The sequence below is a fragment of the Sciurus carolinensis genome, chromosome 16, assembly GCF_902686445.1.
Source record: "Sciurus carolinensis chromosome 16, mSciCar1.2, whole genome shotgun sequence".
Taxonomy (NCBI): Eukaryota; Metazoa; Chordata; class Mammalia; order Rodentia; family Sciuridae; genus Sciurus; species Sciurus carolinensis.
In genome coordinates, this window is record NC_062228.1 from 13,133,214 (window position 1) to 13,237,564 (window position 104,351).

The 104,351-nt window shown below is 39.6% G+C and overlaps 2 protein-coding genes across 3 annotated transcripts; one reads left to right on the plus strand and one right to left on the minus strand.

The window, feature by feature from the left end:
* The first annotated feature begins 15,358 nt into the window (after positions 1-15,358).
* Positions 15,359-31,023, plus strand: Marveld3 (MARVEL domain containing 3). 2 transcript variants are annotated; one of them, XM_047527132.1, is made up of 3 exons: positions 15,359-15,813; positions 18,338-18,471; positions 28,578-31,023. In XM_047527132.1, the coding sequence occupies exons 1-3, from the start codon at positions 15,416-15,418 to the stop codon at positions 29,213-29,215; spliced, it is 1,170 nt and encodes a 389-aa protein (XP_047383088.1). In that variant the 5' UTR covers positions 15,359-15,415; the 3' UTR covers positions 29,216-31,023. The 2 variants fall into 2 exon arrangements, with proteins under 2 accessions (XP_047383088.1, XP_047383089.1); XM_047527133.1 differs by lacking the exon at positions 28,578-31,023 and adding an exon at positions 23,243-24,574.
* Positions 31,024-32,483: 1,460 nt separating this feature from the next.
* Phlpp2 (PH domain and leucine rich repeat protein phosphatase 2) lies at positions 32,484-99,756 on the minus strand. The gene is made up of 19 exons (XM_047527131.1): positions 99,577-99,756; positions 92,682-92,962; positions 82,238-82,371; positions 72,291-72,481; positions 65,548-65,673; positions 64,071-64,225; positions 61,382-61,528; positions 60,733-60,963; positions 59,232-59,434; positions 55,321-55,381; positions 51,230-51,325; positions 49,651-49,806; positions 46,818-47,018; positions 43,579-43,741; positions 43,078-43,208; positions 42,388-42,498; positions 41,167-41,361; positions 39,150-39,381; positions 32,484-37,275 (listed from the first exon to the last, which is right to left on the minus strand). The coding sequence occupies exons 1-19, from the start codon at positions 99,673-99,675 to the stop codon at positions 36,121-36,123; spliced, it is 4,068 nt and encodes a 1,355-aa protein (XP_047383087.1). The 5' UTR covers positions 99,676-99,756; the 3' UTR covers positions 32,484-36,120.
* Between the last annotated feature and the right edge of the window lie 4,595 nt (positions 99,757-104,351).

Below are 104,351 nucleotides of genomic sequence, written 5' to 3' on the forward strand. Positions count from 1 at the left end.
GGATTGATAAGCAGCAAAGGCTGCCTCACAGAGAAACAAACAAGGAATGCAGCCTCCCTCTAGTCCCCAGAAGTTGGAAAAAGCAAACAATGAATTCTCCCTGGAACCTCCAGAGGAAACATGCTTGATTCTAGCCCATAAACCCATTTCAGACTTCTCCAAAACTCTTAAGATAATGTTTAAGTCATACCTACAGTAATTTGTTACAGCAGCAATGTGAAACTAATACACACAAAAACTATGAGACTAATAAATAATTATTGTTTTTTAAAGCCTCTAATTTGGGGGCAATTTGTTATACAGCAATCGACACCACTACATCATCATTCACAGTAACTTTAAATTATGGGTCAAATAATAAGAGAACTGATTTGATCAAATGACCTCAGATCTGCCCAAATACATCGATTCACTGATACCTCTGGATTCATCTTTCTCAACCAATCTACCTCAACATTCCAGAGCAAAAATCTAATCTCTAACTTGACATCAGTCAAGGGCAGAGAGAAGTCCTCCTCAAGGACTTCTATTCCTCAAGGACTTCAGGACTTCCTATTTCTTAAGGACTTCACAGGAACTTCAGGACACCCTGTTTCCCAAGGCTCCAACTCCCAAATTCCCCTCATTTGGCTTTCTCTGGGCAAAAGAGGCAGCAGTTGGCTACCTGCAAGATGTCAGTCAGTTTTGAAACTGCCTTGGCCATGTTAGCACATAGCTTTTCCTTGCCCATAAATACTTGGGGTCTTCCAGATGCCTTTGAGCCATTTAGCATCCTGCTCTGCCCCCTAATAAGGAGCTGTAAATCTCTGGCACCTGCTCACTACATGCTTGTAGAAAAATCCTTCTTTCAACAGTTCTAAATGAATGCTTTGACAAGAAAGAAGGTTTCTGATTTTCAGCCCCTTTATTTATCCTCTTCACCTCAAGCCTGTAGTTATGCTGAAGTCTCTTCATTCCAGAAAAATAACCTTCCTCCATGCTCCATTCTTCCCGGCAATGGCCCTTCCTTCCTAGCAATCTTCCAAAATTGATCTAGCCAAGGTCACTGACAACCTCCAGACACAACTGACTCTTTCCAGTGTTGAACTCACATAGCTCCTCTGTAATAAAAATTGCATAGTTCCCAGTACCTGACATTCGCTGAGTAGTCTGAGTATTGGACATCCAGTAACTCATTGCTCTGGAACATTTGATAGCACTGATCACTTGCACCTTCTCACATAAGTAATTACCTTCCTTAAGATCTCTCAAGGCAGGGGGGTTTCAAGATGGCGGACTAGAGGGCGGCTGCATTTCATGTTGCTCCAGGACGCAGGATTCAGAAGAGGAGATAGTGAGAGACTTGGGACCAACTCAAAGCCGCCGGGTGAGTCTCTCCCGTTGGGGAGGCGTCCCGGATGGGGCGGTAGCCCCGGAACGCAGGGAACTTGGTGAAGTAGAGTTGCTCGGCGAGACGCCCCTCCCCTCACTGGAGCGGTAAACACGGACAACTGGGAGCATCGTAGAGGAGGTGGCTCAGCACAGCGCTTGGACTTGGAGCAACCACTGGGGCTCCGGGTGGCTGCCTGAGGAGGAGCTGCATGGCGAGCTGTTTGGACTCAGAGCGACTGCTTCTGAACACCGGGGGGTTGCCCGGAGGAAGAGAAGCACGGCGGGTCGCTTGGTCTAGGAGTGACTGTATCAGAGCTACAGGCGGTTGCCAGAGGAGGAGCTGCGTAGCGAGCTGTTTGGACTCAGAACGACCACTTCCGAACCCGGGGGGGTTGCCCAGAGGAAGAGGAGGAGCGCGGCGGGTCGCTTGGTCTAGGAGTGACTGCATTAGAGCCACAGGCGGTTGACAGAGGAGGAGGGGAGTGGTGAGTTGTTTGGACTCAAAGCGACCACTCCTGAACACCAGTGGCCTGCCTGGAGGAGGAGCACGGTGGGTCGCTTGGTCTCCAAGGGACCACTCCTGAACACCCGGGGGGCTACCCCGAGGAGGAGGAGGAACAGGGCGGATCACTTGGACTCAGAGTGACTGCCTAGGGCTACGGGCGGTTGGCGGGAGGAGGAGATGCGAAGTGAGTTGCTTAGACTCCTAGTGACTGTGTCAGAACACCGGGCGGCTGTTCGGAGGAAGAGGGGTGTGGCGGGTCTCTGGATCTCGGAGCTATTGTAAGGGGCTCCAGGTGGCTGCTCAGAGGAGGGGCCGCATAGCCAGGCGATTAGGTGCAGAGCAGGGTCCCAGGACCTAGGTGGCTTCTTGGTGGAAGAGCCGCACAGAGACACACCTAGGGGTAGAGCAAAGTTTCCAGGAATGCGGGCAGATTCTCTGAGGAGAGGCAGCCTAAGGAGACTCGTCTGCGAAGGGTGAGGCTCCCAGGCCAGGTAGGTCCAGGTCCCTGGGAACGTTGCAGAGGAAGACAGCCCAGCCCAGGCGGTAGTTGTAGATTGAGGGGAACCTCTAGGAGGGGAACTGACCAGCAAGACCTCCCCATTGGGTGAGTCTTCCCTGCCGGGTGAGGTTTTCCAACAAGGACGGTAAAACCAGAGACACAGGCACAAACAGGCCTTGCCTCAGCCCGCAGCCTAGTTCCTCTTTGGATGACCATTGGTCAACAAGTGGAGGCACCTCTGCCCACTATCAGGGAATATACCCCACCTGAGGGTCACCAACCCTAGAGAGGCAGCTTCCTTGTGGAGCACCGCATTATCAACTTCCTCCAAGACTTCAGGCTACTGAAGGATAAGAGGGGATATACTAGCAATCTTCAGGGACATTATAAGTCAATAGAGGAAATCTACAATATCTTAATGACATACTGATTCCTGAACAATATGAGAAACAATATGAGAAAACAAGGGAAGAAAATGCCCCAAACAAATCTAGATGTTACATCAATAAAATCCAATGACAGCATGGCAGAAGAAATGACAGAAAGGGAGTTCAGAATGTACATAATTAAAATGATCAGGGAAGCAAATGATGAGATGAAAGAGCAAATGCAGGCATTGAATGATGAGATGAAAGAGCAAATGCAGGCATTGAATGATCGTACCAATCGACAGTTAAAAGAGCAAATATGGGAAGCAAAAGATCATTTCAATAAAGAGTTAGAGATATTGAAAAAAAAAACAAACAGAAATCCTTGAAATGAAGGAAACAATAAACCAAATTAAGAACTCCATAGAAAGCACAACCAATAGGCTAGAACACCTGGAAGACAGATCCTCAGATATTGAAGACAAAATATTTAACCTTGAAAACAAAGTTGAACAAACAGAGAAGATGGTAAGAAATCATGAACAGAATCTCCAAGAACTTTGGGATATCATGAAAAGGCCAAATTTGAGAATTATTGGGATTGAGGAAGGCTTAGAGAAACAAGCCAAAGGAATGAACAATCTATTCAATGAAATAATATCACAAAATTTCCCAAATCTGAAGAATGAAATGGGAAATCAAGTTCAAGAGGCTTATAGGACTCCAAATACACAAAATTACAACAGACCAAGGCACATTATAATGAAAATACCTAACATACAAAATAAAGACAGAATTTTAAAGGCTGTGAGAGAAAAGAACCAAGTTACATTCAGGGGGAAACCAATACAGATATCAGCAGATTTTTCAATCCAGACCCTAAAAGCTAGAAGGGCCTGGAACAACATTTTTCAAGCTCTGAAAGAAAATGGATGCCAACCAAGAATCTTATACCCAGCAAAACTTACCTTCAAATTTGACAATGAAATAAAATCATTCCATGATAAACAAAAGCTAAAAGAATTTACAAAAAGAAACCCAGCATTACAGAACATTCTCAGCAAAATATTCCATGAGGAAGAGATAAAACACAAAGAAGCAAATCAGCAAAGGCAGGAATTATCCTAAACTGTCAAATAAAGGAGGAACCAAGTTGTGTCAAAAAAATAAATAAATAAATAAAATTTTTAAAATGAACCAAATGACTGGGAATACACATCATATCTCAATAATAACCCTGAATGTTAATGGCCTGAATTCATCAATCAAAAGACACAGACTGGCAGATTGGATTAAAAAGAAAGATCCAACAATATGTTGCCTGCAAGAGACTCACCTCATAGAAAGAGATACCCATAGACTAAAGGTGAAAGGATGGGGAAAAACATACCATGCACATGGACTCAGCAAAAAAAGCTGGAGTATCCATCCTCATTTCAGATAATGTGGACTTCAAGCCAAAGTTAGAAGGGATAAAGAAGGACATTTCATACTGCTTAAGGGAAGCATAAATCAGCAAGATATTACAATCGTAAACATCTATGCCCCAAACAGTGGCTCACCCATGTATGTCAAACAAATCCTTCTCAATTTTAGAAACCAAATAGACCATAACACAATAATACTAGGTGATTTTAACATGCCTCTCTCACCACTGGACAGATCTTCCAAACAAAAATTGAACAAAGAAACCATAGATCTCAATAACACAATCAATAATTTAGACTTAACAGACATTTATAGAATATACCATCCAACCAAGAGCGAATACACTTTCTTCTCAGCACCACATGGTTCCTTCTCTAAAATAGACCATATATTATGCCACAAAGCTAATGTTAGCAAATACAAGAAGATAGAGACACTACCTTGTATTCTATCAGATCATAATGGATTAAAGTTAGAAATAAATGAAAGAGTAAAAAACAGAAACTACTCCAACACCTGGAGACTAAACAATATGCTATTATATGATGAATGGATAACAGAAGATATTAGGAAGGAAATTAAAAAATTCTTAGAGGTAAATAAGAACAAAGAAACATCATATCAAAATCTCTGGGACACTATGAAAACAGTACTTAGAAGAAAATTTATTTCATGGAGCGCATTTAAAAAAAGAAGTAAAACTCAACAAATAAACAACCTAACACTACAGCTCAAAGCCCTAGAAAAAGAAGAACAGACCAACACCAAAAGTAGTAGAAGACAGGAAATAGTTAAACTCAGAGCTGAAATCAACGAAATTGAAACAAAAGAAACAATACAAAAAATTGACAAAATAAATAGTTGGTTCTTCGAAAAAATAAAATTGATAAACCTTTAGCCACACTAACAAAGAGAAGACAAGAGAAAACCCAAATCACTAAAATTTGGAATGAACAAGGAAATATCACAACAGACACGACTGAAATACAAAACATAATTAGAAGCTATTTTGAAAATATAAACTCCAACAAAATAGAAAATTTCAAAGACATCAACAAGTTTCTAGAGACATATGAATTGTCTAAACTGAACGAGGAGGACATACACAATTTAAATAGACCAATTTCAAGTAATGAAATAGAAGAAGTCATCAAAAGCCTACCAACAAAGAAAAGTCCAGGACCAGATGGGTTCTCAGCCGAGTTCTACAAAACCTTTAAAGAAGAGCTCATTCCAATACTTTTCAAAGTATTCCATGAAATAGAAGAGGAGGGAACCCTCCCAAACTCATTCTATGAAGCCAATATTACCCTGATACCTAAACCAGACAGAGACACATTGAGAAAAGAAAATTTCAGACCAATATCCTTAATGAACATCGACGCAAAAATTCTCAACAAAATTTTAGCAAATCTCATACAAAAACATATTAAAAAGATAGTGCACCATGATCAAGTGGGTTTCATCCCAGGGATGCAAGGTTGGTTCAACATCAGGAAATCAATATATGTAATTCACCATATCAATAGACTTAAAGTCAAGAATCACATGATTATTTCAATAGATGCAGAAAAAGCATTTGATAAAATACAGCACCCCTTCATGCTCAAAACACTAGAAAAAATAGGGATAGTGGGAACATTCCTTAACATTGTAAAGGCCATCTATGCTAAACCCATGGCTAATATCATTCTAAATGGTGAAAAACTGAAAGCATTCCCCCTAAAAACTGGAACAAGGCAGGGATCCCCTCTTTCACCACTTCTTTTCAATATCGTCCTTGAAACTCTAGCCAGAGCAATTAGACAGACCCAAGAAATTAAAGGGATACGAATAGGAAAAGAAGAACTCAAACTATCCCTATTTGCTGATGATGATTATATACATAGAGGAACCAGGAAATTCCACCAGAAAACTTTTAGATCTCATAAGTGAATTCAGTAAAGTAGCGGGATATAAGATCAATGTACATAAATCTAATGCATTTTTATACATAAGTGATGAATCTTCAGAAAGAGAAGTTAGGAAAACTACCCCCATTCACAATAGCCTCGAAAAAAATAAAATACTTGGGAATCAATCTCACAAAAGAGGTGAAAGACCTCTATAATGAGAACTACAGAACACTAAAGAAAGAAATTAAAGAAAACCTTAGAAGATGGAAAGATCTCCCATGTTCTTGGATAGGAAGAATTAATATTGTCAAAATGGCCATACTACCAAAAGTGCTATACAGATTCAATGCAATTCCAATTAAAATCCCAATGATGTACCTTACAGAAATAGAGCGAGCAATTATGAAATTCATCTGGAAGAATAAAAAACCCAGAATAGCTAAAGCAATCCTTGGCAGAAAGAGTGAAGCAGGGGGTATCGCAATACCAGATCTTCAACTCTACTACAAAGCAATAGTAACAAAAACGGCATGGTATTGGTACCAAAATAGAAAGGTGGATCAATGGTACAGAATAGAGGACACGGACACAAACCCAAATAAATACAATTTTCTCATACTAGACAAAGGGGCCAAAAATATGCAATGGAGAAAAGATAGCCTCTTCAACAAATGGTGCTGGGAGAATTGGAAATCCATATGCAACAGAATGAAACTAAACCCATATCTCTCACCATGCATGAAACTAAACTCAAAATGGATAAAGGACCTCGGAATCAGACCAGAGACCTTTCATCTTATAGAAGAAAAAGTAGGTCCACAGCTTCAACATGTCACCTTAGGACCAGACTTCCTCAACAGGACTCCCATAGCACAAGAAATAAAAGCAAGAATCAATAACTGGGATAGATTCAAACTAAAAAGCTTTCTCTCAGCAAAGGAAACTATCAGCAATGCGAAGAAAGAGCCTACAGAGTGGGAGAAAATCTTCGCCAATCATACTTCAGATAGAGCACTAATCTCCAGAATCTATAAAGAACTCAAAAAACTCTACACCAAGAATGCAAATAACCCAATCGACAAATGGGCTAAGGAAATGAACAGACACTTCACAGAAGAAGATCTACAAGCAATCAACAAACATATGGAAAAATGTTCAACATCTCTAGTAATAAGAGAAATGCAAATCAAAACCACCCTAAGATTCCATCTCACCCCAATTAGAATGGCGATTATCAAGAATACAAGCAACAACAGGTGTTGGCGAGGATGTGGGGAGAAAGGTACACTCATACATTGCTGGTGGGGCTGCAAATTAGTACAGCCACTCTGGAAAGCAGTGTGGAGACTCCTTAGAAAACTTGGAATGGAACCACCATTTGACCCAGCTATCCCACTCCTTGGCCTATACCCAAAGGACTTAAAATCAGCATATTACAGAGATACAGCCACATCAATGTTCATAGCTGCTCAGTTCACAATAGCCAGATTGTGGAACCAACCTAGATGTCCTTCAATGGATGAATGGATAAAGAAACTGTGGTACATATATACAATGGAATATTACTCAGCCATAAAGAATGATAAAATTATGGCATTTGCAGGCAAATGGATGAAATTGGAGAATATCATGCTAAGTGAGATAAGCCAATCTCAAAAAACCAAAGGACGAATGATATTGCTAATAAGTGTATGATGACACATAAGGGGGGGGTTGGGAGGGGTTAGTTTTAGGGTTAGAGTTAGGGTTAGGGAGGGGGGCAAGAATGGAGGAAGGAAGGACTGTATAGAGGGAAAAGAGGGGTGGGAGGGGTGGGGGGGAAGGGAAAAAATAACAGAATGAATCAAACAACATTACCCTATGTAAATTTATGATTACACAAATGGTATGCCTTTACGCCATGTACAGAGAAACAACATGTATCCCATTTGTTTACAAGAAAAAAAAAGAAAAAAAAAAAAAAGATCTCTCAAGGCTACTTTCTCTCCAACCACAATTCCAGACTCTTGACTGGGGCCTGCTATCCCACCAGAACATTCTAGATTATTTATTTCTATAACAAATGTAACTGAGGTACTCCCCTGATTCAAAGTCTGGTGGCTCCACACAGCCTGTAATCTCAAATCTGGAATGTGCCCCAATATGCAAGCATTTGCTTACACATTGTGTCTATCAGTCACTGTAGTACCAGACCATTTATACTATAATTCAGATTCAGAAAAAGAAATTCCCCAAAAGATAGCAGTCATAGATTGAGTTAGAAGTTCTAAGACTCTTCTCCTGTACCACAGTGGAGGGTGTGTGCACTTGCTTGGAGACCACAGACCGTCAGTAATAAGTCCAAGTGCAAACCCAGACTTTCCAGGCTTCTGATGATCTGGCCTCTGCCTGCCTCTTCGGTCTCTTTCTCTCCCCTTCTTCCTTCCTCCCACTGCTGTGGTCCAAATGGAATGATTTGAACGTAAAGGTTCCAAACCTACCTGCTTTCTGTCTGCTGCTCTCTTCATTTGGAATGTTCTTTCCTGCCTTGACTCCCCAGGTCCCAGGTCTCTCTGTCTTACTCATCCCTAAAAGTGCGCCTTAATCAGTTCCTCTTCCTGAAGCTGCTTTTGGTTACTTCTGTCTCCATACCCTATCCGCACACCACACGCATCTTTTTCTTCTACTAGGCAGTTTTTGCTCATTTACCTCTCTCCTGACACTGCAAGCTCTTGAGGGCAGGACTGTCTTATTCCTCATCTTATCATAATTATACTCATTGAGCACAATGACAGTGACAATGGCAAGAATGATAGCAAATGCATTCATAGTATTCACATGTGCCAGGCACCATTCTGAGCTTTATACACACACTTGCTTATTTAATCCTATGAGGGAGGTATAATTATTCCTGTTTTGCAAATGAGGACCCTGGACACTGAGGGTAAAGTGACTTCCCAAACTCATGTATATAGTATGTGAGGTTCAGAAAATTTTGAACTAACTTGAACTCCAAGCTTTCTGTCGTACCTGTAATGAGGAAATGCTCAGGCTGAGAAGGGAGGCAGGGTGTGACCCTGGAGCCTCCTGCCTGCAAGACGAGCTGTCCCAACCTGGCCTGCACTGCTCCCTGCTGGCCAGCTCTCTCTCCCTGCCTGGGCCCCTGCAGGGGATGACCTAGCCTTAAGTCCCTTCTGCCACCAGAGGTTGTGTCTGGGGTCTGGCAGTAAGTACAAGGTGTTCTGGGAGGGGAAGAGAGTCAGAAGGTCACATGGTAATATGCAAGGACTTCCCTCTGTCCCTATGCATGAAGGACTGTGTCCCCCAGACAATGGCTGAGTGAAACTACTCAAAAAATCAAATTGGTAAACTCTCTGCCCCCAAATGCTCATTTTCTAAAAATGAAGTACTTAGGTTTAAATCTTCTTATGTTAGGCTTTCCTTTAGGACAAAATTGAATGCTAACTTATTGCTATGATTTGGTTTGTCCCCCAATGTTCATATGTTGCAAGTATGGTCCCCAGAGTGGCAGGGTTTAAGAGGAGCGGCCTAGAGGAAGGTCATGAGGCTCTACCCTCAAGAATACAGGTCTGGTAGAAGTGCCTAAGTTCCCATGAGAGCAGGTCTTTATAAAAAGAGCAAGCCTGGTCCCTCCCTGGACTCTTGCCTCCTATGTCACCCTGTGATCCCTTCCACATGCACTCCAACCATTGTAACGCCATCCTCCATGAGACTCTCACCAGAGCCTAGCAGATGCTGGCAGTGTGTTCTCGAGCCTCTGGTGGACAGAATAACCCTCTTTTCTTTATAAAGTACCCAGCTTCTAGTATTTTGTTGTAACACAAAAAGACTGAGACACTTATATAAACATACTTACTGGTTCTCGAATAGAATGCCTAATGAAACTATTCAAAGTACAGATATGTTGGCTTTACTCCAAATGGACTCAATTAGAACCACTCATGCACATTACTTCACCTCAGGACTAACCTCAAGCAACACTTGAGCTCTAAGACACTTAGCATCTTGTTTTTCTAGCTGAAGGAAAGTCAATGCCTTTAGGTTGGAACTTCAGGGGGAAAGTATGCATTGTCTAGAAGACCTCCAAGTTTTCTGACTCTCGTCTCTCATTGTCTTTGAGATGTTTTCCAGTTCTGTAAATTGTAGATGATGGAAGGCAATACAAAAAACTTCTTATCTCTATACATGCAAATCATATTCTGGCTTGTAGAGGCTGAATTGATTTTCCTTTCCCTCTTTGGAAAAAAAATCAGTTTTGTTTCCATTCGTACATTCATTTCATTACACCTGACCTATAAGTGGGTCTCTTCTTCAGATTCTTTGTGACTTTGCTGTAATATCTGCCTGACTCCCTTCAGTGAGTATTGAGCTGAATAAAATCTTAAACATAGGTTTCTCTTTCTCTCTCTTTCTCTCTCTTTCTCTCACTCTCTCTCTCTCTGGTCTCTCTGGTTGTTGTCATTGTTGCTGAGGATTGAACCCAGGGTACCACTGAGATTTTTATCCCCAGTCCTTTTATTTTTTTAGAACAGAATTTCCTTAAGTTTCTGAGACTGGCCTCAAACTTGTGACCCTCCTGCCTCAGCCTCCTGAGTTGCTGGGATTATAGGTCTATACCACTGCACCCAGCTCATTTTTCTTATTTTTGGAAAATTATCTTTAACATGCAAATGGCAAGTACTTTCCTTTTCTCTACTCTGGCCACCTGGCACTTATACTCTGCTTTGGTTGCATTTACTCAAGAGACTTTCTCAGGAAAGAACTCCTGCCCTTGTGCTCTCCCACCATATGTGTAGTATCTACCATGGATTCCTGGAAGAAGAGTGGAATGGCCAAAACTATTCCACTTTTAATTAAGGCAAAAGAGAGATCAGGGATTTGGCTCATAACCTTCTGTTCTACAAATAAAATAGGATAATTGTGAAATGAAATAAACCCATGGGATTTTCACTGGACTCTCTCAACGTTCTTTCTTGTTCCTTTCTCTCTTGTGTGGTTGACATTTCATCAATACTTACACGTATGAGGTTTTATTTTTAATACCCTTGCATGATGCTGTGGAAAAAAAAAAGTACCTGTGATCTTCCTGAATACACAGAATCAATCTCTAAAAACTGTTATAACCTTGGCTGGAGAAATCGGCCAGAACTACAGGAGTGTGGTTTTTTTCACTTCACCTGGGATTCCTTATACTAGCGTGGGTGGGTTCCAAGGAGGAGCATCCTCAGAGAGAGTCAGGCAGGAACTGTACTAACTTTTATGAGGAACCTCAGAAATCATCCAGTACATTCTGCTGCACTCTGTTGGGCCACCTTCATGAGGACGAGACTTGTGTAGCCATGCAGGGCCTCCTGTTTTAAAAGGGCTTCCTGCTTGTTTAACACCTTGCTATTGCCACCTAGAAATTCTTAAGAATATCTAGACGGGTGCCCTTGACTTTTCACTTTGCCCCACAAATTATGTGGCCAGTCCTGATCCTATTTGTCCATGAAGCCACAAAGACCTGTCCAGACTCATAGGGTGGGAATATCAAGTTAACCACTTTTTTAAATTGGTGCATTATAACAATACATAACAGTAGTATTGATTAGGCCATATTCGACTACCTGTCTTGATGAAGCAGCAGCAAATTTCTCAGACTGTTCTTGGAAATAATGTTGAGGATTTTTTAAGAAAATGCTACCTGCCACAGAGGATTTATGGAGAAGTTAAGGCAAAACTGGACCTTTAAAAGACTTTCCTCCAATTTTATAAACTTCCCCGTCTCCTGCAAAGACACCTTTGGGTCCTCCCTGCTCCACGAAGCCTTCTTAAGAGAAACATAGGCAGGTGGGCCCAGTGGCACATGCCTGTAAACCCAGAGACTCAGGAGAATCACAAGTTCAAGGCCAGCCTCAGCAATTTAGTGAGACCCTGTCTCAATTTTTTTTAAAAAGGCTGAGGATGTAGCTCAGTGGTAAAGCACCCATAGGATCAATCAATCTGTCCATATATCCATTCAACAAATCCTGACTGAGTGCACATTGGGGAGCATTTATAAATGACTCAGAGACCTCATCCCCAAGAGTTTGGGGCAAAGGTCCTAGCAATGGCTGGCATGAATGAAAAGGGGAGAGAAGGCAGAAGGTAAAGGACCAAGAGCCCTGAGAACAAAGTCCTAGGGATGTTCAAGACAGACAGCTTCTGGGAGGCAGGGCGTCTGCATGGCTCCTCCCATTTATTCAACAACATCATTCATTCCTTCACTGAACAGGTATCGTGTGTGCCATTTGTGTTCTAGACCCTGGGGATTTATTAGGGAGCAGAGTATGTTCCCACCCTCTTGGAGCTTACTCTGCGAGGTACACACCCTTTGAGTCTCATCTATATCTGATTTAAATAGATTTTGACTTTAGACTTTTGAATTTGTGCTGGAACAAGAACTTGGGGACTATTGAGACAGAGTGGATATAATTTGCTTGTGCAAAAGACATGATTGTGGGGGTGAAATACTATGGTCTGGATGTTGGTGTCCCTATGTTGAAATTAATATCCAATGTGCTCATATTAAGAGATGGGGTCTTTGGGGAGTGATTAAGTCATGAGGCTCCACCCTCATGAATGGGATCAGTGCCCCTGCAAAAGAGGTCAGAGGTGACTGCCTTGCCCCTTTGCTGTGGAAGGACCAGGGAAGGCAGTTTCTAGGAGATGGAACTGGAGGACAGTATGTTAAGTGAAATAAGCCAGACACAGAAAGATAAATACCACATGTTGACTCATATGTGAGTGAGAATAAAGTTGATCTCAAAGGCAAGAGCAGAATAGATTATAAGAGGTTGGAAGGTTAAGGAGGCAGAGGATAGAAGACAATTGGAGAAGGGTACCAACATTCAGTTAGATCAGAATTACTTCTAGCATCCTATAGCACAGTAGGGAAACTAGAGTCCACGACAACCTACCAGATCCTGTAGAAAGAACTAGAAGAGAGGAGTTTGTAGACTCCAGACACGAAGAAATAATGGAAATGTTAATTATCCTGATTTAATTATCCTGATTGCATTTTATGCATGTATTATCACACAGTACTCCATGAATATATACAACTCAAAATAAGATTAAAATACGATTAAAAAGAGAAAGAAAAGTTTTAAAAAGAGAAAGAAGTAAGCTAAAAGGAACAAAGCCCTTACCAGACACTAAATATGCTGCTGGCACCTTAATCTTGAACTTTCCAGCCTCCCAAGGTCATAAGAAGTAAATTTTGTTGCTGGGCGTGGTGATGCACACCTATAATCCCAGTTACTCAGGACATTAAAGCAGGAGGATTGCAAGTGCAAGGTAGCTTCAGCAAGTTAGCCAGACCCTGTCTCAAAATTTAAAAAATAAAAGGGCTAGGGATGTAGCTCCGTGGTAGAACACTCCTGGGTTCAATCCCTAGTAACACAGACACACAGACACACAAAAGAAAGGGAATGAAAGGTGGGAGGGAGAAAAAGAAATTTTGTTATTTGTAAATTACCCAGTCTGAAATATTTTATTTTAGCAGTTCAGGGGCCAGAGACAGGCTACAGTCCCAATATTCACGAAGGAAAGACCTTAGGCAATGACTGACACTATAAAAGGACAAATTCTCCTGTCTCAGTTGAAAAACACTTTAGTGGTATAATATAGACTCAGTGTTACCCATGAAACCAGGCTCACATAACTAAAAAGGCTGGAGGTTATCTGACTTCAGGCAGTTTGACCAGGTGGTTCATGGTGTCATTAAGGCACTAGCTTCCTTCTCTGTGGTTTTGCCAATCCTGAGTGCCTTTGTGTGCTGTTCCTACCTCAGACTGGATCTGAGTAATATCAAAAATCACCTGAAATCCCCGAGACTTGGGAGGCTGAGGCAGGAGGATCGCAAGTTCAAGGCCAGCTTCAACTTAGCAAGGCCCTGTGTCAAAATAAAAAGAGAAAAGGGCTGGAGATGTTGCTCAGTGTTGAAGTGCTAAATAAATAAATAACAGGTGTGAGTGGAATGTAGACAGTGCGTAGGAGCCAGAAACTAGGGGCAGCCAATTGTTAAATTTCGAGGAATTTTGAGCCATTCATTAAACCAATATTCCTTGGAATTGGACTTGGGAGAACATTTATGTCATGACAAGGGAATACTGAGCTTAGAATTTCAGAGCTGTTTTATGTCGAAATAAAAGATATTTCTTTCCTTTTTGTCATTGTTGCTTTGTTTATTGCTTATTATTGGAATATTTTATTTAACAATTTAAGTTTTTTTATTATACAAAATAACGGGTTTCATTGTGGCATATTCAAACAAGCTACTAACAATATTTGATTAAAGCCTCTCCCAACACTCTGTCTTTCCTTCTCTCCCTGATCCGCTTCCACTTCTCTGTCTCCTGACTTCTTTCCTGTCATCTCCCCCACCGCCTCTACATTTCACATAGGAAGGAAAATGAAACGCTTGTCTTTCTGTCTGGCTTATCTTGCTTCACATTATGATTTCCACCCCCACCCATTTTCCTACAAATCACATGATTTTATTCTGTCTGACTAACATCCCCTTGTGAAGATGTGTACACCACAATTTCTTTATCTATACATCTGTTGCTGGGCACCTAGGCTGATTCCACAACATGTCTGTTGTGAATTGTGCTACAAATAAGCACGGGTATGCTGACTGTAATTCCTTTGAGTATATAACCAGGAGTGGTCTAGCTAGGTCTTGGGGTAGTTCTATTTTTAGCTTTCTGAGGACCCTCTGTACTGTTTGACTAGTGTACTAATCTATGTTCCCACAAAAGACGTATAAGGGTCCTTTTTATCCCTGCATCCTCTCCAATTGTTTTGTTGTTGTTGTTTTTCATATTCTTAGATGAAAGCCATTCTGACTGAGGTGAAATGAAATCACAAAGTAGTTCCTTGATGGCTAAAATATTGAACATTTTCTCATATAATCATTGACCACTCCTACTTCTTTTGAGAAGTAACTGGAGAAAAGGTATTTCTGGTGGTCTCAACAGGCCTTTGGAGGTACATTAGCAGCAGGACAAACTTAAGTCACTGCTGTCTGTCACTTTCAGACAAGTAGCAGTATGGTCAGGATACGGTTTGCACTTCTTTTCACTGCATGACGTTTTTGTATTTTTAAAAAATTGAATGAAAAAATACTTCGGAGATGTAAAGTCCGCGTGGAGAGAACATCCCGCCCCCGCCCCCCCCCCCCCCCCCCGCCCCGCGCGCAGGTGAGCGCCCCGGGCCGGCAGGGCAGTGCGCGTGCGCACAGGTGAGCTGCCGCGCTCCCGGCCGCTGGGTTTGGCCACCTGCCCGGGAAACTTGTCGCTCTCGGGCGGGGACACGGAACCGAGGCATGGAAGATACGCTGGGGACTCGGGAGCCCCGGGTCCGGCCGAGAGAGCGGGACCCGGACCGGCGCCCCCACCCGGACCGAGACCGCCACCCCGAGCGACCGCGGGACAGAGCCGGGGACCGGCGCCGGGAAAGAAACGGGGACGCGCGGAGGGACGGGGACCGGAGAGGGGATCGGGACAGGGGGAGGGACCGAGACCCCCGCCAGGACAGGCACAGGGACGCGGGCCGTCGCGCAGGTGAGCAGAGAGCTCGGGAAAAGTCCCGCCAAAGCCGGACGCGGGACGCAGCCCCGGGACCGACCTGGGACGCAGCCCCACCCCCTTGGCCCGCGCCCTGGGAAACCCCGGAGCCGCCCGCAGCGAGGAAGGAGAACTCCGGGCGCCGCGCACCGCAAAGGTGAGGGGGCTGCCGGGGACACGGGCCCTGCGAGCGCGGCCAAGACCAGCCCAGGCCTCCTGGGAAGCCCGTTTAAAAGAGGAAATGCCATTTCTCTCTTTCGTGCCCTCGGAAGTGACCCTGGGGAGAAAGAAAATCTTACGGTGCCCCCACCCAACCCAGATAAAACAGAAACCGCCCCTCCTGGCGGTGGCAGGGCTGGGGGACCAGGTAAAGAGGAAGAAGGTCCCAGGACAGGAAAAGCCAGGTGGGTGGGGTTCCCCTGCAGCTCCTCGCTGACACCGTCCCCTGCGTTATCTCAGGACTGCCCCTTAGGACTTCAGATCCTGACTCTTCTTCCTCTCCTCTTTCTTCTCCTTCCTCCCCTTCCTCCTCTAATTCTTCTTCCTCTTCCTGTTCGTACGGGGGCGTGAACCCAGGGGTGCTTTTTCACTGAGCCACATCCCCAGCCCGACCCCCTCTTTTTTTTTTAATTTTTGAGACAAGGCCTCGCTGAGTTCCTGATACTAGCCTCAAACTTGCGACCCTCCCACCTCAGCCTCCTGATTTTCTGGGCTTACAGTCGTGAGCCACCCTGCAGCACCTCTCCAACTTCCAAAGTCCTGGTGCCTGGTGTCCAGGATCAAATAGAGTCAGCTCCATGAAGAGTTAATGATTCAACATGTTACCCCTTCCAGGCTATGTGCAGTTCAAAAACAGGTGGGAGAAGCTACACTTTTAACCAAGGAACTAAATCTACCTAAACTTCTCCCACCGAAGGACATAGGTTTGTTTTCCCCTTCTTGGTGAGATCGTCTAAGTCAGCCTCTTTCAAATCTCACATTGTTTGAGACCCCCACCTTCCTGAGTGAACAAACTTTGCCACCCCTATCTTGAATTATAAGGAATTCCCATTGGCTCCTGTAGAAGGAAGCATCATGATGTTCTGGAAGATCCTGAGCCAGGAGAGAGTGGAGATGGAAGGACCAGGCCACCCCTTGTCTCCACGTGTCCTCCTAGGGAACTAACATTCCAACCAAGTTCACAAATGTTACTGAACGTGCAAATTATGCCCCTGGTGCTGTGGACTGAAAAGATAGGATATTGCCCCTGCCTGCTTCAACCAGGAGACACATGGGTCCTGCCTCCTGCTTTTTGACACCTGGCCTCCACTGTGGCAGTCAAAGACTGAGCCCAGTCTCTCAGTAGTTATGTCCGCACAGCTGTAAAGCTACTATCCTGAGTTTATGTTACATTATCTAAAACCAACTAGTATGACAAAGGTTACGCCCAGATATAGTCACTGGCACTAGCTATTGTTTCCCTGACTAAAGCCACATTGTACAGCAACTGTATGATGAGGAAAATTGAGAGCTGCATTTTTGTTTCCTTATAAACTAGAGCCCCAGTTCCCCCCACCCCACTGCCCAGCAGAGAGTAAAGGAAATACTTTTGTTTTTTGCTTCATTTGCTCACCACCAGTTGGAGGTTTGAAACCAAGGAGCAATTTATTCCTATCTATTCTTCACTTAAGCATTTATTCAATCAATAGGATGGCAGGGCAAGGCTACAGAGACTGACCCTCTTGGTGTTCACAGCCTGCTATAGGAGAGTGACGGGTAAGCAGGTCAGGTGCAGCACGGTGTGAAATGGGCTGCAGGAGAAACTTGGATTTGGAAGGAACAGAGCTGGGCTCCTGTCCAGGATGAGGCAGGCTTTCCAGAGGAAAGGATCGCAAGCTGAGTTCTAGAGAAGGAATAAGAAGGGGAAGACTGGGGGAGGAAGGTGGAAGGTGTTCCAAGCAGAGGAAGTGTCTGCAGTGACCCAGAGACACAGGAGAGCACGTCATCTTTGGGGGCGAAGGTCAGTTTCGCTGTGGCCGTCTGTGAGCTTGAGGTTATAAGTGTTTAGAAATAAGCAAGGACTTACTGTGTGATACTAAATTTTTAAGGATCTCAAACCTAAGATAAGTCCTGTGTTCTAGAAAAATCCCTGGAACCCAGCAAGTAGAATGCAGCCTTCCATTGAATCTTAGAACCCAGAATGTGCTAGATAAAGGTGGGAGAAAGAAGAAAACAGCGGCAGGACTGGCAAAGGAAGAGATGATAGGAAGATCTCAAAAGTCGTTTGTAGCTCCCATCTTCCTGGAGAATTTCCATAGTAGCCACAGACGGAATGCCAGCCTGGACTCCAGAGTCTTGTGAATACACACCAGTTCTGAGAGGCCTGGTCCCTGCTGAACTGAGACCCTCAACTCCCACAGGCAGCTTCCACAGGGAGGTGAACCAGCATCAAAAGCAGCACTCAGGTGTATGGGATTACAGGATCAGTTGTGGGGTTAGCTGCGGCATTGGGTCACCCGTTTGGATGTTTGGTGGTGCCGCTAAACCTGAGAAGCCTCTGGAGTCTGAAATACCGTGGCAAAGCTTGTTTCTGTTCTGCATGTTCTGGAATGTCCAGGCCCATTGCGAAGAGTCAAGAGTTGTAACCCCGACTGAGCCATTGAGTGGGAGGCCCATTCCTGATGGCTGTATGTGATTTTCAGTTACAGCGAAACCACTTCAGGGAGATATGTGCCCTCGCACCCCAGGCCAGGACTAGAGGAAGTGGAATATTACCAGTCAGAGGCGGAGGGGCTCCTGGAATGCCACAAATGCAGATATCTGTGCACCGGGAGAGGTGAGCCTCCGTGGAGTCGGGGGGCTGATTGCTGTTGCAAGTGCTGGGGAGGTGGGGCCGATTCCCCTATTGGGTTCCAGCATTTTCACTTCCATACCTGTTTGAGGTTCTTGCTTTCAAAAAAAAAAAAAAAAAAAAGAAATTATTTTTTTATGAGCTATCATTCTCCAGACAAGAAACCAAATACCAGAGAGATAAAGTGATTTTTAAGAATACCCATAGCACTCATGTAAATCTGCCCTGTGCAGAGAAACACAAACAAAAATGTCATGAAAACTCTACTTACCCTACTACGTAGCAAATACACTGGTATTTTCTGTTTTATTGGAAGCAAAAACCAAAAAACCTACTTACTGTGTACCTGAACATTGAAAAACACTGAGATAATATTAAGCGTCAGCTCCCAGGGTTCTCATATTAGCATGGGTCCTGGCCTTGCCAGCAATGAAGAAAATCTGGTTCATCAGGGTGAGCCCTAATGGCACGTGGAATCTGTGAGCAATCTTCCTAGGCTATGTATGAATAAAGGAGAAAACAGCCCAGCCTAGGGGGAGAGATCATGGAGTTCCTAACTGAAAATGTATCTTAGAGTGATTACGGAGATGTACATGATTATAGGATTATAAGGAACTTTGATGAAAGAGCTCTAGGCAATCCCAGCGTAGGGATCATTACCTTAGTTTCCATATGTTGGTGCAACCTCATTGCCTTTAAGTCTCTTAAACAACTCCTGAGGCTCAGAGAGGTACAATAAGTCATCCAGTCACACAGCTCCTACATGAAGGAGCTAGAATTGAAATTTAGAGCCTGACCCTAAGTCCTCAAATCATTTACTTGCTTAGTTTCTTCTTTTCTTGATAATATAAATGACAGAAAAAAGGTCAGAGAGTGGTTAACAGGTTTCACCATAGAGAAAATTTTTTCTTCTGTGATTGATTTACCAAGAGGAGAGGGCAGGGCTTAGGGCTTCCCACTGAAACAGGCGCTGTGGTTTTAGGCTTCATTGCTTCTGGCTACTTGGCTTTGAGCCTGGAGGTTGGGTTTCTAAGTCAAGGTAGTGAAAGAACGGTTCAGCACTCAGAAGCCAACAAATGAGGGCTTGAAAGGAACTCTGAATGTGCAGAGACCCATAGAAATACACAATAAGGCATTGTGTTGAGTGAGACAACCATTGTGCACCAGGAACTTGTCTCCAGCAGGAAATACATGCCTGGATAAAGGTCAGCTGAGGATCTTTAGACCCAACTTAGAGTAGATCCTCTGTGACTTCCTTATCAGTGAAGTCGTGCCCCCACCCCAACAAACTTGCAAAAATTGGAGACAATTGTAGCCTTCCTTATCTTTCTAGGGAGACTGGGCTAAAATCTGGGCTATGATCCACCTTAGAAAGCTCCATGGAATCAGGAGACCAACAGAAAGGCAGGCCCCAAGTTTACCTTTACAAGCAAGAATTCTCAGATACTAAAAGCTTTAGCAGCCAACAAAAAAGATCAGACCGAAGGCAAATACAGATGTCATGTGCACATATCAGGCCACCAGGGAACCGTGTGCAGGTGCATTGTGCTCCTTTATTATTTAGAGGGACAGGTAAAGAGTTGCCTGGCAGGAAGATGCATTTCCTGGCTAGTTTGCACCTGGAGCAGCTTCGCCTTTCCTTTTGTTCTTTCCCGCTCGCCTTAGACCCTTGTGCTCAAATCATGGAGTTTGCATTCAGCTTCTAGCCTTAACTGCAAAATTTAACCTTCAGCCAGGCCCTGGTGGCACCCATCTGTAGTCCCAGCTACTTGAGAGGCTGTGCAGGAAGATCATTTGAGCCCACAAGTTCAACAACAGCCTGGACAGCTTAGTGAGACCTTGTCTCAAAAAAAGTTAATTTTCTTCCAAGATGTTGTAATTTATGTAGTCAGAAGGGCTGATTTCTCATTCAGTCTTGAGAAACAATTTCCTGACTGGGAACCTGAGCTGGAGGAGTTGCCAGCACAGTTCATCCTGGGCAGGAGGGGAAGGACAGTGGCATTTAGTTGTGATGGCCCTGAAAAGATTCAGGGTAGAAAACTGTGGTCTTTTTCTAATTTATGTCTCTTTGTGTGTGCTCCTGCAGACCCCCTTATCATAAGGCTTATTTAACACCCTACACAGAATCTGTCTGCACTGAGATTAGGTCAAGATTTCAAACTGAGCTCACTTTAAGAGTGTTAACTGATTAACACAGCTGAACGCCCTGGCCAGAGTCCAAGGAAGGAGTGACCCAAGGTGAACTGCTGGGGTTTTGTTTTTCCAGTTTTGTCTTTTTTGCAGTATTGGGGACTGAACCCAGGGTACCCTACCACACTGAGCTACATCCCTGACCCCTTTCGTTTGAGACAGGGTCTCAATAACTTGCGATCCTCCTGCCTCAACCTCCCAAGTCCCTGGAATTATATATAGGCCCACTCTACCCTGCCAGCTGAACCCCTAGTTCTTAGGAGACAGAAAAGTGCTGGCTCAGAACCACATCCCTGGAGCCTGAGAGGGCTGTCTACCTCAAGGAAAGTTTGGAAGCCTCTGGGTTTTATTTTAAGGGTGCCATTGGCTATTTCCACAGCCCTGGTGATTCTTTTGTGGTTACACAAAAGTTTAAAAGAAGGGCTTGGTGGGGGTTCTTGTCTTTCCGACATTTATTAAGAAATTCTCTCATACAGCAATACATTGGGAAAGCCTAAATGTCCCTTACAATTTAATTGTGGCAATCTATATGTCCTTCAAAGTTATAAAGTAGATTTTTATTTACTGAGATAGAAAAATATTCACACTATATTCTTATGTGTAAAAAATAGGTCATATAATAGTAGATAGAAAAAAAGCAAATAAACAATAAAAATTATGAACATATAGTAGAGGAGCCCAGAAAATAGTTTACCAGGCACTATGGCATATACCTATAATCCCAAAGGATTGCAAGTTCAAGGCTACCTTCAGCAACTTAGTGAAATCCCATCTCCAAATAAAAAATTAAAAAGGCTAGGTGTAGTGGCACACACCTGTAATCCCAGCGGCTCTGGAGGCTGAGGCAGGAGGATTGCAAGTTCAAAGCCAGTCTCAGCAACTTAGTGAGGCCCTAAGCAACTCAGCAAGACCCTATCTCTAAATAAAACATTAAAAAGGGCTGGGGATGTGACTCGGTGGTTAAATGCCCCGGGTTCAATTCCCAGTACCTAAATAAATAAATAAACAAATACAATAGAAAAGCCTGGGGAGGTAACTCAATGGGGGAGTGCTTGCCTAGCGTGCTCAGGAGGCCCTGGGTTCACTCCCTAGTACCACACATACACACACACATACTCACTATATATACTCACTATATGTGTGTGTGTGTGTGTGTGTGTGTATACATATATGTAAACATATACATATATATATATGTCCACATGTATATAATAAAAAATTTAAGATATATAGTACATAATGTCCACAGTGGTTATTTTATTGGTTGAATTGTAGACCATTTTTACATAATACATTTCTCTTATCTACATTTCATTTTTTGCAATAAGTTTTATAATTAAAAGAATCATGCTATTTGCATTTGGGCAGAACGTTAGAGTGAAAGATGGTATTTGAGAGAGCATCATTTCAATTAAAAGAGTGTGTCAATGCCACACAGGCTATAGGCCGGCCAAAAGGAGGCAGAACGTCTGACTACCTCGCAGGCTGAGAGAGGCTGCTGGGCTGACCCCAGAGCATACAGTGCCAGCTCAGAAGCACCCACTTTCTGTTGTGCTGAGCAAAAGAAGCCAGAGTTCATGAAAGTACCTTACTGTATGATTCCATGTACATGACATTTAAGATAAAACTAACTTCTAATCAGAGGAAGCAGATCAGAGGATGCCTGGGGAGGAAAGGAAGGGTTCCCTAGGAACAAAGCATTCCTAGGGAAATTCATGTGCTCTATATCTTGATTATGGTCACACCTGTCAAAACTCATCAAGCCAGTGCACTGAGTGTGCAACATTTTATTGTGTGTAAGTTGTATCTCAATAAAGTTGATTTTAAGGAGAGTAGACAGCTTCCCTGGTCCAAGATAAAGAAACCATGGGTCCTGAAGGAATCAAGCTCTGGAAATATTCCAGCCCAGATAATTACTCTTTAGGGAAACTAAAAATGAAATTAAACTTTAAGACTTATTTATTGAGTTGAAGTCTAGGAATAATTTCTTTACTCTGGTAAGCATCCTGGAATGAACTTAATCTTTTCTGTTTCTATTAAGTGGAAATCAGGGTCAACATTTTTTTACTGCTGAGCCCAAGTCAACATTTTGATGTATAATATCCATGCTTTTTTAAAAAACTTCATTGCATATTTTTAACTGCTATGATTTTCTTCAAACTTGGAGAAACCCCTTTCAAATTGAAGGAACCCTAAAACACATATAAAGAGATGACCTTTTTCAGTGTGTGGGGTGCTGGTGGTATGGAATGTTCTTGCCCTTCTTGCAGGACGCCTTTCTTTCTAGTGGGCATGACGTCTCTCCCATCCTTTTGACCTCTCCCGGGCAGGTTGCTTTGCTCTTGGCGAGTTACTCTTTTCAATGCAAAGTATGTCCAACACCATTTCTGGGGAATGTGGTTCCCTGCCACCACCTAATCCTAAGTTATACAGTGTAGGTTGCCCTAGGGGGCAGAATGAAGAGCCCGGGGTCTGAGCTTCCTTGGGGAAGAAGAGCCTGGAGGTGGAAGAGTCTCCAGGTGCAGAGTAGCATCTCTTAAAATGGTAACACACCCTTTCTTTGCAGCCTGCTGTCAGATGCTGGAGGTTCTGCTGAACTTGCTGATCCTGGCCTGCAGCTCTGTATCTTACAGTTCCACAGGGGGATACACGGGCATCACCAACCTGGGGGGCATTTACTATTACCAGTACGGAGGGGCGTACAGTGGTTTTGAGGGTGCTGATGGGGAGAAAGCCCAGCAGTTGGATGTCCAGTTCTACCAGCTCAAGCTGCCCATGGTCACCGCGACAATGGCCTATAGTGGAGCTCTCATGGCCTTCTCCTGCCTGGCCATTGCTGCGGGTGTCCTGCGCGTCCCATGGCACTGTCCACTGTGGCTGGTGGCAGAAGGCTTGCTGGACATGCTCATTGATGGAGCTTACATCCCAGCCTTGTATTTCTTCTTCCACTCCCTCTCCGCTGCATATGGCTCTCCTGTGTGTAAAGAGAGGGAAGCACTGTACCAAAGCAAAGGCTACAGTGGCTTCAGCTGCAGTTTCCATGGTGGAGATATAGGAGCTGGGGTCTTTGCAGCCCTGGGTATTGGGCTCTTTGCCGTGGGAGCTGTCCTGGCCATCAGGGGTTACCGAAAAGTCAAGAAGCTGAAAGAAAAACCTGCAGAGATGTTGGAGTTTTAGGCTTTTTAAAACATTCTGCCAAATGTAAATGAGGGAAATTACTCTGAATTACCATCTTTTGTGAGAATTCTTTGTTGTAGAACTTGCCAGAACTTCAAAAGTAACAAGCCAACTTCAGTAGAGGTAGGCTTAGCTCCCCGTTGCATGGAGCAGCATTCTCTGGCACAACCAACTTTGGTTTCTGGACTCCTCTGTCATTGAGGGAGTAACCAAAATCACATCAAAAACAAACAAACAGAACTGGAACCCAGGACTCACAGGGGAAAGGCATGTGGTACATTGTGGCACACACTGTAATCCCAACAACTCTGGAGGCAGGAGGATCAGAAATTCAGAGCCAGTCTCACAACTTAGTGAGACCCTGTCTCAAAATAAAAAAATTAAATAAAAAGGACCAAGGACATAGCTTGGTGATAAAACACTCCTGGTTTAATCCCCAGTACTGAGAGAGAGAGAGAGAGAGAGAGAGAGAGAGAGAGAGAGAGAGAGAGGAGAGAAGAGGGGGGGGGAGGGAGGGGTTTCTTGATTAAATAAAGGAAAATAATTGAATGAATTGGAAGCCCCTTATCTTCAGAGTTCATGAGAAGCCATAGAGACACAAAATAGCTTCAGCCTGAACTGTTCTGGACACAGCTGCCTTCAGCAGATAGCCCAGGAGTCCCTCTACTGCCACAGTTCATCAGGGAAATGGGGCAGGGCTTCCAGAAGAGCTACCCCCTGTAAAATTAAAAATAAAAAAAGTCAGGGGTGGGTGTGGGCTGAGCAAAGAGGAGTCAGATTAACTCACTGGGTTGCAAAGAAGCTATTCTGTAAGCCCCTCACAGTGGCTTGAAAGCTCAATAAGTGTTTTGTACCTCTGGTAAATGTACCATTGTATGAAGAATTAAACCCAAGGTCTGGAATTCAGGATCCATCCAGAAGAAAAGAATGTAAAATCCTTCCCAACAGAAGAATGTCACTTCTGGCCAGACAACTTCATGTTTTTTTACTGCACACTGAATAATGACTTATGGAACATCACAATATATTCTTGGTACAAGTACGTTCTTTGCTTTATGTGAATCCAAAAAAAAAAAAAAATCCAAAGAAAAATTTTAATTGGAAGCAATGGTTCTTTTTACAATATGTTTACATCATTCCCTTAAATAAGGACAGTTTATTGCATTTAGAAGATGAGTTTGAGTTTAGAAAAGGAAGTGCTTGTGCATGCTTGTGTATGATTACAAAATTTCTTGAATAATACATGAGAAAGTATTAACAGTTTTGTGGAGAGAAGGGGATATTTTTAATTTTTCATTTTATACATGACTGAACATGTATTCATTTTATTTTAGAAAAATAAAGAACTAAAATTTGGATTTGCTCTCCTTAGTTTTTTTTTTTTTTTTTTTTCAGGATTAAAGTTATAGTGCAAAGACAGATGTAGATGTATAATTAAGGGGTATTAAATGGCCAGCCACAAAAACAGCCTTACCCAGAAAGTTGCTATTTATAGCAAAGATCTGTGAGTTTTTGAGTCTCCATTTCTACAGAGTTCTCTACTGTCTTTCTGGACACTTGTCCCATCCCAATTTGGATATAAGTGACAGCTATCTCTGGTGGTCACCCCTATCATATTTCCCTGGTGCATGTGTCTCTTTCTGCACTAACAGTATGCGTGAAAATACTTGAGCCTGTTTGATATTGATAGCTAAGCCAGCTCAGGCCTGGCTGGTTCCGGGAATAGTACTCCATGATCATATTCCTTCAACAGGCCCAATATCATTAGACCCAGAAAGCAAGTGCTATCCCTCTCAGTTGTTGCAATAAGTAGGGTGATTGACAAGATCTAAATTTATTCCATTTCAGTGCAGCAGATATGTGCTACATGGATCAGGACTCCACTGTTTTGGCAGAATCCGTCCCAGAAGGGAAATGGTCACATTTCCTGTATCTTGTTAGTAGCACACTCTTCTTTCCTTCCAAGGGTACAATACATGCATGCAGAAGGAAAACCAGGGCAGAGAAAGGCATTGGGCACAGCATATAGCTACCCCCAACAAATCAGAATGACATCTGGATGGATTTTTCGTCACTGTGCTGTAGAGAGCACGGCCAGTACAGAGAGAGCCTGGGTAAAGAGTGGGCCGTTTGGGTCTGATGTTACTTGGAGTTTTAAATTAGAAGAATGCAGCTTCTCAAGTCAGAGCCCATGATTGCTGTGTCTCTTGGCCATCCAGGAATTTGTGTGGGCCCATAGGAGATAGGATCAGCAAGCCCACTGTCGCCTATGTCCTTTAACTGCCCAGATTATAGACATCACTGTACCGCCTAATGTTATTGATGGTTATCCTAATTTCTGGAAAACAACACTTTTCATAAATTTGTCCCGTTTCTTAAGCCTCTCGCCAATTTACATTTTAGAAACATAAGTTGTATAACCTTCTGTGATTTTTCAAAGTATTTCAGAGACAGTCATCCCTTGGTATGCACAGTAGGGCTGGTTCCAGGATCCCCTGTGGACACCAAAATCTAAGAATGTACCAGTTCCTTATGTAAAATGGCATAGTATTTGCAGCTAATCTATGCACACCCTCTGTATACTTTAAATCATTTCTAGATTAATTGCGATCCCCAAACAATCCATGGAAATGATCATTTTTGCTGTATTGTTCAAGAAATAATGACAAGAAAAAAGTCTCTACATGTTCTGTACAGTTAAATTTTTTTCAAATATTTTCAATCCTTGGTTGAATCTGTAGGTGCAGAACCCACGGGTATGGAGAGACAACTGCGTGGTCCTCACCACAGCCTGGGGGATAAGACTGGCAACCTTATCTTCATTTGTCAGATAAAGCGTCCAGGGCTTAGAAAGACTGAATGGCATGGCAAGATCACAAGGCAGGAAACCGTGAGGACTTGAACCTGGAGTTCCACTCCAGGTTCATTTGCACTTCTCTTCCTTCTCATCTCTGAATCCCCAGGGGATGCTGAGAGACATTCTCCCAGAAGTACCTGGGGCCTGGGGCCTCTGTTGGTACCGAAATGAAAGCTGAGCTCAGACAAGAAGATATTCAGTCCCTGTTCACCTGTTGGCTGTCACTGCCTTGCAGCATCTGTGGGTTCCTTAAACTTAAAAGAACACTGTCCCTGCTCCACATCACCAGGTGAATAGTCCAAGGATCCATCAGGATCCTGGTTCTGTTTGACTCCATGCAATAGAGTTGGAGGCCATGCACAAAGAATGTGGTCACTCTGTGGAGACTGATCTGGATGATAGGGTATAGTAAACGCAAAATGCAAATACAGAACTATGTCTACAGTACACTTTTGTGAAAAAAAAACAAGGGATGAAATGCAGATTTGCATATGCTTTTATTTGTATAAAGGAACACTGGACAATTGTATTGGAAACCTAAGTGGTTGAGGATAGAGAAGAGCATACAGAGACATGAATGAACTTTCTCAGTTTATGCATAAGTTGTTTGTTTTTGTTATTCTTTGTTTTGGTACTCAGGATTGAATCAAGGGGTGCTCAACCACTGAGATACATCTCTAGCCCTTTTTTTATTTTTTAATTTTTGAAACAGTCTCACTAATTTGCTGAGGGTAGTTTTGAACTTGAGATCCTCCTGGCTCAACCTCCCAAGCCACTGGGAATACAGGCCTGTGCTTATATTCCACCGGGAATACAGCTAATGCTTATGTCATTTTTTTTTTTTTAACTTTTCATGTTGGTCTGGAGATGCAGCTCAGTGGTGGAGTGCTTGCCTAGCAGGCAAAAGGCCTTGGTTCCATCCCTAGTCCCACAAAACAAAAACAACAATGCAAAACAAACTCTTTGAATGCGATATATTCACAAGAAGTCACAAAAATGGTAGAGAAATCCTGTGTGCCTTTAACCTGGCTTTCCCCAAGGGTAACCTCTTGCCTAACTATGGACAATATCATTCTAGGTAAGTGACAATCGGCAGAGCTCGTTTAGGTGTCGCCAGTTTTACAGGCTCTTGTTTGTGTGTATGAATGTGTGTATTCTATGCAGTTTTTTCGCATGTGGAGGTTTGTGTCACCACCACCACCATCCAGAACTGCTCCATCACCACAGACGTCCCTGGTGTTGCCCCTTTATAGCCATACCCATTCCCTTCCTCCCCCTCACCCCCATTCTTCCCTGTCCCCCAACAGCTTCCATCTTTGTAACTCTCTCCTTCAAAGACTGTTACGTAAATGGAGTCACTCAGTATGTAACTTTGCGCCTGCCTTTTTTCACTCATCATTATTCCCTTGAGAGTCATCCACGTTAGTGTCTGCATCAACAGGTCATTCCTTCTTACTGCTGATTGGTGTGCTCTGTGGCATAGGTGTACCTGCATGATCATTCAGCCACTGAAGGACATTTGGGTTGTTCCCAGTATTGGGCTATTAAGAATAAACCTACTGTGAACACTCATGTACATGTTCTTGGGTGGATACAGGTTTTCATTTCGTTAGGATAAATCTCTCAATCTCACTACCAGTCGCAGGGTTACATGGTAATGTGTGTGGAGTGTTTTTAAGAAACTGCCTAAAACTTCTCAAAGTGGCATTCTGATATTTCAAACATATATTAAAAACAATTACCTACCACATGCAATTCAAGACCGTTAACGTGGCATCTGACCATGTTCTTAAAATCAGGTCAGCAGATCCTGCCAGTCTGGCCTGGTGAGTAATGTCAGTGTTTACCCCGACTCTCTCTTCCATAGGTGTGGTACAGATAGTGGAGGTGATTTTGAACGGGATGGTTCTCATGTGTATCGTGGCCTCCTACTTTGTCCTTGCCGGATTCAGCGCCAGCTTTGCCAGTGGCAGTGGCTTCGGGAACAACTACTACTCACCATTTGAGGGCACTGAGCTGGAGCAGGTGCGGCAGCTGGACCAGCAGTACACAGTGCTGCGGGCGCCTCTGATATATGGCGGTGTGGCTGTTTCTCTGGGGCTGGGTGTCCTCACCATGGGCGTTTTACTCCAAGGAGCCAAGAGCCTAACAAAACTGCCTGGGAAGTGGCTCCTCGTGGAGGCCGCCTTCAGCCTCCTGGCAGCAGTGGGCTGCTGTGTAGGCATTGGCGTTTACCTCCACGTAGCTTTGCAGATCAACTCCACGGACACTTGCAAAGCAAGAGAGAGGCTCTACGCCCGCAAGGGTCTCACCTGGATGAACTGCCAGCTGGCAGGCACGGATGGAGCAGCAGCCACCTTTGCTTGTCTTCTGGTAATTATGTACAGTGCCAGCGTGGTACTGGCCCTGCGGAGCTACCGGAAACAGAAGCTCTACAAAGACAGCCAAGAAGATCAGAGAAATGGCAGAGATGCACCAGAATACCTGTGGTCTGGGACGCTCTAAGGGGAACCTTCTCTAAAGTAAATGTCAACCCAACCCCATTGCCTCTCTCAAGAGATAGGTCTTTCACAACCACAGCAAACTGGTTGTCACATGCTCAATTTTATAAGTGCTCCTTTTGGTACCAATGCAGAGTTAATTGCCTCATTTTTCTGTTGTAAAGGGAGACCTGATGATCACTTGAAAAACCTGTAGTCAGAAAAGCAACCTCAGAAGTCAGGGTATCCCCTTATGGGGGTGCTCTCACCATATGATAATAGCGAAAATAACTAACTATCCAGAGAACTTCCAAAAGTTGAGAACAACACACCAGAGGGTAGCATATCGGGTGTTACAGTCAAAATCTTACCTGTTCTATCTTGAATCACCAAAAGGAATAAGCTATCCTTGCTTGGTCCCAGGGAATGATTTAAAGCTGTGGTGTGAGTAAATCCTAAATGGGTAACTACATTCTGTCCCCCATGAGGGGAGGAATTCTGCTGTTAGAGTGCCACCAGTGTCCCCTGCACCTGCATGCTGCCAAGCAGCCTTCTTCTTTGAAATGGGAGTTGGGTTCCTGGGAAAGAGATGCTTTTAGCAAGCGTGATCCTCCTCAGGACGGCTGCCTCAGGGCCCAGGGAAAATGTTTCCTACCAGCTATTCCAAGATGGTTTCTACTTTGTGGCATGCCTTTCCATGAGGTTTCCAAATAGTGAGAAAACTCACCAACTTCTTAAATATGTCATTCAACTAATTTCAAAGATAAAGCAGTTAATTTTACTAGGCTCCAAAGGCTTATTGGAGAACTTTTCACTTCTGCATTCCCACTTGCAGGTCTTCCAAGGTAGATAGTGACCCTCAGTCCCCTGGACCTCTTCATAACATAACAGATCTCTGACACGGAATCTTAAAAGTTCTTTTAGTAATTATCATCTGAAGTGTTATACCTGTTCTTGTGCTTTACAGTTATATCCATTTGTGTCAGATCCAACCGGAAGTATTCATTCTCTTTACCTAAGTCTTTTTTATATCCTCTTGCTTTTCCACAACTAATTCTTATGGAACCTATCCAAGACAAAAAAGTCAAATGTAAAATTCATACAGAAATGGGAAAACAATGCTTGGAGGAAAATAATCAACTGGAAATCTCTATTGCTCAGTTGGAAAAAAGTCCACTATGCCACAGAAAGGTGCTTCTTGTCACCCTCAACCTGGGGCAGTAACTAGACTCTACACGAGTTTCTCTGAGTGGCAGAGATTTTAACAGCAAAAATCAAACACCCATTCACACTGGTCTCACCTAGCATTTATTCTCACCAGTCATATCCCTGTTGAATGATCTTTGCCCATGCTGGTTCTTTTGCTAAACAAAATGAGAACTTTGGCCTACCTGACTTCAGCTTTGTGCCCAGGCCCAGCTGGGGTACTGCTCCTGAGATGCAGCTCTCTTCACCGATAGGAGTCCATCGGTGACTTTAACAATACTAGCACATATCCATAGTTTTATAAGGTTCAAGGCTTTAGCACTTATTCACCATTTGTCAAGGTCAAGATTTGTTATAACAAGGTTCCAGAGGGCCAGTGTTTTACCCAATAATTAACATTTCATTGAATGCTATGGGCCAAGTACATCACTATGCTGAAGAAGCCCTTTGGGTCCTCTTATTTAAGTTCACAACTGATGGCAGATACTAGTTTCTTAGCAAATGAGAAATAACTGGGTGGGGATGCAGTTCAGTGGCAGAGTGTTTGCCTAGCATGCATGAGGCCCTGTTTAATTCCCAGCACAGAGAGAGAGAGAGAGAGAGAGAGAGAGAGAGAGAGAGAGGAAGAAGAGAAGAGAAGAGAAGAGAAGGGAAGGGAAGGGAAGGGAAGGGAAGGGAAGGGAAGGGAAGAGAAGAGAGCATACAAGAGTACACAAGCCTTAAGAAGATGAGTAACTTACCTAAATCACAAAACTTTCAAGTAACAGATAAAACTCAGACCTCAGACCTACTGAATCACACACGGGAATGTGTGATGAGTGACTAACATGCTTTTGCCTGCAGTGTCCCAGGGAATGTTGTCTGAAGTAGAGAACATACCCAGAGAAATTTGTTTCTGCCACCCTGGACCAGGGAAGCATGTCTCACGGAACTACGGTATTAAAGTAGACAGTGGTGTAGTAACTGGCATGCTGAAGGTGTCGAGGCAACAGTTGTCAAGCCAAGTTTTTAAAATGTCCATTCTCTAGATGAAGAAGAAACCTGAAAAATGACTTTAACATGGCTTTTGTTTGGAGCGAGGCAGCTAATCTTGCTTGGAAGTCAGGAGACAACCGTCTCCCCAAGGAGGAGAGCACCCATCTGTAGGTTCTAAGTAGATGAAGTATGTTGTAAGCCAACACCACTAAACCGCAGTTCTACCCTGAAGCCATGGCATCATGGAACATACGATGGCCCACTCTCCGCTCAGCCTATCACCACCCACTCTGTGATTCCTTAAGAGGCGCTGTAGATGGTTTACAGCTGAGTTTCTTCTGATCAGCTAATAATCTTCATGTAAATATTGACTGCTCCCCATCTTTGGGATTACTTTAAACATATGAACCAAGTCAGAATAAAATGTCTCTTAAATTAAAAATCTTTATTGCTATTTCACCTGAAATGGTGCTATGGTTTAGGTGTGGTTGGAGTGTCCCCAGGAGTCCACTGTGATTGAAGTCTTGATCCACAGGGTGGTGCTAATGGGAGGTGGGACCTCGTAGGAGGACCTTAGGTTGCTGGGGCATACCCTCCAAAAATGGTTCTCCTGGGATCCTCTGGTAGTTCTGAGGGGATTATTATAAAAGCCTGAGTTTGGTCCCACCTGCTCTCTCTGCTCCTTGGTGTGAGATGTAATCACTGGCTCCCAAACATGCTTCTGCCATTGCTTTCCACCACAAGACTACAGCTGAGACCTGAGCCAATGCCAGCACCATGCCCCTGAGCCTCCCAAACTCTGAACTTAATAAACCTCTTCTTCATAAGTAGCCTGTGTCCACTATTTTGTTACAGTGATACAAAGCTAATACAAAAGGTGATCAAGAATAGTTTGCCTTAAGTCATAGACTTGTAGTGTCATGGAATGTGGCTTCATGTGTTTGTTCTTGCTTATCTTCCCCTGAAGCAAGAAAGAGCAGAAAAATCTTAAAGGTACTTTTAGTTAAGAACCTAATTCTGTAATAAAATTAGGAGAGAAAATTCTAGCTTCATGCTAAAATATTTGTAAAATAACAAGCATTCCATTTTAAAACAAAGGCATGAAAAAGATATTCCATTTTATTTTATTTATTATTGTTATTGTTATTTATTACAAACAATAGATTTGCTGCAACATGCTCTGGCTCATATTATTGAATTAAAAAATTTAACACATTTCAAAAATATCAAAAATACACTATAATGAGTCTTAGGACTACAATACGACGATGATTGCACAAAACCATAAGATGTGAGCCCACTGTCTGACATCCAGTGGCAACAGTGAGGGAAACCCTACAGCATCTGGGAGAGGTGCATGAGATTTAGAATACAAGGAGTTTATGCTGATTAATCACCAAATGAGGAAAACAGAGCAGGTTTGACTGTAGCCGTTTTTCTCAGTCTAGGAAGTGCTTACCCAACCAAGGGGCAAAGTCACTGACTGGAAAGAAAGAATAACTTGTGTCCATGATTGGGGAGTCTGGAAGTCTCCACCCAGAGAGAAGTAAAAAGTGACAAGACAGTTCTACAGTGATGCTGTGGACATCACCAGATGGCTTGGAGACTAATTCTTTAGTAATCGATACATATCATTAACAGCCAAGTGCTCCCTTATGGAGGTCTCTTCATTAATAATTATTGAATAGATAAAGAAAGTGAGCCTGTGGCTTCCAAGTACCTGCTTTTGTTGAAGGTCTACATGGAAAGAAGAGCATCATTTGATAGTAGATCAGCCAAACCTAACTGGCTCCATCTCCTGGAAAATAGCACTCGCTACAAGCAATTGTGATAGCACCCAGTGATGCCACACTGCTTATGTTGGCTCTTCTGTACCAGGAAAATGGGTTCACCGACTTATTGCACGTATACACTCTACAGTAGTATTATAAAGCCCTCGCTTGTGTCAGGAATGGTAATTCAATGACTTGACTCTATGGTAGCACTAGAGCATCATGTCATACCAACATTGAAAACTTCAGATATATTTCCAATCATTTGGATAAAAATAAGGATACTTGGCTGGCAAGCCACATGTATTTTCCTTTCTCCATGGGACTCCTGAACTGCACCCATAACCAGGAGGTTGGTTCCCCCCCGACCCAGAAATTATCTTAAACTCTGTTAAGTGGGAGGTACATGTAGAGACCCAAGAATCAAGCAGAGAACAGGATTTCCATGCTAGAGATCACCTGTACTCTGCCCACCTGGGGAACACACCCTCTGAGTTAAGGTATTTGGAAGATGACACTCAGTTGCAGACAGATTGCTGGCTTTCATTGACAGCCTACTCAGATAACACAACATCTGTCAATTACCTCATAGGTCAAATGGGGTATGTATTTTTGGTAATAAACTATGGCCTTTTAACCTTCTGTTTCAATACAGAACAACTGTAGAAGGACATAATGAAAAGAAATTGGAAAAAAATTAGTTTTGGTATATACTATATTAGAGGTTTTCAAAGACCTAATGTCACCTGAAAATAACTACCACATCAAAGTACACGTGGAATTTCAGAGTTTTGCTGACCAAAAAGTAAACACATTTACTTTTGGGAATCAGTGTGGACCTGGGTTTTGAGGTGGTTCCAATAAGTAGGACAAGAAACAAAGAGAAGAAAAGTATTCACAGATAAAGGACAATTTTATAAGACTATACTACTAAAGTGGTATTTTCCCAAAATAACTTTAATTTTTAGACAACATCACTCACTAGTCTATTCAGAACCCAAAGGTTCTGCTGTATGAGTAGGAAGATGTTTTACATCACCCATCACTAACATCTTGGATTTTTCTTTCTTTTTTTTTTTTCATTCCCATATAAAAATAAGGTGGCAACATACTATTGTACCCATCTTTCTAACAGCACCTAAACTCTGTATGAGCCACCATGTTCCCCACTTCAAATCAAAGACCTGAGTTCTAAACTTTTTCAGTAGTTGACCAGTAGTTTGACAGAAGGGAAGTCAAGTGTTCCTGATGATTTGGGGACTCAAGCTCAAATTCTTGAGGGGTTGAACATTAGGCAGCCAATGGGGTATACAGAATCCCCCAAGAATGTACCCCGTTGACACATGTACATGGGTATGGGGCCTCTGAGAGGATGAAGACACTAGTTTTTGACTATTACTTTGGACAAACACTCCCACCCCATTCCAAACAAAAAAAGAACCCACAAAGGAATAAACATACTTTCAACAATATATTTAACATTTTGTTTCTGTTGAAACAAATTAAAAATGGTTCCACTCTTTTTTTCTTTTTAAACTGTGAAATGTTTCAAATCTTCAAAGCACATTTCCCATTGGGCAAAAATCAAGCAATGCCAAAATTTTGTAGGACTATAAGCAGGAATTAGTTTGCTTAAGATAATCTTCTAATGGAAAAAGCAACAAAAATACAGAAGGAACTGCATTTTGCTAGAGTTATGTGGAATGTGCCAAAAAAAAAAAAAAAAAAGGAAGAAAGAAAATCAAGTTTTCTGTAAGCTTAGGAATTTCTCGAGTCACATATAGGTATTGAGTCCAGTACCCTGAAACCACATAAAGTGAGTTAGCAGTTTTCAGAGAGGTACACTGTCAAGCCTTTAGAGCAAGGTTTGACAACTCACTTCCAACATTCTAGAAAACCATTTGTTGCTCTAGAGAAAGAAGGAACATGTCTAACCTGTGAGCTCCATCCAATCATCTGTTCTCACATGGCCTCCATCTGTTTGGGAATCATCTGCTCTAATTCAAGATTCCTGGACACCAGCAATGCTGGCCTTGGCCCCGCTTGTGAGGAGGCTGGCTGCCAACTCGACCACATGGTAGGGAAAAGAGGCCAGTCCCCAAGTGCCTACCTTGTGATCTGCTCAAATCACATTCCGAGTGGGTGTCACATCTGTCAAGGAGTAACTCTCTTGGGAAAAGTAGACTTAGTCTTGGCTCCTTCCCCATCTTTACCCACAAAAGAAGGTCCCTCTACCCCAAGTTCCTCAGGAGATTTCACACTTTGACATCAAACAGCTTAATTCAGGGCTTTCCAAGTACCCTCAAGGAAGGCTCCAACACCCAATTATCTCTCTGCCTATGGACAAAGGTGTTGGGCTGCCTCTAAGAAGATTGGCTCGAGTGCAGATTCAAAAATAAAAAGTTCACAGTCAATGAAAAGTGCTCTCATTACATTACATACATAAATTATCTGTTTGATTGGTTCTACATCTCCAATAAACATCATTTTGATAGGCTATATTCTCGTAGAGAAGAATGAAAAGCCATGTGACTAGTCACATCACACCCCATTAGTTAGTCTGAAAGATAAGGTGATTTCTCTGTCACAGAGATCCATCAGCAGCAATTAGTAAAGGGAATCAACCTTCAGTTATTTCCTCCACAGAAATAGTCCCTTTCCTGCCCAGGCAGGCAAATTCTCAAAATGATCCTAGGAGAGAAAGGGTTAATGGCAGGTGGTAGGACTGACAGAGAACAACTTCTGCTTTCCGCCCAGTAACTCTGGGAATTCCAATGCAGGTTAAATGCGAAACTTAACACTGATGGTGGTACTGGCTCATCCAGGGTCAGACCCGGATAGCTCTCACCTTTTTTGGCTCTAAGTTTTACCCCAAACGTCTCTGGTTAGAAACACAGAGGCATAATGCCTCTGGAAGGGTCCCCTCCCTAACACCACAAAAGCCCTCTCTTGCACTGTGCCCACTACAGTGGCAGGATCACAGCGCTGTGTCAAACTCCTCCAGGGGCTCGGTCCGATCCTCTTCATTGGGCTCAGGCTCAGGCCTGCTTTCCTGATGCTGCTTCATTTGCTCCTTCACTTCTTCTTCCAGGTCACGAGGTACAACAAACTGGTCCTCTGGCTCCAGCTGAGTGGGGGCAGCAAAATAGCCAGTTTTCCTCTTGGGTGCTTCTGTGGCCACTTCAATGAGGTTCAGGCTGTCTTCTAGGGGCACAATGGAGCCATTGGAGAGCTTTTTACCATAGAGACAGGAAGTGGAAGGAGATTTCTGTAACTCCATTTTGTCTCTGCTCGCTGGCAGAAGTATGCCACTATTTACACTGTTCTGTCTTCGGATCCCAAAAAACAACCCTCTAGCATGTTCCTCAGGACACAGGGTGGAAGAATTCTCCGTAAGAGTAGGAGAGCTCTCGAGGTCTCTCCCTCGGCAGCAGTGGATATCTACTTCTACTTCTACCTTGCTGCCATTGGTTATGACCCCTTCGACAGGTTGGTCATCATCACTGTCAAGGCCATTGTCAGACTGATTACTGGAGAAGGTTGCACAAGAAGGCTGGCGCTGAAACACCCCAGAGGTGGGTGTTGGGTGGAGGCTGCAGCGCCTCTCTGGCCGTGGAAGCAAACCAGCCTCCAGGCCCACAGTGTTATGTTCATCAGAAGCAGTGGAGCCCACTTCACTGCTCACCTCCGAGGTGGACATCTCACTGCTGAACTCAGAGGCAATGCCACTACTGGAGGAAGGAGTGGCTGGTTTGGGAGCATCTTTGATGGTGCTGGTAGAAGCAAATCCCACAGGTCCTGGGAGGGTGAGTCCATTCATTTCACAAGTGCATCCTTCCTCACCGATGTTCAAATAAACCACCATCGCCCCCACATTATCCTGACAGCCATAGCTCTGTGCTAACGTGCACAGTTTTTTAGCAGCTGTTAATGGATCTTGTACGTGACGTACTGCATTGATAGCTTCTGTATATGACAAGTGTTCCCACAAAGCTCTGTTTCCCAGTATCAGCAATTCGTCTTGAATAGTAAGTGGTGTGGAAGATATATGGGGCTTGGGGAGGATCCAAGGGTAGAGGTATGTACAGCCCAGCATCCGGGTACAACAAGTTACCCCATTCACTTTGTTATCCTAAAGATGAGCAGAATGAAAATTTTGAGAAAAAAAGCAACAAAACATGCAACATTTTATCTCTCCAAAAGAAAATTAGGAGTCTAAAATAAAACAGAATTTATATGTTATTATATGATTTGTCCTAGGATCAGTATAATTTTAAGTGAACTCAAGGAACCACTCATCTTAAAAGATATCTGTTCTAACATAAAAGACATGCTAAGAGGAACATGTTAGAAAAATAATAAGCAGAAGTGTCTTTAATTCTCCATCCCTAGTACTCTTAGGCCAAAATTCAGATGTGTCACCACAATTAATTTCTCACTTAAAGACACAGTTGGAACTGAAAAGACTTCCAATGGATAAGACTCTTGGTAGCTAAAGCACTAAAAGACCTCTATGGTTATTTGGCCTAAAGGGAAAGTCTGAAATATGTAGCATAATTTACCTACTCTTTAGGGGCTACACCAAGAATGAACAGCATATTAAATAAGAACCCCGGGCTGGGGAGATAGCTCAGTTGGTAGAGTGCTTGCCTTGCAGGCACAAGGCCCTGGGTTCGATCCCCAGCACCGCAAAAAAAAAAAAAAAAAAAAAAAAGAACCCCTATCATTCTAAACTTAGAAGAAATGGAATCACCCTGGTTGCAGGTTAGAAATTTCATATGCTCGAAATTGATTTTATTGATTTCTCTTTAATAAAAAAACAAACAAAAACTCTGAAATCATCAATAAATTAACACTTGCAGTCACTCTCTGGCTTTTATTTGCCAGAATTTGTCACAAACTCTAAACTATTTTCTTCATCTATAAAATGAAAATAAAGTGGGAGCTATTGATATATTAAATAAAACTCTAAAGGAACAGTACTTGGCAAATAATAGACAAAAATTATTCATGGTTAAAATAACACAAAAATAACTGGGTGCAGTGGTGTACACCTGTAACCCCAGATATTTGGGAGGCTGAAACAGGAGGCTCTAACATTCAAGGCCAACTCTGGCAGCTTGGTGACCCTGTCTGAAATAAAATGGGGTGGGGAAGAGGCTAGGGATGCAGCTCAGTGGTAGAGCCCACACAAACACAGCCAACTGATCTCTGACAAAGGAGCAAAGGCAATACAGTGGAGAAGGGATAATCTTTTTAATAAATGGCATCAACACATGCAAAAAAAAAAAAAAAAGATCTAGACACAGAGCTTACAATTTTCAGAAAAATTAACTCACAACAAATCAAAACATAAATGTAAAAATCGAAACTTTTATAAAACATCTAGAAGACAACACAGAATATGAGTGATCAAGAGTTTGTCAATGAGGTTTTAGATCTAACACCAAAAGTATAATCCATTAAAAAAAAAATTAAGTAGCGCCAGACATGGTGGTACACACCTGTAATCCCAGAGAATTAGAAGGCTGAGGCAGGGGGATCACAATTTCAAGGTAAGCCCCTAAGCAACTAAGTGAGTCCCGGTGTCAAAATTAAAAAATTGTTAGAAGAGGGGGGCTGGGGATGTAGCTCGATGGTTAAGCACCCCTGGGCTCAATCCCTGGTACCAAAAAAACCCCCAAAGTCTTTTTTGTTTGGAATAGCAAAGCAGATGAGTTGGGAACTAAATGGGACACAACATTCATTTTATTTGTTAGCTATTCATTTAAAGGACTGTAAATTAGGACTTTTCATTTCTAATTAATTTTGCTTCTTTCTACTAGTCACTAACTGCTCAGATTTTCTTCTAGTGCTCTTACTGAAACCATATGAAATGAACATCTATCTAGATTGGATACAATTTACAAGATATGATAGGAAGAAACTGGACCTTCACTGCCTCCATTCAAAGCATTCTTCACTAGAATTGGGGAGCAAAAGTGATTGGCAGAAAGCGAGATGCACCTCTGTTATGATGGCTTTTTGATCCTTCACCCTTTGTGCCTCCTCCAGGTCCTGTTCCAGGCTGAAGACTTTAGAAAGGGGCACTGGCTTCCCACCTCGGCATAGGACTGCTTGACATGTGCCAACATTAGCCACAGTCAAACTAAAACTACTTGTTGGATCAGCAGTGTCAGGGCGGACGTAGCACAGGAGAGCAGAGGACCCCAGCTTCTGGCCAGCCATCCCTAATTTCCTGTTTAAAAAGAAAGAAAAAGGAGAATACAATGGCTAAAAGTGGCGGTCCTTCACCCCCACCCCCCAATCCTTCCCTCATTTTTCTGCTATGGGATCATGAAGCAACCTCACCCCATCCACCTGAAGGCAGACTCTTGCTCTGGGTGATACTGCCTTCCACTCTCAGCTGATGGGAAAAGAGATTTTTCAAAAGAGTAGAGGGAAGGGCAGTGGAGGTGCATCTTTCTCTGCTGCTTGTGTGTCTGATCAGAGACTTCCTAATTCAGGGAACTTCAAACTTCAACATATCAGAATCATCTGGAGAGTCTGATAATTGTTAGAGCTCAGATTGCTGGACCTAGTCTTGGAGTTTCTGATTCAGTGGGCAAAGGGCTGGCCCAATACTCGGCATTTCTAACAAGTTTCTGTTGATGCTCAGGATACCTACCCTGAAAACACATTGAGAACTGCCTGCACTTAGGACACAATACTAACAAACAGCAGATACTATCAGAAAAATCTAGTTTCAAATTCCAGCTCTGCCATATACTGGCTATATATCATCATCAAGTTATTTCTCTAAGAATTTTCTCTGATAAAATGTTTGTTTTGATAACTAGATGTAGGATGAAGCTGGGAACAGTGGCACAGGCCTGTAATCTCAGTAACTTGGGAGGCTGAGGCAGGATGATACCAAGTTCAAGGTCAGGCTCAGCAACTTAGTGAGACTCAGCAAGTTAGTGAGATCCTGTCTCAAAATAAAAAATAAAAAGAACTGGGATTTAGTTCAGTGGCAAAGCATCCCTGGGTTCAATCCCCCGTACAGAACAAAAAAAAAAAAAAAAAGAAGATGAAAACTGCCTGGTCCAGTGCCTGGTTCTTGGAAGGTGCTTCTTAAATTGAGTTCCCTTTCCCAACCCCTTCATTCTGCCAAGTATCCAGCTCAATTTTACTGAAAAGTGGACTCCTTTCCCAACACCATGCTTTGTGTAACAATGATAGTGAAAACTGGCACAAGCTCCAGACTGTTCCACTTCAGCCTTGGGTATACAAGTTTACAACTTCTTAATTGTTCATATCCTTTTTGCAGTCCACCAGATGTGCAAGACACTCCATAACCTACCCGTTTCCAGTAGCTGGGGCTTTTGCCCTTGAGTGGCTTAGATTTTTTTTTGCAGGGGAAGGGACACTGGGGAAATGAACCCAGGGGTACTAAACCACTGAGTCACATCCCTAGCCCTTTTTATTTTTTGTTCTGAGACAGGGTCTCACTAAGTTGTTTAGAGCCTTGCTAAATTGCTGAGACTGGCTTTGAATTTGGACTCCTCCTGCCTCAACCTCCCAAACTGCTAGGATTACAGGAGTGCACCCCTATACCTGGCTCAGTGGTTTGGACTTTAATGAGAAATTTAATTGGCAAACCACCAGGAAATATTATTCTAACACATGAATCTGACCAGTGTGTGTTAACCTTTTGTAGGCCACTGGTTCTTTGGAGGATCATAAAATCTTACCGTCATTCCCCCCAAAATGTACAAATACATCTATAAAAACACAGTTTTCTGTACATAATTTCTGGGCTTCCCAAGTCCTCAGCAGCCTTTGGGCTCAACAGAGAAGGCATGACTCCACAGGTTCTATGACATGCCAAGGTCCCCACAATCCCTGCTGATACTGAGAGCATAATCATGGAAGGAGCAGGTTTCTCCTTGATCCAGCACCCATAATTTAGATCCTCACCTCTGACTTAGATTTATTCTCAAAAGCAGAGCTGAATTAGGGATTATTCAACCCACCTGCTTACCTGTGAGATACCAAAAAAGTGTTGGTCATGAAAACTGTGTCATTTGTTGACTGCTGTACCTCTTCCAAAAGCACATCTGCCATCGTACACTGCAGCAGGCGCGGGAGCTCCTCATTTCGGTCCCCATCAAACATGCCATATACAGCTCCCACCCCTTCTGCAAAGTTATCCATAGCTAGGGCAGACACACACAGCCTAGAGTGGAAAGATAAAAAATATAATCATCAGAGAAAGCTGCTGGTAAACAATTATTCCTCAGACAGCATTCTTTTAAAGACTAATTATTAGGTGAACACAGTGATGCACAACTGTAATCCAAGCCAACTCAGGAGGCGGAAGCCGGAGGACTGAAGTTCAAGGCCAGCCCGGGCAACTTAGCAAGGCCCTAAGCAACTTAGCAAGACTCTGTCTCAAAATAAAAAATAAAAGGGCTGGGGAAGTAGCTCAGTGATAAAAAGCACCTCTGAATTCAAACCCCAGGAACAAAAGTAAATAAATAAATGAAATAGAAAATAATTATCAATTGAAGGTAGAAAAGAATGTGGTAAATCTTAAATCTATACATGAAAAATGTCTCCAGATAAGTAAGTAGCATTTGAAAGAGCTGAAGTCCTAAGGAAAGGTAAAATTTAGTCCCATTCACAGGCAGTCCATATAGCCCTGCAAAACTGGCAAGGTGAGATGTGTTCTTATAGAAGTGATTAGAGACTAGCTTCATCCATGTTATCCGTCAATTCAAAAGTCACCACAGCATACCTATGGTTGAAGTTGAGTTTAGTATTCCTTGAAGGAAGGAAGAATGCACACTGTGGAACCCTGGGGTATACAGGGAAGAGGGTGCTGGAAAGAACCTAGTATAGGATGTGTGCTTTGGATGTGTCATTTTGGGAAGAGTTTGAGAAGTGGAGGATCACATCAGCTCGTAGGCTGTCCGAAATCAGTGCTATTACAGAGTTGAGTCCCTCAATAAATCTTATCAATAGAGAAGGGAAATTAGCATGAAAAGAAAGCTGTGAGGGAGTGCTGAATATTCTGTGGACTGCACATTCATTTTGTTTTTGTTTAGTTTATCAGAGTTTCAGGAATCTTATCTGATGTTGATATTCTATGATTTGTTTATGCACAACAAAGCTAGGTGGCCCAGCTGTGAGCATCAGATCAGTCCCCAGATGCCACAGGCTGCCTTTTTTCTTTCTCAGTCTCCATAGCCAACATACTCACTTATTTCTCTGTCCTGCCATCTCAGCCAGTCCATGGCTCCAGAAGGTTGATGTAACTGTAGAATCTGTGGTTGGCAATGGTTTCTGATCAATTTTCAGGGTTGTGATATGGCTATAGAAGGAAGGAAGATTATACCATATTACCTATTACATTTTATAAAAACTATCCCAATAATAACATGTTTTTATAAAGTAATCTCTTGACAGACTAAGGTACATTTCCAGACAGGCTGAATGAAAGTAGTATGATGAACCCCTGGTTCAGATGCAGGAAAAAAGAAAGGAATAGGAGGAAGAAACAGGGGCAGATATCATTACAATTAATGGGACTTCTAAGTTTCAGCCAACCGTCTACTTATTTTAAATATTATAATACAATTAAGCCTTGGTACAATGAATAAACTTGTATTGTCTCCCAGATGTTGTAATGTGACCTGTGCCACCTAAAATATCTGTGCCTTCCATGTAAAAATATTCCACATGGGGCTGAGTTGTACATAAATAGACTGACTATAAGACAGAACATCCATTTATAGCTGAATCAAAGAATTAAAGAAGAGAACCTAAGGTCTTTGGCCTAATTCATTCTATTCCTTTAATTAATTTGAGATTCCACAGTCCTAAAGAAAATCCACAGATGGTTGGTGGACCTCTAGACACATGTGGATTTAATTTCAGATTTTTTCCCCACCTAAACATGTCCAGTGTCTTGTGTTCCAGAACCAGATTTGTGTTTCCAGTTAGGTCAAGGTCTTGTAATGTAGCAGGCAGAGCCTCTGGAATTAGAATTTCTGTCAAGTCGTTGCAACTTAGGTCTACAAACTGAGAAGAAACAGAAATCAAAATAAAATAAATTCTAGTTTACTTCTTTACTCCCAACACTCAATCTCCTACTATATCCTCAAAGGGTAATTTAATTTCTTCCCAAGAATGAATTAAGCATACTTGGATTTCAATCTGAGTATGTTGGAAGAGAACATTATTTCTTCCTTAGAACAATCTCATTCACACTCCTTTCTTCTTCCTTATAAGAGAAGCATCTCTGGACTGGGGATGTGGCTCAGTGGCTGAGCACTTGCCTGGCACGTGTGAGGTAGGTTCCATTCCCAGCATCCACCCCTCAAAAAACTGCATCTCATTCACACTCCTGCTATTTCCCCCATAAAGACTTCCTTCCTGCACAGAAAAGTACCTGAATCTGAGGTAACTGCAATATTTCTGGGAAAATGCTGATGTTGTTGGAGTGTGCAACAAGGGTGTGCAGCCTTTTGCAGTTGGCAATGGTTGTAGGAATGGTTTTAAGCTTGTTGCCACTTAAGTTCAGTTCTTCCAATTGCTCCAGTTTATTTAGTTTGCTGAAAAAGAAATAAAAAAATACCACATTGCACCAAAAATCAGCAGTTGCCAAGTAAGTGCTATTTTACAGCAGTCACTGGGTATAGAAGGCCAGCTTGGTGTACTTCAGAGGACTGGACCTCAGAGGACTAGTGCAAGGAAACAAATGGACACCAGCCAAGCATAGGCTCTCCAACGTGATCAGCCCTGCTATATTTGCACCTGATCTACCACTTAGTGTGTTTTGAGGGCTAACAATGCCCTTGCTTTTCTGACAGCTGCTAGACATGGATGTCTTCCTGTTATCTGATTGCAAGAAGGAGCTGAAAAAGCACTGGCCTACTGCTGAGAGATTAGTTCTGGTCCTTACTTCGCCACTAACTAGCTATATTAGTAGCTAACCACTAAGTATGGTAACATTAAGCAGACCTCAACAGCCTTAACTATAAAATGAAGAAACTGTACTAAATAATCAGCAAGATTCCTTCAGGTTTAAATTTCTAGTTACCTGTTCAAAATATAATTCATCTCCACTAAACATTTATCAGGTTATTATACACACAGCGCAATGCTCAGGACTGTGATGCAAGTGTCTCAAAGTGCTCCTCAGACTAACATCCTTATCTAGAATATTACAAATAGCTCTGGTTTCTTTTGATTTATTGGTTTAAAAAATTATAAAAAGAATAAATGCTCTAACATGGAGAAAAAGTTTGGAAAATAAAAGAAAATTAATTATCAATAATGCTAGCAATCTGGAAGAATTACTATTAAAATTTTGTTGAATTTCCTACCAAATTTCTCAAATGAGTATTTGTTTTTCATTAATTTTATGTCCTTTCACATATATCACAAATAATTTCTATTGTTAAAAAATTCAAATACTTTTTAAAAACTAAGAAAATTTTCTTTATTATAGTAATAATACATAATCACTGAAATAAATGGGAAAATGGAGACGAATAGAAAAAAAAAAAAAAAAACAACCTTAATCCCACAATCAGAGGTAATTCTGATGACATTATGGTAAAAGGTATTCTTATCTTAAAGTATAAAACTATATTTTTCAAATTTTAAAAATGATATTATATCAAAGATAAATTGTTTTATAACTTGTGTGTGTGTGTGTGTATAGTACTAGGGATTAAATTCAGGGGTGCTTCACCACTGAGTTACAACCCCAACTCTTTTTTATTTTTATTTTTTTAGTTTTGAGTCAGGGTCTTGCTAAGTTGCCTCAGCTGACCTTAAACTTATAATCCTGCATGCTCAGTAGATGGGATTACAGGTGTGCACCACCATGCCTGACTTATAACTTTTTTAACTTAATATATTTTAAACATGTTCCCATGTCCAATTCTCATGCTTTTTCCTTATGAAAATCCTGTCTGGATTTTTCTAACTTGTAAATAGAAATGCAGCATCCATATCTTAATTAGTTTCTTACCAAAGACCTACAACTGGTGCTAGATTCTGAAAATTACCCAAAAGAAACAAGATTTGTATTATGCCTGAATTTTAATATTGTTCAGGAAATGACCTGACAGAGAATTGTTACTCAATATAAAACCAGCATGTTCTTTAATACATGGCTCCTAAATTCCATTTAGTTTTATAATTGCATCACTCTAATTTCGTGTGATCTCCTGCTATTTCTCATCTTTACTACTAACTTTATTTTCATTTTCTTTGACATGTTTTCAGTTTTATATCAGCCTGCTTTTGATCCCTCCAACAATAAGAGAGAGAGTCATCAAATTGAATGAGTCATTGGTTTCAGAACAGAAAACCTGGTATTACCCATTAGTTTCATAAATGAATATATTCTGTCAGTGGTCTATAACTTTTACTTTATATTATCGTATTTGAGGTTACTTAATTTGATAAGACTTTAAGAGATGTACCACATCCTAAAATTAAGATTTTACATTCACTTTTTTTTTTTTTTTTTTTTTTTTTGTTGTTGTTGTAGATGGACACAATACCTTTATTTTATTTATTTTTATGTGGTTCTAAGGATTGAACCCAGGGCCTCACACATGCCAGGCAAGGGCTCTACCACTGAGCCATAGCCCCAGCCCCTACATTCACTGTTTGAACTCTTTCAAGGAAGTAACTAAGTTCATATTACTGTTTAGTCTTCTTAAGCTCTATCTCATTTCATAAATGTTACAGAACCTTTAATTTTTTAAATAATTAAACTCATTTTTTCTGAGTTTATCAGGTTTCCAAGAAAATCTGCAAAATTAGAATCAAAAACTATAATTTTCATTCAAATTATATCAAACATTATATAAGTTTACACGAAATATATTTCATTCAAATTGTATCATGTCATTTCCCCATGTTCTTACTTATAAAAACACAATTTTTAATTACTAATTTTATGGTATAGATGGATTTTTCTGGTGTAAAAATTTTTTTATCAAGTGTATTTTGAAAGATATTTCTATCTCAATGCTGTCTAAAACTCTGACAGCCTTAACCATCTCTCTTTTCTTCTTATAGAGAAGCCTGGCTAACTACTGTTCATCTCTTTCCAGGCCTCATGCCACCCCAGGCTCTGTGTGGTAGAGCTGGCAACCTGCACCCAACTTTAATACCTTGCATTTGTCACACTGTATAGCAATTGCCCAGATACTTGTCTATTTCCCCATATAGTCTATATGACTATAGATTCCTGAGGACCAACTACTACCTAGTATCTGGCACACAGTAGGCATCTTATATATACATATATAATCATATAATAAACAGACCACGATATTTGTAATACAGTGTTAACAAGAGAAAAGAAAAAATTATCTTCAGAACTTATTTCATAAGGTTGTACTTTTCTAGGTTAAACAGTCTCAATTATTAAATGATTAGAACTAAATATTAAACACATGTTAATCAAAATTTCTCTTGTTACTGGTATTTAATGACTGGATCCAAACTATTAAGATGGGATTTTCCCTTGGGACTAGTGAAATCACAGAATCGGTACATCACTTAACTTATAAAGAAGCGTCACAGTTAGAAAGCTATGATTTAGCCTGACAAATGCAGAATTATTGTTATGATTCAAAAGCATCATAGTTTGCATTTATTCACCTTGCAGGAAAGCTCTGTAGTTGGTTGTTTGCGAGGTGCAAGATTCGCAGGTGTGGATGCCCCACGAGGACAGGTATGCACTGATCTGTGAGGAGGTTGCTGGTCAGGTAAAGCAGCTGCAGCACACTCAGACTCTCCTCCCCAGCACAGGCAGAAGGTAAAGACTCCAGACTATTTGCAGATGCATTCAAGTATCTGAGACTGACAGAAGACACAGTCATCACTTCCTTTGTGTTTGTTGCCACCTTCTATAGAAACCATCATGCCCTCTCAGTAAGGAATGCTGCCATTCTAAACTCCCAAACTTACCAAAAAGCAACAAACAAACAAACAAAAACACAACACTTTCTCCAGGTATTTTTCTCTAATTGAATCTATCCAATCCAAAGTTCCTTGTACTCAACTAAGGACAAAGGAAAAAATATGGTGTGACTATTTTCCCAGGTTTCTACAGTAGCCTAACTCTCATCTAGCTTCATCTTTTACCATCTGTATATCTACTGAAAGGACATTATTGTGTTCCATGTTCATAGATATCTAAATTATGAAGAAAAAAATTGTCTGGTTTTAACAACATCATTATTTATTTAGCCAATCCCATAATAATCTCATAATAATGGACATGTAGGCTGTTTGCATTTCTGTAATAGACCTTTGGGTCCTTACCTAGTTATTTCTTTAGGCTACATTTCTAGAAACAGAATTTATGGAATCAAAGGATATATATTTCAGATTTTTTTTAACACATTACTAAACTGAGCTCCAGAAATGCTATACCAAATTGCACTCCCACAAGAAGAATGCAAGAATCAGTGTGCTCACACTTTTGCCAACACTAAGTATAATTCAATTTAATCTGTAGGTAAAACATGATATGACAAAATTTTCCTAGGATGGTGTCTACTATGCATAGAGCATTCTCAATAAAAGAAAGTCAATATTATTAAACTTGTGTGTTCTTAAACCTTCTTCATGTTGTATGATCCATGTCCCTAATTAGCTTTAATGTACATGTCTGCTATGTCTTTATCCCCAAATTGTTTTGTGCAGTTAGTATAAAATAAATTGACAGTGTCCTATGGCTAAGGGACTTCCTTACTACAGATTCTAAGATTGTAAAAATTTTAATACTGTTTATCTGTTTTCTGCATTTGTCTAAATTAATGACAGTATTGTGTTCTCCACATTATGGAAGAACTACCATTAAAAACCAGTTTTAGCTATGGAGCTAACCTAGGTGTTCTTCACCAGATGAATGGATAAAGAAAATGTGATAAGCTGGGCACAGTGGTGCATGCCTGTAATCCCAGCAACTTGGGAGGCTGAGGCAGAAAGATCAGAAGTTTGAAAGCAACTCAGTGAGACCCTGTCTCTAAATGAAATACAAAATAGGACTAGCAATGTGGTTCAGTGCTCGAGAGACCCTGTCTCTAAATGAAATACAAAATAGGACTAGCAATGTGGTTCAGTGCTCGAGCGCCCTGAGTTCAATCCCTGGCACCACCACCTCCGCCGAAAGAAAGAAAGAAGGAAGGAAGGAAGGAAATAAGATACACACACACACACACACACACACACACACACACACACACAGAGGAACATTACTCAGTCATAAAAAAGAATGACTTTATGACTTTTGCTGGTAAATGGATAGATCTGCTGACTATCATGCTAAATGAAATAAGTCAATTCCCAAAAATCAAAGGCTGAATATTCTCTCTGATATGTGGATGCTGACACACAGAGGGAGGGAAGAAGAGAAGTTCAGTGGATTAGACAAAAAGGAAGAAAAGAAAGCGGGGGAGGTGGGTATAGGAAAGATAGTAGAATGAATCGTGCGTTCATATATGAATACACCACCAGTGAAACTCCACGTCAAGTACAATCACAAGAATGAAATACTAATTAGAATGGTTATACTCCATGTATGTATAATATGTCAAAATATACTTTACTGTCAAGTATATCTAAAAGAACAAATAAAAATGAGTAAATAAAACCAAGTTTTCTTGGGCTGGGGGTGTAGTTCAATGGTAGAGCATTTGACTAGCATGAGTGAGACCCTGGGTTTAATCCCCAAAACCATAAAAAAAAAAAAAGGCCACAACAGTGACCAAAAAAAACTGGTTTTCATTTAAAGGTTCCTTACACATTAGGTAAACCTGATTACAGATCTTAAAATAGGAAGACATACCATCTATTTGTTAATTTACAAAGAGATGGCAAATGACAACTTTTGAAAGAATTTTATCTTTAAATGCATAGTTTTCTTCAAAAGAGGTAGCCAAAAAAGTTGTGCAAATAATGGATGCAATTCAAAGATGGTTTGGTACAGTTAGAATTAAGTTTAATTTAGTGCTATGTCCTTTCCTTCCCAATGCAAAAGCTGAAAATTGCCCAAAGAAGCTATATCTAAATGTTGCAATTTCTCTTTAAATATTTTTAGTTGTAGATGGACAAAATACCTTTATTTATTTATTTATATGTGGTGCTGAGGATCGAACCCAGTGCCTCACACATGCTAGAACCCCAGTCCCACAATCTCTCTCTAAATGTCATAACTGTATTCATTTTCTGCGATGAAAGCCTGAACCTTCCCAACCTATCTGAAACTGTCTACAACACAAAAACTTGTGTTTGATGTTTATTTCAACTCAGTTAAAGATTACTACCACATGAAACACTGTCTATTTTCTTTCATAAAAACTGCAACCAAGTCTCCACTCATAGTTAGACTATCAGATAAATATAGTTCCAAAGATCACTCCAGTGACAAATCAATGCAATGCATTCAGTCAATGATTCTGCTCTTCACAAATGCTCTGGTACTCACTTTAAGGCCTTGGAGAAGAGGGTATCCGGCAGCCTGGTGAGAACATTATGTTGGATATCCAGCACCTCCAGGGGGATGTGCTCCACCAGCACCGGCAGGCTATGGACATGATTGTGTCCCACCATCAGTTTCCTAAGACTCAAGCTACTCAGAATTCTAAGGGGGACAGTACAAAGAAACAAATAAAAACTTATATCTTTCTTTCTAAGTATGTCCTAGGCACTTTAACTAAAGTTGAACAACTATTAGAAACACAGTTTCTAGACTGTATAAAGACCAACAAGTGCCTGAGCATTACCCACCACCTAGAAGGAAGTCACTAAGGTCATTCTGAGAAATGGTGAATTCAGAAAGACAAGCAACAGAGAGGAGACCTAAACTAAAACAATTTCTAGAATGAATACATTTAGATTCTAATTCCAGACAGAGGGCCTAGATAGCATTTATTAATATTGACAAATTCAGTATATTTACTAATGTTAAAAACAATGTAATAAATTCATAATAAAATGTCTTTACTATAAAGACCACTAAAATGCTAAATGTGCTAGGCTATTTAACAATGAAATTCAGAATTAAGTGACTTTGCTTTGCCAAAGATCTCACATTGCATATTAAACACTACAGTCTGGATTTGAACTATGGTCTAAGCTACAAAGCTTCTAGTTTAACTTAAGACCCCGCAAGCACATGTTACATCTCAGTGCTTTTGAAAACACAGTACTCCCCCCAACACTCTGCCAAGCACCACTCTTTCCTTTCCACATAGAGAAATCCCACCACCTGGTAAAGGTCAACTTAAATGCCACATTCTCCATAAGACATTCTCTAATTATTCAAAGTTCTTCTGAATTTCTAAACAATTTATACAGATATGTGATGAAGAGCAGAGACTTGCCCAGCACTGTGGCGCATGCCTGTAATCCCAACGGCTCAGGAGGCTGAGGCAGGAGGATCTTGAGTTCGAAGTCAGCCTCAGCAAAAGCAAGACGCTAAGCAACTCAGTGAGACCCTGTCTCTAAATAAATACAAACTAGGGCTGGGGATGTAGCTCAGTAGTTGAGTGCCCCTGAGTTCAATCCCTGGTACCCAAAAAAAGAAAAAAAGAAAAAAAAAAAAAAGAGCAGAGACTCTGCAGTAAATAACCACACTCAAATGCCAGCTCTCATTGTTTCCTGGTTACATGTCACCTCAGATGAGTTACCAACTACTCCTTAGTTTCCTTATTTATGAGAATGACAGTACCTATATAATAAGGTTTATGAAGGATTAGGTAAGATCATAAAAGTGAAGTTCTTAGCACATTTCTCAGTTCATAATAACTCATCCTATAAAATTAACTATTATTACTATCATATCACCAACACATGCCAGCAAATCTTGGTACACTTAATCATGGTTATCAGTATACATGCCACACAATCCTTTAAGTTTCGTATCATTTACATTAGCCATCACTATATTCCTCACTGCACATCATGTCACCTCACAGTCAACTGAACTAATGAAAGAAACCCAAGTCTAGGGAAATAATTAAATACACACACACACACACACACACACACACACACACACATACCGCACAGGAACTTCTGTGAGGAGATTATAGCTCACATCTAGTATTTCTAACTTCTTTGCTTCACAGGCCCAGTCAGGAACACATTCTAGCAGGTTTCTGCAACAAACAAACAAATAAATAAAAATGGAATCATTTAAGATGATAAGTTGTTATGGTTTGGATCTTAAATGTGCTGAAGATTGGTTGTCACCCTGCAGCACCACTGGGAGGTGCTGAAATTCTTAGGAGGTAGGGCCTAGTGGAAGGAAGTTATGTCATTGGAGGTAAGCCCTTGAGGGGGATACTGAGACCCTGGCCCCTTCCTCCCTCTGTCTTTGCTTTCTGGCTCCTGAGTTGAGCAACTTCTTCCACTAGGCACTGCTACCAGATGTTCTGCCTGTACAGGGCCAAGCAACCACAAACTGAAACCCTGAGCAAAGATAAACCTTTCCTCCTTTTTTAATCTCAGGTATTTTGTCACAACTACAGAAAAGTGACTAATATACAAGTGGAACTCGTCTCACTGGACTTCAATGCATCTGTTAACCAGTCTACAAGCCCTTTAGGGAAGGGACACTATCTCCAAGGCATCCCCTGGTATATTACCTGGAATACAGTAAGCACTCTGGAGAATGATGTTAAATTGGAAGAGTGGGGAGAGAGACAAGCACCTGAATATACCAAATAATATTGGATCAATTCTGCTACATGTTTAAAAACGGTAAAGCAGCTTTTAACAGTAGGAAATCACACATGCAGTAGGATGCAATGAGGGAGAAATGCAGAGATTTAATGGAAATGGAATTTTAAAACTTTCACAGATGAGTAAGAATTCCACAGGTAATGAGAGGGAAAAAAGATGCAAATTCTCAGGAAAATGAACACAATGAATAAAAATGGGGAGGCACTAGTTACTTTTTAAAGAAGTAACTAGTGGGAGAAGAGTTTCAACTCACATATGTAACAAAGCAGATGCTTAGTGAAAGTTTTGTTTTCAGATGCAACCTAGTATCTTTGGGCCTCAAGGTCTCTATCAATTAATATGTTGATACAATGAGGCAGAATGAAACTAAGTGCTATATAAGAGAAACACAGATATGCTACGACAGCTTAGTAAAGGGAACACTTTGCCTGAAACAGACCACAAAATGCTCTCCAGGAAATATGACAGCTGGGTTAGTATTTGAGGAATGTTGTATCGTGACCTTACGTGAGGAGGGCATTCCAAGCAAGGGTGCCAACATGAGCCAGAGTACAGAGACAAGGAAAGAAATGGTATGGTACATGAAGGGAATAACAAGCAGTTTGGTGATGCTGGAACAGTAAGCGGTGAGAGGCAGAAAGCAGGAAATCCAGGCTGTAACCAGGTCCAAACCATGTCGGGATGGTTGCGACTTGATCCTGCAAGTACAAGATCGCTGAAGGTTTTACCAAGAAGTGAAAAGACAATGTCAGCTTTGCACTTCAACTAGATCATCATGGAGCCCGGTTGATGTGGTTCTATTGATAAAAGAAAAAATAATCAGAATTCCAGACAACAAATGATACAAGCCTGAAGGAGCAACAAAAGTGAGGAGAGAGAATTACAGAAATATTTGGGAGGCAAAAATTAAAATGAATGGAGATGGATTAGCTGTGGAGAGAAAAGTAGAGGGAAGAATTAAAAATTATTCTCAGGCTTCCAGCCCAAATGATCAGGGAAGTAGATAATGCCAAAATCTGAAAAATACACATGACAAACAAGCTAAGGCAGGTAAAGGGGTGGACAATGAGTTTAATTTTGCACATGTCTGATGTGTCTGGGAATGTACAAATCAAAATATCCTGCACAGAATTGAACACATGGGTCTGAGACTGAGAAAAGAGAACCTAGGCTGGAAATCTGAGCAACAATGACACTTGAGTGCAGTTGAAATTATTGAAGTAAATGAGATCATTTTCAATGACAGGTACAGAGGGCCCAAGATAGAACCGTGGGAGTAACTGACCTTTAAAGGGCTAGCTGAGGAAGAGGAATATGCAAAAGAGAGAGAACCAGCAGCTAATGTGACGTGAAAAAACACAGACTGTATTAGCTAGCCAAGAAAACAGTATGTTTGAAGAAAAGACAGCAAGGGTCAACACAAAAAAGTTCCATAAAACAAGGTCTAAAGTGAGCTCCTAGTGGGATAGAAAATGGACACTAAAGAAACTGAACCAACAAATGCAAATAATTCTTGAGAAATTTGCATAAGGGGATGAGAGTGCATAGATAGTAGTTAGAGGGGTTGTGAGGTAAATTAACTTTTTTGTTTACTAAGAGAGATAAATGTGAACACAGACTGAGAAAAAGGAAAACACTGAACACACATAAGACAGGAGGAGGACAACAACTAACAGAGCAAGTACAGAGCAATGGAAGTAGACAAGGTCAGAGGAACAGACAGCTGGACTGGCCTTGAGCAGTGGAAAGAAACTGAGGATGGATGTGTTGACATCAAGTCAAGCTAGGTGACAGGAAGCCATGATGGCCTCTATTTTCTCAATCAAGTAGGAAATTAAGCTCTAGCATGGAGGAGATGACATGAAGAAAGCAATTTGGAACCAATGCCAAGACACTGGAAGGAGATGAGAGAGAAGGACCAATAAGTTCAGCTGAGGTTGAAAACTGTGAATTTGCAGGGTGTCCATCTGGATGTTTTTCTTCAGCAGTAATCAAGTTCAATGGAACAGATAAAATACTAGAAATGATCCAATGTTGGAATTTATTTTTTTTTTATTTTTGTTTTTTTTTTTACAGTACCAGGGTCAGAACCAAGAGCCCTGTACATGTTAGGCAAGGTATCTAACACTGAACTAAATCCTCAGCCCTTTTTAAATTTTCTTATTTTGAGACAAGGCCTCACTAAGTTGGTCTTGAACATATAATCCTCCTGCCTCAGCCTCCTAAGTAGCTGGAAACTACCATGCCCAGCTCACATGGAATTTTGTTAGGAAGATATGACAGAAAGAAATGGATAAAATCTAAAATAACAGCTTGATGATGATGATGATGATGATAATAATAATAAAGTAACAACAAAAAGAATCTTTGTCTGATACTTTGTATTTTACATCTATTATCTCATTTAATCTTTTCAACAGCCCTGACCATACAGGACCATGCCCACTTGCCCTAGACCTGCTTCAAGCCTTCTTGAAGCATCTTCAAGCATCAAAGCACTTTGATGCTGCCCCTGTCACTGCTTGTCTATTGATCTCTCCACTAGACTGTGAACTCAACCAAGTCCTGAATTCCTAAAGCAGTGTTAAAAACGAATGAATAAAAGAAGACAGTGAACCTCATTTATGTTTACTGCTGACCACCAGCATAAGTAATGAGTCCTGATTAGTCCTCCCCAAAGTCCTCTCCAAAAATCAGGCCAAGATGAGTAACAAGAATAGGGGGAAAAAAAAAAAGAATTTTAAAAGTTTTTCAGGTATAAATATCAAGAATTACAGTCATAAAGAATGAAATTATGTCATTTGCAGGAAAATGGATGGAACTTGAGAACATTAAGAGAAATAAGTCAAGGGTTATATGCTATATCTCATATGTAGAAGCTTAAGAGGAAAAAGTTAAAGAAAGGAGTGTATAAGAGTGGGGGAGTCTCATGAAAACCAAAGGAAGTTCAGTAGAGTCAACATCAGGGGGAGGGCAGTGGGAAAGAAAGAGGAAATGCTAGGGAATGATATCAGCCACATTATATTGGGTACATATGCAATGTAATATATAACAAATCCTACCATTAGGCACCAACAAAAAAATGGAAACTAAAAATCAAGAATTATCTGATTCTAGTTGACAAAAAGGAAATCACTGCCATGAAGATGACGGCCTGCATTTGTTCAATTTCCTCCTCCACCCAGTCTTTAAGGAGGAATAATTCACAGGAACCCCAAGAGGGTCCTCGCTTTAACTTTATACACTATGGTCTTTAGATTTATTCCTCTAACTCAACCTTTTGCCTTTCTCCAGGTTGTCCACACATTTCAATATATTTAGATTTCTTGTACCTCAAAATTGCCAGAGAATCCACACCTCTCTGAACTATTAAGGATCAAACATCCTCCCACCCTCATGAGACACTCACCGGGAGAGCTCCAGGGAAGTGAGGAGACTGGGCACCGGGTAGACATTCACTGCCATCAGTCCTATCAAAAATCAAACAGGTGTTAGTGATGATCTCTGAAAAAGAAAGCAAATTCAAGTAAACACAGGAAAAGGAGCTTAGTGCAATCACTGAAAAAAAACTGATGTCTTCTGCTGAGATGACTAAAGAAAAAACTACTAGGAAGTTCACTTTGGCTAACTGCTTGATCCCGATTTGCTCTGAAAAACAAGTCTTTAACAACTAATTGAAGGACCATGTGTAAAGCACTGGATTTATATGAGATCTGGTAGTTGTTAAATGTTAACAGTAACTATTTAGTGTTTTAACTTGAAAAAATTAATAACTGAATTTTTGCTGGCAATAGCTAATCTTCAATTGAAGTATAACATAAATACAAAATAATACTAAGTGTATAAATCAGTGAATTTTCACAAACAGAACACACCAGTGGAACCAATACCCAGATCAAGAAAAGATGTTACCAGCTCCCACAAGGATCCACTCACTGCCCATCCAAGACAGCACTAATCATCCTGATTCCAAATACCACAGAAGGCCTTTGCTTGCTTACATAAGCAAATGCATATAGTATGCCTAAGTTCTCTCGTCTGCTTTTGTTCACTCCACATTAAAGATTTGTTTAATCTTGTGAGATTTGTTCATACTGAAGCATAAGATTATAATTCAGCCTGAAGCCTGGAGTTCTTATGTGTAAATATACTATAATTTATTTACCCACTTAAGAGCTGATGGGCATTTAAGTCTTCTCCAGTTTAAAGTAATGATGAATAGTGCTTTTATGAATATTTTTGTCCATACATTTATGAACTAATATAAGCACTTATGTTGAGTATGAACCTAGGACAGGAACTGTTAGATACACTGCACATGTTCAAATTTTGTTTTTCGTGTGTGTTTTTTTTTGGGGGGGCGGGTAACAGGGAATTGAACCCAGGGGTACTCAACCACTGAGCGACATCCTCAGCCCTATTTTGTATTTTATTTAGAGACAGGGTCTCACTGAGTTGCTTAATGCTTCACTAAGTTCCTGACCTGGTTTTGAACTCACAATCCTCCTGTCTCCCAGTCCCAAGCCACAGGGATTACAGGTGTGCGCCACTGCACCCTGAACGTGTTCAGAAACTACTGAATAGTTTTCTGAAATGGCTGTAGTAATTCCCATTCCCATCAGCTGCCACTTTATTTTCAGTCTGTTATTCTAATCAATCTAGTAGGTATGTAGTGCCATTACCTGGGGGGTTAAATTGCATATCCCTGGTAACTGGTAAAGTTGAGTGCCTTTTATAGGAAAATTAATTGATCATCTGGCTGACTTCTTTAATAAAACTGGGTTCTTTATTTTGAGGCATCTAAACTGCAATTGCTTATGTCAATTCTTCCATGTTGTAGAATTTAAGGATTCTTTAAACAGAGCGGCTAACCTCAAATAACCTGTTCGAAATACTGCTATCAGAGAATCTCCATGACTAAGAACTGCCTGTGTGTCAATGTCTTTCCCAGCAGAGTCAGGCATGGAGACCTTCTAGACATATCATGACACAGACGGGCCTGATAAGGAACCTCTCCATGGCAAGGACCTACTACCATGTAGCAGTCAACACTCATCAATTTTGATCCTGTTCTGACTCAGCAATTACCTGAGGCTACAATTTAAAGCTTCCATAACATGATAAATGGCAATGAAAACGAATTTTTAGTTTTCTTTTATCCTATATCTGTATCTACAGATATAGAAAAGCAAAGACAATAAAATAATGAACATGTTTTCAACCATCATCTAGTTTTCAAACAATCTACCTTCTGCTTTAATATGCTTCACTCTTTAAGAATTAAAATACTACACATACCAAGAGGTAAATATCATCCTGAATAGGATTTTTATCATTTTCATGGATTCTTTCATGCTGTTATGTCATACCTACAGCTAAGGAGTATTTCTGTGTTTTGGATTCTAATAACTGTAATAGTTACATGTAATTATGTACTTTCTTTTTTGTTCAAAAAATATTTCTGAGAGTTGGGTGTTGTGGTGCACACCTGTAAGCCCAGTGGCTCAGGAGGCTGAAGTGGGAGGATCGTGAGTTCAAAGCCAGCCTCAGCAAAAGCAAGGCACTAAGTAACTCAATGAGACCCTGTCTCTAAATAAAATACAAAACAGGGCTGGGGATGTGGCTTAGTGGTTAAGTGTCCCTGAGTTCAAATCCCAGTACCCCCAAAAAAAGAAAGTTTCTGAGAGCCAGGTACAGCTAAGCTCAAGGTACAGGTGATTTCTGGTAGTGGCTCACACCTTAATCCCAGAGACTCGAGAGGTTGAGGTAGGAGGATTGCAAGTTGGAGGCCAACTTCTTCAACTTAGTGAGACCCTCAGCAACTTGGAAAGACCCTGTCTCAGAATAAAAAAAAAAAGGACTGGGGATATAGCTCAGTGGTAAAGCACCCCTGGGTTCAATTCTCAGCACAAGAAAAACAGGTTCTGAGATTTATTCATATTCATACACAAAGCCTTAGTGTATTTACTTCCATTGCTGAGCAATATCCTATTGTATAAATACATCACTACTGATTTACTCATTTTTCCATTAGTAGTCCCATTTTATTCCTATTATTTCAGTATATCACAAACAACACTGTGGTAGACTTTCTGTACACATCTCCTTGTGCACACGTGAGTGTCTCTGGGATATATTTTAAGCAGATGACTGCAAGGAATGACTTTTGTGGGTCTTGGCCATTTCTCACATGGTCACATCACACTGCCCTCCAAGGAGGTTTTAGAGTCGACCCTCTCACTGGCAGCAAGTGAGGGCTTTTGAAGATGCTTCTGCCCATCTTTGGTTATACTGAGCATTATCTTTTTGTTTTACCTTTGATGAGTATAAAATCATATTACTTAAATTTGCATTTTTCTGACATTTAGTGAAATTAAATTTTTTTTTCCTTCTTTAAACACAGAAAAAAGTAACTATGACTTCTGTGATAAGAATTCTCCATAAGAATGGCCTCAACAAATAGGAAGTCCTTCACAATGGAAACTACTCCTGGAGCAAATTCCTATTGTAACAAAGGGCTTCTCACTCTCAAACTGAGGCAGCACAAGCTTCTGAACCAGAAATTGGCAAAATTTTTTTTCCTGTAAAAGTCTAATAGTAAATATTTCAGGTTTTGTAGACCATAGCAATCTCTCTTAATACTACTCAATTCTGCTACTGTAACATGAAATCAATAATGCATAAATAATATGTAAATCTATCGATGTGGCTATGTTCCAATAAAAATTTATGAATATAGAAATTTGAATTTCATATAATTTTTACATCATAAATATTGTTGTTCTGATTTTTTTAGCCCAATCATTAAACAATTCTTTTTTTTTTAAAACCAGGGATTGAACCTAGGGGCCCTCAACCACTGAGTCACAATCCCAACCCTTTTTCTGTATTTTATTTTGAGACAGGATCTCACTGAATTGCTTAGGGTCTCCCTAAGTTGTTAAGGCTGGCTTTGAACTCATGATCCTCCTGAGCCACTGGGTAAACCATTCTTTGTGGACTACACAAAAAGAGATTGTGGGTCAAATTTAGCCCCTGGGCAACAGTTTGCCAACCTGGTTTAGACTATTAACAAACTCAGTTTTGAATATGCTTGTCTACCTACCCACACTCACTACTTTAAAAAACACCTCTTATTATGTCCCCTTATTGAATCTTGCCATGTCTTTTCATGAACACAAAATTAAAAAATAAAGCTAAGCTTCAATGAGCCACAAATTCTATTCTGCAGAGTGACTGAGGACCACAGACACCATTGTTCTTAGAAAGTTCAGACAAGAGATGAAGGAAAAAAAACAAGAGGTTAGAGAGAGAACTCACTGTTCGAACTGGCGTACAGAGTTCGAAGGGAGAAGCCACTAAGTGTCAGCTCCCTCAGCTGGTTCCGCTCACAATGCAGCTGCTCCAAGCTACATAAAGAGCTAAGATCCAAGTCAGTCAGCTGATTGTCCCGCAAATCCATGTGAGTGATGTGTCTATTTCCCTCCAGATTTTCAATGACCATGGTTTTCAAGTAATTCATCCTTAATATTCAAAAATAAGGAAATAATCAGAAATATGAAAGTCCCCTTCTCCTTCCTAAACCAACTAGGAATTTCACTATTTGTCTCATTTTGCAAGGTACTACAAAAATAACCACAGATGGTTTCTAAACAAAGAGCTCAAGGTACAGCTAAGTTAGACAATCCAGACTGGCAAACACACAAATTTAATAGAGAGAAGGAAAAACCAAGCCATATCCACAAACAGGTCAACACACCCGAATACCAACTAAGGTTAAGTGGAAGCAAAGAACAAGATGATGAATATGCTTCTCAGCAATTGGGTAGCTAAGTAGTCATGAAAGGGAGCAGCTATCTGTCCTCCTGTTGCTGTGTCTGCTCTGTAGTACTAAGACTCACATGACACTACGTACACAGAAGGGTTCAAAGGCAAACTCTAAACCATGCTGACCAAATTACATTATTACACTGTGTACATGTATGAATATGTAACAATAAATTCTGCTATTATATATAATTACAATCTACCAATAAACACTACAGGAAAAAAAGTCCTCCATAATCCAAAAAAAGATAAACTCTAGAAAAGGGCTTCTCAGTTCTTTTCTATGCAAGTATATAACTTAAAGCACATGGACCTGTTCTCATTTTCTGTATTTCAGTAATTCTGTATTTCAATAATTCTTCTTGCTACATTTTTACAAGGCACATTAATGATTCCCTGTAAATAATAGAACACTCAGGTATCTTTTACCACGTTCCTTTAGGAAAAGATTATAACTAGAAAATAAAACTTATATAAAAATTTCTTAGTAGTGAAACCTTGAACATTTCATTTATAATACAATGCTATCAAGAAGAAATTCAATGATTCAACAGAAGAAAATGGTTGTTTATAGAAAATTATAAACTACTAATAATATGCATATAAGAAACATGCTCAACCTCACCCAAGTAAATAAATGCTTATTAAAACAAAATACTATTTCCCACCTTCTACTGACAATAAGGAAAAAGACAATTAAAATTCAATATAGATAAGGATGTGAAATATCTAAAATTCTCATAAAATATTCCTGGAAGGGTAAGTCAGAACCACCTCTGTCAAAAGCAATTTGATGATGCCTATCACGTGGTCCACCTACTTGACTCTTAATCTCTCTGCTAGTGGGTGATAAATTAAGTTTTACAACAACTTGGAAAATATCTATTTCTACAGTGTTCTAAAATCCCAATATTTTAAAGAAGTCTTTATAAAGAGAAGAGATACAGGTCCACTGGAGTCAAAATAAAGAAGCTCTGGTAAAGAAAAACCTCACCTTAAATCCACATGCTTGATATGGCTCATCCTGTTCAGCACCCCTAAATTCAAGACTTCTAGGCAATTTCCTGCCATAACCATTTTATCTACCATTATGAGTTTCTCATAAACCTCAGGAATATGACTAAAGTTGTTGAAGGAAATTCCGAGGGAGGAAAGTTGTTGCAGATTTCCCAATTCTTCAGGTAAAGTAGTCAGAAAATTGCCATCGAGAGAGAGGGTTTGAAGACTGCGGAGGGGGAAAAAACAATCTACTTCAGGAAAGATTTCATTCAAAGGGACAGAACTAGAGCTATGAATTCTGACTTAAGTCCTTCACTTGTTATCAATCCAAAAATGATAAAACTTCCTAACTCTCAACATACAGTAACTTAATACATGATTTAGATATTACTTCCAAAGATGAAACTTTTGACATTGGAGTTAGGATTTCTGTGGTTGAAGTACTGGGACTGGTACTTCAGTCATGGAGATCGCTAGTCACGGAGATCTCTGGCACTAAACACTGCGGCTGACTAGAACCCTAATAACTCCAAGACTTATTTCACTGCCAGCACTCAAGAGTTCTACCTCCACCACTCAAAATGCCAGACAAGTTCCTTATTTTACGAGGGAGAAAAAGAATCTAGTAAAAGTCAGACACTTACTTTAGCAGACTGCCAATCTCACTTGGCAGGTCGTGAAACCCATTACAGGAAAGGTTGAGCTCAGTCAGGGTAGAAATCTCACACAGCAATACAGGAAACAACCCAAGTTTATTATGGGACAAGTTCAGGCCCTTCAGTTGAGAAAATCTAAAGAGCAAAGGCAAAAATTCATACTACATTTCAATAAATCTGTCATATATCTTACAAGGGACATCAGTGGCCTTTGATGATCTATTTTAAATGATCTGTTTTAAATGTCCATCCCAAAATTTGTTCCAAAAATATTTACTGAGCACTCACTACATGCCAAGTGTGTGGGCAGAGGATACTAAAAGGACTAATGTGCAGTCCATGCTAATCAAGGAAACCAGGTCTAGAGTGACAAGAATCTCTTTTCCATAAAAGGCAGAAAATCTAGGGCGGGGGACGTAGCTCAGCGGTAGAGCACTTGCCTGGCATGTGCTGGGCCCTGGCTTCTATTCCCAGTCCTACAAAACAAAAGGCAGAAACTCTTGAAGAACAGCTCATGCTGGAGCAATTCTGTTGTATGAAGTCACACCTGATATCCTTGAAATCTTGTGTTATTAAATTTCTACATGTACTCTACCAAAGTCTTAAAAAATTAACCAACTCACAGATACAAGAATAGCTAACAGGGCTGGGGATATAGCTCAGTTGGTAGAGTGCTTGCCTTGCAAGCACAAGGCCCTGGGTTCAATCCCCAGTACCGCAAAAAAAAAAAAAAAAAAAAAAGAATAGCTAACAAATACATAGATCAAATCCCATTACAAACAACTTCTTTTTTAATACTGAAATTATATTGGTTCAAACGTCACTTGAAAGGTATGGACCAGTTGAGTTTAAAAATACATACATGACAAGTATTTTACTGTAATGTGGTATGATATGCAAAATGAATTTTTAGTGCTTCTATTTTGTCTGTGGAAGTTAAGAGTTAGCATCATCATAAAGTGGATCCATAGGAGTCACTCTGGGAACATGGGAGTATCACTTTGTTATTACAGAGTACAAGATGACAAGGTTGAGGTGTTCTTTATGATGAAGACCTATCACCTACTTCTTGATCTAAATCCTTGGGACCTCATTCCAATGCTCTTCATTCATATCCCCAACTTGACTTCCAGATGACATGAACCTGACTGCTGATTATTCCTTTGATTTGGTGCCTTGACTCCAGAATTAATTTATATCTATCTATCAATTGCAGTACTGGGGATTGAACCCAGCATGGCACATGCTAGGCAAGGACTCTACCAGTAAGCCAGTCTTCAGAATTTCTGATCAGAATTTCTCCCTTCCCCACCAAACCCCAGACAATCACTTATACCAAATATTTATTCACAGTTATCCATTGTTTGTTTGTTTGGGTTTAGGTTATTGTTTTTTGGTTTTTGGTTTTGTTTTTTTTTCAGATGGAGTCTATGTCATCCAAGATGGTCTCAAATTCATAAATTCAAGTGATCCTTCTGCCTCAGACTTTCGAGTAGCTGGGATATGCACCACCATGTTCAGCTTTCAGTCCTCCAATTTTCAGTGGAAGAATGAAGCTGGATGAATAAAAGGTAGGAATGAAGGTATATACTCTAACAAAAGAGATGGAAAAATATATATGTTATAGGCCTGTAGAGTTGAAATGGCTCCTTTGTTAGAATACTAAGAGAGGTTTCATCACTGAGGAGAGCTGGCAATAGCAGATAGAGGAAAGATAAAGTCCTCCTTCAGGAATTCCTGAAATTAGGCCTGTCTGCTTGAAGTCAATTAAGTTTGACACTTTTCATTCAAAACTTTCCATACACTGAATCTCTCAACTTACCATGGTTGCAGCTCATGCACCATTGTCAATAACTTATATAAAAAGATTATCCAAATCAATGATAATTCATTGTTGCCTCAATAACAGAACATTTGCATCTACCTTCTGTTTTATGGGGAGGAAGAGAAAGGTGGAAGAATTATGTGAAAAAATGTTCCTTCCTCTTCAAAATGGAGTAGAAATTTAAAAATTATATATATGCACACATATATGTGTATGTGTATCCACAAACACATGATGGTAACTGCTATGGTTTGGACATGGTTTGTCCCCCAAAGTTTCATATGCTAGAAGCTTGGTCCCAGTGTGGTAGAACTGAGAAGTAGCAGACTTTAAGAGGTGAGACCTAGTGGGAAGTAATTATGTCATGAGGGGTGCTACCCTTGGAAGGGATTAATGTTATTTTCATGGAGTAAGTTAGCTTCCACATAGAATGGATTATCATAAAAGAGTTATCCTGACCCCCTGAATTCCTGTCTGGCCCTCTTACATGGGCTTCCACCATGATGTCATCTGCCATAATGTGATGCAGCCAGAGGGGCCCTCACAGACAAAGCTGCCTGATCTTGGACTTAAGCCTCTTTTCTTTTTTTTTTTTTTTTTTTTTTTTTTTTTGGGTGGGGTGCTGGGGATCGAACCCAGGGCCTTGTGCTTACAAGTCAAGCACTCTACCAACTGAGCTATCTCCCCAGCCCCAGCCTCTTTTCTTTATACATTATCCAACTTTAGTTATTTTGTTATGAGAAATTAAAAATGGATTAACACAAGCATGCTCACTTAGAGCTTTGGACCACTAAGATATTGATTATAATATAGTTCTAACACATTGACCTTTGGAACCTATTCTCCACATACTTGTAGAGTGTGTCGAGGCCTCCTGGTCTCTCTAATTGCATGAAGTTGTGTCGCAAATTGAGGTAGGTGATATCTTGACTGTAGAAAAGATGTTCAGGAACCTCCTCAAGGCTGTAACATGAGAGATCCACAGTACTGATTCGCTGGGACACCACCTAAATAAGGTCCAAGAGAAGAGCCTTCTGAGTTAGTACTGGATGTCTATCATCTAATACAGGACAGAATGGTATTTATACAAAAGGTACTGACTAAAGAGCAGGAAAGAAAAAAAGGTAACAAGATTCAATTATTCACTTATAAAATCTGTTAATTTTTACTTTTATCTAACCATAAGCTGCTTGAAAAACAAGGAATAAACTGTGAAGTCTCTACAAGTAAAGGGTTAAAAAAATACAAATCAAAAAGATGGAAGGTTAGCATTTCACACAAGAAGTAACATTAAAATGATTCAAGGTAACTGTACAAAACTTTGAGAAACAGTGTGAAAAGGCCTTCTGGAGCCATACTGATTCTGCTGCTTACTAGCAGTTTCATCATCTGTTGGGAGAGTAAAAAGTTAAATAACCAAGCATAGCACACTGCCAAAGATGCCAAAGATGCTCAAAAATCATTCATTAACTTCTCTTTAAAAGGGCAGAAGAATAAAATAGCTATGTTAAATGAAAGCCACTTCTACTCAGAGCATATTTTATAATCAATACAACAAAAAACTTTAATAAAACCAAAACAAGGTTTTTATTTCTTATTATAGAAATAAACTGCTACCAAAATATGCATTATGAAAATGAATCCAAACAAACAATATATCACTAGAAAAGTCACTCATGTTTTGATGGCATGTCACTGTACTATACAATACCTTATGCAAATTTCTGCAAATTCTCAAACCAGAGAGTTTGGAAATCACCGTACACTTTTATAGTAGTTGATCTTTCATCTTTAAAATCTTTAAAAGGCAAAAATTATGCTCAAAGGCTCAGCATATAACAATAATGATTTGTGATAGAATTACAGGTCATTGCCCCATCATTAAGTTCTAATTTGAAGTGGTTCATCAAGCCTGTTCTAAATATGTTGAGACCAAGAAGCACTGGGCTACAAGTTAGGGAGTATTTCCATCAACCCACGACTACTACAACTGATTGAAAGTCATGTAAATCTCATCATGTCTCAATTCTTTCTGGGGTCAAATCTTGTTATGTCATAATTGCTTCCAAGGCCTGCCTTGCAGAGACAGTACAGAGGTAAATGCACTTGAAAACACATTTGACAGTCTTTTTGTACTGAGCAAACATAAATAATAAGTTAAAGACCTGGTGGGATTCCATTATTTTATTCAATATATGCTAAGAAATACCTAGAAATAAAATTAAGAGTTATAATTTGCTGTTTGTGGCCTAAGATCAGTTTCAAAAATACACTTCTATTGGGCTTCTACATTCTTATCTTCACATCAGGATGTTTAAGGACTTATCACCTTAGATGCTTGCCGTTGCCATCTCTGGTACTCAGCCAAAGTCTCAAAGCTGACATGATAGGTCTGAGCTTGGGCTCCAGCTGAACTGAATGCAAGGGAGTGCTGCCGGCGTTTCACTTCTTCTATCTGAAGAAGAGGAGGAGAGAAAACCAGAACCACTGAAAAGTATCCTAGTCAAAAAGCAAAAGGTAGTAACAAACCCAACTTTTTAAAATGGAAAAAAAGATCTGAACAGATTTTTCTCCAAAGAAGATCTAAAAATAGTCAATAAGTACATGAAATGATAATCAACATCATTAGCCACCCCGGGAAATATAAAATGAGATACCAGTTCACATCCACTAGGATGGCTAAAATTAAAAACACAGATAAAAACATGTGGCATAAGTACTTGTAAGGATGTGGAGAAACTGGAATTCTCATATACTAATGGTGGGAACATAAAATGGTGTAGCTGCTTTGGAAAACAGTCTGGCAATTCCTCTGAATATTAAACACAGGGTCATTATAGACCACGTAATTCCACTTTTACACTGATATCCAAGAAAACTGATAACATGTCCACACAGAAACTTGTACATGAATATTCATATCAGCATTATTCACAATAGCTAAAAAGTAGAAACAATCCAAATGTCCATCAATCAGTTAATACATAAACACAATGTGTCATATCCATAAAATAGAATATCATTTGGCCATAAACACAACAAATATTGATACATGCTACAGTACCAATGACCTTTAAAAACAACATCTTAAGTGAACAAAGAACCATATATTTTTTATTCCATTCATATGCAATGTCCAGAATTGGTAAATCTATAAAGACAGAAAGTGATTCATATTTTCATAGGGCTGGGGGAGGCACTGAGTGGCAAAGGCTAAGGAGTGAAGGGTTTCTTGACTGAGGTGATAGTTTTATCAGTCTAAGCATCTATGAGACAAGCCTGTGTGCTGTGCGCTCCTGTTCTCTCACGTGCACTCTCCTCACCTTCCTCTCCTCCTCTTTTGTCCTTTCCTCCCTCTTCCGCTCCCAGCTTTCCTGCTTCTTCTTCCCACCCCCCACCCCTGTAACTGAAGGAATACACAAATCGCTGCGCTTTTGCTCTGTCAGTAGCTAGGTAACACATCTCTTGTTCTCAACACTTCAAAGTCAGAAGACAGGACACCAGTAAACTATGTCCCCTTACTGCAGAAGACCCTAGTCAAGCTCTCTTGAGTCCCACTGACACCTCTTTCACTAGGCTTGAGAAGAGGCAAGAACCTCTCCCCATCCCAATTTGGGGTGGTGGTAGGAATTCACAGCACAAAAACAGCTCTGTAAAGAAACTCTCTCCAATCTCCAATAACCCAACCTATACAGCTTTGATAAGGATACTTTTTTTATAGTTACAGAACCATTTACATCTTTACAGAACCAATGGCATCTTACTTTAATATGCCATAGCTACTGAATTTTGACAAATCAGCTGGGAATTTACAAGTTATACTTGTAAATCATTAGGGTTCTGGTGCCAACTAAAGACTGAACCAAATGGCAGAAACACAAAACACTCTGAACCAAAGTCATATTAAAAAGACTCACTGAAATTAAATAATTTTCCTAAGATTCAATTGTGATAATCACAACATAACCATTTTTCATTACTAATAAATCACTGCCATTGAGTAAGTGTGTCAAAACAAAGGATCCTTATTGAAATGAAGAATAGATCATTTTCTAGAATAATCTTTTTCTTTCAAATACTTTATTATGGGATGTTTCACACAGTAAAGTACATAGAATCAAATAATGCCAAATAGTAAGAAAGGCTGATAAATCTCCCATTACAAGTTAAGTTGTCAATATCTCTGTATAATTAATTTTGTATTATATGAGACCATATTGTTATATATGTACAACTTTGAAATTATTAAATATACACAGTGAAATGTTCCTTTCATCATTTTGTGGTTAGTCTCTTTATCCCTATTAATGTTTTGTTCACTCAGATTTTGGGGGGAATTCTATTTTATTGAAGTGTAATTTACCTAAAATAAAATTCACTGATTTATTTTTTAATTCACTGATTCTAAGTAAACTGTCTGATGAGTTTTTATAAAATAAGTGTATAACCCCCTTATGTGTCCTTTGCCAATCCCCTCCCTATAGTCACTGATCTATTTTCATTCACTATAGTTTTTAACCTTTTTCAGAATGTCGCATAAATAGAATCATAATAAATGGACTTTTGTGTCTGACTTTTTCCACTTAGAATAATGTTATCCAGATTCATCTCTGTCCTTGAGTGTCAGCAGCTCACTCCTTTTTACTGCTGAGCAGTATTCCACTGTATGGATATATCACATTTATCCATCAATTCATCAGCTAATGACAACTTGGGTTGTTTCTATTTGGGGCTATTTTAAGTAAAGTTGCTATGAACTTCACTTACAAGTCTTTATAAGGACATTCATTCATTTCCCTTGGGCAAATAACAGGAGCAGAATTGCTGGGTCATCTGAAACACTTATGTTTAATTTTACAAGAAAGGAACAAGCTGTTTTCCCCAAGTAATTTTATTTCCACCAATGATGTACAAATGTTCCAGTTGCTTCACAGCTTTGACAAACTTGGAGTTCATTAGTCTTTTAATTTTAGCCAATCTAGAGGTATATAGTATCTCACTGTGATTTTCATTTTCATTTCCCTAATGACTAATGATGTTGATGTTTTTCAGGTGTTTACTGTCAACATATCTTCTTTGGTAAAGGGTCTGTTCAAATCTTTTTTGCCCATTCATTAGTGGGTTGTTATTCTTTTTACTACTTAATTGCAAAAGTTTTTTTTATATATTCTGAATAAAAGTCCTTTGTTGCATACAAACTTTCATAAATAAGCTTCATATGACATTAATATAAAATATAACCATACTAATTTTCTATTGCTTGCTATTTGACTAGTAAATATTTGCTCATCACTTCATTTTCAACCTCCAAAGAGTGGGCGTTAAGTATGTCTCTTATAAACAGCAAACAGTAGAATTATAAATAACATAACCTGACAATCACAATTAACATGACTACTGACATATTTGGATTTATTTCCTCCGTTAACTGTGACAATTTACCACACTATTTTGCTCCTTTCTCCTAATTCCTTCTGCCTTGTTTTACAGTTTGTTTTCTATATTCTCTTTTCCCCTTTTAGTGACTACCCTTAAATTATTTTGTATTTTATTTAGAGACAGGATCTCACTGAGTTGCTTAGTGGCCCACTCTTGCTGAGGCTGGCTTTGAACTCTCGATCCTCCTTCTTTAGTCTCCCAAGTCACTGGGATTACAGGCATGTGCCACTGTGCACCTGGCTACTCTTAAAATTTTTAAATTCATGTTTGCAACTTTTCTAATAAAGTTTAAATTATTTGGTGTTTCTATTATTTTACCCCAAGGCAGCGTCACTTTATTTATTGAGCACACTGCCACATCTTGTTATCTTGTTCAAGGTACTTTGACTTTATATAATAAATATAATTTTTGAACTTTTTCTAATCAATATCTAATTAAATTTGCCACCATACTTTATCAATGTCTATACTCGTTATTGTTTCTTATAATTTATAACCTTCCCTTTGAATTTACTTTCCATTATTATTTTATTTATTTTTATTTTTCTTAGGGAATAAAGTTTGGAAGTATAACTTTTAGTAGTTCTTCCAGTGACAATATGCCAGCTTAATTGTATGTCTGAAAATGTACTATATAGTCTTGATCCTTGTAATATAATTTGAGTATAAGATATAGGTCAAGAGGGTAGGGATGTTGCTTAGTGGTAGAACACTTGCCTAGCACGCACAAGGTCCTGGGTTCAATCCCCAACACCAACATAAAAAAGTAAGAAAGAAGAGAAAGAAAAGACTAAGATATGTATTCATGTTTATTTTTTTGTAGCAATTTTGCAAATAATCTTCTAGTACCTATTTTTGATAGACAGTTTTTGTCAGTCTGTCACCTGTTGTAGGCAACCTTTTCTCAGCGAAAGCTTCTGGAATTTGTTTGTATTTGAGATAGGGTCTTGCTATGTTACCCAGGACGGCCTTAAACTCCTGGGTTCAAGTGATCCTTCCACTCAGTCTCCCATGTAACTGAGACTATAAGTGTGTAATAAGCCTAGCTTTCTCTGGAAGTTTTTGATTTGCTCCTATCCCTAATGTTATGCAATGTGTTCAAATAGAGATTTATTTTTAAGTAACTTACTTGTATTCAGTATACTTTTAATCTGAACACTCATGTTTATCATTGTTTTGAGAAAATCTGCTATCACATTGGGCGTAGTAGCACACACCTCTGCCAGCAACTAGAGGCTGAGACAGAAGGATTATAAGTTTGAGGTCAGCCAGGGCAACTTAGCAAGATCCTGTCTCAAAAAAAAAAAAAAAAACTAAAAAGGGCAGGGAATATAGCTCAGTGGTAGAGCACTTGCCTAGTATGCAAAACGTTCTGGGTTCAATAACCAATACTACAAAAAAGAAAATTAAAAAATAAATTTTGCAATCATTATTTTCTCAGCTATCACTTCTCCCTTCTTTCTGCGCTTTTCTCTGGAACTTCTATTACATGTATACCACAGCCTTTCTTTAGGTTCTGGTTGTTGTTGATTGACTGGTTTGTGGAATTCCTTAGTTTATCAGTTAATTACATTCTGTGATAAAACAGTGGCTTAAAACAGGGGAGGAAGTCAGTCCAGGATTGGTACAGCAGCTCCATAATGCCATCAAGGACTCAGCCTCCTTCTACTTTCCAGATAGCCACACACAGCATACGCTTGCAAGCTCATGTCACCTCAACCACCATACCTCCAAAACTGAGAACATGTGCTACAAAGGAAGACAGGGTAGGGCAAAGAGTCACACCATCCATATCTGCCCCATCTTAATGGGCTTTCCCAAAAGTCCCACCTAGAAATTTTTGTTTATATCTCATCAGCCAACCCTAGCTACAAAAGAGACTCAAAGATACAGTTTTTGATCCTGGACATACTGCCAGTCTGAATAAAATTCTGTTCTACTGGTAAACAAAAGAGAGAATGAAGAATAATTATGTTACTATTAATCAAATCTCTCTTTGAATTTCTTATCTGGAGTTTACCCTCTTACGTTTTAAATTTTACTGTTTTTTCATTTCCAATATTTTTACTGACTCCTTCATAGCTGCATATTCTTATTTCATAATTTCTTGTTTTCCCATTTCCCAGAAAATCCTATACACATTTACTTTCAAATCTTTTCAGGATGTTCCTTTATTACCATTTCAACCTGAAGTATCTTCTGATTGCTACATTTGTGGAGATCTTCCCTAACATAAAATTTGTAGGTATTTTTTTTGGACTTTGGAGTGTAGGAGCTTTAAATAGGAGGTTAGCATTTTATCTTCCTCTTTCTCACTATCTCTCCTGATTCCTTTTTATCAATTTCTGACCTGTTCGTACCTGCCTCTTTCCTCTCAAGAAATTTTACTTACTTTCCTCACTGTCGTTCAGTCTCCAAGACGAGAACCACCAGAACCAGTGGTGGGTTCCTGTCTTATGGTCAATAATGGAGTTATACACATTCCTTCACTGAGTCAGTAGGGACTTGGTTTACTTCCTAGTCACAGTCCATACAACTGAGTCCTCCTATCTCTTTAGGACTACAGCTAGAAATAATCCTTGGCCTAGCTGGTAGTTAACAGCACTTTTCAATTTTAGTTTTCTTTCACAAACAAAGAAAACAAACTCAGCCACTTGCTTTAAGCTATAAGCTTGTCCCAGAACTCCCAGGATGAGCAGAGAACTCTTAGACCTAGGTACTTACAGCACTGAACTTCTGGGCTACCCCAACCTTTCAGACCCAGAACCCAGCAGGCCTACAAATTCAAACCAACCAACCACTTTACATTTCTACACTACATTTTTAAGCCCAACTATGTCTTTTCACATATTTAGCTTTCCAATACATGTATTGATTACCTATATTGCTGTGTACTTGGATCAGACTGAATGTTTAAAAGTATGACTTTACAACATCATTTTGTCCTCTTAAATTCAATTGGTTATGACATTCAAATTTCAAAACAGAAGAAATAAAATTATATGTAACTATTAATATATAATTAATAGCTATGTTTATGGTCATCTGTCACTAACTAGCAAGTGAACTCCTCTCCTGGGAGGGGGAATACTCTGGAACAGATGCAAGAAAGAACATACCTCTCTGGCTGCTGAACTGAGGGTTTTAACTACCCCAGATTCCGAATTTTAATCTAATGGGGTAAAAGAAAAAACAAGAAAGGATCTCTTTTGGTGGTGGATGGTGGCAGCTACTTCTAGTTTCCAAGAGCAGCTTCTGATGTCAGCATTCCCTGTATACCCTCAGTGTTACAAGCAACAACATCTAATAAACAGCAGTGGAGGCAGGGCTTCTCTGACAGATGGTTCTGCAGGAGGATTTGAGGAATGGATACCCTCTGAACCTTCTAGACAGTTCCTGATAGAATCTTTAACAATGCTCACATTTACTATTTTTGAAATAGATGAAAAGAAGTATGAAAAGCATATGTGACATTTTCTTAATTTATCTTTTCCTTTCTCTCTCTCTTTCTCTCTTTCTTTCTTTCTTTCACAATGCTGGGAATTGAATCTAGGGCTTCACCCATAGGCTACATCCCCAGTCCTTAATTTTCGTAATGATCAATGAACAGTAATATATCTTTGTGAGTCTTACCTTCCCCCCAACCAGAGGCAAAATGTGCATCTTTCCAGTTTGACAATCCTTCACTGAGGAAACAATAAGGCAGGTTCCACAGAGAACAACTAGGCGTTCAGCCCACTTATGCAGCTGGGTCTTTCCCTTGCGTACATTATAGATGCCAGACAGTAGGATTCGATCCAGATGATCCATCTGGCATGGTTTCTCTGAAAAGAAAACAATACTTCAGTATAGAGCAGTATCATTGAAGTAGTATACTGCTCAAAGGGAAAAAGAAATTAAGTGCCAACATTCAGCAAGCTATTTTTAGAAGCAAGTAACCAAGCAATTTAGATAATACAAAATAAGATCTCAGTCCTAAATAATACCCATCACTGAACTTACACAGTGGAAATATAGTGAATTTTGGTCTACAGCACAAGACTTTATCTCAGATGTCATTGTTAACCCTTATTCAAAGAGCCATCTCTCAAATGTACACAGAGAATGGTAGCAAGGCAGAGGGGTTAAGATCACAGACTTTAGAGTGAGACATACTTGAGTTTAAATCCTGGTACACGTCATTTCTTTGAACTACCTAATCTCACTAAGTCTTACTTAATTCTTTTATATAGTTTAGATTTTATCATCTTACATCAGTTTGGATTTTATTAATCCCCTACCTTCAAAAGGTTCTTGTAAAAAAGATCATGTAATAATACTACTAATAATTTTAGGCACAAAAGAAGTATGGAATAAATGACAGCCACTAGTGATATCATTCTATCCTATAAGGAAAAAAGTAAGAATTATGGGGGTTCTCTAGTTCTGTACACAATCCTCCAACTTTCTGTTCCTCATGAGGAAAATCTTATGGTTGATATTTCAATCAACTGTTCCAATCACAGTCACAGAAGGCAACATGTATATGCATGAGCTTCTCTTTTTTCAAGCACTTTTTCCCATCAGAAGTCTTTACAGGACTGATATACAGTGACCAAAACAACACATGGGGACAGAAGAGATATGAAGTTCTTGGCAGACATATGTACCAGAAACAGACAAGTATCACACACAGAAATCACAGAAATAAGGTGAACTGCAGGAAGAACCAGGTGATGCAAACAATAAGCCTGGAGTTGGGAAAACCAGGTTGCATTTCAGATAGCCCCACACAACTTATTGTATAAGTTTAGGCATCACTTTGCCCACTTAACCATGTATTTCCCCATATGTGATATATAATATGAGGAAATGGGCTAGATTACTTCAAAGGTTCAAAATTATATTACTCAATAAACTTTATATGTCAACACTGGACTCAGTCATTTCTCCAATTCTAAGCCAGCCCTTTCACCTAGTGTAAATTCCACCTTCCTAGGGGAGTTTGATTCTCCCAGATCTGTATTTCCTACTAGTTAACACATTTCCAACTCTCACGTAGATACCTCCAACTGGGTGTTTACCACCACTTAAAATTAAATATCCCTAAATCAAGTCATGACCATCCCTGCAAACCAAATCCGTCTTAAAACTCAAGGTCTGTTCTCTCCTGAAGTCATCCAGGCTCAAAATCGGAGTCAGCTTTAACTTTTGGGTTCTCTTCCTCAATTCCCTTTTTCACACAACCAACACTCTTGCTGATCATTCCACCTAAATCTCTCATACAAATGATTCTTTCCCATTCCCTAATTCAGATTCTTATTAATTCACACCTGAATGATCCACACTGGTACCAGATTAATCTTCCTCTGGATCACTTAGATTTCATCACTTCCTGCTACCATCTGCCAAATGAAGTCTAAACTGAGAGGGCACTTATGGCCCAAAACAATCTGGACTCAAATAATTCATGATTCACAGAACATGCAATGAAATTCCTAATCTCCCACTTCTGTCCTTTTTCATTTCTGCTTTTTGAAATTCTGCCCATTCTTAAAGATCCAACTCAAATATTACTTCTTCACAGACTTCCCAATTTCTGGAGATCTCGCTGATTTTCCAGAGAACAGTAATAGGGAACTTCCCTACCAGTTAAATATACCATATATGTATATTAGTTAAAACAGTTTGGTACTGGTATAAAAAAAGGCAAATAGATCAATACAACAGAATAGAGTCCAAAAATGAATCCTTACCTATACAGGAACTTAATAAAGGTGATATTTCAAATCAGTAAAAAACAGGCAGGCTAATTCCACAAATCTGTTGAAAAGACTAGCTACCCATAGAGAAAAAAGTAGTTATAACCCTATCTCAAAATTTTAATAACATAAAAGTAATGGAATAAAATATAGAATATGTTTATAACCTAGGACAGTGACAGAATGTAAATGCACAAGGAAAAAAACAGTACAACCAAATAAAAATTTTAAATGTCTGCACAATAAAAAATAGTAAATGAAACTAAAAGTTATAGGCTGGAGAAAACTCAGTCTCAAATACAGCATCTAAAACATGTATATTCAGAAGCTATACTGAAGTCCTTTAATTCAATTTTAAAAAAAGAAATAAATATGCATAGAAAATATGCACAGAAAATATTCAATGAAAATATGAATTCTTAACCACATTAATAGTGGAAACAAAAATGAAAACAGAGAGATCATTTCCTCCATCAGAATAACAAAAACTTAAACGCATAATACTGAAAGGTGATACTATAGGCAAAGAGGCACTCTGATACACTAATGAGATAGAAAAGTGTTCTGCAGCAATAACTAATAATATTTTAAGTATGAATATTTTATGACCCAACAATTTCCTGTATAGAGATCCACTCCAAAGTAATAGGTACACCAAGAGATATTTTACTATAACGCTAAACACTGGAAGCAATGTAAATTTCTATGGTTAAGGATATGGTTACATAGTCTATAATATATTCACTACATTAAATACAATGTAACTTAAAGAAAAGGACAGAGAAACCTAAATGCTGATAAGATTTCTAAGACATAGGGCAGGGTCAAAAAGGCACAAAGAACCAAAACCAACTGATACCATCTACGTAAATAAAATCCATGAATTTCTACACATGTACATTATATAGGAAAAAGAGTTAGAAAATCCTGAAGTGATACATGTCTAATCAATAGTAATAATCTACAAAGCATTTAGTGGCTTTGGGAGATGATTTTAAGAAATTAAAATATACAGATAGTAATATTACATTTATATTTTACTTAAGTAATTAAACACAATGTTTTTAGTTTGTTTTGTGGTGTTGGGGATTGAACCTCAGGGACTTATGCATGCTAGGCAAGTGCTCTACCACTGAGCTACATCCCGGTCCTTTATTTTATTTTGAAACAGACCAGCCTGGAACTGGCAATCCTCCTACCTCAGCCTCCCAAGTAGCTGGAATTATAAGTGTGTATCACCATACTCAGCAAACACAGTGTATTAAAAAGGGGAAAAATGTATGGACACAATAATTCTAAATGTGAAATATGCATATAAAATAAGACTAAGAAAATACATAATCAAAAAGTAATTGCATTCAGGTGGTAGAACATTTTTCTATGTTACCCCTACATTTAAACAAAAAAAGTTTAAAATATACAAATTAACACGAGATACTATACTTTGCAATTTGGGGCAAAGATTAACTTTAACAATGATCCCTGCTGTTGTCAAATATGTAGGGAAATGAGTACTCTCAAATGAGCACACCAGAAAGTGCATACTGGCATTGCCTTGTAGTATAATTTAGGAATATTTAGTCAAAATTTAAAATGTATGTATGTAATGACTCAAAAATTCTACGTATAAGAATAATGTCTTCCTCCCTGGACCCTACAAATTAGCAACTCCCCTGACTTTTATAATAATCCTTTCTTTGCTCTATGTTATTTTTCATTTGTACAAAAATATATACAACCTATATTATGACAGTGTATTAAACTGCTATGGCAAATAGTATATAATGGCTCAAACACAACCGGCATTTTTTTATGTCTGCGTGGTATTCTGAATAACCAGAAGTCAATATTGTCATTTAGCAACTCCAGCTGATGGTAGCTCTGGCAGTTTAAACGCTTTATTTCAAATACTGCTTGAATCACTGCCATCCTAGCCCCCAGAAAAGAACACTGAGAAGCACTCATGGGAGGTTTTGTTGTTTTGTTGTTTTTGTTTTTGGGGTGCTGGGGATCGAACCCAGGGCCTTGTGCTTACAAGGCAAGTACTCTACCAACCGAGCTATATCCCCAGCCCTCATGGGAAGTTTTAGGGATCAGGTACAGAAGTGGCACCCATCAATTCCACTCCCTACCATGAAGAAAATGTTGTCACATGTGCACAACTAACTGGAGACAGGCTGGGATGACGTGGATTCCAGGTAGGTAATAACATACCAACTACAATTCTGTTACCAAGGAGAAAGAAAATAGATTTGAACCGAAAGAGTAGTATTGCCACACATCTCTAAACAAAAAGGCTGATATTAACCTGTTTTTGAATTTTAAACAAATGGAAAGATATTATGTGGTCCTTCTGTGTCTGCCGTCTTTATTTTTATACTTGTTGGACAAAACTGTTTTAAACAACGTGTGCAGAGAACATGGTAAAAAAAATGTTCAGGCACACAGTTATGCTACCTAAGCTGTGCAGTCCCCAAACTACAACTTCCATAGCATATCACACCCTCCACACTACTCCTTTTACACAAATAAGCAGGTTGATTAATGCACTATGTTAATACCCATGATTGATCATGGTACCCACTCGACTTCAGTGTAAAACATTTCTGTGACTTTCTATTATGAATTTCACTCAGCACCATTCTATTCCCTTCTGCCTCAGAACTCCCTCTTCAGTCCAGCTGATAAGGCACATTTGCCTAAAGGCTGCCTGGGATACTGGGTACTTTTTATAACCAGAGAACACAATATTAACAAGTTTGAACTTAGGCCCTCACAACCTTGGCCTCATTAATACTGTATTCTAACTAAGCTGACTCACAGTCTACACACAAATATTTAAAGCTGATCCCTAAGCTATTTGCTTCAAAAGGAATACTTCAAAAACATCTTTCCTTTGGTTAACTGTGGTTGTTCCTGGATTCATGAACTGAGAAAGGTGAGGAGACAGGTGAAAGGGAAGGAATACTTTTTGCAATGATTTTAAGCTACATACACATTCTTTAATACTTTCACTTCAAAAGTTAGAGTCTAACCAGGTGCAGTGGAACATGCCTGTAATCCCAGTGGTTCAAGATGCTGAGGCAGGAGGATTTCAACTTCAAAGCCAGCCTCAGCAACTTAGCAAGGTTCTAAGCAATTCAGTGAGACCCTGTCTCTAAATCAAATACAAAATAGGGCTGGGGATGTGGCTCAGTGGTTAAGTGTCCCTGGGATCAATCCCCAGTGCAAAAAAAAAGTTAGTTTCTAATTCCCCTTCCCCTCTCTACAGTGGGACTATATTTAGTAAGTCACTTCTTAAAAAAAAGAAAGTGGTCCAAGTCTCAGTGACTTGTCAAAAAGAAACTGAGTCCTCCATGTGTGTGCATGGTTGTGTAGGTATGGGTATATGTGTGTATGTATCATCACTGGAGGATGCTAACTGCCATGCTGTGAAAACAGACAGCCCTATGAAGAAGTCCATATAACAAGAAACTGGCAGGGACTGAGAGGTCTGTAATAGCCCTATGAGTGAGCCACACTGAAAGTGAATCTTCTAGTCCCACTCATACCTTCAGATGGCTATAATCTCATCAGACCCAAGCCTGAACCATCCAGCTAAGCTGCTCCTAGGTTTCTAGTCCACAGACAGTAAAAAACAAATATTCATTATTATTTTAAATCACTAAGTTTTGAGGCAATTTTTTACAGAGCCCATAGACAAGTAACTCACCTGTCTACCCACCTACCTATCTTTTGGTTTGGATACCAGATGCATATATTGCCAATTTTCAAAAATAATTAACTTTAAAAACCACTTTCCTTACTTTCTTTTCTCCTCAATACTGGGGAATGATCCCAGGAGTGCTCTAGCACTGAGCTACAGTTCCAGCACTTTTTATATATTTACTTATTTTTTAAGACAGGGTCTCACTAAGTTGCCCAGGTTGGCCTGAAATTTGCAATCCTCCTGCCTTAGCCTCCCAAGTTGTTGAGATTACAAGCATTAGCCACTACTACACCTGGCTAAAAAACTCTTTTCTGAACTAAATTTTCCTATTCAAATTGTACTAACTTCTCTAAGTTAATAGAAAGTTCCCTAACACTCCCAACCACTAACAAATGTAAGTACTACAAACTGGTATTTTTGTAGACCCCACTGGAATATCCTCTTAAGGGTATATTAAGATTCTGGTCATGTTAAATCTGTCAAGAGGTGGCAGAAAATTAGTGGCACCAAAGTCAACTGTTGAGCACTACACCCGAATGAAAAAGAAATCTCAATGAGTAAAGAGTAGTTCACTGCTGTTTTAAGGCTCAAGTTTCATTCTAGAAGGAAAATGTATAATGAAGAATTCAGGTTCAATCACTGATAAGGAGCATATAACTATTTCAAGTTGGTTTTTGTTTTAACCAAGTTATATGACATTAAGTGGGTTGTGTTCCTCAAATTAGTCTTAGTGATTTTTCTTGGATTTAACTTTAACCTAGCAACCATTTCCCCCCCCATAAACTACCAAAAGATTTTACTTATATTTCCCTCTTCTGGAACTTTCTCCCTCATTTGTTCATTCACTCTCATATCACTCAAGAATTCAAGAACTATATATATATATATGTCTGTATATATATATTTTTTTTCTTATCTTTGTTAGATAATAAGTAACATATTATATATACTCTTCTGTACCTTTCTTTTCCATTTAACTGATATTGAAAATTACTCCATTTCACTTTAAAAAAAAAAAAATCACCCCCAATCTTTTTAGGACTGCAAAGTATTGTATTAAATAAGTGATAAGTAATATAACATAACGACAAATATTGTATCATGCCAGGCACAATGGCACAGGTATGTAATCCCAGCAGCTCGGGAGGCTGAGACAGGAGGATTTTGAGTTCAAAGCCAGCAACTTCAGGAGGCCATGAAGAACTCAGCAAGACACCATCTCTAAATAAAATAACAAAAAAGGGCTGGGGATATGGCTCAGTGGTTAAGTGCCCTTTCCGGTTCAATCCCCAGTACCAAAAAAAAAAATTGTATCGTTTCAATATGGCATTTCAGAAGAAGTCCAGTTGGGTGGGGAGGAACTACTGGGTTTTAACTGAAATTTTTCCTTTATAGAACAACAACAACAAAATTGCTCTAATATTTCAATTATCATTTCAATGAAAATATATAGCTGTGATATACATTTAACACTAACATCATGAGCATTATCAAAAAGTATAAAGATAACCTGTAAAACGAACTTAAGAAATAATTTGTGCTCTAATTTTGATATCCATTGTGTCTGAAATGTTTATACTTCTTGTGAATAATCCAGAAAAGGCTCAGCAAACCAAACAGAACCTTTTATATTCTCTTCCCTCAACTAAATAAAATGTAGACTATGCTTGTGAAATAAAAATTATATCAGATGAACTATGTTACTTTTCTTCTTACAGTAATGTATTTGCTATATAGACAATTCTGGGCTAGGCTGGGAATGTGGTTCAGCACTTGTGTGACACACATAAGGCCCTGGGTTCAAATTCCAGCACCATAAATAGAGGTGGGGGAGAGGGAAGGAGAAGGAGGGAGAGGGAAAGAGGAATAGAGGGAGAGATGGGGAGAGAGGGAGAGAAAGAGAAAGAGAGAGAGACAGAGACAGAGACAGAGAGACAGAGATCCCCCAATGATAACAGCTAAACCTTATGCCAGGGGCAGTGTGCACACCTGTAATCCCAGAGACTCAGAAGGCTGAGGCAGGAAGATCGAAAATTCAAGGTTAGCCTCAGCAACTGAGCAAAACCCTGTCTCAAAATAAAACATAAAAAGGACTGGGGATGTAGCTCAGTGGTAAAGCACCTCTGCGTTTAATCTCCAGTGACAAAAAACAGGAACAACAACAACAAACCCAGACCTTACAGTGCTCTAAGAATTAAGAAACACAAAAATTACTTAAGACTTTAATCATAATAATCCTTAACACAGATTTATTTCCAGAATTAACTTCAAAACTTATTTCTTGGGGCTGGGGCTGTAGCCCAGTGGTAGAGTGCTTGCCTAGCATGAGTGAGGTACTGGGTTCGATCCTCAGCACCACATAAAAATAAAATAAAATAAAGGCATTCTGTCCATCTACAACTATAAAAAATTTTTTTAAAAAGCATTTCTTCCTTGGGTTTAATTCTCAAAGGCTGTTATACAGGATAGCTGCATATCAGAATGGTTAACCATAAAGTAAAAAGGAAAATAACAGATCAAATATTAATATGTTGCAGCCAAAGGTAAATGAGAAAAGGAAAAAAATCTTGTCAGAATGCTCACTACACAGGAGTAAAAGTAAGAAAAACAAAAACAAGACCACACAGCACAGGTCATTCCCAAAGGCAGAAATTAATAGGAATACAATAAAACGAAACCAAGTTTTAATGAACTACATGTCATACATGTAGTTCTACAAATTATAAATAAAATCTTTTGTGAAGTATCTTTAATAAAACTGACTTATCACATTGTTTAAGAGTTACATCAAAAAGTATACATAGCCAGGTACAGTGGCACATGCCTGTAACAGCAGCTCAGGAGGTTGAGGCAGGAGGATCAAAAATTCAAAGCTAGCCTCAGAAACTTAGTAAGACCCTGTCTCAAAATTTAAAAAAAAAAAAGGGCTGAGGATGTGGCAGGTGGTTAAGTGCTCTTGAGTTCAATTCCCAGTAACACCCACCAAAAACAAGGAAAAAAAAAGTATAAGTGTACAAAAAAAAAAAAAAAAAAAATCAATAAGTCATTCCCTAAGGAGGGAGAGAGCAGAGTCTTAGCACATGATTACATACATTAATAAATTAACTATCCTGGCTTGTTTGGTAAGTGGGTCATATTAATTCAAAACTGTTAGGAGCCAAATGAGTCTGTCACCTGCTAGATATATGACACTGAGCAAGATACTTAAACTCTCTACCTCAGCTTTCTGATCTGTAAAAAGTTTAGTAGTTCCTACAGCATAGGGTAACTGTAATGAGTACTTTAGATAATTTGTGAGTATAAAGGTACACAGCACTCAATGAATTTTACTTAGTGGCAGTATTAGTAGGTTATGTAGAATTGGATACATTCATAAAAGTATCTCATTTTAGCCAGTGAGGTAGTATACACCTGTAATCACAATGACTCAGGAGGACGAGACAGGAGGATCACAAGTTTGAGACCAGCCTCAGTAACTTAGTGAGGTCCTAAGCAACCTAGTAAGAGCCTGGGTTGGGGATGTGGCTCAGTGGATAAGCATCCCTAGGTTTAATCTCCAGTATTTTAAAAAAAAATTGATATATATATATCTCATGTTAATAAATCTACCTTTAATGTTGAAGTGATCATGTGAGAAACAGTCTGGCAAGTAGGGAATGCACAGAAGAGAAGACACAGTCAAAAATCTATGATTTAAAACCCATGAATTCACCATAAACAAATTAGACATTCATCAGATGTCAAGTCATATATGATATTCACTGTACTTCTCAACAATACTGAGTTATCCAAAAGTTCATAGATTTTACCAGGAGCTTAAAAAAATAACTCATACTAAAAGCATGATCCAATTACAGTTCTGGTAAAGGTATAAAAATAGTAAGATGGCAAAACAAAATAACAAAAAGAACAAAAAATAAAAAGGGAAGATACTTTTGCTAATTCTTTAAAATCTTCCCTCACTCTCTAACCCTTTGTTTTTCTTATAACTTGGATGTCTTTAACACTAGTTAACTGATTCAAAAATAGCTTCTGATAGAATACTTTTTAAAAGCTAAAGGCAAACAGAGGCACAAATAATCAACTTAAAAGTAATGAACATATTCACAAAGCCACTGATAAACTCTTACCACCATAAAATCGAATCATACAGCCAAGATCAGGATTTGTAGCTTCCTCCTGTATGCGCACAGGATCCTCAAATCCCAGCCTGGATAAGTACTCATAAACAATCTGAAGAGGTCGTTCAGTGGGTTCCAGTCTCCTGTTCACACAATTAAAAAGAAAAACATTTGGTAAATAATAAAAATGCTTCATTTAAATTTTTAATCTTTTGATATACTCATTTTTTATATCTCTAGGTCAAGATTTCCTTCAGGATCATAGGATATAACTACTCTAAACATGTGGTTTTCAAAGTTTTTAGTGTCAGAGTCTCTCTCTCTCTCCTGTCTCTCTCTCTCTCTTTCCTCTCTTTCCTCTCTCTCTCTCCCTCCTCTCTCTCCTCTCTCTCCTCTCTTCTCTCTCTCTTTCCTCTCTCTCTCTTCTCTCTCTCTTTCCTCTCTCTCTCTCCTCTCTCTCCCTCCTCTCTCTCCTCTCTCTTCTCTCTCTCTTTCCTCTCTCTCTCTCCTCTCTCTCCCTCCTCTCTCTCCTCTCTCTTCTCTCTCTCTTTCCTCTCTCTCTCTCCTCTCTCTCTCCCTCCTCTCTCTCCTCTCTCTTCTCTCTCTCTCTCTCTTTCCTCTCTCTCTCTCCCTCTCCTCTCTCTCCTCTCTCTCTCTGTCTCTCTCTCTCTCCTCTCTCTCACCTCTCTCTCTCCTCTCTTCTCTCTCTCTCTCTGTCTCTCTCTCTCTCTCTGAGGAAGAATACCCAGGATTGAACCCAGGGACACTTAACCACTAAATTACATCCTCACCCCTTTTTATATCTTATTTTGAGACAGGGTCTTACTAAGTTGTTTAGGGCCTCGCTAAGTTGCTGAGGCTGGCTTTGAACTTGTGAGCCTCCTGCTGCAGCCTCCCAAGTTGCTGTGATTTCAGGCACATACCACCACGCCCAGCTGTCTCTATATTCTTTGAGGACCCCAAAGAGCTTCTGTTTACATGCAGCATAAGCCATTGATATTTAATGAATTAGAAATTAAAATTAAGAATTTCCAAAGATTGATTCATTTGCCCTAAAATAATAAGTTCATTAACAAAAATATTTTTAAATTTTTAAAAATATGTTTTCAAAAATAAAAAAGTTTGCCGGGCACAGTGGTACACACCTGTTAACCTAGCAGCTCAGGAGGCTGAGGTAGGAGGATTGAGAATTCAAAGCCAGCCTCAGCAAAAGCAAGGCACAAAGCAACTCAGTGAGACCCTGTCTCTAAATATAATACAAAAAATAGGACTGGGGATGTGGCTCAGTGGTTGAGTGACCCTGAGTTCAATAATCTCTGGAAACCAAAAAAAAAAAAAAATTAAAAAATAGAAATAAATAAATAAATAAGTTTAGCAAGTGATATTTTGTAACTTTACTGGTTTCATACAAGAAAGATAAATTCTCAAATCTACTTCTGTCTTCACTCTGTTGAGATATCATGTCCCAGTCTCTAAAAAGTTTCACAGCACACCCATGAGGGGCTGCAAATGAAAAAGAAAATTATTATCTTACTATAAAATAGTTTTGACCTTACATATCCCTTTAAAGAATCTCTGAGACCCTGCAGAATGCTTTGAAAATCTCTGGTCAAATTTAAAGGCAGAGAAATTATGACATATAAAAGGTAATACTTGGCCATAACTGCTTTCATAGAAGTTACACACACAACTATAGATGTAGACTTTGGGGATGCTATATATTTCCACCAGCTTCATAGGTGTGAATAGCCCAATAACTCCCCTAGAATCATCCTCACTAAAAGCTAATCAATAAAATGGGAATATACAATTAAAATCTAACTCAAAGAATTATTAAGTTTATTTAATTACAACATCAACATACTGCATAACAAAGTGTACAGCAAAATATCTTGCATGTAGAAAGTGTTCACAATAATATGACAATTATAATTCTAAAAAACTTGACAATTATAATTCTAAAAAACTTTAGGATTCGAACTATACTGAATTATGTTGATTGGAAGAAAATTATATACTTACCATCATGGCAAAAAGATAAAAAGTACACCTGTGTTTTATAGCTGAAAAACTATAAAATGCTATTGGCAACAAGACTTCAGTTAAAAAATATAATGAAACAGGAAAGCTACAAAGCTGCATGTAAACAACTGCATCAAAATGGTAACTGAAGAACAGAATCAAGCTGATGTGCAAAAAAGACAAAAATAAAACAACCATCTGCTACTCACTTTAATCTTTTAGGTTCCAGAAACTATGAAGTAAACTCAGAATAAACAACTACAAAGAACCAAAGGGGAATATAGCCCATAAAGATCAATAAATATTGAGTTGAATAGAAGTGAAAAATAAGCTTTTTAGAGTAAAAACATTGAGTAAAACATAGAGTAAAAATATCCCAGGTAACTCAAGAGGCTGAGGCAGGAGGAATACAAGTTCAAGATTAACTTGAACAATTTAGCAAGACTCTTGTCTCAAACTAAAAAAGGTCTGGCGATATAGTTCAGTGGCAGAATGCCTGCCTAGCATGTGCAAGGCTCTGCATTTGATTCCCATTATTGAGAAAACAGAAAAAGAGTCTATGAAACATCCAAGACATCTTCCTAATACAAATTCCACCTAAACCCTACTATTTCAGGAATAAACTTCAATGTGTTTAAATACTATAATTCCATATAATGATCACATACTCAGGACCAAGAAATAATTATACTTCCAAGCTAACTCTTGCCTCTTCAATTTTCCTATTTTTCTACAGAAAACTTAGAGAAATAGAAACACTAATTTACATATTTTACATGATCAAATTTCCTGGCCTAAAAAAGGCTCTGTAAATTTTGGAAATCCTCTTTATATATTTCTACTTAGAGTATTTTTCCTCATGATAAAAAAAAAAAAGAGACCTCCACATCTGCTCTCATTAATTTAGCATGAGTAAACATGTTTAAAGAAATACAAAAACGAGTAAAAGGAGAGACTAATTCCACTTACTCATTAAACTCATATGCTTAAGAGAGTAGAGTATTGGGGAGGTAAATGCTATAATATGTTTACAACTCAATTTTTTGTTTCAAAGTTCCAAAAGTTTAACAGGCTAGTAATTAGCTATTTGTTAAGTTTCTCACAAATCAAAGAGAAATTATACACTGCAAAATAGAAGAATGCAGAAGAAAGTAATGCTAGCAACAAAAAGTTACATTTAGCAGTTGAACTACTTATAATACTGCTTTAGAGTGGCAATACTAGTACAGTCCATGTAAATCTGAATACAGGTACCTATGATAGTTTCTCATCAAATCAGCCACCCAATGCAGCAATGCTATCAACAGCAGACTGTCTCTCTGAGCCAACAGTAATATTTTTCTGTATCTGTTATTCTGAACAGTGCTCGTAGTTAAGATACGTGTAAAAGAAGAGTAAATTTCATTCTAAGTATCATTTGGGTTGAGGATGTAAATCAGAGGTAGAGTACTTGCCTAGCATGTGCAAGGCCCTGAGTTCAATGCCCAACACCACACACACACACACACACACACACACACACACACAAAGTACACATACACAAAGTTCTAGTTAATGTTGGGAAGCAAAAGTACAAGCTGTTAAAATGCAAAACAAGAAGTAACACATGGTATCAAAGACCTAACCAAAAAAAAACTCTGCAGCATTACTACCTCAAATTCAGATTAAAACTCAATTCCTCTCCACCTACAAAGATAAAATTTCCAAATGTTAAAATCAACAATACCATAAAAAATTCAAATGGTAACAATAAAGATACTTATGCTTGATGCTATGCTGAAGGTATTTAAGATATTACAAAACTGCCTATTTTGCAAATAAGAAAAATGAGGTTGAGAGTCCCAAGATTCAGAAAGTCACACAAGTAGGATGTAATGACATCAGGGGTTTGAACTTGTATCTGTTTCATTACAAAGCCAATCTTCTTTTAGACAAACATTATTTTATACAGCTGAAATAATTTATGCAGAAGAGAGCTCAAAGCACTTCATATGTCAACTTAATCATACCATGAAACCTAAAAAGGTTATTTTAAAATTACCCTATTTGATAATATCTAATATAACGTCATTTAAAAGATACACTATTTTTTATGCACCAGTATTGTATAATAAAGATTATGACTCGTCTTTGTTCCTGGTTCCTTGGAGATAGATTCTAAATCTTTAGTGAACAGCGTCTAGGCTGTTCAGGGTCCCTTAAAAGCCCCCAGAGTCTATGCTAAGAGACAAGGTGACTCAGGATGGGGGCTGGTCACAAAAGAAAAGTCACATGATTAGAGGGTTGAGGACTGGCAATGACTTGACCTGGGTGAGGGAGCCAAGGAGCTGGATATTGAGTTCAGTCACATGGACAATGATTCAATCAACCATGGCTTTGTAAAGAAGCCCCAATGAAAACTTTGTAGAAATTCAGTAGAGCTTCCTGCTTGGTGAAGTGCCAGCGGGTAACAGACCCAGATTCAATGGGACAGGGCACAGAAGCTCTGTAATGGGGACTCTCCCAGACTTTACCCTTCAGTTGGCCAATTCTGATTTGTATTCTTTATATTAAAACTGTAATTGTAATAAAGAACTTTCCTGAGTTTTATAAGTCTTTGCACCAAATTACTGAACCCAAGGGGGTTGTAGGAACTTCCAAATCTGTAGACAATTATTCAGAAAAAGAAGTGGCCTGGAGACCCTCAAAGAGCAGGTGGAGTAAGGGCAGTTTTGAGGGGACCCATGTCCCCTATTTATTTGTTTATTTTTAGTAGTTCTGGGTACTGAAGCCAGGGGTACTCGATCACTGAGCTACATCCCCCTTTTCATTTTTTATTTTGAGACAGAATCTTGCTAAATTGCCTAGGCTGGACTCAAAATTGTGATCTTCCTGCCTCCGCCTTCTAAGTAGGTTGGATTACAGATGTGCACCAACACACCCAGCAGGACCATGCCCTTTAATATGTGAAGTCAGCACTAATCCTGGTGCTCAGTGTCAGAAGTACACTGCAGTAAACCAGATGGTGTCAGAATAACCATTAAGGAAGAAAAAGCACTGCCAATTAAACTGTGACCTACCATAAACAGTAAAATACAAGCTGATTTCAGAAGTATTAAAATATTAAAAAATTATTTCAAAATAAATTATTTATATTTCAATTTTGTTTTGATAATACATTCTTTTAAGGTTTTTAAGTAGCACAGAAATATGAATGAAGCACGAAACAAAACAATAAAACTCCTTTTCCTCCTTATTGATAATCAGTTCAGTTCAAAATATGGTAAACAGGGCTGAGGTTGTATGTAGCTCAGTGGTACAGCACTTGACCAGTATGTGCAAAGCCATGAGTCTGATGCCCAGCACTGCAAAAAGGGGAAGACAAAAGGTGTGGATGTGTGTTTGTGCAGTCAACAAAATTTGCTGACTTAGAAGTTACTCAACAAGTCAATGTCAGAAAAGGGACCTAGAACTCAATCCCAAATCCCACGAGTGCTATAAACATCCTATTAGTTCTCAGCTTATCTTAAAGATGGCTATCAAACACTTAGAAATCTTAGTCATTCTGATGACTAAGAATCAAAGGGCAATCCATTTTATTACATACGATCTTGTTACAACTCTTCGGACAGAAAGCAACAATTACACTATGCTTCACTAGCGTGTCATTTATCACTTGAACAGTTCAATAGAAAAGACAGCACCACACAGAATAATGTAAGGAATAGACTGGGCGAGTAGACATAGGCATTCCGACTGCAGCTCTACCACGAGAGCCTGTCTGAGGAATGCGCTTACGACCTGGACTCTCTGAGTCTGTTTCACACTCATTTAAAAAAAAAAGGGGGGCGGGGGATGGAATCACTAATTCCTAATGGGAAGTGCCTGGCTTTGGGGACAGGACAATTCTTTGCTATCCTGCACAGTGAAGACCCTAAGCCTCTTGGTCCCTTGCCCTCTAAATGCCAGTGACTCTCCCTAGTAGTTATGACAATCAAAAAACCCTGCCTCCCCCAATATAATTGGGGTGGGGGGTTAGTGTTGGGCAGACTTATTTTCACTAGTAGGTATCACTCTTAGGTTCCTCCAAGTGCTAAACTTCTATTAAGTTAGTAACTTTCACTTATACTCAAATGACAAGCACATGACTATAAAAAAAAGTTGAGGAAATAAAGGATGATTTAGAGAAAACATAGATTTTAGTTCCAATAATCCATTTCTAGACTTTTACCTAGAAAAACCAGCAATGTAAAGATTTATAGGCACTGGTTTAATCAACACAACACTATTAAGAGTTAAATGATTTGAAACAACCCTAATAGGCAATTTATTGAGTATGGGGCTAGGGGTATAGCTCAGTGGCAGAACACATGCTAAGCATGTGAGAGACCCTGGGTTTAATCACCAGCACTAAAAAAGGAAGAAAAAAAAGAGAAACAGAAAGAAAGAAATGAGTACTAATTAGTGGCCAGACATCATTCACTCTCTTACTACTCAAAGTATAATACACCACTTGGGAACTTAGAAATATACAAGTCTCAGGCCCCCTCCCACATCTACTAAATCAGAATCTATTTTAACAAGCTTCCTAAATGGATGATTTAAGCACTACTTTACAGGTATGTATTAATTCATTTAATCTGTATAACGTAATTAATTTAATCCTCATGACAACAATGTAAATATTAATATCCTCCAGTTTACAGAAAAATAAACCAAGGCACAGATTATATATTCATATAGTAATGTCAAAGGAAGAATTTAACCCAACCACTCTCAGTCTAGAATTGAACCTCTACAGCACTATTGCATATTATCTCTCAATTTTAAATAATTTACAGTATAACCATAAAATGGGATATTCTATAGCTATTAAAACTAGTATCTAAAGAATTTTTAATAACAGTGAAATTAAGATGATATATTAAGTGACATAGGATATAAAATTGAATATATGGTATGAGCCCAAATATGTAATTATTAAGAATTATATGTCTACTTCGGAGCCTGAGATAGGAGGATCACAAGTTTGAAGTCAGTCTCAGCAACTTAGCAAGACCCTGTTTCAAAATAAAAAACAAAAAGGGTTGGAACTAATTAGAACAAATTTTTTTAAATGAATAAAAAAATTACAGTTAAAAAAAAAAGGGGCTGGGGATGTAGCTCAGTGGTAGAGCACCCCTAGGTTCAACCCTTGTGCCACAAAAGAAAGAAAGAAAGAGAGGAGGAGGGAGGGAGGGATGGAGGGAAAGTAAGGGAGGAAGGGACAAGTGGATGTGTAGTCAAAAAAAAGATCTAGGGAAAAAAATGTTACCAATATAAGTTTTGAGAATGAGATTCGACTTCAGAATGCCAGGGTTCAAACCCCAGCTCTACTATTTCCCAGTTGCTAATTCTGTAGTGCGATGCTTAAGCCTCATTTTCCTCAGTGATAAAATGGACATAATTTTTAACTCACACAATTGTTGAGATTTAAAGAGATAATCTATATAAACACTGAATAGTTTTCCTTCATTATGCCTTTCGATTTTCCAAGATTTCTTCAATGAACACATTACACTTATGTAATCAGCAAAAAAAAAAAAAAAAAAAAAAAGATTCTTAATTATGATAATCCCTTAGATTGTCAGCTGTCTTATAAAGGGCTATTCTGAAGAAAGTACCTTCTCCTCTGATTAGATAATATAAGGTTGAACACAAGCAATTAACAACTGAGTAAGAGATCAGATGATCTTGAAATAGGCATGATTAAACGGTAAACCTGAGTAAAGGGAGCTGCTCCTCTCCTGCAGGAACATTACTGGAAGAAAGGAAGTCTGTCATCTACCTTGAATGTTAGGCATTTCAACAGCCTCATCTGTTCGTTCCTGCCTGACCTTGAGCAGGTTACCGAACTTTTCTCAAAGTCTCTTCCTCACCTAAAAGGGATGATACTATCTCCCCCTTGGAATTATCATAAGGATTTCATGAGAAAATGTGTATAAAGCACTATGCACACTGACTAGCACAAGCAAGTGCTTAATGTCAGCTAAGATCTATCATCATCATAATCATCGTTCTTATTTGGATAAGTTCTTGAACTCCTACTCCAGCAATAAAAGCATATCCATTCTTTCAAAGCACTGTTCAACAGTGTTTTCATTATTTTCAAATAATTATATCTTCAAAGGGTTATTTCATTATAAATAGACTACAGTGCTAAAAACAGCTAAATAATCTACTTGAGGTACAATTTAGATTTACATAAGTAAGTAAACTATTATCACATTAGGATTCTTAATTATACAACTAATACCTAATATTACAGCTAGTAGTAGCAAACCAACTCCAGACAGTTCTCCACACTTCTAATATATTTGCATACATATACATTAGAAAACAAATGAGTAAGTCATATGCTTAAATAAGTGAACTCAATCAATCACTAACAGCTATAATCTAGGTCAAGGCTTTCCACCTGATAAAATTAGATCAGAAACAGCGTTAAGATTTAGAAAAGCCTAAGGATCACCCTTAGTCTGATCCTTTCCTTGAACAAATGGATTTGGGAAATGCAGTTAACTGGTGAACAAGGAAAACATTCAAATGCTAATCTACTTTTTCAAGAATTAGTCCAAATCCTAAAAGAAATACACAGTAAACTTCAGTTTACACTTTTAAAATGACATCAATTTTCAGCTCAGCTAGAGGTGCTACTATTATTACCACATTCAAGGTGTAAGGGAGCTTCCTTTCTCACTTTCAGTAGTACTGAATCCACAGCTTTGAGTTCTGTTTCAAGACATTTCTTTATTAGAGGGAATGGGGAAGACTGAAAACCAATGGTCAGGCATTTAAAGAATGAACTCTTATCTGATGTCTAATTCTAAGAACTAAAGGTGATTTAAAAAAAAAAAAAAGCTCAAAGAATTCATATGCATAATAGAAGACCATGAGACTTTTTCTTTATGTTTATATAAAAAAAATTTAAGAGATGAATGGCTTTTAAATCTGTGGAAATACGCTCAATTTCACTCACTAAAAAATGAAACATAAAACAATGAAATACTAAAATTCCTCAGTTTTGCAAAAATCTAAGCCAATAGCCTTGGAAAAGAATTGTCTTTGGAATGCTAACTTTATGATTCTCTAATTTAAACACAGTCAAGGGGTTGGAATTGTAATTAGTGGTGGAGTGCTTGCCTAGCATGCTTGAGGTCCAACAATTGTTTCTATGTTCAAGCAGATATGTCCTCATACACGTGTCTATATATATATATAAAATTTAATACTAACATTCTGGAGAAAGTAAGGGGAAATGGGTAGGCGTCTATATTTTGGATGGAAATATAACCTCTATGAAGAGGATATTGACAATATCTATCAAAAATATAAATTGTTATATCACTGACCCAATAACTCCACTTCTAGGAGATTATCCTACAGAGAGACACTCATGTACAAGAGATATCAAAGATACAAAGACATTAACTGCAGCACTGTTTGTAAACACAAAGAACTGGTAATAAGTTGAATGCCCATAATAGTTAATTGGCTAAAATTACGGTGAGCTCATAAAATGGAATACTATTATAGCCACTAAATAATGATAACTGTATAAATATTAATAGGGAAAGATCTCTTAGAGGAAGTAAGTCAAAATGTGTTACACACAGCATCATTAGTTTTAAATATACATACATAGGGACACATGTACTCATGCATGACTATGTGTATATGTTCATATTAATTAATTTGTGTGTGTGTGTGTGTTATTGGGGATTGAACCCAGGGCCTTGAGCATGCTAAGCACTACAGCACTGAGCTCTGTCCCCAGTTCTTTTTTTTAAATTTTAAGACCATGTCTAATATGCTTATATTTGCACAGAATATCCCTAGAATGCATAAGAAATGGGTAATAACAATCAGCTTCATGAAAAGGTCTGGGTGGTTGAGGCACCAGAAACAAAGGAGTACTGACTTCTCACTCTATACTGTTTTATACATTTCAATTTCATTTTATTTACAATTTCCAAAATAATTAACTTTTGTTTTGTTCTGTTACTTTACTGGGTACTAAACAGGTGCTCTACCAATGAGATACTCCCAACCCTTTTCATTTGGAGACAGGGGCTAGCTAAGTTGCTGAGGTTGGTCTTAAACTTGGGATCCTCCTGCCTCAGCCTCCCAAGTCTCTGGAATTACAGGTATGTACTAAAATCATTAACTTTTTAAATACTTACTTAAATTTAGATATCTGACCTACAGTGTATTCCAAATAAAAGGACTCAATTTTTCTTCATGATAGTTTCTAAATTCTAGAATCATAAAGTCAGCATTCTAGGGACAAATCTCTTTTCAAGTCTAGTGACTCCATGACCAACATAAATCCCAGCATGATTAAAATCCTGAAGTCCACTTCTAAGCAGAAACATATGCAACTTATATTGCAGTGGATAAACTCAGGCCTCACCTAACCAGGTCTCCATGAAGCTGTAAATAAAGACTTTCTCTTCCCTCTCCAGCACAAATTTCTGAGGCTGGTGTCTCTACTGTGCAAAGGACGAGGTGTAAGTCAGAGGAGGAGGAAGAAGCAGCGGAGGAAGTGGCAGTTGTAATGGCAGTGGTCGTGTCTGCTCCATAAAGGTAAACACAGCCTCTCTTCACGTCTTCTCGCAGCCAGTCTCTTTCTCGAGAACCAAACCTACTTCTCCTATTTAAACAATTTCTGCTGCCATTTCGTTTCATATTTCTCTAAAAAATATCAAGAAAAATAAATTATTAGCTAGAACATTTACTGAATTAGACAAGCTTAGCCCTCACCCCACCTATTTTTTAAAATATTTTTTAGTTGTAGATGATACAATACCTTTATTTTATTTATTTGTTTTTATGTGACACTGAGGATCGAACCCAGTACCTCACACATGCTAGGTAAGCGCTCTACCACTGAGTCACAACCCCAGCCCCTCACCCCACCTATTTTATATTCACCAATTCTGCTCAACCATCCCCTTCTCCTAATGGAGCTTCTGCCTCTGCCATGCCCATTCTTAACCTGAATAATAACTTTCTTTTCTGCCAGTTGTTCATGCTTCCATCCATGTTCTCTGGTCCTCTTCTATTTTCAGTAAAGTGTCAAAAAAAAAAAAAACACTTATGTACCTAATAACCAACTTGCACAAATTTTTTACATTTTGCCATATTTAGTTCAAATCATCAATCTAAAGAAAATATATATAATTCCTTCCTTTATATACAACTGAGGTTACCTGGAACCCCACAAACCCCTACCACTCTCTCTCTCCCTAGGAACACAACTGCATTTAGTACTTATCATTTCATACATTTTCAATGTTTGCCACATATGAATACTAGGAAATATTTATAGAATTGTCTTACCTGATTTAAAACTTTATCTAAACATTAACATACTTATATTTCACTCTGCAATTTTATTTGGTTCAACATTGACTTAGAGATATATGTATATTAATATACCCAGTTCATTAATTAAAATAAAATTCCATTATATGAATACACTGCAATTTATCCACTGTCCTACTGACAGCATTCGATTTTTTTTCCAATGCTTCACTGCTGGAAAAAATACTGCAATAAACATTTTTGTATGTGTCCTCCCCCCACCCCAGTACTGGGCTTGAACCCACAGGTAATCTACTAGTGATTACAGCCCCACCCTTTTTACTTTTATTTGAGACAAGGTCTCACTAAGTTGTTGAGATTGGCCTCAAACTAGTGATCCTCCTACCTCAGCCTCCCTAGTAACTGGGATTACAGGTTATGTGTGATCACGTCTGGCTGTCCATGTCTATTTATGTATATTTTTAAGTTTCTTTATGGTCCTAACCCTCTGCTTCATATTCCAAATAAGTAAGTACAGTATTGGCACAATACTGCACAAATATTCTTTCCATTTCTGACGTGTCTCAAAAAAATTAATGTGGCATTTGATAACCTAGGAATGTAAAATTCACATATGTATTGTGAAGTCACGCTACCTCAAAACAAAAACAGTCAATATAACTGCTACGGTCAATATAACAAACGTCCAAGTCAACATTGCCTCTTCTATTTTTATGATGGACCATTTCTGCTCGCTTTAATCAAAAAGAAATTTCCACTGATAAGTAAACCAACATACTTCCCGTTTCATTTCCCACTGCCCTTCACTCTGTGTTTCAGTCATATCCAACTATTTACAGCTCCCCAAATACACTATTCCACAACGCTGTGACTGACTGAGAAACATCTTCCTTCCACTTTTTCACGTGACGTTATTCTTTAACTCCACTCAGACATCGCAATCACTCATCTCTTCTCCCCTCCTTCCTTGAAAGAATGACACTACTCTCTCAGCAGAACTTCTTCACCTTGAAAATACTTCTGTTTATTCCATATTTCCTCTCCTCCACTGAGCCTACTATAGTATCTTAACAGAGTGCCACAGAGTTATATGCAGTACCTGAGCTCAATTAACTCTGGTAGGAGGCTGAACAAACTTTGAAACACATTATTCATTTTTGCAGAGAACCCTACAATCTTTTCTTTGTATCAGCTACAAAGTGAAAGGGAGTAAATAAAATACTTTCACTAGTATAGTTCATTGAAAAGCAGAAATACCTATAAATAAAGTAAATGCTAGTTTTACTGAGATTAAATAGTTGAGAGTTGAAATTAAATTTCTAAAGATGGTAAAGAAAGAGGAAGGAAAAGTTAATAGGCATTCCCATGTGGAAAGAAAGAAAAACAAGCGTGAGAATGACCCCACTGTTTAAATTTAGGATAATATGGGCAAACTCATCATTTTGCAGAGCTTGGAGATCTGGGTACAACTACTCAAAACCTGAAGATTATCGATTGTAACTTCATGGAATTAGGACAAATCCCTGCTACAAGTGGGAACTAGGCCTCTCTTTTTCCATCAAATGTAGTTTCTCAAAGCTGAACATTTCAGAATTAACAGTGAGCTTTCAAGTGTTTATTTCATACATACAAGGGGCATCACATTTGTACCATTCATTCATTTTATTCACTGAATGGTTAACTACTGGTTAATTTTTAATATTCCTTATTTTTAATCTTTGAGAAACATTAAATGGTCTCCCTGTCACATACTCTACATGATAGAGTAACGTTTACACAATAGCTCTGCTTTCTACATTAAGCGAAGAGAAAGACCAAGCAGATACTACTCCACACAATCACCAAAAGGTTTCTTTAAAAAAAAAAAAAAAAAAAAAAAAAACTTTCTAAAGTCAAATAACAGCCCACTGAACTTCACAATTTAAAATTATCAAGAAAGCCATCAGGAAGTATTATATTAGTTCACACATGATCTTTCTTCTGGAAGAACTTTTACTAGTCATTTGTAAGTGCGCTTATATATTCCCTTAAGACTATTAAATTCCTTAAGGAACTTTACCTCATCAAAATATATGTATATATGTTGCTGGTCATCCTTTACCTCAGAGGATTTATCTCCTACCCATGTGATATATTCTACCCTGTGAAGACAAACAGCTGTTAAAGCTTTACTAGATAGCATTCTCCTGAATCTGATCATTGGCACTGAAAAGGCCTGGAGAATATGCAAAGTCTTACAGGGACAATCTAGACATACTGTTCCACTATTACTAGCCAAGGCTGAATTACCTACTGCTTCCTTCTCAGGAATGTCTTATTCCACTGCCTAAAGCATCAGGTAACTGCTGGAAAGGACTTCTTATGAACCAGGACTACAGATGATAACGTCCTCTTGCTGCCTTCAGCTTTTAGAATGAGCATTCCACCGGAATTGCTGGATTGAGAACACTTAATTTTCTCCCTTACTTTTTTTTTCCGGGTACCAGGGACTGAACTCAGGGGCACGTGACCACTGAGCCTCATCCCCAGTCCTACTTTGTATTTTATTTAGAGACAGGGTCTCACTGAGTCGCTTAGTGCCTCACTTTGGCTGAGGCTGGCTCTGAACTCTCAATCCTTCTGCCTCAGCCTCCCAAGCTGCTGGGATTACAGGTGTGCACCACAGCACCCAGCTTCTCCCTTACTCTTATATAAAAGCTGTTATCACAAACTTTTCTAAAAGGGAGCACAACTCTAAACACTTCTCACAACAAACAAGCATAATAGAGTACATTAAAGATTTAAAATGCTTTTAGAAAGCAAAAATTTTTTTGAGTAAGCCATGAATTGAAAACCCACAACTTCACTTTTACATTTTTAACTCTCTAAAAAAGAAGATGAATATTAGGCCTATAATCAGTTCAAAGGTGCCCACATACCTTAACTCTAAAATATCCATGATGAAAACAAAGTCTGGCAAAGTAACTCTCCCTCTCAGTAAGTTCTATTAGGATGTGAAATACATGAAGATAGGAAATGCTTCTGCATTCTAAATTTTAAAACAATAAAGGCTCATCTCTGAGATATAAATGTTCTGGAATATTTTGGAACATATGGGTGAGATGACATAGGAAAAGGAAAAATATTTCAGTCATTTAAAAATGTGTTGGGGGCTGGGGTTGAAGCTCAGTGGTAGAGTGCTTGCCTATCATGTGTGAGGCACTGGGTTCTATTCTCAGCACCACATACAAAAAAATAAAGGTTCACTGACAACTAAAAAAAAATTTTTTTAAATGTTTTGGTATCAGCTGTTTCTCCTAGTGGAAATGGCCTGCATTCTCCCTTAAATGTGTAGGCCTTATTTTTCCCCAAAGCTTCTCACTGTCAAGATGGCAATATTGTCCCTTGAATATATATATATATATCTTACTTTACCCCCAAAAAAAGTCTCCTCTCTGAGACAGTCCATATTCTCCCCTGAATGGGTAACTGCTTTCCTAAATAATTATGTCTCTAAAAAAAGAAAGAAAGAAAAAAGAAAAAAAAAATTGATATTGATTTATAAACCATACACCCGTATTATTTTAATGAAAACTTAAAACTGTTCTTAAAAAAAAAAAAAAAACCTCATAGCACTCACAAACTATATTAGTTGTATCACATATCTTCTACAGACTAAGTTTAAAAACCTTGTAAGAAAACTGAAAAATTTACTAATCCTATGCTTTAGCAATTTGAGGGTTTTGTTGTTGTTTGTTTTTTGAAATGTGGTCTCACTATGTAGCCCAGACTGGACAGGATTTGAATTCCTGGGCCAGGGTGATCCACCCATTTCAGTCTCCTGAGTAGCTAAGACTACAGGCATGCAATACCACATCTGTCACAGGGAGCACAGTTTAAATGAAATATGCCAAAACCCCTTATAAAGATGGAAATTGATCTAGTCTGGCTTTTTATAAAGACCTATATTACTTGATCATAATGATGTTCATTATTTGATAGTAAGTATAAAAGAGTTACAAAAATATGTGAGTGATTATGACTTTCTTTTCAGTTCAGAAAGTCATCTGTTTACTTATGTATTCTTTTCCAGTTTCACTTGACAAAAAAGTCAGCCACCCTGCTACTTAAGAGAATGTCTGTGTGTGGAACACCCAGCACCTATTCTCCATGACTATCCCATTTACTTGCAAGGATCACAATGTTAATTAGATGTAGTAAAGCAAAGGATGCAAAAGTCTTAGAGACAGCCTCTCACAACAGAAACTCAGTACCAGAATCAAGATCACTGCAATCTTTCAAATGGTTCCCAAATTGGAACTTCAGGGAACCAGAGGAAAATTGTCTTCAATCAAGTCTAATTCTCAATTCCTCTCACAATTCACTCCCTCACCACCAAAAAATTAAAAACAACAACAAAAAAAATTCCAAAATTGTTTACCTTCTAGGCCAGAAGGCATTACCTGTTTCTCAGACCTGCCATTCCCTGATAACCCAAGCTAGTTGAATTTTTGTTTTTATTGAGTTCATGCACAATTTACATTTTGTGACTTTACAGCTTTAAATATCCAAAAGACGTTGGGTAATTACTTTCCAACGAGGGTAAATAAATTTCAATAAATCAGTTTAAGGTTTATGAAGAAGTCTGAGTAAATGCTGAAAAGTTATTTAAGTCACCATATTACAAGACTTGAAGATAAAAAAAAAATGTCTAACGTGTTAGAGAACTGGTTTATGATGCTTCGTGGAGTCACTAAGTCCATCAGATCTATTTTTTTATGTTCTCATCTTTGGGATGTCCTACCAAAGATCTTAAAGAGAAGATACTGCTCAACGACAACGTTAATTAACATTTGTGGCCTAACCTAATTTTTTAACCTCATGTATTGTCATCATTTTGCAAACTATTTTTGAAAAACATCAGATCTTCCTCCCCTGGGCAAGTTATCCCGCCGATTCCCCTTCTAGATAAGTCTTAGAGTAATTCCATTCCACCTCTGGAAGGACTCCTAGTTTACATATCTGACCTACAGAAAAAATTTTCAACTATTTCAAAGGCTAGTAGAGAATACCTAGTTAGCCTCCACAACCCCTACCTTTAGACATCGTTACCGTTCCTCCCTGCCTCATGCATTCCTTCTGGATTTCAACTTCTTGTCAACACCTTCAAGGCTCCACTCACCCCTTGCCTGCATATTTTCATATCCTTCTACTCCCCCAATTCCTGCCAAAACACCCCGCTAGTTGCCTGTTGCATAACGCCCCCCCCCCCCCATTACGGTCTCCCTGGATTGTCAACCCGCTCCCGCGAGCAGGAATGCCCCCTTCGGCCCAGCCCCTCCTCCCTTCCGCAACACGCCCGGCGAGTCCCCGGGAAGCAGCTCCTCCCGGGATTCTCCCTCCGGGCGGGGCGGGCCGCCTCCCCCGTCGCGTCTCGGAGCCCGGACTGGGTCGGAACTTGGATAGTAAGCCCCGAGGGCAGAGCGTGCCCGCTCCCCCCGGCGCAGCCCGCGCACCCCGCGGCGCCCGGCCAATCACCGCCGCCATCCTCCCGCTGGGGTGATGTCTTCAGGTGTCCGGGGAGAGCCCTGCGTACTTGCAGTCCCGCTCCCTCCAGGAGCGGCCCGCCCTCGAAAGGCCCCCGGAGCCGGCCCCCGGGATCCGGGCGCGGCCGATGGAAGCAGAGGCGGGCGCCGGGAGGCGAAGGAGCCGGTGGGCGGCGGCGGCGAGCGGCCCGAAGGCGTGGGCCTGCCAGGCGGGTGGCGCGCGGCCAGGGATGGGCAGCGGTGGGGACCGAAGCGGCTGAAGCTTCGACTGGAGGCGCCGCGCGGGGGCCCCGGCCCGGACAGCAGTGCCCAGGCTGGGTGTTGGGCTGCTGAGCCGCGGAACCGACTGGCTGACGCGGGGCGGGGGTCGCCAGCTGCCTCCGGCACCAGGCGGGGCGGGAGCGGCCTCGACCCTCTCCCTCTCCTCCCCAGCCGCGCGCTTGCCCGCCGCCTCACCTTCAGGACCCGGATCCCCGCCGGCCGGCGGTTCGCGGGCGCTTCGGGCGGCTCCGGGGGCTCCAGCGGGCCCGCGGGCCCCGGCTCCACCTCCCCCATCGGCGGCCGAGGCTGCACAGGGACGCCCGGCCGGCGCGACGGCGCGCGGAGCCTCGGCCGCGCGCGCGAGCAGCCGGCGGCCCCGCCCCCCGGGCCCCGCGGCCCCGCGGCCCCGCCCCGGGCCCCGCCCTTCGCAGCTCCGCCGGACCTGCGTAGCTGCTGGCGCGGCTGGGCCCGGCGCCGCGGAGCCGCATCCCGGCCTGCGGGCGGCGGAGGGCTGGGCGGGCGGAACCTGGCATCACTGAAGGGTGGGCCTCCGCTGCCCGTCACAGTGGATTTGGAGAACTGGGGCGTAGGGAGTGGGATTTGCCGCTACCCGCCCTTCTAGTAGCGGCCGAGGTAGGGGCAGGTGGGCCCTGCACCTGCCAGTTGCGACAGGACGCAGCCCTTCTCTGAGGGTGGCTCTTGGAACTTCCCTCTCCGAGATATTTCCTCTTTCTACTCCAAAACCGGCCTGCCACCCACACTTTAAAAGCCATTGAACCAACTGTTAAAAATACTCGCCTTAGCAAGGTCCTTTCCCTTAATTGGAGATGCTCACGACCTTCGGCAAATTCGACCCAGCCTCTTGTACAGTCACCTCACCTTCCCAGCCATATTTCAATTCCCTTTTCTCATGTAGTAAAATTGTCGAAACTCTGTTCTTAGCCTCAAGCAGTAATGTCTGTGAGCCATTTTATTATTTGCAAGATTAATTCAGAAAAATCTTCCAAAAGTTAATTTTGTTGTTGTTCTTGGGGTGATGGTATTTTCGTGTTCAGTAGGCCAAATTTATCGTCAGCCTGATTCCAAATCTCAGCTCTATGGATTATTAGAATTGCTTGATCCAAGCTTTCGGTTCTTAAACTGTGAGAGACTAGTATCTGCCCAGCAGATATGAAGATTGAGTAGTGTATACAAAATGCTAACATATAATCGGAGTTCACTGTAGCTTTTATAATTCCAAAATTCAAAATTTAAGATTCACTCAGTTTTCCAAAAAGAATTCTCATTAATTCCTCCTAAATTTCCCTACAAGCCTTCTAGACTTCTGGATTTTGGGGGATTCCTCTCACACAGGTAAGCAACTTGTAAGAAACTAAACAGCAAAAACCTGAATTTCTTGACCTTTGAGTAATTGTATCTCATTGTCCATAGCTTCAGCTTGCCTCATGTAAACCTAGATTATTTTAATTATAGGCTTAAGAGAGTTTGAAATCTAACAGGGCAGCCTGTGTCCCCCTCTGAGATATTTATGCATCTGGAGACATTTTACATGCTAAGACAAAATTCTATTCTTGAAGGTTCTAACCCCACAAATTATTTCTTCTGTAATAGTATAATCAATATTTTCTCCCTTCAAATTAATTAGTTTGCATATATCAAAATTTCACTCTCCAAGCAATCATGTATTGGTCTCATTAATGCATTAAAATGATTTTGTCTCTCTTTTTAATTAATGGGATAGTACCTCTTTTAAGAGGGGAGGGGAAAAGTCACTAGCCCAAAAGTTCCAGAGGATCATTTATGATAGTTAACTTTTAAAGGTCTCCATGATTAAAAGTCCAACTCAGTAGTGACAACCAGTTGATTATTTTCTTTTCAAGTCATGTATATGCAAATCTGGTATAAGGTGGAAAAAGTTCTTACATTGGACACCTGGGTGGCAAATTTCTCCCTTGAAATTATTTTCAAGAAAGCTACTCAGAGCCAAGCACACTGACTGTAATCCCAGCAGCTCAGGAGGCTGAGGCAGGAGGATCCCAACTTCAAAGTCAGCCTCAACAATTCAATGAGGCTCTAAGAAACTTGTGAGACCCTGTCTCAAAATAAAATATAAAAAGGGCTGGGAATTTGGTTCAGTGGTTAAGCACCCAGGGTTCAATCCCCAGAACCAATTAAAAAAGAAGAAAGAAAAAAAAGGAAGAAGGAAGGAAGGGGAAGTTGGGGTGGGAGAGGGAGAGAGGGAAGGAGAAAGACAAAGAAATGGGGCAAACTATCAGTGTAGTTGAATTTCCACTTCCGGATTTATTGGATAATTTTTTCTGGCAAGTACTCTGGTGTAGCCCAGTACAGTGGTACATACCTGTAACCCCAGCAACTCAAGGGTTGAGGTAGGAGGATCCCAAGTTGGAGGCCAGCCTTAGCAATTTAGTAAGGCCCTGTCTTAAAATAAATAAAAAAGGGCTGGGGATATAGTTCAATGGTAAAGTATCCCTGGGTTCAATCCCCAGTACCGAAAGAAAAGAACACTGAAACTCTGGTGTATATGGGACAAGCACCAATATGGAGCCAGAAGTAGACTTAACCAGGGGTAGACAAGTAGTAAGAAAAAAAAAAAAAAAAGTATTTCAGAATAAATACTCCTACAAGCCTGTTTCTTTTTTTTTTTTTTTTTTTTTGCGGTGCTGGGGATTGAACCCAGGGCCTTGTGCTTGCGAGGCAGGCACTCTACCAACTGAGCCATATCCCCAGCCCACAAGCCTGTTTCTTGAGGTAATACACATTACCTTTTCCAGATCTCAGGTGGACACTCTTTACTGATTTATCACAAGAAAGTAAAAGATATTGTCCCAGGACCAAATTTTGAGTTCATGCTGGTGAAGAGCACTGGTAGACAGTTATCTTTAGTAATGGGATAGTACCTCTTTTAAGAAGGGAGGGATAAAATCACTAGCCCAAAAGTTCCAGAGGATCATTTATGACAGTTACTTTTAAAGGTCCCCATGGTTAAAAGTCCAATTCAGTAGTGACAACCAGTAATTTTCAAGTCATGTACTGTCATTAACATTGTATATGTTGTTTCAAAGGTCACACATTCATGCTCTCCCCCAGTTCAAGGCAATGTGCATTATGTATGCCAAGGGTTACATAACTTTGATTTCTGGAAATGGTAAGCAGCTGAGACTAACCCTAAAAATAAATTGCTCTGGGATTTTTTTGGAGGGGGGGTGCAGAAACCCATCTGCTGTCAATGCAGGTTCATCATTACAAAAATCAGTGTTTGGATCATGCCAAGAGACAGAGAAGTCATTAGAAATCCTCTTCTCCATATCCTCCCTATGGCAGCTATGCGCTTTCCCTGCATCCCCTTTTCCCAATCTTCACTATAAAATGGGTGGGAAACCTGGAGAAGGAAAGCTCATGTCTATCAGATTTTTGTACAAGTGCCAAAAGAGACATATGTCTTATTTATAAGTCTTATCTATAATTAATAGTTCCCACTCTGTCAATGATCACAAAGTCATCTGTAGGCCTAAATCCATGGTTTTGTTTTGGGTTTTGTTTTTGTTTTTGTTTTTGTTTACCACCAATTAAGCAGATTTAGGCATTTTTAAATTCTGGTTCCCCAAATAAACAGACAATATTTACCTGGCTTCAAAGTTTGAAAGAAATTTGTCCTTGAATATTTTTTTTTCCTTTTTTGTTTTTGTTTGTTTTAATTTGCTAGAGATCAAACCCAGGACCTCCTAGACAAGTACTCTACCACTGAACTACAACTCTGGCCACTGAAAATTTTTGCTTTTCAAATATGAGGATAGATAAGCAACTCAGAAGGCTAAGGCAGGAGAATCACAAGTCCAAGGCCAGCCTCAGCAATTTAACAAGAACCTGTCTCAAAGTTAAAAAAAATAATAATGATTTTTTTTTAATTTAAAGGGGGTAGTAGGGGGACTAGGGATGTAACTAAGTGATAGAGCACTTGTTTTGCATGCACAAGGCCTTGGGTTCAATGCCCAGAACACCAAATGTGGGGACAGTTGAACTTAGTGAGATCATAGGATAGAAAAACCTCAAAGTGATTAAAATTAGTTTGGTCCTTCTGAATTGAAGTTGAAATCTGAGCACTGTTCATTGTACTGTTAAAAAAATGTCTGGTGTCTAATTGGCTATACTTTTCTATTGTAGCTTTTATATTTTCATCTAATTACATGTAGATGAACGTCTCAACTGAAGTTAATATTAGAAACAAAAATGAATTCTAACTAACCATATAGAAGGCAAGATTATAGAAATGTTACTTATCAAACTCTGCCAAAGGGCACTTCTGCAGAAACCAGATAACTGCCAAGGCCTACACCCTTCCCTTTTTCAATCAAGCAACAGTCACATTCTCCCCTTTCTCAGTCAACTTTCTGGGATCATGAGAGTAATAAAAAAACCTAAAGCTTTCAACCTCCGAGATGAAATTCATATATATATTTTTTTTAAGTTGGATGGGATGGGCACAGTGGCACACATCTAAAATCCCAGCAACTTGGGAGGCTGAGGCAAGGTGATCCAAGTTTCAGGCCAGTCTCAGCAATTTTGCTAGACCCTGTCTCAAAATAAAATATAAAAGGAGCTGGGGATATAGTTAGTGATAAAGCATCCTTGGTTCAATCCCTAGTACCTGCCCCCCACCAACAAGAAAAAGTTTGAAATATAACTCATTTTGGCTGGTCAAGCCTTTGTCTTCCCAGTCATAGATATTCTTGAACAATTCACAAAAAAGCAATTTATAATTGAAATCCCACGATCATGACAACCCTTAATGTACAATTCACCTTATATATGATTTCTTTGGTTTGTCTGAAAACCCACTATGTGGAAAAGATAAGAATGGAAGTAATCACATTACAGTTAAAATGTCCAATTGCTCTTACGACTTCTTCATTGTCTATAACAAGTTTTCTAACTGTTCAGATTTCTCTCTA

Excerpts from the sequence above, each read along its gene's own strand:
- Marveld3 (XM_047527132.1), top strand. The coding sequence starts at position 15,416 with ATGGAAGATACGCTGGGGACTCGGGAGCCCCGGGTCCGGCCGAGAGAG. Across the intron at positions 15,814-18,337 it reads GGGCGCCGCGCACCGCAAAG|TTACAGCGAAACCACTTCAG; the intron begins GTGAGGGGGCTG and ends TGTGATTTTCAG. Across the intron at positions 18,472-28,577 it reads ATATCTGTGCACCGGGAGAG|GTGTGGTACAGATAGTGGAG; the intron begins GTGAGCCTCCGT and ends TCTCTTCCATAG.
- Phlpp2 (XM_047527131.1), bottom strand. The coding sequence starts at position 99,675 with ATGGGGGAGGTGGAGCCGGGGCCCGCGGGCCCGCTGGAGCCCCCGGAG. Across the intron at positions 59,435-60,732 it reads ATCAAGCATGTGGATTTAAG|GATGAATTACTTGAAAACCA; the intron begins GTGAGGTTTTTC and ends TTGAATATTAAG. Across the intron at positions 49,807-51,229 it reads CTCACAGAAGTTCCTGTGCG|AATTCTGAGTAGCTTGAGTC; the intron begins GTATGTGTGTGT and ends TGTCCCCCTTAG.